At 39.0% G+C, this 119,659-nt stretch overlaps 2 protein-coding genes across 2 annotated transcripts; one reads left to right on the forward strand and one right to left on the reverse strand.

The window, feature by feature from the left end:
- The first annotated feature begins 49,782 nt into the window (after positions 1-49,782).
- On the forward strand, positions 49,783-90,551 carry VWDE (von Willebrand factor D and EGF domains). Its single transcript, XM_057397393.1, has 31 exons — positions 49,783-49,933; positions 54,880-55,064; positions 58,478-58,709; positions 60,757-60,822; positions 61,279-61,538; positions 62,536-62,625; positions 63,901-64,045; positions 64,719-64,933; positions 65,250-65,323; positions 67,316-67,589; positions 68,943-69,151; positions 69,574-70,559; positions 71,758-71,894; positions 74,763-74,918; positions 75,476-75,580; positions 75,905-76,019; positions 78,461-78,711; positions 78,830-79,049; positions 79,628-79,765; positions 80,374-80,427; positions 81,918-82,595; positions 82,901-82,996; positions 83,083-83,178; positions 83,681-83,776; positions 85,069-85,164; positions 85,454-85,549; positions 86,046-86,141; positions 86,241-86,336; positions 87,587-87,682; positions 88,239-88,342; positions 89,742-90,551. Exons 1-31 carry the CDS (start codon positions 49,846-49,848, stop codon positions 89,760-89,762), a joined length of 5,571 nt encoding a protein of 1,856 aa, XP_057253376.1. The 5' UTR covers positions 49,783-49,845; the 3' UTR covers positions 89,763-90,551.
- Positions 90,552-95,188: 4,637 nt separating this feature from the next.
- On the reverse strand, positions 95,189-102,755 carry LOC130593235 (wnt inhibitory factor 1-like). The gene is made up of 5 exons (XM_057398635.1): positions 102,409-102,755; positions 99,051-99,146; positions 97,788-97,892; positions 97,274-97,369; positions 95,189-95,616 (listed from the first exon to the last, which is right to left on the reverse strand). The coding sequence occupies exons 1-5, from the start codon at positions 102,653-102,655 to the stop codon at positions 95,507-95,509; spliced, it is 654 nt and encodes a 217-aa protein (XP_057254618.1). The 5' UTR covers positions 102,656-102,755; the 3' UTR covers positions 95,189-95,506.
- Positions 102,756-119,659: the final 16,904 nt, after the last annotated feature.

A 119,659-nucleotide genomic window follows, 5' to 3' on the forward strand; every position in this document is an offset into this window, starting at 1 on the left:
GGGCAATTCATTTACCTGCTCTGGGCCTCCTTTTTCCCGTCCGCAAAAAGACAAAGTCAGTGGCATTCCTTTGAAGGACTGCTGTGAGTGTCATATTATTATACTGTCACCCCTATTGCTATGTGTAGGCCTAGCTAAATTTTTATCATTATCCATGATAGCATAAAAACAATGCTATTATATTATGATCATGTCTACCAACAAGAGGTCCAGATCCTAATAACCTCTGAAATAGAATTTGTCCTTAATCTTTCATTTGCCATGCACAGAGAAAGCACCATTTGTTGGACTGGGTTTGCCTCATGTTCAGAAAATAGGGAATTTCCAGGCAGACCAGTGACTTTATTCTTTCCAAACCCATATCTGGGGAACCCCAAATTTCAACCAAGTGTCTGGAGATGTAATGCATTTGCTCCCTGCCCTGTAGGAAGCTCTCTTTAACAAAAAATATGCTCTTTTCTAGTATGAGCATCTTACACTTTTTGTCTTTTTCACTAAGTGTTGCATCTGGGAAATCCTGGAGAAACACCAAATTCTACAACAGTGCACACACAGCTTGAGATCATTGCTTAAGGGATTCTTCCTAGCATCCCAGGCTTTCCACAGTGATGTGTAGCTCATTGTCTTTTGGAAAGGGCAAAATAATCCAACATGCCATTTTCTCATGCTAAATCACTATCTGAAGTGCACTTTTTGTGTAGCATATTTACTGTTTAAATCTAGAGATTTGAGTCCAAGTCTAGCTCTGGATATGCCTCTAAAGCCCTCAGCAATACAGACTATGACTAAAAAGTGCTTCTCCCTGTTACACTCAACACCCCCCTACACTGATTATGATAGGAATTGAAACTATCTGACCATGTTGACATTTCAGCTGTCAATCCTTAGTAATTACAGTCAAGAGCAAAGCTGCTGTTCCTATGAAAAGAAGAAGTGTAGGAGGTTCATTTTGGCACTATCTGCTGATCACCAACACTTGGGTGGAAAGGACAGGGAGTTTTCAAAGTAAGCGCATGATGGCACTCAGCCTCTCTAGTTCTCAGGATTGTGATGGACTGTGCCATTTATTTTACCTCCAGATGCTTGAGGGACTAGTTAGAGAAAAGAATCAATGAATTAAGGAGTTAGTAAGTAATTTTTAGCAAAACAGAGAAATATATATATAGAGAGAAATTTATTAAGCAGGAAGAGATGGTAATACTGCCTTTCATGTTACATCAGAAATCAGAACCTGATAAGGGAAAGAGGTAAAATACTCACTAATAAACCAGACAAAGTGCATTTAGTGTGTTTCTGTTCCATGCTGGTGTTTACAGTAAACCCCAGATATTTTGTTAAAATATTTGAACATCATTGATAAAGGGGGCTCTCTGTGCCAGGTTTTGTACTCTTTGATCTAAGACTGCTTTGTTACAGTGGGCCAGGGCTCTCAGACACCTCATACCTGACCTCACAGGATATACAAAAGACACAACTCAGGACCACTAGTGTCTTCCATAGCATGTGAGATGAACATATTTCTTGGGACCAGAAGGTTGCTACATTAATGTGGATAATGGTGTATCACATTGCTTTCTTCTGAGCACCATTCTGTATAGGCTGAAGTTCCTGTGAAAGGAAAGACATTGACATTTAAATACAGCCATCACCCTGCAAGGTCATATCAAGCTAATGCCAAACATGATGGGAGAAAATGCAGGTTTACAGCAAACTGTAAAAATGAGATGAAGCAATGAAAATGTGTTGTTTGCAACACTGATCTTTGTGGAATAGCCTGTGCATCTTGGCAAATTGCACCTGTTTGAGCACGGTCAGAATCTGTATTTCTGCTTGTCATATCTCTTGAAAGAGATTACTTTTGAGGAGGAACCCTTACTCAAAGCAAGATCTTGGTGAGCAGTTTTCTAAGGCAGGTAGAAAGTCAGACAGCTTTTTAATGCGTTAGGAGACAAATTTTTAGCTGCCAGTATACCTGTCCTTCAACGTTCCTGGGTTAACACTTTACAGTGCCCTCCAACACAGTACCCCTGCCTGGCTGCCAGAGTCCTGGGCGGGAATCTTCCCATAGAATACATCATTTTTTTCCATCTTGTCTAGAACAAACTTCTCATGGGTGGAAATGCTGATCTTCTCATTGATGATCCAAAACACTCTGAAATCAATGTAATTCAGAAGTAATACTACTAGTAGTAATAAAACAATTAGAATAATAATTCTCAAAAGCTTTTGATGCAGAGAAAAACAGGAAGTTGTCTTTTAATCAACTAACTGTAAATGAAGCAGATTTAGGTGGCCCGGGATTCTTTGGCAGCATCAGCCATCTATCCCATTTGTTTTCACAAGGCTTGTATATAAGAAATCTCCAACCAGAGTTCTTTTGCTTTCCTTTCAGTGGTTCAAGTCCAGGATCTGAAAATAATAAGTAAACAGTATTTATAAGCTATATGACAAACTATCTGGGATTTGAAAAACAATGTTTATTGTCTACCAGGTAGGATTGCACAAAAAGAGAACCCAGATATACACAGTAAAGATTATAAGCAAAAAAAATACTCTGTCCATGGCCTTGCTGTGAATGCACAAAGAAAGAAATGGCTTATACAACATGATATGTATGTGTGTGTGTGCTTTGACTAATGTGTAGTTAATTATTTTCAAATAAGTTATCCTTAGAAGAGGTGAAGCTATAAAATCTACACTAAAGGGCAGACATCCCATTATGGACTATCCACCACAATAGGAATGCAGATATGGACTATTGTATCTACAATGAGGATAACAGACATTGGACTTGATTCAGTTGCCTGGGAGTAAACCACCATTATAAGGTTGAAATTGCAGTCTTATCAGCAAGTCTACATTGGGAAGCAGAGTTTTTGAGCTAATTATCCTGCTTGTATCAGGTATCATTAAAACTTAGTGTCTCTGCATGAGTGAACTAGTGTATTTTCTGTAATCCAAGCCTGGTATTTAGATTTAGAAAGCAGATTGTCTCTGATGTTGACACTTAGGAAAAATATTGCTCTTTGGTCTTCAAGCTTCATTTGAGGTCACTGTGAGTTAGAGGGGTTCTACACCCTTTACTCCTGCTCCCTACTGTTCACATACTGATCCCTAATTTCTTTAACACAGTGAATGTCAAGGACTCACCTATGTTTAAATTCTGTGATTTTAACTTCAGATTTAAAGGATCTCTGGAGTAACTTGTCACAAAAATTGGTAAATTAGCTTCATACTACACTTGAAAAGAAAAATACATTATAACACCAGATAAATTGTCATGCCTACAACCACAACATTAAAGTCAACGGTGGAGTAAACTTTATGTGTTGAACTTAGCTAAGGTAAAAAATATACCCATAACATTTCTGTTCAAAAAATTCAAGGCTTAAGAAATTCAATTAACTGTTAATTAACTTGTGAATAAGTTATGGTTTTTCATTACACTAAAATTCTTCACTTACACAACTCCTATAGTCCTGATCTCAAAAGAGTCCAGTGTCCTCCTATGACTATACAGATGAGGAATAACAATAGAAACAGAACACCCTTCTAGAGAAAGCAGCTGTGATACTAAAATCACAGGGGGCGCAATTTCTTGAAATAAATGTGTGGCATGCTTTAGAGTTATTTGCATTATTTTTCAAACCTTAACAGTGAATTTTATTAATCATTAGCAAACCCTCCAGTCATCTGTATTACAATGAGTTTATGAGCTTTCTGTTGCTGGGAGAACTCATGAGAGGGCTAAAAGGAACGCTGAAACAAGGTGGGGGTCATTGAACATCAATGGCACATCATTACTTAGGTATGTGTTCTCATTGCTTGGAAGCAAATGTGATTTTGCATTCAAAGTAGATAGGATTTTAAAATAACTGGTAATGCTTCCTGCCAGTTGCAAAAGGAAATTGTGAGTTTGGCTGCTGGTAGTGCTGCTTTTCACCAAAGCACATTTCGCAGAGTCATGTAAGTGCAGGAGAAGATATGCTACCGGCACACTGGTCTTAAAGTATTTCCAAGAAAAAGTATCTTAAAAGGGTGAGTTTGCTCCATCAGCCCATTCATGCAAAGCCATTTGTTGCCTCGTGCAGATCACTTATAGTAGACTACATTGCTAGGCACACGGTTTTGACTGATAGTTTTCCCTGATCTTCAAAGGTGGGAATGGATAATGTTATTTTTTGTGAGTTGCAACATAGAAAATCGATAACCATGATATTTAGGAAGTATCAGTATCATCTGCATGAATAGGAAGATATGTTTCTTTGATTAAGTGAACAGATAAAAGAGTGGGGTTAGGCAGCAGGATGGATATGTGAAGTCAGGGACGGAACATAAATGGTGTGCAACGTTACGTGTTGAAAACTTGGCGGTAGTGAATGTTTAACTGTGGATTGATGGGCGTGATACATATCAGAAGTATACAGGGGAGAATGCTGCAAGGAGAAAGAAACACTGTACACTATTAATTGTCCTAGTTTCAGCTGTAACAGTTAATTTTCTTTCTAGTAGCTGGTACAGGGCTGTGTTTTGGCTTCAGTCTACGAACAATCCTGATAACACACCAGTGTTTTAGTTGTTGCTCCATAGCTCTTACTCTGAGCAAGGACTTTTCAGTCTCTCATGTTCTGCCAGTGGGGAGGGGCACAGGAAGCCAGGAGGAAGCAGAGACAGGACACCTGACCCAAACTAGCCAGAGGGGTATTCCACACCACAGCACATCATGCCCAGTATATAAACTGGGGGGAATTACCTGGAAGGCCTAGATTGCTGCTGAGGTTGGGCTAGGTAGCAGTCAGCTGGTAGTGAGCAATTGTATTGTGCATCACTTGTGTTTTCTGAGCTTTTATTTCTTCTCTTGTTGTTTCTTCTTATTGTTATTATTGTTATTCTGTTACCATTCTATTTTACTTTATTTATTAAACTGTTCTTATCTCAACCCATAGGTTTACATTCTTTTGATTCTCTTCCTCATCCCACCCGGAGTGCAGGGAAGGAGGGGAGTGAGCAAACGGCTGCATGGTTCTGAGTCACTAGCTAGGTCTAAGCCACAACATTAATTTACATATCTTACTTGCTGCCTTTCTTTGGATACACCCTTTTTTCCTAGTATTTTCCTGTCTGAGTTCTGATTTCCATATAATCACAGTATCACAGTATGTTAGAGATTGGAAGGGACCTCGAAAGATCATCTAGTCCAATCCCCCTGCCGGAGCAGGAACACCTAATGTAGCATTTCCCATTGGCCTGAATGCTGAAAAAGAGACTCCTCATCTAAGTGAACACAGAAATTGCCTCTTTTTGTGTGTGTAATATTAAGGAATTTTGGACCAGTGCAGCTAGTCTTTGGGTACATTTCTTATTTAGAGATCTTACACTGAGATTGCTCACTACCTTTTAAACTCCGGACACTGTACCATTAAGGGTTGTCTCCAGGGGACATTTATTTTAGTGAAGAAAAGTAAAATTCCCTGTAGAGGCAAGTCCTTAGTTCTACTGAATTTCCACCACCTACAGTTTACAGACTGGTAGAACTAAATAGCCTGAAGTGTCAGTTGGGCAAGAAGGTAACGGTATGTCAAAGCAAAGAGTCAATATGCAGTGTTTTTTTCCAGATCTCAGTGTGGAGATGCCCTCTACCTGTGGATCAAGTCCTAAAAAGAGTCTGATAATGTGGTGTTGTTGCCAGGACCTTAATTTGGAATATTTCGTTGCAACTTTTTTTTTAGCTTTTTCTTTATTTTTGTTCAGACTTGCTAACTTAGAGTTATTTGTTTCATTCAGGTGGAATTTCACCAAAGGAAACCATTACACCTGACCGGTGACATTGAAATCCCCAAAGAAAGCACCTGATTCTCAACAAGGACCTGAAATTTGAGGTCATGCTCACAGCTAACTACCTTGGTCATGTACTTATCGTACTTTCTGGAATTAGATTTTGGAGCCAGTCAAATTATTAAAGCATTATTCTCCTGATATAGAATGGGGAAGGTTCTGAAACCCTGAGAACATTTCCTAAGATATGGATGCTATATATTGAGACAAGGAGGCACAAAAGTACAAAATGTAATCAGTTCTAAGTAATGTTAAGTTTGATGGCTTTGTAATGGAAAATAACTGCGGTGCTCGGAGGTAGTTGACATAGTTTCAGGCCCTCAGGGCCTCAATACAAAAGGTGTGAGAAAAGCAGAATAGAAGGACAGGACCTGGGGATGGGGAATATTCCGGACTAGCAGATGTCCAGGGTGGGCACAGATAAACTAACTGATAAGTAGAAGGCCAGGATGATTGCTATGTCTGTAATGTTAATTGAGCTTGTTGGGAAAAGTAAACGACCCTTAAAGACCACCACATTTTGTATGCATGCCGGAAACCTTTTGGAAAATGATGTAATATGCTCAGTGACCATGTAAGGATGACCTGTATAGCAATTCGGGGACACAAGTTAGGAGGAACTATCCCCCGTGTCACCCACCGCTGCAATAAAGAATACCTGCTTGTCAACTTGAAACTCTGTTGGCAAGTTTGTTCCTGGAGTTTTCTCCGAATCAATATTATCTTGCTATAGTCAGGCCCTTTGTAGTGGTGACTTTAGAAAGTACAACATTAGAGTTTTGCAAATTTCCATTACTGGTCATGACTTGAGGGAAAACTAAGGACACATTTACTTAAAAAGAAAGGTTTTGTTCAGGTTGTAAGAGAAATTAGCATTTAATTACTATTATGGAAACTTGATCATCTTGAAATAAAGCAAATTTTCCTTGAGACAATATTATTGGACAAATTTCTTTTGGCTGTAATAGCTAACTAGAAGTTCGCTTTTAATTGCTGTAGGTAAACTCAAAACTAGGGAAGCTAAATTCCTGCTATAGCAGCTTGGCAGATAAATAAAGACATGATTTATACTCTCATGAAGAAGGAAGGAGGAAAAAAGTATTGTTTTCCATTAAAATGTAACATTGGCTCTACGCCACTTATGAGGTTCTTCGATAAACTACATATCCAAGTATAAATGTTTGCTTTGGCGAACAGAAGGGGTTTTGTTTACTATCTCAATTTTGTTTCTTATCTTATAAATGGTGAGCTCTTTGGGTGAGATTCTTTGAAGGGCTCAGAGGAGAGGAGATAGGAACATCTGTAATTAAAAGTTATTTCAATATGGATAACAATGAATCTTAATAAAAGATTATTCTTCTCTCTGTTTTTATGGCATCTGATTTTAAAATATATATTTACACAAACTTTAAAAAATGAATCCTTGAAAAAAAAAAAGTAAAATCTGAACAAACCCCTTTAGATTTAAGATTTCTCTTTCTCAGCAGTTTTAATGTTAAATGCACTGGTCTAGGGGGAATGCACTGATTCAAGTCGTTTCTTGGATTTTCTAATTTGGCTTGCAATTTTCTTGCCATGTATTATGAGCAACAGCAAGCACAATGAGATGCTGGTGTCAGTTAGGGCTGGTGAAAAATTACCATAAAATACTTCCACCAGCATGTCAAGCTATTCAACTGCTAGCTATTAATATGGGGAAAGCATATTACAGGCAGCCATGTCACAGAAAGCAAGCTAAAGATGAACTGATTAGCCCTGATGTCCCTATTTTTGCTTGCTCTGCCAAGTGAAAACCACCTTGTCTGGTACAAAGCACATCATAACATAGAGCTCCAAACCTGTACTCATCAGCGTTGCCTGTAGACATCTTTTTTGTAAATAATTGGTGACTACGACAGTTCACGACCAAAGTTACACCCCAACTGCGGTAGAAACTGCTGGGTTTTATTTCTGGCGAGTGAGACTGACATCTAGTGGCTTCATTTACTGATCCCGAGGCATCCTCTCCCTTTCTGCATGTTTTCTTTATAAGTATGGGATTCAGATACTTTCCCTGCCTATAATCATGCAGTTTGGGGTCTTCATACATACTAATCTTATACTTGCCATTCTTCACAAACAGTATCTTGGCCTCATAAGAGCTGATCCATGGAGAGCGAGTGACAAAAGGAGGCAAGTCCCTTTTTTTTTCTGAGAGGAGACAACAGCCTGGACCTGGGCGTGGAAAGCTGTTGCATGACCATGGACTCAGAGGTCATTTTTGGCCTCAGTTCCCCTTTTCCCTTCCCTCATGACTTCTGAGAAGGGTTGGATGATCTATACAGCCTGTAGCTAAAATCAGCAGTCTGCTTTAGCTGTACATCTGTATTGGCTTTGGGTTGCTGCACTGCATTTTGTTGCTGGTAGAAAGGCCAATCAAACGCAGAAAATTTTGATTGACTTTCAAATAAAAATCGTCTCTTGTCTTGGTGAAGGGTGAACATGATAGCCCACTGATGGTTTTTTTTTTGGTTCTCAAATGCTTTAATACCTGGCAAAAAGAAAAAGTAAACAAAACAACACACACATGCATACACATATACAACAGAACTTTTGTTATTGACTGTTACTTGCACTCTAGCTATCCCTGTCTGTATAACCTAGTACATTCATTAAAGATAAATGTGTCCTTCTGATTTAATGTTATTTTGTACCTATGTTTAGATGAAGAACTACTGCTTTTTTATTCCATCTTTCAGTTCTGCAAACTAATCTGAAGAAGCAAACTCCCAACCCTAGTGAAAACCCATGTGAAGCCAAAAGCATGGGTATTCAGGACTCTACACATTCACACCAGCCTGTAGGAACTGAAGCTCTGATTTGTACTTTGCCTGAAATACCCATCACTAAGTAAGAACACAAATGCATCCTCCCATTCACATTTTTATTCTTGTCTCATTAAACAGTACATCCTTGAGGGAAGACTAAACTTGTGCAGGGATTTTGCACAGTGGGGATTTGCTGCTAGCTGGGCTGTGCTGGATGCACACTAGCCTCACTTAGCACAAGTAGTAGTCTCCATCCTTCCTGATGCATTTTCATGTCTTTCTGAAATCCTGGGCCACAACATTAATTAGAGTTGCCCCATTAGTACCCTAATATGTGCCCAGGTGCTATGTCTTCCTGTGGGCTGTCTCATCAGCCAATGCCACTCAAGCTTCACCTCTTTGTCCAGGGGGAGAGGGAGGCCCTTTCATATACCCAAGGATGCCTCTGGGCAGGGTAAAAGACTGCTGAAGCAGCATTAACGCCCTAATAGGCACGAAGTATTTAGCACAGTGGGCTAGCTAGATCTGTCCTGTCTCTCACTGGTCTTACTCCCAGCCTCTGTTACCTTACACTATATCTGTAGTAGCAGCTTTAAAGCTCCTTGTACACTCTGTAAAATCCACAAGACATAGGTCATTAGGGTATTGTAACAGGCCCCAACACAATACAAACTGTTTTTTCCTAGTTCCTTTAATATTCAATACTTAGGAAACCCAAAGGTAATCTATAGCCTTACAACTTTCTGTTCTTTGTGCTTATTCATTCTGAGGACAGAGTTGTTTTTTGTAAGAGAAGATGGTGGTTCATTGAAGGATAAGGGCAAATGGAAATCTGTCCTGACAAACAAAACTGATTCTGAGTAAGGATTTGGGTAGGCAGCTTATTGGAGATAAAGTTAGTTCCCACAAACTGTTTTTGGAAGGTCACATTTCTACCCTCTCTTTTTCAGTTGATTTTGGTTCTCAAGTCATGTTCCAATGCACTGTGCTGTCAATACAGGCTCCTTCAAGTCCCGGACTCCACTGCCTGGAGCACTCCCAGCTGTAGGAGGGCCCCACTTCAGGACGCCCTCCAAGTGTGGCCAAAGCTCACACTCCCAACTCCACGAATTGTTCTTAGGCTGCCTGAGTACTGAAGCACAGCCTGGCCCTGTTCCTGCCTGGGAGGAGGTAAGCAGGCTTGGGTGGGCACTCTGCTTTTGTTCTCCAAGGTGGCCCAGGCTTCCCATCAAGTGTGTGTATGAGGCGATCTACAGGCAAGCCAGCTGTCCTCCCATAATCAGCCGCTGTGTTTATCTGATCCTTTAATATGCTGGGGAGAAAAGTTAACAGCTGATAATTCACACATTTTCAGGAGCCTTTTCTTGTTTTACAACTAAATAGAGATACTGGCAGACTAACCAGACCAGAAGGAATAGCAAATGCACTTCTGCTTTTCTAGTCTATGACAAAACTAATGACCTAGACTTTACATTGCTGCTGCTGCCATCCTGAAAAGACTATGTATGCCTTTACCACTCCACAGGTGTTGGGAGCAGAAACGTTCAGCCCTGCAGAGTTGTGTCTCCTTCTCTGTCCCCTCTCTCGTCCTATAGAGCTACTCCCTTTCCATAGCGATGTCAGTCCCACAGCTGGGAGGCAGCAAAATTCAGACTTTCCCTATATTCCCCAAAAGTCTCAAAGCTCTGCAACCCTTTGAAGAGACTGTGTTGAAAGGGCAACTCCTCTCCATTTCATACACTGGGTAACACACCACTCATTTACTAGTCACATGAATACCCATTTCCTCCTTACCCCTCAATGCTCCACCTATTTTCTCCAGCCCAGTTTTTTTTCCTAAAGCCAAGGTTTTGTATCCAGAGGAGGTTTCTGAAGTGGTGCAATTCCATGATTCTCCATTAACTTCACGAAAGCATGAAGTCTGTGTATTTTCACACATCCCACCTCTACCATCTTTGTTACCACTGATTTTCCTTGCATATGTTTGTATCCTAGAAACTGAAACTCACTGATCCATGTGCACAGTGATGAATAAGGAACCCAGAGATGCAGTGAACAGAAAAGATAGAGATACCACTCACCACTCTGCAAAAACAGGGAGTTCTTGACAAACTTCATATGTATCGCAGAAGGCTTCTCTTTCCTCTCTTTTAGGGGAAGTTAAGCAAAGGGATGAACTTGCAGCACACCCTTATTCAGGGAATTGTTTATTCCTCCATTGTAAAACGGAGCTGGAATATACAGTCTGCCCATCTCTGTTGCTAAGAAACAGGGCGTTGTTGCCTTGGGGCTTGACTCAGAATTCAAAAACAAAAACAGTGTCTCAGTAGACTGCATAAATGCAGCTTGAAACCTAGCAACAAGGCCACAAGTTCAATGTGATTCCCTTGCATGTTAGAAAACAAGGGTATTAGAAGGAAAATATGACCGAGGAAAAGAAAACAGTAATTTGAAAACAAAACAGAGCTCTTGTATCACCAATTATCCTAAGGGAGGGAACTTTCTTTTACTAAACATACTTTTATGACCTGTAGTATCTGATACTTTGCTACCTTGTGCTTTGAGCAGGTTCATATTTACTACAACAAGCGAATACAAAGCAGCACCAGTATTTACACCAGTGTTTCCTGAATATTCAGCTTGTGCAGTGTAAGTGACAACACCAGAGTCAGGGAAGCAGAATTAATTTCCAGTTTGCGTTTCAGTTTTCAAGCACTCTGCCCACAGGATAATTTAATAGTTGCTACATGCGCCCTGAAGTGATCGCTCTTAAAATGGTATGGATTGTATAACTGGGAACAATTACTTAACCACATACACATAGACTGTTTTCTGTATTTGCTTATGTGCAAGTGAAGTATAAATAAGAACACAGCACATGCATAAAATTACAAATATGTCATCACACCCTTTCACCTTAACAAATAGTCATTATGTGCTGTTGGAAATGACATTTTTTCTATCAGCTGTTTCACTGTAAAATCTGTTCCCTCTGACTGTGGAACTTCATTACACAGCTGAAACTTTGGCCAGCACTCCAGCAGAGTAGGCCAAGTTCAAACTGAGTTATAGTTCTCAGCTGAGTAAACAGGGCTCAGTTGTTTGTTTTTTTTGATGTTTCATCATAAAATAATAAAGAGATGTTCTTCAGCTATGTCATATGACAGTGTATGTGGTGGATTTAGCTCGAGATGAAGGAGAAAACAGAATACCACAGTGACAAATCATCCAGAACCACCTGAACAGTTTTCACATTCATTTCTCCTTGTGTTTCTTCTTACAAATAAATTATTTCCAAAAGAAAGAAAACAAAAAAATCTTTCTTAAATGCTTCAAAGTTTGCAGCACTTCCATGTGGTGCCTTCAACAGCTAGATTGTTGCAATAGCTCAGACTCTGGGCTTAAAGAGAATTTGGGAAAATACGTTTGCTTTTAGTTTGGTTGCTTTTGAATGACCTTCAGAACTGTTTGGAAGGGTATGCTGACACAATACATTTTTTTCTGTGTTTTTAAGCAAATCAAATTCAGGGTCTCAGCTGAAAAGAAAGTTGGAGGTTGTAGCTGAGAATTGTGATAGGGCATTGTATTAGTTCAAATACAGGAAGATCTCACAGCAGTCCTAAAGTAACTAAGACGTTATTGGCTGATTCTTTGCAAGTCTATGCTGCTGAGATACCTACACTTTTACTGAAGAGAAAATACCATCAAACAAAATGCCTTAAAGAAAATAATTTCTTATTCCCAGTAGATGGCAGCCTGTTACTTATTTTACATGTAAAGGAGTTTTAAAACCCCGGAAAGCTAAGGATTAAATCTTTCTGCTCTACTGCAGCAAAAGGGCTTGACATTTCCCTACACAAACCCACTTCATGTTTTCAGCTAAATATAAGTCCTTTGTAGACTTAAATAAGATTAAGGAGACCTTAAGAGTACAAGCTGGAAAAAGCAGTAAAGCTAGTCAGGATCCTAGTCTGAGCTGCAGAATCTTCTTAGGTACAAGCAAGCACAGATGGAATATTATACCCAGATTTAACCTTGAAAACCATAGCCAATGGTGTCTATGCTTTCTACCTTGAAAGTATTTCAGAGAAAAAAAAAAGGAGAAAAAAAAGATAAAGAAAAGGAAAAAGAAAACCTCCCCATTCATTATTTATAAATGGTGAAAGAAAACGGGATGAAAAAAAAATCGTTCAATCACCATATCACAAAGAAGCATTATCAGTCAACATCCAGACCATAAGGAAAACACATAACTTGACAGGACCATTTGAGCATGTTGTGTTCTTTGTTATTTTTTAGTATTTTTTAAACTTGAGTTGTTCTATGCTGCATTGATTCCAAAGAGTCAATTAAAGAAAGAAAAAAGAAGAAAGAAAAAAGAAAAATGAGATCTACTTTTTATTTTGAGAGCGCACAGAAAAATCTTATCACCAGTTTCCAGCCTGTGTTAGAAATACAAACTTCCTTCTTCTTAGGCTCTCAGCTTTTTGGGATAGCAACCTACTTTTTGGTAATTAGGCCAAATAGGTTCAGGGCTCTTGTTTGGGCTATATCATAGCAAAGCTCCAGTGATAACTGCAGCAAATCAGAAAGATGTCACTAGGTGTCTGTAGTTCTGATTTAGTTCTTCAAACAGAATCCGAGTGTGTCCGCTGAAGCCAGTGTCAAAGCAGTGTGAATCAGAATTAACTATTTAAAACCACTGCTGGAGCAACAGAAAGAAAGATTAAATGACAGAAGTTTGCACACTGTGTAAAATGCTGATCAGGATGTGATAACAGGGTAAAATTTCATTTTTCCTCAATAAGGATGTAAAGTGGTGTTTGAGGGCAAATGGTGGTTTAGTGTCCCCTTGCTATAACTCATGTAAGTAAGGAACAAGCTTACAGATTTCATAAATCCACTTCTTACTTCTGAAATCTTATTAGAGACTGAGTAGAATAAATCCTGGTTTACTCTAAAATAAGTGTTCCATTTCCCCTATTTTAAGTATCTGCTCACTGAGCCAGGGAATTACAGGTATGTCTACCCCGTGAAGTGCAACTTTGAAATGTTCCAGCTAACTCCAGGATCAATGGCTACAGATCCAAGTCAGGTGACATATCCATCCCCACTACTTAGTCTTTGTATTCAGTGTCATGCAAACATTACTCTATTGTATTCATGATAGAGGTAAGAAATGCAAGCCAGCTCAGAGCTTTTTAGGCTTCTCTGCACTTCACAAAGAGCTGTGAGGATAATTCCTTATCATCATTCTCTCCTCAGGGATGAAGGCAAAAGAGAACAGTCTTAAAAGGCTAGGTAGGGGCAATCCTTATTTCTTAAAAATGCAATAGACAGGAAAAACAGCTGGGGCACCTAGAATAACCACATAGAACTGGAGAGAAGATAAACAGCAATAAAGAGTAGTCAGCAGTAGAAATGATAGCACTAAGTTCTCTTATGATTTGCAATGCCCTTCTAAAACAAAATTAATCCAGACAGCAATTTTCTTCCTCTCATCGTCTCCTTTTCAAGGACTTAAGTTATTACATTTGTTGCTGCTGAAGTAATGATGTTCCCTTTTCCAAGTTTGAGTCAAGTGGGATTGGATTCCCTGAATTTTGAATTAATCAAGATCTAGAAACTACAGCAGATAGTCACAGTGGCTTAACATGTATAGAATACATTTATTTGGTTAAATAATACAAAATTTTTCTTATGAGCTAGCTAACTTATCATCATGCATTTGGCTTTTGTTTGCCTGGTCTCACTTTTCAAGGTTTTTAGCTTTTGTCCTCCTTTTTCTGAAATCAGACAGTCTTTTTGAGACCTTCCTGTGATCTCTGTGAGGCTGGAAATTATCCACCTAAGAAGCTGGAAAACAACCACCAGAAAGAGGGTTGTGCTGGATTTGGAGGGGATAGAATTAATTTTCTTCACAATAGGTAGCATAAGGCCATGTTTGGATTTGCGCTGAAAATAGTGTTGATAATACAGGGATGTTATACATTATGTGTTATTTAGCTACTGTTGAGCACTTCTTATGCAGAGCCAAGGCCTCTTTTGCTTCTCACCCCACCTCACCAGCGAGGAGGCTGGAGGTGCAGGAGAAGCTGGGAGGGAACACAGCTAGGACAGCTGACCCCAGCTGGTCCAAGCGATATCCCATACCATATGGAGTCATTCTCAGTCAAGCTGAGGGAAGAAAAAGGAAGGGTTGGGGGTGGGATTTTTGGAGTGATGGCATTTGTCTTCCCAAGTCACCATTGCAAGTGACAGAGTCCTGCTTGGCTGTATACCTGCCTGCTGATGGGAAATGGTGAATGAATTCCTTGTTCTGCTTTGCTTGTACATATGGCTTTTACTTTACCTGTTAAACTGTCAATATCTGAACCCATGAGGTTTTCACTTTCACTCTGCTGATTCTCTCCCCAGTCCCACTGTGCGGGGACTTGAGTGAGCAGCTGTGTGGGGCTTAGTTGCTGGCTGGGGTTAAACCACAACAGGTCTTTACATCCATGTAGATGATATACGAGGAATAAAGTACCTGAGTTGAATGCACTGACACATCCAATGTCTGCTAGGGGAAAAAAGGGGGAACAACTTATTTTCTGCTTAACTTGTACAAGACTGTTTCTGTCATGAATGACAATTTTGAGTGGCTATAATTCATTTTATCACACAGATAATGTAGTTTGGGGTCAAAAAGTCATACAGTCAAAACCTAAAGAGAAACATTTACCATTAGCTGATTATTGCTACCTTGTTTAAAGTATTTCAGCCTTCCAGCTGGGGTGCATAAACCCCTTGTCAGGACTGCAGTTTGTATGCTCTCCTACATCGTGGGCACATTCCTACCTCACAGTAGCAGAGAAGTAGGAAACTGAAACATTTGAAGTTATGTATCTGAAGTTACCAAGTCAGATTATTCAATCAGTGGAAATCATCTGGAGAAAAGGTATGTTTCAAATTAAAGAAGTGCTGGAAGAGTTCGCTGAGGAAGAAGGTTTCACAGAGATATAGGAGTGAAAACCCTCGAAATGGTTTCCTTTGGGAAAAGAAGAGGACTAGAGGTAGAACGCTCCCATTCGCTCTTAATAGTGTGTCCTAGGGAAACCCGTATTGCTGTGTGTCACTTGTCTCCCCTCACTCCTTTGCCTGTCTGGCTTTTCTGCCCTTTCTTAAACACATTTTCCCAGCAGGGCCATCGTCTTTTCTGAGGGGCTCAGGACAGTCACTGCGGAACCGGCTGGAACTGGCCAGAACTAGCCATGTCCAGTACGGGGCAGCCCCAGCCTCCCCTCACAGAGGTGGCCCACTGCCATTGCTGCCAGTGCCTGGGCACTGACACACAGTACAGCTTCTCATATACAAACCCTATTCATCTCAGGTCTAACAGCATCATCCAGTACAATAAAACACACCAAAATAATTCCTTACAGCTTCATGCTAGAAAGCCACAAACAACTCAGGGAGGTAATTTTTTTTCATTAAGAGAGCCACATAAAGTGTGTGCTCTCTTTCAGTCTCTTTCATACACTGGAAAATACCTGCCATAAATTAACCAGTACCATAAATTTGGGGTCCTGCAGCTTCCACATTTCTCTTCACAAAAGACTGCTTGACAGATGTGAGATCAGGATTCAAGCTTCATCACAGCATTTGAACACAACAAATTTAACAAGTTCAAGCACAACATATGAACTGTGTATAAAAGATAATTAATGTTCTGAAAACCAATGAGATTTTGTATATTATATTCCTTTGTGTATTAATGAAAACTATAGTGTCATTCACCCCCCAAGTTAAGTAGGGAAGGGGTGAGAAATAATATCCTCAAGTACACAGGAATACAAGAGTCTAACTTCTCCTTATAGACCTTGGTTTCTTTAAACTTTACAGAAGCACGAATCTTTATCAGAGCTTTATGATTCAAGACAACTTCTACACATCAAAAGCAATGGAAAGAATAGTACTGCCTTTAAAAAGAAGAAAGAATGGTATTGCCTTTAAAAAGAAGAAACAACACAGAACAATAAATGGATAATCCTGTCTTTTGAATTAGGCATTCATACAACCCACTGGATTGATGCAAATTGAATCCTGGGTATCTAACTCTCCTCCTTCAATATGCTCTCTCTCAGTCTTGTGAACTACTTTTATAGCCAGGTACGTAACCTGGAGGCATTAGAGCAGTATGCAATAAAGTTCATAAAACATTATTTTGGATACATCCTACCTAATCTTCACTATTCTTAAAACATACATTACAGCATTTTCCTACATCCACAAAGGTATGTAGTTTTGATGGAACAGTGTCTGAATACCAATTCTTATGACAAGGACATAATATAGTGTCCTTACCAGTACCTTTAACAGGCTGTAAACTGAAAAGAGGAAAGCAATGAGTTGTAAAAGAAGGGAGGGGGAATGGACTAGTTCCAGAGGGCATCATAGGCATAGACATATGGTACGGAAGCAGGAATTGAGACCAGTGTTGATTAGCACTGCATTCAGACTTCTTGCAGATGGTGAACAAAAGAAAACCTACTGGTTCTGTCCACTGTGAATAAGTAGGGACCTAATACATGTTCTCTGCAAGATGTCTTTGAAAGACAGTTTCACATTATTACCTTGTCCTTATTTGCTAAATACAGATGAAAGTAATTTTCTGCAGGATGTTTTTCCTAATAGAAAACTCATTTCTTACACAGCAGACAAAATTCACTAGAATTCAGTAACCGCTTAATAAAGACAATTCTTTAATTATATAGTAAGTCCTTTCCTCTCTCAAATTAATTTTCCAGTAATCCCCATATGTCTCTAACAGATGAGAATAATTATATTGGCTCTGCTGAATAACCTTAAGCCATTACATTCCTTTAGCTAAGCATAGTTTTATGAAACGGCCAAATGAACATTGGTTTTGTAATGAAGATCTGCAATCCTGAATGCTTTATAGTCTAAATACAGAATTCTACCATTAGAGGCTGGATATTATTTCAATCAGCCAGGGCTCTTTCAGGTAAATTGACTAATCATTTTCTATCCCACTCAATTGTAAACTGTACAATAAAGAGTTAAAAGTTTTCAAGTCCCAGGATTCTTTGTTCAGTGTTTCAGAAGACAAAGCAAGTATAATTTGCATTACTACAATGGGGCTAATAAATATACGCTGCTTCCAAAGTCTAAATATCAACTCAAATAGATTGCGTATATGCACAGCTCTAAATCACTGATTAATACGTAAATTGAAATCATTAATTCAACTACTATATTACAGTAATGTGTCACATTGTAGGACTTACAATATATTCACATGAAGGTGGATGGAGTTTGCTTTCATTATTCAATATGCTTACCCCCCACAAAACTAAATGGAAAACAATAATGAGATTGATATAGGTAGATCAGTGCATGAATAAGCCTGGCTTTTATTTACTTAACAATAAAACAAATTTTAAAAGAAAATGCGTTATGTAACAACACTCAGATGTTCTTTTTGTTCTCTTAAATATCTCTCTGCCTTATATTCATAATCTTTTTTCTTGTGAAAAGAGTGTTTGGTGAAAGCACGCTCACACTTATAAACTAGATCTTTGTATTGTCTGAATAAAACATAGAATCATAGAATCATAGAATAGTTAGGGTTGGAAAGAACCTTAAGATCATCTAGTTCCATCCTCCCTGCCATGGGCAGGGACACCTCCCACTAAACCATGTCACCCAAGGCTCTGTCCAAACTGGCCTTGAGTTCAATTAATCAAATGAGTTCAATTACACAAGTTAGAGCCTTACTAAATTGAGATGCTTGCCATAAAACATGAACCTGCATGGCACATGATCAAAACCTAATAGTGCCCAGTATTTGGTGTGCCAAATTTGATAGCATTCAGTCCATGCTACCTGTGTACATTCTTTGGTTCAAAATGTAACTCTTATAATACAAGTGCAATGACATACATCAGAGCTTGACTCTTAGTTGTCCTGGAAAAAAAGCAGGGAAAAATTCAGAAGGAAGAGATATCCAGTGAGCATCTTTATTTCTACAATTTTATGAAAGCTATTTAAATAAAAAAAAAAACAGGATGTCATCTTTGGCGCTCACAGTAGTTCATATTCATTGTCCAAAAGGTAAAATCTTTCACGGCAAATTAACTTGGGATACATGCTCATTCTAAGAGAGATCTGGTAAAAGCCAGGGCAGTGCAGCAGAAGGGAAGAAGGGCAGAGCTGAAGCCACAGTTCCTAATTCTTAGACAAGTTTTCCCTGGGAAGACAGCAGGAGAGCTCTTTGTTACTTCTCCTAGTGAAGCTGGACCACTGAGAAGTCAGAAATGGATGAACCAGGAATTAGAGAATGAAAAAGCAGGCTGACTCCATCACTTGGGTCACTATGCTGGGAAATGGAGTTGTGGGTCTTCTTACAGAGACTGCTTCTCCGAATGAGTCATTGGAGCAATCTTTTTCTTATTCCTATAAAAGCCTCTCCAGAGGGCACAATTTTCCCTGTGCTCTTCCCTTTCTGTCTCTCCAAGCCAGGCATGCAAGCCAAGTGCAATAAAAAGAACATGGGACAGATAAGTGAAGCTCTTTACAGACTTGTGCTTAGGCAAAAACAATTTATCCCTGGTCCAAGGCTTAATACTTTGTGTTACATCTAAGTCATATGTGTTTCCCACATGATTACTCAGTGATAGACAGCAAAAGATAGTCTACCAGATCCTACAAACAGCTGTCTTGACACAACTGAATAGATGGGTACTTCTTAAGTCAACATGTCATGATGAAATTACTGTTTACCAAGCCAGGAACTAATAGGATTACTCTAAAAAAGAGCACAGCTTGTTTCACATCACACAGGTCTTGCAGCTTCCATTCTATTGAGTAGTAAATCCAGAATTTCATACAGTACAGTATTTCAGTTGAATACTCACATTAACAAGTTGCATGCGTACAGCTGGGTAGGACCGTGCTCTTTAGTTCTGTGGCAAAACCCAAGCCCTGAAAGATGTATTAATCAAGCTGGAAATCACAATACAACCTTTACATACCTTTTAAATTTACCACAGGCTTTACACTATGTGAATTTAACTGAAAACTTTGAAACAGATCAACTATCCATCCCCTTTTCAAAGTCAGAAAGTTCTCTAAGTGTATCATGATCACTAGAATAGTCAAAGATCTCCTATGTCAGAGACTACAAAATCAATTAATTTTGTTAACATATTTATGACAGATCACTGGTTCACCACTGACTTCGCAGCTGAATAGTTCCTGTTCTTGCATATCTGTGTGCATAGCTGAAATTACAAAACTAAGTCTTGTGAGCATCTGAAAGCCTTTTACAGCCCCACGGCAAAGGGCACTTCAAAAATTAGTTCCCACTAACTCACATTCCAGCCTGTTCTGACCTGCAACACCTGTGAAAAAGAACTTAGTTTATGACAATAATGACGTATCTGTGTTTTGTTTTTTCAACTTCCTGAAGCCACTTTTTGATTTGTTAATAAAGTTGCTGACAGATAGCATGCCAATAAAAATACAGCTTAAGATATAAAATCGTCATATTTAGTTTTGTATAAAAGAATTAGTAATTTACTGAAAAAATGCCTTTTATATTTCCCTAAATCTACCTGTCCTAATTATGTAGTGTAACAATATAATTTACTTTTTCTCACGGTTATTTTTCCAAAAATTTTTTTGTTTACAAAATTTATCCATGCATCTATTTTAAGGCAAGGAGAAGCCGCTCTGATTTGACCTGTTACAGAAATAGGTCTCAAGAGCTTCCTACTTTTCTTACCACCCATTAAAGCAAAAGTTTAATAAAATTATTTTTGTTGCTTGTAATTCTCTGTTACAAAATTCTGGTATTCGCTGGAAGGTGAGCTGCCTAAGAAAACCATGGTATCCTCCTTTATAAATGGTGTAAATAAAGTAAATAAAATACACATCAGACTAACACAAATTCATGTAGCAAGTCTGAGAAAGAACTGAGAACTTTAAATTTAATTTACACGATGAAAGCAGCTGTTTGCTTTAATGAGTAAATGGCACATTTTAGAAGGAGCACAGGTGCCTGACAAATAACTAGGTTGAGCAGAACATCGCACTGAGGCCACCGCAGGGTTTCCAGAACTAGGCTCACTCATTTTCAGTTTTTAATGTTTCAACATATGGACATTTCTAATGCCTCAGGAAGACATTTACTATCAAATGTCATAGAGATTAAAATCCTCACTTTCCCACCAAAGCTCATTTCAAGCAAAACCTGGATCCCTATTAGCATAAACCCACAACACCAGCCATATGGGTTGGCTCAGTCACTCTTTGGTGTTTTTGTCTGGAGTGTCTGACTGTCTTACACCTTACTGTCATAACTGCCTACATTTTACGTAACAGCATTTGATACACAGAATGTCTTGGTCAGATAATGTAATTAGAAGCACACATTTAAGTCTAAAGTAAGTTTTCAGCAAAATTAGGGATATATGCAGAAAAGTCTTGTTCATAGCAGGAATAATAAGTTATATTAAATAAAAAAAAAAGTGAAAGAATGGAATGAGTCTAAGCTAGCACCTTCTTTGGCATATTCTCCTAGTTTTGCAGCCTTAACACTGAGTGCTGCAGATGTCTTTCTTTGATGGTACTCAGATAGCTCCTTCTTTGATTAATTTCTAATCTCTTTTTTTCTTTTTGAACTATTTTAAACAGCTGGTATGCCAAGCATTCGTTTTAATTATGCAGTTTGAAAAAAGACTTTTTTTAAAACTGGAGATTTGATTATTTGACCAAATGCTCTCTAGTCCTTGTTTTATGTGAAGTATTTATTATTCCTATTTCTTTTCTTCATCCCACTCAAGTTTGATAAACATATATATGACAAACATATTTGATAAACATCATATTCCTCACCTGAGTCAGAAGGTGAGCTTCAGCTGAGTCAGAAGGTGAGTCCTCAGCTGAGTCAGAAGGTGACTCCAGCTTTTTGTGGGGAAGAAGCTGGAGTCCTCAGGCAAGTAGCTCGGGTACTCTCCCCTGACCTGGACGGCATGCCTTACCATGAGTGTCTTCGCCACCCTTCACTGTACATGAGGGCCCACAGACTATGAAATATGTGGGGGCCCCACAGACTTGTGCAGGCTAATTTTCTGTTCTTTTCCCCCAAAAGCAAACCATTCTGCTTGCTCTTTTGTGACTGCAGCTGAGCATTAAAAGGGTGTTTTCAGCAAACCATCTACAATAACATTTTCTTTTCTAAGTGGCAATAGCTAGTAAGAGCCTTTCATGTACAGTTATTACCTTGTTCCATGCTCATCATTTTCATTTTTCAAAGCAAATTTTCATCTGCCATTTACCAACCAGCCATTCCATGTACTTCTTCATGGTCCATTTCATTCTGACTACCCTAAATTATTTGAATCATCAGCAAATTGTCATCTCACTATTCACTTTTATTTCCAGCTCCTTTATGCCTATATAGAAATCTGTGCTACAGGTGCAGATTTCTGTGTTTCTTAATGATAACCTCTTTCTCTTATAATGACTACTAATTTCTGCCCAGTGTTTTTTCAGATATTTTAAATAGTTGTTATCCCATAAATGCTCCATTCCTGAAGGAGCAACTAGAGTTAAAACCAGAAGATCAGTCATAAGAAATCTGTGCTCTGCTTCACCTGCTGCATAATTCTAGGTGCCTGAGAAACCTCAAACAGCAATAAGCCTGCAAACTTATGTCAGCATTTTCTCAGTCCTTTTGGAAATGAACAGTTGGATATCCAAATCACATCATCAGAGTCCAAAACCACAGAACCATTACACTTAAGATACCAGAAGGCTTTATCTACTGGATTCTCTCATGTGTGCATAATAATCTTCCATGACAGGGTTCACTTTAAATTTCAGTAGCAGTTTCTACTGCCTTTTATTTTATGAAGATGTGGATTATATGCATGTCAATGGGCAAAAATTAGGGCAAGGTTCAGGGCAAAGACTAGGTGCTTTCAAGTAAGTAAACCCAGGCTTGTCCCTAATCCTTAAAATCATAAGGTTATCCCCAGACAAAGTCCTGCTTTCAGTGTTTCTCAGTATCTCTGATCTCTATGCATTTCCCCCATGCAGAAGAATCAATATGTCTTTTTTGCTTTTAGGCATTTCAGGCACAGCTCCACAGTCAGCACTGTAACACTATTCAGTGGCACTCCAGGGTTTCCTCTTTGTTACTCCACTGACTTCCATCAATTTAACCTATACTTTCTACCTGTATTCCATTAAGAGAAATGGGTTCCATGAAAGGAGAAATATTCCCAGCCAAAAGTTTGCTCTCCTGCTGGCATCACACTAAACGAAACATGAAACCAATACTGAAGTGATGAGGGACAGAGATTGTCAGAGTTCCAAGGGGCTGTTTCTCATTAAATGTTAAAAAAAAATGCAAAAAATTTGCATTTCCATTTCAAAAGTCTGTCTTGCATTGGATGAACCTGATTCAGTGGAACAAACACTGTCTAACAGGATGTAGACTCCTCTTGTAAAGTGTTCTGGTAAAACAGACACATTATCTGAGAACTATGGGGTAAATCTCCTTTGTTAATCCCTCATTTTTTTTGTCTTCAACCAAGGAGAATGATTTTGTGTTCCAGCAAATACTATTCATTCAATGAGCCTTTTCTTTGAGAGAGAGGTTATACAAAAGGAAAAAAACACTTTAATCCAAACCAACCATTCTTACTCTATCAAGTTTCTTCCTGACATCGGTGTCAATGGCTGTTTTCACTAAATAAAGATAATATTAGATATTACTTACACAGGGTAAACGCAGAATTGCATAAATGTTTTCAATAAAGCCAATGTATTTGACACCTCAGAAAAGGAACTTACTCTGCACCTTATTTCAGTGCAATTCTTCCAATTAAACTGTGGGAGCTGGGGAGCCATGCTGTGCTATATACCTGAGGCACTATCAAAACTCTTCAATTTGCAGATGATATATGCAATCTATAGATAAGCTTTCCTTAAATATGGGACTACTGACAAATATTGAATAAGTTTTACAGAATTTGCAGATCAGTGCCAAAACAACAAAGACTTAAACATTAGGTGCTGTGAGTCTAGGAGGAAACCAGTATTTATGTTCAACCTACCAAGATATTTAGTCCCAGTGAGAGAGAAAAGTGTGTATTTTCTTTCCTCAGTGGTAACAGAGTAGGTGCAGCAGCAAGTGCTGCTCCATTCTTGCTGACAAGTACACTTCAGAAGAGGCCAGTGGTGTAAATTACGTGTGAAGGGGGAAGGCTTCATACGTCTCTCATGACTTACTACTGCTTCTGAATGATTGTGATTCTCACCACTGCTACAAGCAGTGACACATCTTGCTCCATAATATAGCTCATTATTTGTAAAGATGGTGCATAAACAACATTACAGCTTTTCTGTAATGTAATTACAGCTTGTGATGTCATGTGATTATGTTTCATTTTAGAAACTGCATATTAACATGTAAGTAAATATATTGTACATTAATTAACTATAGGAAAATATTGGAAAAGAAAGCAGGACAATTAATGTAACAGAAATACAACCAGACAGGAAATTATTCTAGCTTAGATGTTCCTGATTCAGACAAGCAATTACTGAATAGCAGGTCCTAATAAGCTGCTACTCTGGAGCCAGAAAATTCCACAGATCAGCAGAGACCTGATGCAGTAATTTGGTGGGGTTTCTTTCCCATGTCTCTAGCCACCACTGTTACTGTAGTACTTGCTTGCCTCTTTGTCACCTTCCTTTCTTTTCAACAAAATACAACAGCCTCTACCTCCCTTTCCTGCAGCAGCAACCTGGTTTCATTTACAGAGGCCACCTAGCTGTGAAGTGTGCATGTCCTGCAGCATGCACAGACAGAGCTGTCCGTAATTCTCAACTGTTCTGCCATCAGCTGTGGCTGCCCAGTTGCAAGCTGCCTGGCTGAGCAGCAGGGCATTGCCTTACTGGACATTCCTGCCTATGTTACCTGCTTAGAGTTGTAAGAGAGGAAGAGCTCAGCAGGATGTATGAGGCCCATCTGCCATATACAGATATATTCTAAAGGAATGTGTAAAAAAACTATAAATTATGCATCCACACAAAAACACTTCCTCCTAGGCAGCCTTCCATAGTTCCACAATCTCTTCAATTTTGGGGTTTTTTTTCCGTCTCTTTGCAAGACAACATATTCTAAGAATATAAGGACTTCAGAAATAGACTAAAATGTCCAGACAACTTTGGAAGCAATTTCTCAGTGAGAACTGCAAAGCTGAAGAGACTTCTTTACAATATTTTGTGTTTATACTGTAAATAAAATATGGTACCTTTTGCTTTATTTTCCATATATGAGCAGATGTGTTATCACAGTTTAACATTACAATAGGTCATGTAGATGAATTAACATTTACTTGGAAAAACAGAAGGCCTATCATTCAGTTTCTGTTTATAAAAAGTGCCACTATAGTGTTAATCTGTATTTCTTTGTTTCCACATACCCCACTCCCATAACTGTTTTTAATCAACCTTATGATTATACTTTCAGTCCTTTGTAAGGATAAATAAATGATGCAAACCATCGCACATATCCAACAACACAGACAATGTTCCAACACTTCTACTTAGATATAGTTAGGTCTTATTTTAGAAGAATGTATATTAAAGAAAAGCAGAACTTGGTTCTCCATGATGGACTAATAACACACAAGCATCATATTCATTACAGTTACAAAGGAGTATGTGCAGAAGCATGAAATAAAATGGAAAATAAAGAAATACTTCTGGAAAAAAATCTAAATTAAGTCCCCAAGCATGTAAAAAAAAAACAAAACAAAAAAGGAACAATAACCAAAAAAAAAACCCAAAACAACAAAAAAATTTGCCCTATATGTATTTATCAAAAGATGACAACCTCAAGCCTCTCTTCCTACAACACAGAGCCACTCCTCCCAGCAGATCCATTCTTTGTTCCCAGCCCAAAAGACATCTCACTATTTTTCAGCCTTTCCTTTTCACACCGCAGTGTCTATCTCGCATAGTCCAGCATGTGCCACACATGTAGGATTGTGTCAATGCAACACCTACTATCATTCAGACCTTTTCTATGGTCTTTTACCTCTGAAACCTTTCCCTCAGCTGACTGCAGACTTCCTCTCTCTGTTAATAGGGATCTATTAGCAAAATCTTGAAGAAGGCATGAAAATTGGGATCTTTAAAAAGCACTCAGTCCTGGTACTCAGTCCTGTCCTTGCTGCAGTTTATGGTAAAACTTGCTTGGATTTTAATGCATAGAAATTTATTTTGCCACAGTTTGAGAGATGTGTAAGAAAATAACAGGAAGTTCTTATCAAGGATTTCAGAAAACTGAGAAGTCATGCAGAGTGGCAGAAATAAGCAGTACAGGAACTGATGTTGTCTCTAAATATAAGCCCATCACAGCTGTATGCAACTCTGAGTAACTACAACTAGCAACTTCTCCCATGAATTTTAGAAAAGCCTAGAACTGTTTTTACTGTTGCTGCAAGAAATTGCCTAGCCAACGAAAGAGATTGTGACAGAAATCTCATGCTTAAAGAGATTATAGATGAGGTATTTAACATGCATAGCACCTGGGATCCAGTTAAATGAGGAATGTAGGCTGCAATTGCTCGAGGGAATCTATTAGCAACAATGTCCTGCAGTGAGAGTACCCAGCAAGGTAACAAAATCATTTGTAATAAGGGTATTCCCTAGAAAAAATAAATCATTAATGTATTCTTGCTGTGCTAGGAGGATTCATGACTTATGAAGAGACAGCGGTGGTAACTGGGCTGGAGGAGGAAAACAAGGGGTTCCTTTTACAAGACTGATGATGTTATTTTATACCAACCAGGTATAGTGGGGGAGTAAAACCAATATGTCTAATGACAGCTCACTAGAGAGGTTATTTATGCTGTGCCAAAAGATTTCAGATGTTGAATTTAAACAGCCACCCACCAAGGAAGTGTGGAATAAGAACAATAAGTTATAAGACTTGAGACCTAGTTTAGTTTCCAGGCTAAAAAGGTGTTTACTGATTTTATATGAACAGTGAGATTTGATGGGTGCTTGAACTCTGAGTTTCTCTCTTAACCAGTATCTGATCATGGTGTAAAGACCAGAGTTCAGCAGAGGCTTGGCACATGACCCAGAGACCACAAACTTTTGAAAGGCTTCAACCTCACAGTAGCTACTCCACTATACATTACCACTGGTGACATTTCAGTTCTAGATTGAAAGAATGCCACCATTTCAAATGCTCTTATTGTAATTGTTGGACTCAATTTCAGAACTCTTTCTGAATGTGGCATTCAAGCCCCATGAAAATGAATGAGAGAATTCCCTATCAGCACCAACAAGCACTTAATCAGAACTTAAAAGGAAAGGAAACTAACTGCATACATCAGCTCTTTCTCAACTTATAATCTTCTGACAGTAAGAGTCTGTGTAATCTGTGACTGACTTTCTTCTAACATACTCTATTTTTCATTGGCTTACTCTGGGTTACCCTTTGATAACAGAGAGTTAATGGATTTCCTGGCACTTGCAGGCTTTTGAAAATTCTGACTATCTATCTGCTTCACAGAGAATTACTTATATTTGCTAATGTTTACTGAATGTTTTTGAATCCTCTGAAGGAAAGCTTTAGATAAGGCGATGGTATTGTTGTTTTTCATCTTTGATAGCTTAACTTGGGATTTGCCTTGATGCTGAACAGAACATTCAGCATATAGCTACGAAGCCTCCAGACTTGGGAAAGATTCAATCCTACTTCTTCAGCAACAGAAGGAAAAAAAAGTTGGCATTCATTATTTTTAACCCCCTGATGATATATGCAGTTATAGAGAGTTTCATTTTTAAATTCTGAGAAACCAAACATTCAAATTTAACAGCATCTCTCAATGGTATCCTTTGAAAATGGTCCGGGGGAGGGGGGGGGGGGGGGGGGGGAGGGGGGCACAAAATGTTAATGATTTATTCCAAAAGCTCAGCATTTACATGAACAGAAAATATACTCTACTATGGTCTCTTATAAGCCACTACCTAGAGCCAGGAAATTGAATGCATTACTTCATGCTTTTCAACATGGGCTTTAGGAATTTAGATAAAGAATGATTCTCTTTATGAAAGAACATGAAAATTTCTCATTTCCCATTCCTCTTGAGATTTTAGTTTCCTTTCCAGTGCACTAGTGGTGGTGTTTTTTCCTATTCATTCATTCTGTCATGTCAAAATACATTAGCATTCTTTTGAAAAATTATAAACAGCATGAAAAGACAGATGCTTTCAGCAAACTCATTAAGTAGTTCAATAACTCCATTTTGCTCCTCTCTCAGGTTTTGCTTACTGGAGTACAGTACATTAGCCATTGTCTTCTTCCCTGGAGCATCCTTGATACGAGAGGCGGCTGCGAGCTGGGACTGTTTAGGCTGGAAAAGGAGCTCAGGCAGATCTTATCAGTGTGTACGTGATAGGTTTGTTCACCATGCAGCTACAGTGTTCTTTGCATCAGGGATTCAGGGCTGCTTGTGGTCAAAAAGTAGATGTTTAGTGCAGCTCTGATGTTTCTAAAATAGCATCCCATCAGCACCTCTTGTTTTTTGACGGTCTGTGTTTAAGGCACTCTTCCACTCTGAAGAGTTCCAAGAGCCTATGTCAGAATAGTCATATTGAAAAAAATATAATTATTTAGCCACAAAAAAAGCAAACTCTGCCTCCATGAGACAATGTGTTAAGGAATGTCTGTAAGCTGTGCTTGTAAAGTAACATCAGGCAAATCCCACAATAAGGCAGAGTGGAGACATAGATAATTGAACCACATGGACTGGGGTGGAAAGGAAGGGAAGGAAGGGAAGGAGGGGAAAGAAGGGAAGGAAGGAAGGGAAGGAAGGAGGGAGGGAGGGAGGGGGGAGAGGGAGGGGGGGGGAGAGGGAGGAAGGAGGGAAGGAGGGAAGGAAGGAAGGGAAGGAAGGAGGGGAGAGGGAGGAAGGAAGGAAGGAAGGAAGGGAGGGAGGGAGGGAGGGAGGGGGAGGGAGGAAGGAAGGAAGGAAGGAAGGAAGGAAGGAAGGAAGGAAGGAAGGAAGGAAGGAAGGAAGGAAGGAAGGAAGGAAGGAAGGAAGGAAGGAAGGAAGGAAGGAAGGAAGGAAGGAAGGAAGGAAGGAAGGAAGGAAGGAAGGAAGGAAGGAAGGAAGGAAGGAACTGCTCAAGCTTACATTTTCTGTATTCCAACTTAATTTTATAGAAAACGTGTCTTCCAGACAGCTCTATCTTCCTTATTGTATTAAAGGAAATAAGTGGTCAGATGAAAACCTGTATGTTGTCTTCTTTTGTACGACATTTTAAATAGTCCACTTGCTGAGAGCTGTCTTTGAGTCCTCTATTTCTACAGATTTTTTTTCCCCTTTTGAAATCTGAATGCATATTCAGGGACTTTAATAGCAATTCTGTTCATAAGCAATTGCAAAATTAAGTCTCTGATGTAAAGCTGGAACACAGCTATCAAAAAAATTATAGTTCTAATACAGAGCTGAGACTGAATTCTGGGCTGCCTTGTACTGTCTAAGGCATAAAACAGACAGCAGAATAATGTATATTTCAGAACCTATCCAAGTTATCTGCTATTAGGTTTTCATCTGCTTTTGCTTTGATTTCTTAATTATTTGGAATATGTAATATGGTAATATGTCTAAGCAGCAGACATATTGGTAATATGTCTAAGAAGTAAGTAATGATCTATAGTGTAACAGTTATAAAACAAATTACAATTCTATTATGGAAGATTCTGCAAAGAACATTGCTTATTAAAGTTTCACAATTGCATCACAGGTACCACTGGAGAAACAAGGAAACTGCAAAACATTAGGGACAAGAAAAAAGGGCTTAAAACAGCTGTGGAAACAAAGACCACCTCTACAAATAATATTTTTAATGTCATCTTCCAATTCTCTTATGTCTAGCAATATCTGCTTGAGGCAGTGCAGAACGATGCAAATGAATATGCCCATAGCATGCCAGCTGTTGCTTTACAGTTAGATATGCTATTTTATGTCAGGCAATATTTAGGTTTATAAGAAACCTCCACACATTGTTTTGGAATAGGTGGCTCTATGGGATTTCATTGCCAGGAGCAGTAAGTTCAAATATACTATCTCAGATTACAATTACCAACTCATATTGCCAAGAACATCAGGATGCAGAGACAATAATTCCACCCTATGAAGCCACCCTGCTGATTCTTCTTAAGCAAAATTAAATGGGTAGATATTCATTAAACTGTTTGGAACACAGTAACCTGCCAGGTCCACTGAACACACTTGTTTTGAGTGGGTGGGCACCTCAGAGAGAAATCTGATTAGTAGCAGATAGCTCAAAAGCCTCAATGAAATGTTTTGGGAAAAGACACAGCCCTGCTGTGCAATATTGTTATATCTATCTCAGCCATGCCCTGCTGGGATAGCAGATAAAGCAGGAGTAGTTATAGCTATAAAAATTTACCATTATGACTACAATGCAGCAAAAGGATTAAACTTCTTTTAGTGACAGCGCTCAACTTTAATTGTACCAGCAGCACCAGAAAGGTGAAAGTGTGCTGAACAGCGAAAAAAGACATTGTTTTCACAGTTTTCAACATAGCTACCAAATATGTGGCCCCACCTGGCATAGCCAAGTTCTTGGCCGTTTTGAGATTTTATACCTGGGAAATTATTTGTTGCCTATCAAGATGGTTACCTGATTGGTATGAGTATGGCAGAATTCAGACTGTAAACGAATATGAACTTTTGAATACACACACTAGCATGCTGACGTAAAACTATGTCTTGCATATTTTTACCTGAAATGTGTTTTTTCTCCTAGAACAGTGTCAATTAGGGTGTATTCTTGTGTTGTCAAACCGTAGCACTTTTGACTCTCATTTCTGAAGAAAACAATACGAAAATACCTCTGTGAAAAGCTAGTTTAAAAGTGCCTTAGTGTCCCTCCTGCTACTGCTGACATGTCAGTAAGAAATAACCAAGAAAGAAGGTGCCTTAAGCTGCTGAGACAAATTTTACTTGTCGACATGCAGCTTCTGGCAATATCAGTAACTTGTGGGCCCTGTCCCGAGTTTCCTTCCTCCTTTAACTGACAATGTAGTCTGATATTTACTCTCAAATAAGATCCAGACTAGACAGGGCCAATTTTATATTAATTGCTTTGATAGGTTCACTTGAAAGTGAAAAATCACATCAGCAATTAAAGCTTGAGTGAACACTTTATTACTGAAATCCCAAACAGCTGCATAAAGGCAAAAACCGCAGCAACCAGAAAATGCTCTTAGATACGTTTGTACTTCACTATAGACAAAAGGGAATCTGTCATGCATTGAAGTATAGGACCTTTAATTGCCTCAGGTAGCACGAGCAAAGCTGCAGAGAAAAATCAGATTCTACAGAAGTACTGTTGGAATTTGGCCCCTCCAAAGGTCCCATTTCACAGATTTTCTACATAATTGTGAGATAGGGCTCTAAAGTTAGCTCCTGAAGGCTAACTTTTTTATCTCTAGTTTCCTCCTGCAGGAAATGAGAGTACAGACTTTTTTAGCAAGATACACAATATAATTGCAGGCCTAGGCACAGAGAAGAAATGTTAGAAATGTTGTCTTTAATAAAGATGTGGAAGGTGACCTTAATATCTGCGAATTCACTTTCCTCCTGAAGAGCTAGGATAAATCAGCAATGAAGAAAATGTCCAAAACTGTAATCCCTGGGGAGACTCCTGAGTTTCCTTTATCTCCAGTTTGGCAACCTAATGAAGTAGTCCTGCAAGGGAACTCGATTCTAAAGAGAGGAGCCCACTGTATTGTTTCTAAACACTACAAGCCAGTAAGTCATAACCAAAAGGACCTCAAATGTGTTTGTTTGAGGCACCAGGTGAAATAATGCCCTCATTTCATATTTGATGTCCATAAAAACTGTTTTCATATTTCTTCAAATGCCCAGAACTGTTAATGTCATAACTATTCTGTATGCAGTCAAAGAGAGGCTATAGAATGTTGCATTACAACCTACAGACATTCCCTTTTAGAACACGAAGATCAGTCTGTTAAGAACCTTGTCTGGGAGACTCCATTTCAGGACTGATTAACTCATATGTGGTTATTCCATTTACATGTAGGCATAATGTTACATTGGTAGAAGCCTTAGCCATATGTTAAAACCAGTCCCCCTTTCCTCCTAGCCACGCTGCAGAAGTCATACACAGTGCCATCTAGTTGTTCCCAAGAACCCTGTCTTCTTTGTGTTTTGTGATTTGGTAGCTTGCTTCTAAATGCAACCTCAGCTTTTCCACATAAATAAAATAAGATTGTGGTTTGCCACTGAGCTGGCACTCAGCAAAGTCAACAGGGAAACTACTGAATCTTTTATTCACCCCTTGTTCTGCTCAAATATATTGCTAGACAACTTGAGAGCTCTGAATATAACAACTGTAGACAGCAAATCATCACAGATTAAAGAGTTGTCCTCTCCATGCCAACACCTTCTTTGGACTCTGGAAATTCAAATATATGCAATATGAGTTTCAGTCGAAGATTTAGCTGTACACACAGCCAATTCCTTGTAAAAGTGAGACCCTAGTTTCTTCTTTCCCCCTTCTTTGATTCATATGAGAAGGTTAAACCCCAATGCACAGCACTTTCCACAGAAAATAGACATGATATTAAATGACACAGTAGTGAAGGAGGTGTTTCTGTGTGGCATGTTTCTTTCCTCAGCATTCAACAGCACAAACTGTATTGGCAACTCTGACTAGTACATTAGGAGGCTTAAAATATTCTTATAAAACTTGAGGTAGACAGTTATGTTTCCACTTATGAGAATCAAGAAGTAATTTTCTCTTCCTTGAGGAGAATAACTCTGATAATGTCTGTAGTGATAGAATAGCTATTCTGTTCATCCAGTCTGGGATCTGAAGGATCATCATAAATGTCATTCTATGTATTGTATTACCTCACTTTTGTGATAGTACTTCTTTAAGTCTACTCCTCATGCTGCATTTTTTCTGTCAAGGTTAGCTCACGTGCTACTAATTATACTTTTTAATTAAGTTAAATTTTTAACAGTGTCATCAATCAATTCTAAGAAATTAAATTTTCTGTAACAATGGCTTTAGGAAACTGGTACCATCTACAGACAGAGTATCCATTAGCATATGTAAATGGAAAAACATGGAAAAGAAGATGAGACCTGTCTGCGGGCTCTGAAATTATCAATCTCCAAGACAAGATAAAAGAACAGCTTCCCTGTGGGAGACAATGACTTACTTCTTCATGATAGTTATTTAATGTCAGTGTACTTTATTGAGATAATAAATAAGAGGAGTTCCCCTGAGCCTGATTGCTTGTATAATGTGTTCTCATATATAATTTTAGAGAATTAAAAGCCAAGCTGGTGTGTGAGGAAGCAAACTAACTTCACCACCCACCGGTTCTTCCCATGTTGTTGGCTGCTCACTTGGGCAATTGGCAATGTGTCTGTAGCTAACACAGAGTTTTTCACCTGCAGACCGTATTCGTGACAGATTTATGAATTTCACGTATATAACAAAACTAAAAGAACCTTTAAGGACTGACCCTACGGGAAAATTAACTACATGGTAGATAACCACCACTGCCTTCAGCAGATTTCAAGTGGGATTGATTTTTCTTTAAGAATACAATAATCTTAACATGCCAATTTTGAAAGCCACATAAAGCAGATGCTTAAGACTTATAAAAAATAAATAAAATGCTGGCATCCCCAAAAGCTGCTTAACTTCCAGTGTGCAGCTAGGTATTTATATTTAGGTAGAGATTTAAAATTTCAAGAGTCTGTCCCACAGCCCACACTGTGTGAAAGTCAGTACAAAGCTGACTTTAAGTCATTTAAGTCCCGTTAAACCATCCATCTGTAACAAGCTTCACGGTGACTTCTCCTGAAGGAATGACTTTCATACTGCATTCTAGCCCTTTCTACACTGTTACCTGACTGGGTTTAAACCACGACACCATCCATCTGTAACAAGCTTCACGGTGACTTCTCCTGAAGGAATGACTTTCATACTGCATTCTAGCCCTTTCTACACTACCAAGTTATGCAGGTACACATCAAATATGAAAAAAAGGGTTTTGGAAACTCAGGCAGGGGAAAAATAACAAATAGCTTACAACACCTAAATCTAAAAGCTGTAAATATAGGATCCTTTTCCTAACTTCTCACGTCTTTGGGAGACATGCATGAGAAAGAGAAGTTATGACTGGCAAAACAAGTTACTTGCAAATACAAAGCCTTTACTGTTTGCAAGCAGTCACCACTTCCTAGTGAAAACTGGGCAAATTGTTTTGATGTACTATCCCACTATTTTCCTAGGGAATTAGGATGTTAGTATAGGGCAAAAGTACTCTGTCTCCCCTAGAAAACAGTTACAACTGACATTTTTTTTTTTTTTTGTGGTATGCAGGGGCCAGTACTTATTTAAAAGCTTACTGTACAGGGCCTTGTTTGGATAGAGTTAATTTTGTTCACAGCAGGCCATACGGTCCTGTGGTTTATACCTGTGACCAAAACAGTGGTGTTAGCACATCTGTGTTTTGGCTGTGGTGGAATAGTGCTTGCATAGCGTCAAGGGTTTTTCTCCAGCTACCCCGCCAAAGGCTGGGGGTGGGCAAGAGGCTGGGAGGGTACACAGCTGGGACAGCTGACCCCAACTGGTCAGAGGGGCCATAGATGTCATGTTCAGCAATACAACTTGCAGGGAGTTTTTCCAAAGCAGCCTTTGCTCAGGGACTGTGTGTGCACCAGTCAGCTGGTGGGGAGTGATTTCTTTTGCAACACTTGCTTTATTTTCCTCTTTTTCTGTTTCACTTACTAAACTGACTTTATCTAGACCCACGAGTTTTCTTGCTTTCCCCTCTTCCACTGTGGGAGGACTGAGTGGGGTGGGGGCTTAGCTGCCAGCTGCGGCTGCTACACTTATTAGCTAATACACTTAGCTAAAAGTCCTCTGTATGCTAGCTTCCTGCTTTTATAGTTCATGATTCCCAGCCTCAGAAGAAGTCATGATGAAGCTGTCAGGGAACAAAGACTTTGAAACCTGCTCTTCTAAGCAGCCTGCCAGGCAAAGAACCAGATTCTTGCTTCACTGGAATTTCACAGGTATTTTTCATCAGGACAAACTGGTTTTTGGAAGTTTTGCCAACCTGCTCTAATTTGGACTACATTTTTCTTGTGCCATGCATTCACAGACCTCCTGGTAGGAAAAGGAAGGAGCAGAAAATAGGCACAGTTGGGAACCTAATTACAGAATAATTGCAGACCTCTCTGTGTTGACATTTCTAGGAGCCATAGAACGAATACAGCATAGTTATCTATACTTCACTGGAATTTTACATCATTCCCTCAGAATACTTCATCTGGCTCTTTGGCTAATAAAATTCTGAGCCCACTGCCATCCTGCCCACACTAGCTATGAAGGAGCACACAGTGATGTCCTGAGGCCTGATTTTTCCCCTACTATACATTTCTGGATATGAAAGGCAGTAACAATTCTAACAAAGGAGTCACCACATATTATGCATCTTCCCATGAATCACACAGAGCAACAATTAATGAAGTTCCTTTTCAAAAAGAAATGAACATGAGAATATGCATTCATTAGTAATGAACATGTCAACAGATGCACATTTATGATGATTGAGTGGAATTAAAATACCTATACCCAAAGTTGAAATCAGGGATATAACAAAAGATTTCATAGACAGCAAAACATATAGCTATCTACAAACAAAGGTAGAAATCAGCTTTCAATAAAGGTATTTTATTTACCACACAACTCAAAATCAGGAAGTTTTGACAGAGTAGAGACAAGAGGAAACTTGACAGTTGCTTCTAGCTCCAAAGCACAATGAGTAATGCTCATTGGAAGAGTTGAGCTTTGTTCTTGGATCTGCTAGATGTGCAATTCCACAGGTACGATACTTAGAGACAATAACCTGGGAACTATGACTTTAGGGTTTTCTGGGGAGATAAATGCTTGTAATAACGTTTGTGAAAACTCATAACAGTGTGGTTTAGTACTAATACTTTCCAAAAAGCAAAAAATCCAACTTCTCTCATCAAAGGTAATAGCAAAATTGCCATTAATTTTAGCATAGAAAGAAGTGTGCATCAAGTAATGGAGAAGTCAGTATGGCTCAACCAAGACACTAAAAGAATAATAAATTACAAAAAGAAGTAGTAGTTTACAAAATCCTCTTAAACCTTTGCTGTTCAATTTAAAATAATTCCTTCATAAATAAGAATATGTCAAACTAGGCACAAAAGTATATAAGCCTGTAAGTTAGGATATACTTTTCTTCACCTAAAAGGGCCCTTTGAAATATTTTTTTCAGTCTTTCATCCAAGAACTGGCAAATTGCAAATATTTTCTATAACATCTAACTTAAATGCAACCCAAAACTTCAATAATAAAACTGTTCAGTGTAGCATATTAACAAGTCAAAGATTACATATCGGGTCAATCCTTCCTGAAAGATATCTATGTTAATTAGCTCTGCATTTTATCCCAAGGGTACAGCAAGCCCTTCAGCTATTTCCAGTTTCACTACAGAGCCTTTTTTTTCATATATAAGAAATGTGAAGATGTATTTTATACAACTTTGCCACTTCTTACATATATTTGTTTGTGCCCTTGTGCCTCTTCTCATATAACTAGAGAGAGATAAAAAATATTCTTAGACTCATACAGCAGATGGACTTAACTTGCCCATTGATATTTCTAAGGTTATATTTGTTACAATATTCAAATTAAATCTACCATGACTGTAAATGACACACCAGGAAAACAGTTTTCTTTTATAAGGGACTTCAAAAGGGTAGAGGCAAAGATCACTATAGTATATAAAATCCTTTTACAGGGATACCAGAAGCTGAACAAGTTCTGTCCCCAGTAAATTCAGTTGCTGCTAGTGTTGTCATAAAGCCAAGTGGTGACTAGGAGATGCACTTCCTTTTGACTAGGAAGAGCTGAATTGCAAGATAAGCTCTGAAGTATCACATTGCTTCATTCAGTAAACAGGTTTGCCCATTTGCTGAGCTCTGTGTTAGAATCCTTCATCAACACACTGTTTTTCAACAGTGGTGAAAGCACTCAGTCTGTTTGTGCTCTGTCATGGTGGAAAGAAAAGATGATCAGGAAAACACCCTGGAGCAACATTCTGCATTTGACTTGGTTAAGAAAACAAGCCAGTTTCAAAGCCTTCATTATTGTCTAAAGATCATCATTAAAGCTGTTTTTAAGATTGCATCCTTCACAAGCAGCTACTTGTGTTCCAAATGCTTACAGCATTCTTCATGCTTTCTGCATATCTACCTAGTCCTATTTAGAAAGAGTTTTTGACAGATGTGAAAAGTTGTCATAGAATTTTGATGTTTTATAAGGTCATCAACTGTTTAAATACCAACATCTAAGCAAAACAATGTTATCATATGTAAGGAATATTTTTCACCTCTATTAAGTATTTAGGCTTTTATTAAAGTCAATTCCAGTTATAGCAATTCAGCATATGACATTTTTGCATTCTAGGAAAATGAAATCACTACATGGGGTGACCTCCATGACCAGTCATTGCTTTCATCCAGATCTAGTTTAGAAAGTCACACAAAATTAAGAGTTATTCTTTTACATATAGTAAAAGAGGTCTCGTCTGGGTGACATTAAATAACCTGTCCCTAAACTGAGTCACAAAGTTAAGAAAAATAATGTGTTGTGTCATATCTCATATTTCATGTGGGATTCTTATTGAATGGGATTTGTAATCTTCATGATTCTTTCAAGTATTCCATTCTCTAAATGATGGTAATACTTTATAATTGCTTATTGTGAAATAATCTAAATACCAAGGTGTGTGGGGAAACATGTTGATACTGCTCCAGATTTGTGGCAGCTCTATAAAGAGCCTGAGGATCCTCCAGGAGATGGTGGTAAGAAGGGAGGAAGAATTATTTCATGGCAGGATCCTGCTGCAGCTCTGTATATGAATACTGTGAATTGGAAAGTTTGTAATCAAAATGCTTGTTCTTACATTTTTGCAGAATTTGGGCCTAAAGCTTTCTGTCTACTTGAGAAAACATGACAGAATTTGTCTTTGAGATATTTTGTTTGCAACCACCTCTAGAGACAACTAACCTTTCTGTCCAAAAGGTTCTCTTCTACATTTTTACAGAGGAGTATACACAAGAGATAAACATTTTAGCAGGAGAAAAACCCTATCCGACCAATCACAAAAAGGTAGCTTTCATTTTATTATCATACTGCTATGAGCAGTTTGATATTTGGGTTTATGGAGTGTATGTTTGAAAAACGCATGGTAGCAGAGCTTTTAAAAAAAATAAAAGGGTTGTTTCTATTTTCTAGTGCAAATCTGGCTAACAGGTATCTCATCCAGGGTTTCTTCAATGGCTTTAATGTTTATTCAATAAGCTTTTATGGAACTCTTTTTACTGAAAACTACCTCTAGAACTACCACTGAAATAACCACAAACCTGCATGCACACATGCATCCCTCTGTTATATAGGGTGGGACATCTTCAATCATGTCCACAGCCTTAAATGATCATGCTACAGCTTGTAAGGTTAATGCAGGGACAAGGTAAGAGACGCTGAGAGAGCTGGGTCAGTGCAGTCTGGAGAACAGAAAGACAGGATGGATTTCCATCTGTAGAGATACCTGATTGAGAGGGATTAAAGAAGACAGAACCCTGTTCTTTTCAATGGTGCTTATTTAAAGGAGCGAAAACAATACAATGTAACATTACTGAAGGACCTATTTCTCTCCTTTGCTCAGTGTGACCACTTCAGGAGTCTTTCAGTCTTCGATTTCTGCAAACTGAGCGTTATCCCCTCCAAACCCAAGGATCTGGGAATCTTTCCAGAGCAGGCAACCTGCAGTACTACAGGTAACAAGGAGAGAAAGCTTGAACTGGTTCCACAGTGCTACCTCTGCTCTGTGATAAGGGTGAGAACTGAAATGCTGGACAATATTTCCAGAGCTATCACCGTAAACTTTTTGTGATTCACAAAGGCTACACAAAGGAAAAACTACAACTTTCTTATGGAGGGCTTAGAAGATCTTTCCACTGAATTAGTAGTATTGGGTAATATAAGTCATAAACACAAAAAAGCCCCTATATATTGAAATGTGTTGTCTGTAATATGACTTACACTGAACACAAAATTGCAAGGCATCATGCAGTGAAAATTGTGCATAGATGCTTTAGGCAGTTTTACAGTTTAAATCATAGGACAAAATAATAAAACTTTTCTATCCACCAATATCATTATGTATCCTTTATATGTGTATATATTTACACACACACATGTATATTCTTCATATGTATCTATAAGCATATATATACATAAAAATATGTATATATGTATACATAAAAATGTGTTGTATAGAGACACACAGAGATATAAGTTATGATGAACTGCTTCAGATCAGCATCAGAAGGAGGCCATAAAAAGTACAGATGAAATTTAATATGAGAAGAAAAAAAAAGAAAAAAAAACATTTGGTGGGTTTAACTGTTTTCTAGTTTATACACTAAATGCTAGTCAATGGTCTGGAATATTGAAAATTGCCCTGAACTTCGCTAGGCAGACAGAATACAGGGAAGCAGTGGATAATTTACACAGCTTGCCAGAAACAAAAATGTTTTCAAACTTCCATAAAATGGGGGTTAATGTTTTAAGGAATATTTGGCAATTCCTTTCCCTGTTTGCTTTTCTACTCCCAGCAAGCTTGTTCTGGTCATTACCATGTCTACATATTTAAGTGCATGAGTACACACATACACAGTAAGGAGATTAGATCACTCAAACAAGATGATAAATCCCAGATGCAAGCCATGGATGTTCTCCATTTATACATAAAAGACAACCCCTTGGGGCAACTAACCACTCTTCAATTGCAAAACATTTAATGGTGCAGAGAAGATGTGGATCTTGATCCTGCAAACATTTAAATATGTGCTGCAGTGTAAGCTGTTAAACAGTCCAAAGAAGTCAAGTGTGTAAAGCTAAGTACATAATTTAGTTGCAAATTGAAGGTCTTAAAACACTGCAGAATGTATTGCTTTTAAAACTTCTACTTGTCTTTTTTTTTTTCCCCTTAGCAATACCATACAAAGCAGGAAGACATAATCGCAGCTTGAAAATGTTTCAGCAGAATTCTTGTAAAACCAAAGATTACACTCAGAACAGGCAACTGTCATAACCTTTATGTTCACAGATGCCGAAAAGATGCTGGTGGTCTAGGGATTATCTTCAAATACACAGTGCTAAGGCTCCAGTCGAACAGCAGGACATCTGTTCTTAGCATAGCAGCAAGTCTGGAAACAGAGGTAAGAGCACCACTGAGAGTCACAGATCTATAGAAGAGGAATTCCTAGTTTTTACAAATCAGCAAGTTCAGTATCGCTAGCTTAAATCTATATCATCACAGAGGAAAGACGTGAAATAAGGTCTGACTGATTATATTGCCTTTGCAGAGGGCTTAGAGACTGAATGCTTTGACTCCAGTAAACCTGCTGATAATAGTTTGTGGTGTTTAAAAATGACCCTTCATCCTCAAAATACAGATGAGCTGGCTTCTACATATGCAGGTGGACTCTGAAAAGAGAAGCCAAGGAGGTTATCAAAGACTGGGTGGGAAAGAAATGCTAGAGAGGACATCTCCTGCTTAAAAATGTATTTTTAGTTCTAAGACTGTCATTATACACAAGGCAGATAATAATCTTTTTGCCTCCCCTACATTATCTTTCTACTTGGCTGACAGTCTTTTCCTATGAAAGAGTCTATACATTCTGCAAATAAAAATTAATGGATTTTAAACAGCCTCTTCCCTTGTAATATATGTAAGATCGGACTAGTCTAAATTCAGCACAATGAAATAAAGAAAATGTTTCATTGTATTGATTGCTTTTAATTCTAAACATCTTCACTTCTGAGCAATAATCACTGTAAGTTAGTAACTAAACATATTACGTTTACTTTCTGACAGTTAAAGAACAGCATTGACCAGGATAATCGTTATTTTCATCTGAATGCAGAGGGCATCAGCTTGGAATAGTCCTGGTGGGACACAGTAGATGTGTTTGAGATACATGTTATCTGTCAATCTGTACGTGAAGCTTAAATTGTGATATCTTATATTTTCACAAGGGACTCATAAGCATTAGCCTCCATCAATTTCAGGGCAGGTTACAAAACAATTTTTTAACAGGTGTTTGAGTTTTGTTGACAACGTGAAAACTTTTGTATCCAGTGTTTTTCATTAGCTCGTTTGGGTTTTATATTTGTGGACTGTATTTTGAATTCATGATAGTCGACCCTGAAAAAGTGCTATACACAATGGAAAACTAAGACCACACAGACAGGAGTGGAAGAAAACACACTGAAATGCAAAGCCTTCTCTCCCTAATTATTGGAACTGTACTGAAACAACATAAATTCTATGACCAACCTTTACTAGCACAAAGTCCTTTATTTCAGTGGGGCCCCACTTGAACTATTACAACATCCAACATTTCCCCTTCATTTCAACCTTTCTCCCCCAACTTGCATTCAGACATTGCTGTAGTATAATGGTCTAAGTTGGCTCTGCTTTTTACAGGTATTTTTCTGGTATCTTTTATGTTGATTTCATTTGACAGTTTCAGCAATGACCTGCTGAAAGCATTCTCCAAACCCATGGGTGGTCTCTGAACCATACAGCAAAGGAGCTGAAAACTGAGCAGTATTACAGACCAATAGGCCTAACAGGAGATTATTAATAAGGCACATTTATTTAATTTTCTATTTTCATACCTCAGGCTCATAAAGAAGGACACTTAGAATGCCAATAATAATAGGGTGCTTTGCTACTGACAGTAACACAGTATTTCTGTAGCTCCTAAAAGCACAGCAGCTCAAAGCTCTTCCAGCTGACGAATTTCACTTAATTGCAAATTGAGATACAGCAGGAAATAGAACTGTGTTTTACCAGCATTAGCCTTTCTGCTGCTGACAGAAAAGACACAGAGGTTCATGGCTTTGTTCTGTTCACCTATCAAAACCTTTAGGTATTTGTCAAAACCACATTTTTCATCAGAAAGAGGATGAGCTGCTGACATGTCCTCTGAATATTTCCAAGTTTGAAGGAGTGATGTATGATACTAAGTAGATGAGGACTTGATGTTAGCAATTATGTCAAGGACATCCATACTGTAAAATAAAGTATTACAATTCTAGCAGTGGCACTCAATATCTTTCTCTTTATCAGTTATATATTCATACACGTACATTGTTTAATACACCCATTTATTTAGAATTTAGTTTTATTTAAGTAATACTTCACTATTTCTAGATAGAAATCAGAGGTTTGTATATCCTTATAAAATATTTGGTATACTATAAAAGTAACACCTACGAAGTCATATTAATGTCTTCTTTACTGAAAAGGGGGTAAGTTGCCCCAACAATTTGGAACAATGAGCCTTTGCTTAAGGAATGCAAAGAAGAAGTTCACTATTAACTCACCCACTTACATGTTTTCTCAAACAGAAACAATATTCTACCAAATGTAACAAGTTAATCATTATTTCATTTTGTCAGGACCAAGGATATAAACACAGCAACTCTGAAGCCAGACAGCTATGACACACAAGAGGTGCACTTTTAAGTAGAAAAATTAAGAAATTATGTTATAATAATGGGGTTTGGGGAAGGATTAAGGCAGAGAAACAAATGTATACAGATAGTCTGTGTAGGACAGGCAACATGGAAATAGCCAATACACTACAGCCTTGTGTAAGCTGGAGAAATGAAATTGTTGTTGGGTGTTTTAAGTAGTACTATCATCCCTGCCTTAATTTTACTGCTGAAGTTATCATTTCATTCATACTTGACCTACATAGTCATTGAAACAAAGCTTCTATCATAAAGAAAGATGCCACAAGGATTTATTTTTTCCCCACTGAGTATCTGGCTTTTATTCTCAGATCTAGTGATGACAAAAGATGACAAAACAGATGATTAACACTATTAAACATCAGAATACACAATTTGCATTCTCTTTATCCTTACTCCATAAGCCAACTCATTATCTCATACAATTCATATAATTTTGCACTTCTGTGCTAAAGATTAAGAACATAAGAAAAGTCAAACTGTACAGCTCAGTACCAGTGCCTGAGAGTGACTAATACGATATTGCTTAGAGAAATCAGAACACAAATAATTCCTTGTCCTGTTCTCAATTTCTCCAGTCTGATGCTTAGGCCTTCCTGAGCCAGACATTGTGGCTGCATCATGTTTAATATTCCTCAAAATTAGTAGCCCTAGAATGGTTCAGAGTAATTAACTGGGAATCAGGCTTTTAAATCTGGTGTACCACTGAAATAATATCGCAGTGGATTTTCACATTTGATTTTTTAGAAATCAAACTAGCAACAGGTGTCTTTGTTCTGCTTAGTAGGCATTTACAACAGACAATACTTTCATTTAAGCAAGCGAATTCCTCTAACCCCCTTGTACAACCCCCCTGTACAACCCCCCTGTACCACCCCCCTGTACATTGGTCAACCCTCTGCATCACTACCTTGTAGTTTCTGACCATTTCATTTATTAGCACTTTAAAATGAGGTCTGTGCTTTTTTCCTGTGTCGATTTCTGTCAGGTCAAGTTATTCTCCTTTTAAGCATTTCAAAAACCTATACTGGTACATGGGGTTGTTCTTCCCCAGATGTAAGACTCTACACTTGCCCTTGTTGAATTTCATCAAGTTTCTCCCCGCCCAACTCTCCAGCCTGTCCAGGTCTCTCTGAATGGCAACACAGCCTTCTTGTCCTTCCAGTTTTTCAAACTACAGATGATAAAAAAACATTTTCACAATTTGCTGTGCCAAGAAAGTGCTATCTGCGGTGAGATATGCTACTCCTGTCCAAGAAAAATACATAATTTTATCTGGGGAACAGACAGGAAGCATATTTTCCATTAGTGCGAGGCAGGGAGAATCTAATTCCTCTAAATACTTGTTTAAAGCCTCAACAAAACCCCGTGTAAAATTGGTAAGGGGGAAAAATAATCTCATACGCTTCTCTCTGTGAGCAAAACTCTCAGTTTCTTCTTACTGTACAAAGATACACATGAAAACAGGAATTCTGTGTGAAACCCTCAGCAAAAATCAGTGCAACTCCACCCCACTAAAGCTAACCGATGCTCTGTGCTTCTGCTTCTTTAGAGTGCATCTGTTCTTACCATCCCACCCTCTGTTAAATAAATAAATGTTGCCTTTCCTTACAATGCAGAAAGCTAAAGGAAAGACACAGAATAACTGAGCACAGTTTACTACTAAGGGGATTCTACTCATGTGCTTCCTTCCTTTTATGATCCTCAGCTGTCAACTCTCTCCTTGAGTCAGAGACCAGAACTTTCCATAAAACAAAGCCAAAAAATGTGCTTTTTCTGCTTTGCTGAATTCATCTTCTCCTTGCAGAGCTAGCCACAGTTTATTTGTTGTATATTCAGTGTTACCAGCCAGCCACTGAATGTGGATAGGATGTTCTCTTCTCAGGGGTGCCATGTCTATATTGGGATGCAGACAGAACCAGCTGCTCAGTGGTCTTACTGACTCACAATCTGGTAAAGGGGTCCCACATTTAAGGCAAAAGCTAGGAGGAGAAACAACAGGCCTGGAAAGAAAGAACATAGCTTTTAGCACTAGGATGTGGGAGGATTTTAAAACCCCCTTCTTCTTGAAGGATTTCGCTAAACCATGTTTTAGTCTTTACACGACCAAAGCCTTTGATACTAATAAAGGTAATCCAAGAATCTGAGAAAAATATTTCGTCATTTGTTCATCAACTGAATATGTTATATGCTTTAAGAGTATTTTTTTTTTCATCTGCATTTTAGAAAATAACATAATTTAGTCAAGACTTTTAGCCAGTAATATTAAATTTTATTTCACAAATATCAGAAATAGTAGTGCAAATACAAATAGGCTAAAGTCAGTAAGACTAAGAGTATGAAGTACATAGTTAAATGTTTTGGACCTTACCAAGTAGCATTTATTCTATATAGGCTAAGGACTTAATTCTGGTTTCCCACTTTTTTCATATTGCAACTAAGTAAGACAACCAGCACAGGAGACAGAAAGTGAAGAAGTAACAGCTGAGTGTTGTATCACACGCAACTGATCTGTGTAATTACAGGTCAGTGCCACAGTTCAGCATGGGTGAAACAAAGATTATTCCATTAATATTCCCATAGGCAAGGGACTTCCAAGACTTGAAAATATTCTGGCACATTCTGCAAAAATACAGCTAAAAGACCTTTGAGTTTCAAGCCATTATGTAATAAAGAGTATAAAAATACTTGAGAACCATAAAAGAGTAAGGGGCTAATCCAAAGACAACTGAAGTTAATGGAAAGCCTAGGACTGATTTTATTTGGCTCTTAATAACCCCTAGAGATAGATTTCCTACAATTTATATTAAACCTCCTACTGCTTTTCCAAGCCAAATTACATTAGATTTTTATACTGAAGTCCTTTACTACATAAGTCAAATATAGTATATACAAGAGGTCAAATATGAAAGAGAATTAGGAGCTAAAACATACTAAAGATGTCATTACTTCTGAAAGCTAAACAGACTGTCAATGCTGAGTACATTTACATGGCAGCTTAAAAAATACCCTCTACAAATTTTAAAAGCATTTTGGAAAACAAATGTCACTCAAAAGCCATGCAGTTTTCAGAAAAGCCGCAATCAGAATAAACATGAGCAAACTTCACCTCTTGTAATGCTATAATGTTAGCCACAGAGTGACCAAAATAAACAAATGCATATGACCATTACTGATTCTCTGTTTCTACTGATATGGTGTCAAAGTTAGGGATAGTGGATAGAATCAAATATCTCATTCTGAACTGGAATTGGCAATGTGTCTTAGTGATGTTTTGGGATATTAGTTTCAGAGCTGTTAAACCATGTTTTTAAATCAAATGAACCTTAGCTAAGTTAAAACTCACAGGACCTGCAATTTAAGGGAAGATTGGAATTTTACTTTAAGGACAGAATTGATTAGATTAGACAAAGAATGTTAATGATTTATTGTTTCAGAGTTCACTTGCCATTCACAGACACCAATCGGCACAATTGAAAATAAATTATTTCTACAAACAGAAAGAACTGAAAACATTAAAGGACAAGTGCAAGACAACTCATCCCTCTCTGATGTTTTTGGATCTGCCCAGAGCTGTGGGTTATCTCTCAACCATCTGATCCTTACAGGAGGGGTGTTATCTGCTGAGGGCAACTCTTTCCAAACATTCAGCACTTGGCATTACTACAATAATCCTTCGAAGCTTTGCAGGGAAATTTCTCCCAGCTTCCAAGTTCTGCTTACAGCTTTATTTGGAGTTATCATCCATATTCTATCTTTGCACAGATAACAAATACAGCAATATAGGTTTAAAGAGCTTATTCAGATAGCCTATAATACAGACAGGCTTAATGATACAGCACAGGATTCCTTTAATAAAGACTTCCATTTGTACTCAGCTACACAGTTTGAAAGAAAATGCTTACAAATAAATCAGAGTGGGCAATTTTAGCTTAAACTTAATCGGATTCTTCTCAAATTGTTTGCCTTAGTTTACAAAATATTGCTAAGAACCTCTATGTGTCAGAGCTGGGGATTCATTCTTCAGGACAGCATCCACCCAGCTGCTGCCCTCAGCTCTCAACCTCTGCTTCCCCCTTCCTCTGCACCAGCATTCACACCAATTACTTGTTATTCTAAGCAGCCTCCCACAAGCACTGCCTTTGTTCTAGGTGATCCCCTTATTTACCTTTGAGTTTAAGGCTTGGATACAACTACAAAAAAAGCATGTGAGGCTTTGTCTGTAGCCAAACACTTTTAAAAGTCACAGGTGATTTCTCATTCCCAGTTCACACCTGAGCAGCTATGCATACTTATTTGGAGTGCACATATTTTGGCAAACTGCTGGTTGCTGTTCCTGACTTAACTACCAAAAATACTTCAGGCTATTTGTCCTTTATCTGTAAAGAGCCTTCTATCCACTTGCCTACTGCCCACTCTGGACTGTTCCCCCAAATGCAATTTGAGATAACACCACCTTGTTAAATATTGTATAAGTCAAGTATTTCATATATATTAAGTTCATTACATATGGTGCACTGTTACAGAGATCACACTAGCATGCTGGCGATAGAAGTAAGAGATGAAGCAAGAAGTTGCTATGTTGGCTGCGTTTATGAGAAGATTCCCTTTTTCTCTGTCACATTTTTTCTAGGATTCCTGTTACGCATGCACACACGCCTGAGCTCCACAGTCATGAACTTATGTAGATAACCATTAAACCACAACAATCTAGCTGTAGCACCTAGCAAGGACTTAGCATCAGCACAGCCACCTTCTTTTTTTATCTGAATTGTTAAACTTCTGCTGTATTTTCAGCATTGCCCAAGTCCCTGCTTCTTGTCATCCAACACATCTGTTTTCTCCAATTTATCACTATGCTCTTCCCTCCCTAATAAGTCAGTCCTGAGTCAGCAAAAGCACTTCAACTCCGCACTTCAGTTCATTTAAAAAATAATTTAGTTCATTCATAGACAAAACTTAAGAGTGCATCTTAAATTGAATATGTATGTGAAAGCTTTACTGAACAGACTGAGATTACTAAACGAGAAATTAGCCTCGGAAAAAAATTTAAAACCAACCTTAGAGCTGTCTTCATTCACCATTATTCATAAAATCCGCTCTGGGAAATCCTGCACTGTGCTTCAATGTCTAAATGCTCCCTAGCATTGATACCATTGCTTCCTATGTCGTGTTTTTAGTCAAACTTTAAACTGTTCACAACAGTAATGACTTGGAATACAGAATCATGTATCGAATCTTAAATTCTTCCTTCATGGGTTTTCCTCCCAAATATCCTGCTACTTAATAACATGCACATACACAATTGTAGTTTGACTTCATATTCCACTGTGAAGGAGTTGTTTTCAGTAGTGAAAACCAATTATACATAACCTACGATTTACTTAAAACTATTCTGATTTTAAAGGTCTTCTCCAACCTAGTTGATTCTATGATTCTAGGTAAAACTGTCTAAAACTTTCTGAAATCACAACCTTCTGGATTGGCCTATACTCCTATTATAAGCATGAGGCTGCCCTAGAATTACTTTCATTTTTCACAAATTCACTGACACTGACACAACTCTCTGGCTGTGAGCACCGAGTACTGCTTTTGGCAAGCTGTCAGCTCTTTTAACCACAATATGTTCCTGCTCGGCTGTTGCTGTAAGAGGCTACAAGGCTGACAGTAGCAGAGGGAGCTGGCAGGGCAAAACCAGTGCAGAAAAGATGAAAGGTATCTTTGCTCCAGCAGCCGTTATTGCCACCTCTTTGGGGCTCCTGCATGATCCATGACGAAAGGTGTTAATTCTCCTGTAAATACCACTCCATCATGACTAGCAGGGGTCAAAGAAGTAGCTCAGTGTTTAAATTTTGTCACAGCTTCTCACCTCTCTTCCTCTCTAGGTCCTTATCTTGTAATTAATTTTTTTTTTTTGTAACATGCCTCTTTCTGTCCTTCTGTCCTCTTTATAAACATGCAGTTTGGGAAAAAATAAAACAAACTCTAAATTAATTTCAGATGCATTGCATCTTTTCAGGATAAAAATTGGTCATATCTGGTAACAAATAATCCTGATAGTTGAATAAACAATTAAGAAAACTCATCCTTAAAATTTCCCAGAATTCTTAGGAGAAAAGTACCTGCCTTGTGGAACTAGCAGAAATTCAAGACTCTGAATTCAACTCTCAGGCTGTGCCAATGACTCCTTTCAGAGACTCACTGCCATCACGGCGCTGAGCTGCTTCTTGCCATGTAGAGGCTCAGGGGATGTGAGCAAAAGAGGACACAGGTTGCTCACATGACACTGCTGTGCCTCTGCCTCCACTCCATGTCCTGGTACCTCCTTCTGCAGGCAAAGCTGCTCTGCAAAGAGCCACGCAGAGCAGTACTTCCTGGAAGCAGTCCTCACTGAATGTTTTACCCTTGCAGGTGTTCAGTGGATGGCAGTAAGCTGTGCTTTAGTGTCATCATTTGTTTGCTTGATTTAGGTCCACATACCCTACGGAGACTCCGAAACATTTCTGTGGACTGCTGTTCACCTTGGTGTGTGCAAAGTAGGTCAGTGCCTGCACAATCTCAGGCCCACAAAGAAAAATGCTAGCATTAACAGATCTTAAATGCTGAGATTTGTCCTCTTTGTCCTCTCCTAGACATTTCAAAAGAGGAGCATCTCCCAGCAAGCCTTGAAACTTGTGTGCTTGAAACTGCTCAATGTTTGCTAAATTCATTCTGCATTAACGGTGTCAAACACAGCAAACTGTGATTGTTACGAAAGCAAAAGTATGAAACACTCTTGGAGATCTATGTAAATGACCAAAAGTGTATAGAATCATCAGTTTGGGTGGGAAGGGGCCTTAAAGCTCATCCGGTACCAACACCCTGCCGTGGGCAAAGACACCTTCCGCTAGACCAGGTGGCTCCAAACCCCATCCAACCTGGCCTTGAACACTGCCAGGGATGGGGCATCAACAGCTTCTCTGGGCAACCTGTGCCTGACCAAAAATTTTAAACAGGCTCCCTTCCAGCATTTTACTGCACATTAGAAAATAAACACAGCTAGGGGTCGGAGTACAGAAAGAGATTGCTGCTTCATGACGCCGACCAGCTCTGGGTCTCTCAGGAATATAGGAAAGCACCTTTATAACCCTCCCGACAAGAACCACCGAGTGTTTTGTCTCTTTTCTGGCTGAAAACCTTCACCAGGGTGCACCCGGACAGAGGCCGCCCCGGCGCACACGGGCCCAGGCTCTCCACGCTGTGCGCGCCCGCAGACACCCCACCACGACCCTCGGCGGGGCCGGGCCGGGGAGGCGGGCGTAGGGCCGGGCCCGCCGCGACCCCCGCGGGAGGGGCTGCACTGAGGAGCGGAGTGGGCGCACGGAACCTACACAGGAGCGCGGAGTCGCCGCGGGACAGGCAGCGGAGCGTCCGTCGGTCCGCCCGGCGCGGCGGGGCCATGCCGGGGGTGTCCGCCGCAGCCCGCCGCCTGTGGCTGTGCGCGACCGTGCTGGGGTGCCTGGCGGCGGCGCGGCCCCGCCGCAGAGGTAAGCGGCACCAGGCATCGAGCGGGGCAGCGGCGGCAGCGGGCGCGGGAGGGCCCGGGAGGGATGGGCGGCGGGCTCGGGAAGGACAGCGCGTGCCCGCAGCCCCGCCGGTCCTGAGGCAGCCCCGGGCAGCGGCCGGGTCAGACCCTACCCGGTGACCGTGTCCCGGGCCCGTAGTAACGCGTAACGAGTTTCACTGGAGGAGGCTTGCTTAACTTTATGAACGGACAGAGTAGGAATTGTCATTGTCACAGTGCACCTGCAGGGAAACCTATCAGAGAAAAAAGAGCCAGGACTGTGAATGCTCCCACTCTGTCGTGCTTGCTGTCCGTTCCCCCTGTGCTGGAGCACACACAGCCGTACCTGGGACCTCAGCGAAGTGCTGTGCAAAATCCGTGTCTGTGTTTCAGGTTTCTGAGGGAAAACCCTCATAAAGGGTAGATACTGTAGTGTATTACATTGACAGCTGCGGGCATAGATTTTACTTTTTTTCAAAAGCTGCACAACTGTTTACTACCTTTACACCCCTTAGGCTGTGGACGTGGGTGGTTCAAAAGTGTTTTAACACCCGTTCAAATAAGGTTATTTTGATTCTATTTGATTCGTTGTTCTGTGTGCAGGAGTATTCCTATACCTGTTTCATTGCATTGCAGTGCTGTCATTGCTACATTAGTGATCGTGCTTTTGTGTAAGACTTGTCCAAGCAAATGTTGTCTTTTCGGCAACTAGTTACAGTCATTTTTACTTTTTGCTTTTAAAGTGTTACCCGAAGTAATTATTGCAGGATAACTTCTTCCAAAAAGTGAACTCTCTATTCTAGTATTTTGGAAGCATTTAAATCCACAAATACATCTAAACCCTTTTGTTAAATGCAATCCTTGTTACGATTTCTGTCTTGGGATACTGATACAATGCATCCTTTGCAATCAATAGATGCAAGAAAAACCATGTTCAAGGTCTAAGTGGGCACTTACTAATGGCATTATTTGTTTGTCTATAGCCATTTGCCAGACCCTTACCTTTGGGCAGCAGTAGATAGAAACCAATAAGGTATTTGTGCCTGAGGAACTGAGTCGCCAGACCTGCCACTCTGCCTGTGCCATGTCTGCACTCCGTGAGTGGCTCCTTTTCCTGTCTCTGCTCTGGTTGGCACTCAGCAGTCCTTAGTCCCTGACTACTCCATAATGCTGGAAACATGGACAGGTGGAAAATCATCAGCCCCTCTCTACATACGGATTGGAATAGGCATGTGAACAGGGAATTGAAAAGTCTTTCCTTTGCGGAACTCATTTTCCACCCGAGTGCCTCAGAGGCAAACATCAGGAGCCACTTAATTATCTCTTTGTGGAAAGTGAGCTCCTGTGTTGATTTCAAGAACCTCTTTTGGTTAATGTGTGATGTTCAGGGTACCTATTACCTGACTCAGCTTGTGGCAGTAATGGTACAAACCCCAATGTGTTGGCAGAGTTTTCAGCATATCTCTCCCAAAAGGCTCATCCACCAGCACAATGCTATCCTTGTATTTAAGATGTTGCAAAAGTTGAATTCTTTTCCAGCTTAGGGTCACATTTCTCAGTATCTGGCAGGACCAAGTAGGTCTGGGATGGATCCAGGCAAAGCACACTGTATTAATCCTGAAGACAGTCAGGAAAAAGCAAACATGGAATGAAATTCTTCTTGGCATGCAGAGACCTCAGTTAAAGAACAGTAGAGAGCCATATGCAGTACACAGGGTGTTTGTGGAAAGCACAGAATGTGATAAGTAAACTCAAATTCTAGGGAAACAGCTGCGATTTTCCCAAGACAGATTGCTTGTTCAGCAGACAGTATGCAGCATCTGGACCTCCAAATAAAATGGGAGAGTTTGACTTTCTAGAAATAAGTCTCCTCAGACCCTATTGCACGTGTTGTCTCTAGGATAAGTTAAACCAATGGTGCACAATCTGCAATGGAGGCTGAATGTCATGGCTTTAATTCTTAAGTACTCATTTGTATATTTTATAATTAGAACTCAATTATTCTAAAGGAAATATTTAAAATTAAAGCTATTAAATCACTAATATATTTAAAGGTCTGAAAAGAAATAATTAAAAAGAATATTCCCATATATATGGAAAGATTTCCTTCAAGAATAATCATGCTTAAATGATAAATCCAGTTACAACTAACATGACTTTTCCATTTTGTGTCAGAAAATGTTAGAACATTTTGTGATTGTGAATGAAGTCGAGTCAACAGTAGCACATACATCTTGCTATACTTTAATGTTCCTTCCACGCTATGCAGACCTGGCCAGGTCAGCTTGCCCTGTGGGTAAGCTTCCTTAGTGATTTCAAGTCATCAAACTGTGTTTTCAGTTCCTTATTATTTTGTCAGCCTTGACTCATTGGACTGAACATTGCTGGCTGTTAGACACAGGTGAAGCTTTGCTGGAGCACTGCAGCAAAATCAGTATTTGTAATTCTGAGAATGAAGTTTGAAAGAGTGCTTATGTCAAAAATAATTTTTTTATACATCCTGAATAAGGAAATCATGATGTCAGTGGAAAATTTAGCCAACATTCCTCTTAAATGCCTTTGATTTGAGTAGGAATCTGCAGGGGCAACTTTTTCCACACAGAGCACAGCACTGATTTCTTGTCTATATGTCCTTAATGATGCTTATGATAGTTTTACTTGTTTCTGCTGTTGCTAGACAGCCCATCAGTCACACTCAGATGTGTAATAAAATAATTTAATTTTTATTATTGATGATGACAGTTGTTTTGCAGAATGGGAAAGAAAAGGAAAGAAAGAAAAAAATCAACCAGTGTTAAGCAACATGAGATTTCCAAGTATTAACTATGGAAATATTAGCATACAGCTAAAAAGGAGGAAAGAATACACAAAGAGCTGGGTGACATTTTAAAGTGATGTGCATAATAATAAGAAACATATAATTTGATCTTTAGTAGGATTTATGACCCTATTACAAGTGAGTACAGTCAGCTGTTTTAAAGATCTATCAAACAATGATCTAATTAAACTGTGGAGGAAAAGAAAATAAAGACTTGTCTCATGTTTAGCTTGATTTATTAATGGAAAAGCTAATGGATATTAATTGTATCAGGAGTGATTCAGTTACAGGAAAGAAAACTAATGAGAGTGCTGTATGAAATGGAGAATTCCAGTAAAACACAGAAGACAGGAAGAAACTTTTCACCATGGTTCGTAAACTGCTTGTGCTGTAGCTTGCTTGGAAAACATTACAATAACACACATGACTGACCTGTGATTCTTCAAGGGATTTTCTTCAAATTCCGATGAAGGATAAACTCTTGATAAGGTCAAATTGTGTGGACACAAATAGCTTACAGGCTACTGCCAGCATCTTAGAAGCACAGTGGTAGCACAGTCAATCACATTGACTTCCCTGGGCCCTTAGAGGATAGAAGATAGAGCTATTGTTACCTGCCTGGGTAGCCTAAAGCTATATCAGATTAACTCTTCAGTTTTTGAAAGACTATAGGATTCTCACACTGTGCTTGAAAGAGATTAAGTTCATTCTTTCACTGGAGCATCTTCTACGTTTAAAGGAAGGGAATTACCTGATTTTGAAACTGTTGTATAATTGTGGTTATAATGTGATATAGTCATGGACAATGACATGAAAAATGAAATGTGTAAGACAGTGCATTATTGCATGATTAGAACCAAAATATGTTTGTAATCAGTGACACAATTACACCATGCAAAATATGGGACAAATACAGAAAAACCCCAAAAACTTGGGAGTGAAAATTGAAGATCTGAGTGTTAATATTAAAAATGTAAAATTATATAGCTTTTCTTATAGCTGTATTTTTTAAAAATTCATGAATAGCACAGTAGAGGCAAGAATTAAGATTAACTGTGTCATTCAGCATAACCTGAAATTCCTCTCACAGTCAGCATCAGTTGGTATCCATTTTTAAAACCAAGGTTAACAGATAGGTGTATTTTTCAACAGCATTGATTTATAAACATTCTCTTACTTTATTTTCCCCTACCTTAATTTTCCAAACACATTCCTCAGCAAGAATGGCTATTCAGTACGTTGCATGCAAATATGCCATTAGCCAGAACCTTTATTGTCGCTGGGTTTGACAGGAATCAACTCAGCTGCCAGATCAGACTCAGAAATTCTAGCATTCTGCTTTATTTTTGAATGAGTTTGCATTTAAAACAAACTGTTATAAAGAGCTGTTCAGATTCTCATCCTTCATTGTATCTATCAGTAACTTTTAAGATTTTTTTTGAGCCCATAAGGTCTCTTAGATGTCCAAAGATATGTTTGTCAATTGTATTTGCATCATTAAAATTTAGCATGCCAGTTATGCAAATTGGTTTAAAATGTGTACCTAAGTATCTCCCCATTTCAGTATACTCTTCTGCTGTGATGCACATGTATACATGCAAACTGTATGAACTACCTCTCATCCATCTGATGGAATTCTTCATTTCATGCATAGAAACCCTGTGAAAAATAGCCTATTTCCAAAAGACCTTTTGATAATCCTTACTCCTCTTGAGGTAAGATTCTGATTCTCTCATATATCTGACACCACATTTTTATTCAGGTTGTTAGATTTCATAAACATCAGTGGAACTAGAAAGTCAAAATCCAGGGAGAAAGTGTAAACATATTCCCTTCCACTGTTTTTACATCTAGTGTAAATGGCTAATGTGATTATTAGTTTGCATTTATTGTCAAGTTAAAGAAGGGAAAGTTATCATGAATTCTGTTAAATTTTTAAAGTGCCAACATACCTATTTGTTGTTGTTACTATGGCTTCAATGTGTTTTTCAGTAAAAGTAGCTTCACATCATATTGCAATATATCCTTGTTTTCCCATTACAAATATTTATCTTTTCTAACACACTTGTTAGGCATTCCGCCTTGATACTCCAATTACTCTTGCTCCACAGTTCTTGAATGCTCTCCTGGTGGGCATCAGATTCTGCAGAGCCCTTACCGAAGCATTGATTTTGATTCATCCCACCTCCAGCAATCAGCTATTCAGGATTTAATATGTGACCATTCTCTAACACCAGGATGGTACCGCTTTATGATATTTGATAAGCCTGCTGAGATGCCAACCAAGTGCGTGGAGGTATTGTTACAACTCATTTGATTATGAAAATATATATTTGTAAGAATTTTCCAGTAAGATACATACAAAAAAAGAAGATGGTTGTGGAGACTTACGTAGGGGAATACAGAGTACCTGTTATCTCTAAATACTTGCGTATAATAAAGTGTATTAACCGGACAATTAAGTCTTAGCACTGAAAATTTCATATTGAAAGGGCAACAGCAGAGGATGATAAATTACATCCCTTTTAGACACTCAAAACCTGTCATTTGTAGTCCTTGCTAAAGATGTTCTCAGTGGTAGCATAGCAGGGATATCACGTTCTAAAGCTGCAACTGTGTGATGGTCAGTCTGTTAGGAAGGCCATGCAAAAGCTGTGTAAACACCTGCAGCCGCATGAATCCAGTAACTGTGGAGCTTTTAAAGCGATCATATTAGAAGAGATTATTTCTAAAATGACTTGGACTAACAGAGCTAACTGAAGATTAGTTGTCTTGTCTTCTGCAAGTCCCCTAAGATTCAAAAATTACTTGGAATATTTAGTATTTTAGACTTGTAGTCTTGTAGTGCTTCATTTTGGAGCATACCAACATCTCTGTATGGTTATATTATAAGAAGATACATCTTTGTAGTTTCTTATTTTAAAACATTTCCTTCTTCAAAAAAAAAAAAAAAGTCATTAGAGTATTTTACCCATGATTTTTCTCATTAATTGAAATTGCCTGGTCACAGTTTCTTTAAAAAACAAAAAGAACAGAAAAGCTCAACAATAAAAGGCTTTAAAAGGAATACTAACCTGTTAAAACATATTAATAAAATTAAATTGAGTTTATAGCAGCCCCTCTTTTTTTAAATTATGTATTTTATTAAATCTTTACATTAGTATAAAGCCATGAAGTACCTTTAATGTGCAGTTGACCAAAGGACTCAGAGGGACGGGTTACAGAGGTTACTGTTATCCAGGCTTTTATACTGCAAAAACCTAGCAAAAAGTATGATTCCTGAAAGAATTTCTTTCACTTAGATTTAATACAAACAGATCAATTAAATGTCGTGGTTTAAACCCAATCAGCCACACAGTTTCTACTCCCCCTGCCCCTTTCTCTCCTTCCCCCTCCTCCCCCCACCATCCCCGCTTCCAGAGGGATGGGGAGGAGAATTGAAAGAACGTAACTCCCATGGATTGAGACAAGAACAGTCCAGGAGCTAAGGTATAACACAAACCACTAGTGCTGCCACCAATGATAATAATGATAAGAGAAATAACAAGGGAAGAGAATACGATACCATCTGCTGAAATGAGCCCTACTGAGAAGAGAGTGCCCTTCCGGGTAGCTCTCAGTTACCTCCTGGGCATGACGTGCTGTGGTATGGAATACCTCTTTGGCTAGTTTGGGTCAGGTGTCCTGTCTCTGCTTCCTCCCAGCTCCCCCTCCTCCCTGGCAGAGCATGAAACTCACAAAGTCCTATGGCCAGTCTAAACATTTGAGCAGTAACTAAAAACATCAGTGTTATCAGCTCTGTTTGCAGGCCAAAAGTCAAAAACACACCACTGCACCAGCTACTAAGAAGGAGAAAAAAAATGACTGCTACTGCTAAACCCAGGGCATTAAATCATTGTATTTTCTCAAAAAGGATCCTTTTATGCAAAGAATGAGCGTGATAAATGGGGAAGAACCAGTGTGTTTTGCAGAACAGAGGTTAGACTAGCAAAATACCTGCTCAGATCATCCAGGAAAGTTATAGAAATCTGATTAAAGTTCTCAGTCAGTCCGTAGTAAATATTTGTTAAAAATAGGCTACCATGCTAACATAGAGGTGCCCATATAATTACAGTTGGAAAGAGATTAATTCAAAATTTACTTAGCAAATGAAATTTATGCATTGGCATCTGCTTCTTTGCATCTGTTGACAGAAATAGGACATCTATTTTGAAATCTCAGAGTCAAAATATTAAAACCAAACTAAAATGGTTGTCTTGTTTTGGAAGTTTCCTTCTTTCTTTCCCTTTAGGAGAACTTTTATTGTAGCTATATTTAATCCTTGTCAGAGATTAAGACTCTGTAAAACAATCCATCCTATTTCTGTCTATTTCTCATTAATTCTATCTGCTGGATTGATGGTGGGCTCAGATATTCTAGGATTAAGAAAGAAAATTATTCTTTTGAGATGAGTAATTGCTTAATGAGTCTGCAGTTACTCTTTAGACCATGAGATCTAAACACAAGAGGATCCAAGACTTTTTTTTACTATCAGGTTAAAGAAAGGAATACTTGAGGCAATGTATGAAGGTTCTCCAAATCTCACAATTTCAGGTTTAGTTTTCATGTAAATATTTGCCAGATGCTGGCTTTAACACACTGTGTCCTTCTAGATGTTTCTCTTCAGTTTGGTTTCTGCAGCACATGAAAGACAGGAGGTGGTCTTTAACTCATTCTGATAACCCATGAACCAGATTCCTCCTTTGTCTCCTTTTCTCGGGATTCATTTTCCTCTATTTCGCTGGTGAACTCTTGTATCTGCTAAATCAGATTTACACTACAGTTACCCCAAGTGGTACTACTGTTAAGTTGTGACCAGCATGGCAGTTTACTTGACCTGAAGACCTCACATAGCCACCTGCAGTGGTGAGGGATGAAGGAGACTAAAACAGCACACTTCTCATTCAATGAGGAAAAACATTGAACAAGGCTTTTGTTCTCAAGAGGGGAGACAGCAGCCGTCTTAAATCACCTGTTCAATCAGCATCTGAACCACAGACCTTGTGGAGCCTATTGCTTTGTAAACACCAAAGGATTTAGAGTTGCTACAAAGCCACTGTGGTTGTGTTACAGGGGGGTGCTACAAGCATATCTGTTTCTAAAAGTGGGGAATTGAAAGACAGACAGGGCTTATCAGGTGTGTGCATTTTTGGTGAGGGCTGAAAGTCAGTAACCTTGCATCAGCTGGCCACATCTCTTAGAAGAAATTCAGCAGGTTACTTGAGCCTTCAGTTTGTGGCAAAGGGGAATGAAATATGTCAGCTTTAGCACCTTTAGTTGATTTACCCCATATTTGCTGTGCTCTGGTAGCATTCACACAGTTTCTGTAGGTTAATGGTTGTGGAGTAACTCACTGAGCCATAACACAACTGTTAGGTTTTCGGGGCAAGATACTCACATGTGGTCCTGGTTAAGTTCTTCAGATAGTGAATTACAGCCTGTCTTCAAAAACACAAATTCATTGAAGTCAGAGATGGGCTTCAGTTTCTTTTGTGTGTTTTTGTGTTTAACCTTGAGAAAGAAAGTAATCAAGCCCTCAGTTATACTGTCTAAACTTTGCTAAAAGCTTATGCAGGAAATTAAATGGATATATATGCACCTCTCATTAAAGCACAGCTACAGTTTGATAAAGCATTAACCATTTTCTGATGTTTTTCTCTGGTGCTGAAGATGAATCACTGCGGTACTCAAGCTCCTGTCTGGTTGTCTCTGAGGGAGTCAGAATCCATGCCTCGACCTGGTGAGATCAAACACTTAACAGCTTGTGCTACATGGCAGTTTTTCTTCAGCACTTCAAAAGACTGCTGTCTTTTCCGAATCCCTGTCAGTGTGAGGAACTGTGGAGGTTTCTTTGTTTACTTACTGCAGCCCACCCAAGGATGCATGGGGTATTGTGCAGAAGGTGAGAAAATGCGTGCTCTCACTCAGCAAAGTGTGTGTATTTATGTGTAGGTGTGTTTCTCTGGTATTTGGCTGAACAAAACATCTGTAAATACTTAGATATGTTAAAATTTCTTGCATTCCTTATTTTTAATACTGATACAAAAGAAAAAATATTCAGTATGGTTAGGTGGGTTTACACCACCCCTTTCTAACTTACATTTAGTATTCTGGTATTGTTCAAAGCCCACAGACTTAACCGTTGAAATTTTCCATATGAGGTGGGGATATAGGATGCATCTAGAAGTTGAAATTCAGTGTACCTACAATGGCACTCATACTTTGCAAATGCCCGTTACTGAATATGTGTACAATCGCGTGTCAGAGTAAATTTTGTTTAGTAACTTGACCAAACTCTATTTATATCAATTATTGTTTAGCACCATTAGAAGTATTTTTGTCTTTCTGGAGAGCATATAGATTGTTGCTAGAAGAAGACTCAACACAGAAATGCTCTACTGGGACACACCTTATTAGTATTATGAGAAAGAACTTGTGTCCTTTTGCAATTTCTTGCTTTGTCTTGGACCCTTGTGCTGCAAAAGTGTGTTGGTGTTCACAGCTCAAAACTTCCATATTTCATTATCCATGCCGCATGTTTTAGATAAATAAAGGATGGCATGGTTAAATCCTCACAGTTATAAATACTGCGAAGCAGTGACAAATAAGTGGATTAGGAAATTCTTATCAGCTTGTATAACATACCCTTATGAAAATACTAACAATATTTCTATGCATCATATACTGTATTGCTCTAAGTCATATTCTGTATTACCAACTGCTTTCAAAAGCTTAATAACAAAATTCTCAGAGGGTTTTCTGGTGCTTTATCAGTCCATCAGTATACCTTTAGATCCTGTTGCTAAGGCATTCTGCAAGGTTTTATTGACAGTAAAAAAAAAAAAGCCAGAAATGGGACATTTCAGCATGCAAGTGACTGAGGCAGTGAAGAAACTCTGTGCTGTAGGACTCTGCATTTACTTTGGGTGATAGCTCATGAAGAGAAAGAGGATACAAAAAACATAAGCAGTGAGCTAACAAGTTTTTACTGCCTCAAAACAAAGGAGGTAAGAAACATAACTGGTTTGGCTCTGCTGAATACCGTAAATCTGAAATGCATTTTGAGTTTAAAAGCCCTCTTTTAGAATGATCTTTTCATAAGAAGTGCTCTGTACTGTTTTTTACATATAGTACATTTTTACATGTACTGTTCTGCTTTTTACATATAGGTTACCATGTGTACTGTGTTTTCTCTTTAACACTTGGTAGCTGTAAACACCTGATGCAAATTTTCAATCTCTATACACTAAGGAATTCAAGCATTGTAACACTTCAGCGGAACATCAAAAATCTGCTCTTTGTTCTTTCTGGTAAATGGGCTTTTCAGTGTTGCTGATGCCCTTTGGACTTAATTTGAGTGGAGTGGCTAACCTCTTTCTACTCCTGGTACAAATGCATTGGTATTTTAATGTTTAATAAAAGTTCCACTTCTTTTTTGTTTGTTTTATAACATTAAAAGTACCAAACAATAGCAATGCGCAAGCACTTTTTTTTTAGACCCATGTGAGAAAGGTGATTTTTTTCAAGGAAGGTTTATGCTGTATTTGGCTGTCAAGCGCTACAGTTAATGAATTAGCATTCAGATTGTGGATTTGGGGAGACAAAATATATATTCAACAGAATAATTTAATTCCTTTTTATTCACTAACAACATCTATAAATATTGGCTGGGTACATCTGCAGTAAAAGTTGTGGAGGTGGTGGAGTATTCTGTACCCTTCCTCCCAGGTGTAGCTAATCTACTTGTGGTTACTAGCACAAGGCTTTGTACTGACTGCTGTGATAATTGTGTATGGATCTGATTACAAGATTGCTTCTGTTCTGCTAGTTTAAACTTCAGTTAGTGCCTTGTGGTACTTGGTGTATTTTTAACACAGGGCAGTAATTTAAGAGGATTGGTGTACATACTCTGTATGCATGTGAATATACAATTTAAGAGCAATTTACAGTTGTTTCAGATGCAAAGCCACAGACCTGTGATCCTGAGGGAAGGAAAATTCAAGGTGCCTGTAGCAGTGAGTATTTTGTTTTGATTTTTCTTTGTAAGTAGAGAAGATATTCTTCTTTCAGACAAATTCCTTTGCAGGCTACTATCTCCTGTTAGGTAAAATAATGAATTGAATTGTATTTTATTCTCTTGGCGGGACTTTTTATTTGCGTGGTTGTTCTTGGTTGGTTTGTTTTTTTTTTTTTATCCCTGCTCTTCAGCACCTCCCTGTTGGCTAGAATGTAATCAAAGACTGATAAAGAGTTTTTTCTGCTTTTAATAATTAATACAAGGAATATACCCATTTTCTGATTCTCTAAGAAACTATGTAATATTTCCCCATATGAAAAAAGGTAAATATTATTTGGCAAATAAATATTTAAATATTATTTGGTAAATATGGCAAAATATATGTCAGTGTCATTTCATCCAATACTGGTTTTGCAAAGAATAAAAAGCACAAACCACACTTCTGTTTGACTAGGTAACATGGCTCCTTCATTATCTCCAGCTGTGTCACCACCACTACCAGCCATTCCTGAAGTTACAGCAGAGCTGATCAAAGGCAGCATTTATCTAAGGTGTACCTTTGGCATTCCTTCTGCAAACAGCTCAGTTGGATTCACTATAACTTGGTCAAGACTTTCTCCTGAAGGTATCAAAGAAGAACTGAAACATGAAACAGCATTTCATGGCTTCTCACTTCTAGAGCTAGATGGGATAAGCGTCAGACTGGGAGACAGAGTATGTTAAAATGAAATTATTATCTCTTTGTATGTTTGTGAATATGTCTCAGTAGACGCTAACAGTTGCTACAGACAGAGTTCCAGCACCTTGCTGGATAATTTTTCTTGACAGGCGCACACTGCCTCTAGTTGTTGCTTATACCAGCAGTGCCCATATGAATGTGGAAATACCATGGAATATATCAGTAATTATTACTGCTATTAATGTTTTGAGACTGACTGTCTCAGGACAGTATAGTGTGCATCTAGGGGATAAATATTTATTCAAGTTGCATCTCCTTCATTCTGTACTGTGATTTTCTTTGATACTATAAAGAGGATCTTTGCATGCAACTGCATCTTAAGTGAGAGGCTGTAAGAGCCAGAGGTTGTGAGAAGCTGTGTTGTTGATTCATTAGATAGATTTCTTTACTCTGACTCAATAATGCACTGCTGCTTGATGGTTTTGTCTTTAGGATTGGATTTAAATGGTTTTATCTCTGCCACCAAAAGCCATGGGAGTACCTGCATTACCTTGTGTGATAGCAGAATCAAGACCTGGGCTTGAGAAGCTTAAGCACTGGAAAATCTATAAGCTCTCTACCTGTATATACCAAAATACAGGTTAATTTTTCTTGGCCAGATAGAAACACAGAAAAGCACATGGTGGCGTGAATGTATGTTCAAGCCAAAGCCAGATTGCTTGTGTGGCCTATGGACAACAATAGCAATTGCTAATCGTCAAAAATCATTTGGAGAGTACTTGAATAGCTGCCTGACAGTGTTAGTTCAGTGACATTCAAAAGTAAAGGCACAGTCATAAGCATGCGAGGAAAAGGTCTTGATTTGTTTCTGTGTTTTCCTTAAGCTACACTGTTGGCAATTGGTAACTTTTGGTAGAAACAGATGACTGGGCCTCATGAATCTATTAACCTGACCCATGATGGCTGGGTTTTGTCTTCACATGACCACTTCATACCAAAAATGTATTCCGTTATGTTGGTTTCGCCCTACAGGTGTACTGTAGCAGTTCTGCTTTTTTCGTGGAGAAGCCAGATATTCAAAGTTCTTCTGTTGAGAGCAAGGAATTTTTTGCTGGCATTAAGGTAATTTTGAAAGAAAATGTTTTACTTAGTGGGAATCTGAGTACTGCTACAGCACTCAGTCCTCTGAGTAGAAGGCACTCAGTATGTATTAATTGTAAATTAATAGCATATGTTGTTGGTTATAGTGAACCTAAATCTGTCAAAAAGCAGAAGAGTCAGAGTTGTCTCTGTGCTCATCAAGGTGCAGGAAAGCTGAATTGACAGCTCACACACATAGTGAAAGACTTGATTTCCAGCAGAAATCAGATCTGAGCCCTGGTACACTGTTATCCATTATGTTTAACTGCTCCTGCTTTTTCTGGCATGATTTTGGATTATGCCAGCAGGCTCTCCCAGCACGTGGTTCACAAGATAGCCCAGGCCAGGGCCCCTTCCAGCTGGCCATAGGAGTAAGGGAAGGATGAGGCTGACCTGGTCTGGGCTTGGAGACGGAAACTGGGACATGAGCTGTGCCATGCCACTTAGTCAGAGGCCAAGCTCCAAACTCATTTTAATTCCTGCTGTGGATATAGCTATAGGGACCCATTTGCTGGCTAGGAATGGGACCCAAATCCCAGAAAGATATACTGTATGTCATTACATATTTGGAATAAACCTGTTGACTTAAGGATTTGCCCTTCATAAAATTAAGCCTGAGCTTCTGTTTCTGCAGGATCATGGCCCAGATTTATCTCATGTAAGTGTGAATATGTAGTGTACAGTGCAACGTGTGAATGCATTACTTTTGTTTTCCTGTAAAGCTGTGTTCAGGATTTCACCCATTGTACAACACTCAGTTGTAGGCCTCTGTTACTGATTTCTAGTTGCATTTTGATTATACATCTATAGTGAACTGTGTTGTAAGTTTACAGAAAGGAACACCAAGAGAAATATGGTACTTCCAAATTCTTTTGGGGCATTGCTGCCTGGAGGTAGCTTCCGCTTCCCTTCCTCCCAGACAATACAACTTATTGTATTGTATTTTAGCTTTCAGAAGTTACACAGAGAATACATTTCTGTGGTGCTCCTTACCTTCCTAGCTAGCCTTTACTCTTGCCTTTTCCTTGTCCATGTCCCTTATTCCCACCTCTTCAGTATTCTAGTATTTTGTATAACGTGTCCTCATCTTTTCCCCAGTATGCCGCTGTGCTTCAGACCATCTAAATAAGCCTGATGAAATGGAGCAGGCGATGCACCATGCCATTCCATCTCTTTAGGTTTTATACTGTATTCCTGCTGTAGTGCTGTAGTTTACTATCAAAGCTTGCATTTTAAGTACAGTTTCTTCTGTGCTAGATACATCCAGAAACATATGATATATCAGAAAATGGGAAGGAATACAGACTGGCAATAGAAAGTAGCATTCCTATTCCTTGTCCTGAGTTTAGCCTGCTTGAAGGTGACTGCAAAATCTCTTTAGCATTACATACTGTTGATGAAGGTAAGTATTATCCTGATTTTTCTTGCATTTTGTATATTTAATGTATTTTTCTGAATATTCCCGCCGGTTTTGTTCTTTGGAGAAGCTGTTACATTGTAAATACTTCCAAAAATGTTAAAACAAAATATTCACAGGCTATATGTACTGCTACTGCAAGTATTTAAGAATATGTCCATAATCCACTACTTGTGAGCAAGTGGTTTTTGGCAGCTATGAATATTGGACCTATACTCTTTAACTTGAGTAGACAGAATGCCCAAATGCTTGTAAAGTTTATAATTTGGTTCATTTTGTTAACCTGTTGTGTTGCAAATGTTGTATATGCTTCAGTCATTAAGTCCTCATTTTTTACTATTACTACTATTTTCTGTTGTACTTTCTCAAGCTCAAGTCCTGAGAACCCCAGGAGGAGCCTTGCCTATGCAGACAACCATTTTTATGTCACATTAGCAAGCCTATCATGGTTTCCAATTGTCTAGCAAAATGTAAAATTTCTTGGGTGTGTGTATGAAGATGTAGAGAGGGGGGTTTGCATGGCCACACACAAGAAAAATGCATAATTATTTTAATTTATTAAAATATTTGTAAATAAGTTAATAACTATATTAACTAGTATACAAAATGTGACTTACTTAGCAGAAAACTCACTAATGATGTGTTTTTATTAAAACAGGTAAAGAGCAGTTAGGTTTAAACTTGGCTCTCTCTTCCTGTCATGTGGATCTTCTCCAGAAGCCCTGCAATAACGGAATTTGTAGTCAAGCTGTAATTTATTTCACTGCTGTGACAGACTTCATGCAGGATGGAGACAGAATTACCAGAATTGCAGTTGAACCTATATCCAGTGAGAATTTCCTGTGGAATGGCTATGTTCCAGACGGCACACAGGTTGAAAATCTTCATGCTAAGCTCTGTAAACTGCCCAGACACGTGGCTGATGTTAATGAAGCTTCTATTCCAGTTACAACTTGCTGACTCGCATCAAGATTTCTAAGTGGTCTATTTTCCATTGTTTTGTTTTCATTGAATTGCTGCATTTTCATTTGAATTATTATTAACATTTTAATGTTGATGCAACAGCTCAGATTGCTTAAAAGTATTATATAATATTTATTAGAGTGTAAACTAGTATCATAAGATAAATGCCTGAGTCTGTCTAGTTCCTAATCTAACATTGCTTACTATGTGCTTCTTTGTTTTGAAGATTAGAGTAAAGGACCTACCCACTGCCTACTGCTACTCATTTACTGACCCTCATATAATTACATTTGATGGAAGGTAATCAGTAATCACTAGATTGCTGCTGTTAATTTTAAGTGTGTTGGCATTTTTTATAGGTGTTCGGGGGGGGGGGGGGGGTTGACGTATTATCTATCTGCTTATTTATTTATTTACAGTCTGTATTGGTAATTCAAGTTAATTGCACTCTGTATTTTACATTCTTTCTTGGACAGTAAGAATAGTTATGCCAGTTATGATGATGTTTTAAATGTTTGTATTTATAAATGCAAGTTTTGGGTTTGTGACAACAGGATGAAGCAAGTGGATTATTTAGAGGGGTATGCTAAGAGAGGAGTGGTTGCTGTACAGTCTGTTGACTATGAAAGAAATGTTCTTAAATATGAACAATGATAAGATGATTGATTAGGCAAAACTGTTTTAGTGCAAAAATGCTTCCAATCTACAGCATAGTTTCCCTATTTCTGGGCGTCAGTATCTGAATACTTGCAAGGATCAGGTTGCTAGAAGTTACCTGTTGTCTGTGTAACATTGTGCTGAGTTCATTAATGGCACTGAAAGCGACCTGTTCACTGCTGTTACTTGCACATCACTGACATTCACAAAGTGAAGACAGCTTCCTTGGCCAAAGCTGGCATGGTTTTGGTATGCTTCTCTCTTTCGGAGTGTTTCTAATTCATGGAAGGTGTCAAAACAAACACACACACTTGGGACTTAGGTACTTCTGCTGAGCAGAGAATGTAATTCTTCAAGTGGCAGGGTGAAGAGGAGGATATGTGGCCTCAAAATAAGAATGTTCAGCCCACAACTCCATTCTTCTGTGAAATTCATAACAGAAGGGAAAAAACAAGTTGTAATTGCTTCTCTGATAGTGCTGTGACTAGTAATAACCCCAGTAACTTTGTTATTACTAGCGTGATATTGTGGTTCCTCCTTCAGTGGAAATTCTAGGGATGGCCTGACTGAGCATTTTAACCATCAGTGCGTTATGATCAAGCTTTCTTATGAAGAAATGATCTACTGTGATGTGATCCAGCTGGAAGCATAATGCTGAGGGGAAAGAACTTTCTTTTAAAGGATGAAGTCTGTTGCTACTTAATTTTACAAATTGAGGAAACGTATATTAAAGGAACTGTCCTTGTTGAGTCAGGAGTAATCCTATGCAGTCTCCATAGGGTAGTCATCTGCAGCTTTTCTGCTGGCCCATTATACACAAAAGCAAACCGCCATTCTGCAATTAACTGTCAAATGCCGTTTATAGCTAAGAGGCTGTTAACTTGTAGCAAAAGCTGGGATTCTTTTCTTTATTTCCTCCCCCTCCTTCTCACCACTGAATCGTTAAATTGGCTATTTTAACCTTGCTTCAGGGAACAGGTGCCTAACCCTAAGGAAAAAAAAAATTAAGTAAGTCCTTATTTATGGGTTTCTATCTATGGTTTTCATCTTAAATAATTTTCAAATCTTTGTGAAGAAACGCTCCCCATCTCTGTCTTATTAAAACAGCCCTTTTTAAAAGTATATGACTTTCTAAATCATTTTGCAAAGGGTATTTATATGGTTTTCAGCAGTTGCCTCTACCCCTCCCCCAAGACACAGCTATGTGTCTTGCTGCTCTTGCTGCCTAGGTGTACAGCTGTAGAAACACAAAGGTTGAGAAGTACCCTCCAGTTCCCTTTCATAAGGACTGTTAAAAAAACCCTAAACAGAATGGCAGTGGCTTCATGGTTGTGTTTCCATTCACAACCATTGTCTACATATACTCATTATCATTCTTTTATTCCTTATTTTTCTGCTGTAAACGGGTTTAATTTTTTTGATTTAGAGCTGCACAGAGGAAGTCATGATGGTGTTTGTTTGGAACAAAGTAATGTGTTTGTTGGCTGAATTGTTTGGGTTTTCTGATGCAGCAAAATAAGTTGCGCTATCAAGGTTCACCAAATATTAGAAGTCTGTTATAAGATGAAGTTGCTGACATGTTATACCACTATTTTATAACCAAACTGATACCACATGCTATTCTTTTGGTTCCAGGCCCTATGACAATTTTAAAAAGGGAACATTTGTTCTCTACAAGAGTACGTCTCGAGATTTTGAAGTTCATGTTCGCCAGTGGGACTGCGGAATTCTTCACTACCCAGCATCCTGCAACTGTGGCTTTGTTGCCAAAGAAGGAAGTGATATAATTGCATTTGACATGTGCAGTGGTCAGCTACACGAGACGCAGCCGCACTTATCTGTAATAACTAGAGACGCAACAGGAAGCAATGTTAGAATCACTGAATCCTACCTAGGAAGAAAAGTAACAGTAAGTAGTAAATAATTGCTTGTGGATGTAGTGATTATCTCTACAGTTATTTTTACCAATTCACACCAACTTCAGAACTAAAACATTTTTCATTTTCTGCAACTAAACAATAGCATAATGTTTATCTTACAATCATAGTCCTTTGGCTAGTGTTTTTTGCTTGTAAGTGAAAGATGATGTCCTCAAAAGCTAGGATGTGTTGACATGCATACCTTTCAGGAACCATGCTGTCAACCACAGAGTACAACCCTTGTGATGAAGGTGGAGTTTTCAAATGCAATATGCGCTTATTTAGAAACCCTGATGTTCCAAAATGGTATCTGTTTGCTCTGTTTCACTCGTGCCAGTGTCACCTAGGAAGGCTGTGCATGCAGATAATGAATTATGCCAAATGACATCCACGCAATTAGAAGTGTAAATGGTCTTTCTAGATAATGCGATCCTCAGTTAAAATGTTTACATTTACTTTTATAATTTCCCGTAGCTTTTCTTTTGTAGATAGAATTGCTGTATGACTCCACTGAACTTCAAATGAAGCCCTCAGCTGCTCTTTAGTCACTGTTGGTCTGGAAGGCAAGCCATAAAAACGGATATACTTTACAACTTGGGTTTGGCTATTGCTATAAAACTATTTTAAATATTTAACTTTTATCTGAAGCATTTAATCTGAAGACTTCAGATATGAAATATTAAGATGACATTAAGTAATTGAGAAATTAAAAGGATATTAGGAACAAGAAAAATTAAATTACTTACTTTGATTTCTCCAGCAAATTAATACTATAAACAGTATTTAAGCTTGCAGTGGATTTTGTCATTGAGGCTTCTAGTATTTCTTTCAAGATATTGTAAAGTTGCCTGATATTAAATAGTAAATATTTGAGACTGTTCTGAGCTTTGTCAAACATTTAGAATCAGCTTTGCAGGTAGAAAGTAATTCTGTATTAAGCTACTAACACAGGGAACCATGTAGCTGAAAAGAAAGTTGAGAAAGATGTTGAAAAAGTCTATCCATACTATTAGAATCATCCTTTTCCATATGTTAACATGTGAAGTGTGGTTTTGCAGTCACTGGCCTTTCACAGTATACCTGCTAATGGTGGAAGAAGTTTATGGACCTATAATGCACCACCTAGCTGCCTGCTAAGGTTGAGAGGTATAGGGTTTTTATTTCCAGGGCTTCATGAGGAGAAATAATGACATTTGTGAGATCCAGAATAGCTAGATCAAGAATTTGATGGGATGTCTTCGTATGCCTGTTGTTTTCCAATTGCTTATTGCCAGCAAACATACCTGGTTCTGTTAGGTAAAATAAAAATGTTTCTCGTGATGATATCATCAATCTCATTTTAGGTTTTGTTTTCTTCCGGAGCTTTTGTTCGTGCTGATGTGAGTGAATGGGGAATGAGCATAACACTGAGGGCACCCAGTTTGGATTACAGACATACAGTGGGACTCTGTGGCACCTTTGATGGAAGTGCAGAGAATGACTATCACACCGCAAGTGGGGTGGAAATCCCAAACCGTGCTGATGTTCCTTCCTCTTTTATTAAGGAATGGAGGTAACAAAATACTTCTATTTCAGTCGTCATCATTTTTTGATTCAACCTTTCCTTCATGTTCTTAAGAACCTAAAAAAAAAATAAAAAAATCTAAGTTTTTAAGTTAATGCTAGAATGCTGTCATTATATTCCATAATGAATTGAAAATTGAAACTGAAGTGCCAAAATGGTATTTAAAGAGTAGAGGTAAGATTAGTTTGAGTAGGTTTTGAACAAAATATCAAAGTATAAAGAAAATATCCATTCTTAGTTCTTCAGTTATAAGTTACTGTCATAGTTTTTTGATTTAACTGGTCTTTAAGTATAGCTGTATGCTGCAGATTCTGTGATCTATGAAATAACAAAAAGCAAAACAAATCACTGTTTTACTAAAACAGTGAAAATAGTTCAGATACAGTTTCATCTTTTTCTTTCTTCTCTAGAATTTCACCAGGAGACAGCTTGTTTGACAAGACACCTGCTTCTTTAACATCTTCTAGAAAAATGGTCTTTTGTGACTGTGCACTTGAAGATGCTGGACTATATAGATCAGTGAATAAACTAGAGACAGTTTCACAGTCAGAACTTTCTCTGTCTTGTAAAGAAAGTGAAAATGGTAGATTTCTTTCTTTGATACCAGGACTGGATGTCACTGCTGAGTATCTTGGGCCTGTCAGTCTTGTCAGAGGCTTAAAGAAACGTTCGTCTGCACATGAAATGGATTCATCTACACTTCTGCAGAGGGAGGATAATCAAACCAATCTTCATAAAACATCACTAGTAAACACACGTGTCTCTGCAACCTCAGTGGGAAATACTGGTGTAGAAAGAGAAGGAACTTCAAGCTCAGGCATTAGAAGAAATTCTCACCGTTACAGTAGTCATCTTGACAAAAGTCAACCTGTTACAAGTAGGGGGAAGCGCCAAAACTATTATGAATACCATCCAGTATTTCTATTTCAAAGTCTTAGCCAAACAGACTTAGAGGGCTATAGTTATTTTTTTCCAGAGGACTATGCCACTGACACAGACCAGAAGTTTCTCCCTTCTTGGCCCACACCCTCTGGCCTCACAGAGCCTAGCGCTTTACTACTATGCCAGCAGGCAATAGCTAATTCCAGTATAGGAAGATCTTGCGGTGGCCTTCTTGGCCGGCGAATAGAAGATGCAATCAATATGTGTGTTAAAGATCTGCTGCTGAAAGATGACCTCACTTGGGCAGAAGCTTCCTTAGCTCTTCTAGAGAATGAATGTGAGAAAAGAGTTTTGGAAGAAATAAATTACAACGAGCAGGAACTTGAAGGGTCAGTTGAAAGCCTACTTACAGCATTAAAATGTCCCAATCTCTGCAGTGGTAATGGGGAATGTACAGAATGGGGCTGTGCATGTTTTCAAGGCTACAGCTCATATGACTGCAGCATACTGTCTGGTAAGTGGGGTAGAAAAATGAGATTTACTTAATAATGCTCTCAGTGTTTCTGCAACATGCATTTATTTTACTGCCTTTCTCTCCTGCTTTTGTATGCCAACAGGGGTTCCCTACAGTGGCCCTGTTCATTATCCAGCAAGTTCCATTGTAATACAGCCATAATTGTTTTCTATTCAGCGTTCTTGTTTCCGAAGGGCAAAACATGGGCTTAGTTTCTAGTATGTCAGATTTTAAAGATTTACCGCTCAGTGGGTTTGCAATCCAGAGTATTGCCCCAAGAAATTAGCAATGTTTCCACATGCTGTCTTCTTCAGGGAAGATCTGCCATGTCCAACCATTCCCTAATTTTTTATAGTGTTACATGATTATTTACTGTAAGTGGGATGTTTTTCTCTCTGGTGATGTTACATCTCTGTAAGCTAACTGCTAGATATGGTGGGAGCACAATTGATGGTGAAGAAAAAAGTATAACAAAGAGAGCTGGGCAGGTTGGTTTGGGTTTGGGTTTGGGTTTGGTTTTTTTTCCACTAAATAAGACAGTAAAAATTCAGTAAGCGGGTATCCTGGAAAAAGTGGAAAAGTACCACAAAAGTCAAAACTTTTGAAACAAAATCTGTTAATATTTTGTTTCACAATGATGTTTTTCTTTTAGTGACCTATTTAAAAGCAAATAGTGAAAGATATAAGAGAATGATGAAATATTTTGTTCCTTTTGAAGTCAAATAAACTGGCTTTGCTCATAAAAACTATTTTTGAGTGTTCTAATCTTAGCCAGTTTATTTGCTGAAATAATGTCCACCTGAGATTTTTTTTTTGTTGTTAAACAAAAAATTCCCATTACAAATTACTGCATAACTGTAGCCTCTCCAGTATCTATTACTAGGGCCTGAGTTTCATTGAGATTTTATTATGCAAGATGACCAAGCAAAACACATACTCAAAAGTGTTTGTTATTATATGAAGTTTTTCCTCTTCTTCATAATACTCAAGTTCCAAGAGAGACAGAAGCTTAGCTTTAAAATTAAGATTCATTTTAACAATTAAAAATGTTTCTCTTTATGACTTTCTTCAGATAAGTCCAGATTTCACTGTTTATAGTTTTCTTAGCTGGATAGAGAAACACACATATTGCTTAATGTAAATGCATAAGAATGAGTGACTATACTGACATTCATTATCTAATCTCTTCTCTTTGAAGCCCAGGCTCCAGAAATTACAGCTCTGGAGAATGCTGGGCTGTGTGATATTCGACAGTATGACTGCACATCAGTGAGAGCTTTTGGACATGGCTTCAGGGAGTCACTGAGTCTGAAATGTGAAATTGTCAAACTACAGGTAGGTCTCCCTGAATAGTAACAATCACATTTTAAACTTCTTGGAGAACGAGGGAAAAAAGTCTAACATATTATTCGTTGTTGTGGGTACAACCCAATGCTTTAGTATAAGGTAAAAGCAAAGGCAGTCAGCACTTTGCAGCAAACACTCAAGTCTTTGCAAGATTGCCATTTCCTCCATGATGAGAGAAATACAAAACCACAGGAATGTTTAGCAGCTGAGAGCGAGATAACTGCATACAGCAGCTATCCATCAGAAAAGGGCAAGGGCAGCCCTATTAGTAACAGCCAGTACATAGTTGTTCAGGTTTTTAAGTGCTTATGGAGAGGAAGTGAAGTACCACTTCTTTGAAAAAGGATGGCAAGGTTAAAGACATTATTAGATTTCTGTCTCAAATCTAATGCTTGAAATAGCCCTTTTATAAACATAATCAATCTGTTATGAAAAGAGAAAGGCATTTTTGATGCATTGTCCATTTCCCTGGGGTAGAAGCCACAGCTATTTAATGATATGTGTCAGCTCTATACCCCAGGTTTGAACAGATTAAAAATGTCGCACTGCACAGAGAGACTCTTGTTATGCACATCTAGAATTTGCTCAAGGCAAATTTACAAGCAGTTTACAAGTGTTAGCCTGGAATAAGCAGTTGACAATTACAAGGTTTTATGTCACGTTAGATGTGAGAATAAAAAAAAACTTCACAGTAAAACTGGGCTGGGGGGAGTTGGTGAAAGAGGAACCATTCAATGAGAAAATTCTGTTCTTGAGACAAAAGTTTTCCTCAGCTAATTCCAGCAGATGCTGAAATGATTTTGACAGATAAAGCAATGCTGGCTATAGATTTGTCTTAAACACAACATGTATCCACTCATCTGCAAGTTGGCTTGAAATGATAAAATCAAAAGTTTACACTCCATTAGGTTAAAAGACTGTTAGACCAGTCTCACAGTGAAACAATTATTTGGAGTTCACTTATCACAGTTTGAAATGTCTCAGTTTTGACTCATAGCAAGCTATTCTGATGTAACAGTGTTTGTGGTGATATTTGGTTCCCAGCTACAAATACTTCCTATTTTATTGATGGTCTTCTCTCTGACAAGAGCCAGGTTAGAAAATGAACGCTACTGTTATTATCTGCAGTTGAAGAGGAAGCTGGGAATTTTTTCCTTAAAAATACCAAAGAAGGACATTTGCGGCTTTTTGTTTTGTTTTATTTAGCTTTGTTTGTTTAATTTTCAGGCTGGAGTAATAGTGACTTTATGCAAATGTCAACGGACTTGCAACAGTAGAGAACTCCACATTTTAAGATTAAACCTAAATGATCAAAATTTCATAGAAGAGGCATTTTGGCAGAATTTAGAACTAATACACACTGAATTTCTTATTTTTTTATATTTTAATTTCTGAAAGGTTAAATCCATTGTCCATGGGCTGTCCCACCATGTTAAGGAGGATGTAGGTCTCATACTTGATTCTAGAAGATATGTTTTAGAAAATTCTATATTGAAGTACCTCACAGATGGATGGTTACTGCACAGCACTTGATAGAGGTTTGTGTAGGATGTCATCAAGGAAGCTATAATTAGACAGACCCAGAATTTACCAAGATTTTTTGTGAAGGATGAGAGTGTGTTTTAACCTCCCAAAAGCAAAACCACAGTTTTAGTTCCTTTCTTAAGTTGAATTGCAGAAATAAGTTTTTTGATGAACCTAAGGAGCTAGAAAATAGTAGTTCTGAAAGTTTTTTAATTGTGTTTTGAAAGGTTAATCTGTTTCTGAAAAAATTATCTGAACTTGCCTCCAGCTCCTAACAAAAGGTTTCTGGAGAAACAGACTGCATCACATTTCAAAGGTTATAGTACTAAATGCACTCAAAATTACGTATTTGGAAGTATTTAGCTGTTACACTTTTACTCGCCATTGCTGTGAATTCCTTAACTGCGTATAGGATGAAAGAAAACCAAAATGGTTGGTTGGAACAAACGTAGGTCATATGTTTCCAGAAAAAGCTTTTGTTTTCCTTCTATTTTCCTGTTTGTAAAAAGCAAAACAAAACAAAAATAAAATACAAAGCCTTATCAGCAGATGACTCCCCTTGTCAGGATTGGGATTGCATAAATATCATGACTGCCTCCAGTAACTGAAAAAATACACCAGCTCAGTAAAACCTATTCAAGCTTAAAATTATTTTGATCTTGATGTTCTCTTGATTCTTTGTCTGGATTCTTACTTCCATCTAACTTTATTTTCAGTATCCTTACCCTGGCTTCCACATCAATACTTCAGTCAAGTAGTATTCTCATACCTATTCTGTTACCTTGAACTCTCAGGATAGATCCTTGGATGACTTGTACTCACTGCAGTTTAGAAGAAACATCTTCAGGGTTAATGGTATAATCTGTTGGTTTGTGCAACGGCTTAATGGCTAGCTGCCAGTATTCCCCCAGCACTCGGAGTGATACCTGAACCCTGCCAAAAACATCATCTGTTCCTTCAACTAAAGCTTGTCCTCTCATGGGAGCAGAGATGGAGAGGGATAGAGGCACTTATACATCGGATCAGTGCTGTTAGAGGATCACCCACTGCTTAACCCTCCCATTACTCTCCAGCTGCAAGAATTGCTTGTCCTTGGCAATGCAGTGCCAAAGAGCCATGTGGCAGGAAAGACTTCTCTGCTTTTTCTTTCACGGGAGCAGGCTTATGCAGAAATGTATGTGTGCAAATAATGGCATTTAATATTGCCTACTGTATTATAATCCAGAGACATTAGATTTGTCCAAACTATGCAATACATGTTTTTTTTACTCTGATAAAAATATTTTCTTACTGTATTTCACTGAAAAACAGATTTTCTGTCTTAACATTTAGTATAGTGATGGACAATGGATTCCTGGAGAGCCTCTGTCTGTGCCAGCTGCCTTCCAAAATTCCAGGACTGTCGACTGTCAGTTACCAAGTGATGGTCAGCAGTCTGATGTCATGGATGTGGTTGATGATAAACCCATTGCCAGGTGGCAAATAAAGGTACTTGCAGAAATTTCAAGTATTCACTTACAGATGTTCCTATTGAAATGAAAATATACTGCATAGATATTACCCTTTTTAAAATGGTACTAAAGGCTAGCTTGGCTCAGTTTCATCACCCAGGCTTATGAGTTGAGTGCCATTTGAGAGTGTTCTTCTCCAAGGGGGGCCCAAGATTTCCCTTAGGACCTAAAAAGGCACATATTCTTCAAGGATAGAAGTTAAAGGCCACATAGGTACCCTAGGGCATTTCAAATTGCATTAGACATATTTATGAGAAAATTGAGTTGAACCCAGTCTACTTGTATGAATCCTTGTGTGAGGTCAGTAGAGCCTGCATGCTATTCAATGTACTCTAAAGTAGACACCTACATGTGGTCGGTCAAATATCTGTTTAGGCTTATTGGTAGTATTGATTAGATTTCTGATGACTGTTAGAGTTTAAACAGCAAAATGTAGGTATCTATCAATGAGTTGAAGCTCATGTTAGCACTCCATGCTGGTGATACGCTGATACCTATATGGGTTAATCCATTTTTTTACTGTACATCTTGCAGATTTCTAATGATGGATTCATTTATAGCAACTCTAAAACAATGATACTGTATGATGGAGCCTGTCAGACATGTGAACCACAAGAACCTGGGTTATGTACATTAAAGGTATGTATTTCATTATTCTCTCTGTTTATTATGAAAGTAGGCATCATTTCAGTCAGAAAAAAAACCTTGAAAAATGAGCAGATGTATGCTGTTATGGTTTCCAACAGGGAGTTTCCATGCACAGAAAGAGAAGCTGTGATGAAGTAAAGTACTTCATATAATTACCAAATAAAACCAAACATGCTGTCAGTTGTTTAGATTTAAAACTGACTTATTTAGTGGAAGTGCAGATAGATTAGATTTTATTTGACACTTTACAAATGTATCCAGTTTTACTGTTTAATAACCAAAAATTAATGAATCACATTGTCATTTCTCTAACAGGAGAAAACATGCAAGATAGATGGACTCTGTTATGGTGAAGGTGACACAAATCCAACCAGCCCTTGTTTACTCTGCAGACCTCACATATCAAAGTTAACTTGGTCAGTTGTTGAAAGTAAGTTCTAAATAGTTTTGTGGATTTGTTTTTGTTTTGTTGTTGGCTTTTTTTAATAGCAAGAAGTTGTAAATATACTAAGATTTTATATATGTGGAAATAGTGAAGTTTTAACTAGTTAAGTTCTTCATTTAAAATTTAGTACCTGCAACTTTAGCTTGTAATTTGATCTTGGTTTTTCATCTGATGTTTCTCCTAATTTCTGATAATGATATTTTGTTTTCCAGACCATACATGTAGAAATTGGCGTCCTCTCCCCCCCCCCCCCAGTAGCCTTTACAAATAACTAATGAAAATTTACTGCTCTCAGCCTAATTATAGAATCATAGAATAGTTAGGGTTGGAAAGAACCTTAAGATCATCTAGTTCCAACCCCCCTGACATGGGCAGGGACACCTCACACTAAACCATATTACCCAAGGCCTCGTCCAGCCTGGTCTTGAACACTGCCAGGGATGGAGCATTCACAACCTCCCTGGGCAACCTATTCCAGTGCCTCACCACCCTAACAGGAAAGAATTTCTTCCTTGTATCGAATCTAAACTTCCCCTGTTTAAGTTTGAACCCATTACCCCTTGTCCTATCACTACAGTCCCTAATGAAGAGTCCCTCCCCAGCATCCCTATAGGCCCCCTTCAGATACTGGAAGGCTGCTATGAGGTCTCCACGCAGCCTTCTCTTCTCCAGGCTGAACAGCCCCAACTTTCTCAGCCTATCTTCACACAGGAGGTGCTCCAGTCCCCTGAGCATCCTCGTGGCCCTCCTCTGGACTTGTTCCAACAGTCCCATGTCCTTTTTATGTTGAGGACATCAGAACTGCACACAATACTCCAGGCGAGGTCTCACAAGAGCAGAGGGGCAGGATCACCTCCTTCGACCTGCTGGTCACACTCCTTTTGATGCAGCCCAGGATACGGTTGGCTTTCTGGGCTGTGAGTGCACACTGCCGGCTCATGTTCATTTTCTCATCGACCAACACCCCCAAGTCCTTCTCCGCAGGGCTGCTCTGAATCTCTTCTTTGCCCCTCTGTTCACCACGCTCCTGGTCGCTCACGCTCCCTGGGGCAGGTTTTTAACCACTCAGGGGTGGTTGACTGATGTGGTTTGATATTTGGCACAGCTACATCCACAAATGTTTGTCCTCAACATTTAGGAATAAAAGCTATTTTCCAACAAATTATTCTGGTACCAAACAAGAGGAGAACACAAACTGAATTAAATGGTGTGTCATTATTTATTAGTCACTTAATATTTGGACATAATCCATATCGATTCTGTGATTCTAAATACAAGAGTTTCATCAGTGTTTTCATGGGTAATGTGCTGGCAAGACTCTGCCTGAATTGGAAAGGGTCCTGTGTGAGTAGAACTTCTTGTCAGCAAGACAGGTGCCTGTCTTGCTGAATCTTTTCCTAGTCCAAACTTGTCCTAAAAGCCTAGGTAGCTATAACGATTCCAGAATAATGAAACCTGAATTAAATGAATGAAATTAAACTCATCCAACAGTCAGGGAGTCAAGGGATTTCTATCTTACAGCCATGGACTGGAATTCAATATTGCCAAAGTCAGAAATGGAAGAGGCAATTCCGTAAGCCAAGTAGCACAGCCTTTTCTCCAGAGTGGTTGGCGTTCAGAACAGGGTGTCAGAATCAAACTGCTGAGACACAGATTACAGCTTCTTCTCCCTTCATGGTTTCTGCCACAGTGGGTGGGTTCCTGCATGGAGCAGTCATTTCACTGTAACCCAAAATTTAGCAATCTTAATCACCTTCCTATGTTCCAGCTTCAAAACTTAAACCCTCCCTAGGGCATCTGCTTCTCTCTTTCACAGATCTTGTCCTGGTCTTGGGGTTTTATTTACTTGTTTTCACCTGGTGTTTCTAGGAATCTGGTTATTCCTGCCAAATAGGTTAGAGCTCAACAGTGGAGGCATCTTAAATAGACTAAGTTTACCAGTAATTTGTTGAATGGTTCGAATCATTCCTAGGAACAATGGGTGAATTACCTATTCCATCACCTCATCTCAGTTTTGCCAAGGTAGTCACTGCAGCCCATTCCCAAGTATTGCTTAACAATGTCTGTTCATTTGTTAATGGAAACAGTAATCACCTTTTTTTTTTTTTATGGCTTCCTGTACTTCCATCTGCAAACTGTCTCTTCATAGTTAAAATACAGCATTAAATTCTATGAATTCTGAATTCTTCTTATGCCTAGATGCACTGCATCTTTACAAGCTCTTGTATTGAATAAGTAATTTCTTGGTTATGTTGTTACAGTTTTAATGAAAATACCTAGTATTTTCCCTGTGCTATTCAAATTACATTAGAATGTAAGAGAAATAATTACATGTGACTTCTATAATAGAAGGATGTGCTCCTTTTAATTTTTGTAAGTATATTGCCACTTTTGCTTAAAACAGGGACATATCTTCTTTGTTACAGACAACCAGCCTCCAGTGCTTGAAAATTTTCGGGGTATGCTACAGACTTTTTATGGAGAAGATTTTGTGTATCAGTTTTTGGCTTCAGATCCAGAGGGCTCTGCTGTTCATTTCACATTGGATTCTGGTCCAGAAGGTGCCAGTCTTTCCCCATCAGGTCTCCTTTTGTGGAAAGCTGTGTCAATGAATCTCCATAAATTAACATTTTCTTTGACAGATGACTGCAATGCAAAGACTAAGGTAGAAATAGAGGTAATGCTTATTACAGTAAAGTGACACCCACCAGTAAGATGTTTAAGATATCTAATTACAAAACTCATTGCTAGTTTATTTAAAAAAAAAAAATTGTCTTATTGGGCATGTCTTGTAGGTCAGTGTAAAATCATGTGATTGCCTAAATAATGGCTCATGTGTGACAAACATTAATTTCCCACCTGGAAGTGGAAGATATCTTTGTGTGTGTGTGGCTGGATTTGAAGGTGATCTCTGTCAAGTGAATACTGATGACTGTAAACTTAACCCGTGTGGTATTGGCAGATGTGTGGATGGAATAAACAGCTATTACTGTGAATGTCCACCTGAACTTCAAGGTAAATTGATACTTTACTATCACATTTAGTGATAAATAGGAGTTTCAAATTTTACGTCTATGTTGCTTGGTGTTTTGTTGGTTTCATTTTGTTTTGGTTTTTTAAAATTTTTTACTGTAAAAAGGTTACTGATAGAGTATGAAGAAATTTTATGGTCTTGTGATAAAGTTATAGGACCTACTTCAAGATTTTTCTTGCATGAATATAGTGGTTGTTTATTTTGTGAGAACAAATTTCCATTTTTCTCCTCCACACAGGTGAACTCAGCAACATGGTGAAATGTAGGAGTGATGAGTTTTGTTACAGTGTGATTCCTCCTATGCCCACAGACAAACATGTAGCCCCACAGCCCATCTTCTCCATATTCCGTAATAAGCAAGATACTGATATAAGATGAAAAAATGTGAATAGCAAACCTAGTCAGCTGTACTTATTACACTGAAGTACTGTGTTGCAACTGATAGATCCCCTTTTTATATTTCAGCACCTGCATGTATTAGAATCATATTCTACTTTTATAAACATGCTGTCAAAGCCTAGTGACACAATATTATAAAAAATTCTGTATTTCAATGCAGGTAAAAATTGTCAAGATGATGTAGACGAATGTCTATCCAGTCCTTGCTTCCCTGGAGTGTTTTGCTTCAATACTTTTGGTTCTTACTATTGTGGTCCATGCCCAGATAATCTGCAAGGAAATGGGAAGTCATGTTATGGTAAAAGAAGAATGCTGTTATCTTTTTGTCCTTCAGATAAAATACCTTTTGGTTGTGCTTCATGTTTCTAACAGAAATTTGGAACTCTTTTCAATAGTGAGCAAAAGAGGACTGTGTCTCTGACTGTTGGTGGCTGGGACAAAATCTCAGCTGATGACAACATCAGACTGCACTCAGTCACTTAGTCACTTAGTTCTAAAGCACTTTTCCAGGTGACTAGAAAAAATAGATACAAAATATCCTGTTTTTTTACATCAAATTAGGATACAATGAAATGTATTTTTTTTCCTGCATTATTTTCATAATGTAAGCAATTACTGCTAAAATATTTTTCTATTTGATTGCTTTAACATAGCTTAACATTGTGTAACTATTTATCCAGATCAAGGCACTTGCCAAACACAGTGCCCAAACATTTATTTAGAATGCAATTACTGAATAACTTGTGTTTTTAAAATACTCTAAAGAAAACTTTTAAGAAACAATTTTTACTCTCACAGCTTTCTGAATTTTGAGCAATTTTTAGGTACTAAAACTTTAACTCTGTAATTTATTTGCAGCTGAAGCAAAAGTAAGAACTAATGTTCCTTCACATCTTTTCTTTTTAGAAACCACTAATGTTGAAAGAAAGGATTCCACAGGAGAAATTGGAGGGAATAAAGGTGATGTTTTTCATGAAGAAAATGGAGTTTCTGATTCACATACTGATAAGCATATAGCTGGCAAATAAAGGTTCTAGTCAGTTTTATGTTACTTTAATTTTTCAGTTTGATTCAATTTAATTCATTATTGGTAGTGTATTCTAGTCTGAAAAATTAGTCTGAAATGTCAATATCAACAAATCCCTTAGGTCAGTCAAGTAATTTTATTGACAGTGTGATGTATGACACTCTTACAGTTGCCTTTTGTTTTTGTGACTAACCACTGACATAAAATAGGCAACATGGGGATAAGGACATCTGGTATATGAGATAAGCAAAAGTTTGTAGCATTATGTTGAATGGCATTTTCCTACTTTAATTCAAAGGAAAGGTGAAGGATATAGCAAGCAAATGTCTTAATTTCAGAACTCAGTAAATGCTGTTGCTGGCATTTCCAGTTCTGTGCCTGCTGAGGCTTTCTTTGCAGGAAATTCTCATGTGTCTTTTGCCTTTATCTCTCTGAGTTGCTAGTGGGGGAGGAGGAAGACTCTTTTACTCTGCTGCCAGTGCTGGATCATTCTTCAGCAGCTGTAAAATAGTTTGCTTTTTCCACAGTGGGACACAGCACACGGTGATACAATTTAGTAAAGTTTAACCTTTCGTAGACCATTCTCTGTTACTGTAGTAAATGGGATCAGGGACTGAACTTAGGTTGGATAATCTTCTCCAGTTTCATTCATTTCTCTGTCCCATAATGCTAAAAGCCCCCTATATAGCATTCTGCCATGCCAGGATTACAGTGCCACAACACACCCGGCCACCCGCTTTTCCTGGGCAGAATAGGGAGAATATTTCCTTCATTTGGCATCCTTTTCCAAAAGGAGGCTGAGTCAGTCTGTGTTACTTATAAAACATCCCACTGATAAAACCCATATAGAAACTTCAAGGAAGTTGAGAAAAATGTGGAGAGCAAAATATGACAATTCTTTTGCTACAAGGTGGTGGGTTATTCACCTAAAATACTGTCCGTCAATATGTATAAGCAGGTACATGATTGAATATCTGCTTCCAGATTCCGGGCTTATTATTAGTGCTCAGACACACTGGTGAACCATAAGCATTATCTTTTCTTTAAACTTTTTTTCAGTTATCTACTTGCAAGGAATAGATGGAGCTGATAATTTGCTCTGACAGTAAAGCTGGTTATTGACCCAGTATGGAAAAATCTCTGCTGCCTGCCTCATATATATGGTTCACTCTCCTTATCTTCCAGCCAAGAAAAGACATTTTGAGAGTGGGAAAGAACGTAGCCAGAATACCTTGATCTTCTCCAGTTCTGCCAGTTAGTTCTACTGCATACATGCTTTCTAATGTAGCACTTGGAGAGACTGTGAAGCAAACTGAATGGGCTGTATGTTTTTCTGTTCAAAAGACATTCCCCATTCTCAGAAGGGAAAAAAAGTCTCATAATATTGCTGTACTTCCCCCCCCTTCTTTCCAACATGCTGTAGGTTTTCAGCAATCATCGTTTGAAAAGGATTTAAGCACCTTGAGCTATATTTCAAGTACTACAGATGTCCCCGAGAGATTTATTTCTACAGAAGTAGTCAGTAGCAGTATTCCACCATCTTCCACAGTAAAAGTCATCACTGCTTGGAAGTCACTTCATCCTCAGAGAAGTGCTTCTGTACAACCTGCTGTTAGTGGAAACATTGCTCATGCTCTCAGTACCATCAGTGATCACCTTGCTAACATGGAAGAGAGTTCTTCAGTATATGCTGTGATGCCTGCGTCTTCACAGAGCCATGTTGCATCACCTGAGGAGAAAATAAGGGCACAAGTTGAGGCCTACAGCTATTTTGAGACCAGCAGGAAGAATTCTAGCAGCACAAAAAATATAAGCAAAGGGCTGTCTTTGCAAAGCAAAGTTCTCAAAGGTGGAAATGCTTACAGAGTTCAACAACTATTAGTCAAGCATAAGGCGAGTCCTTTACCTTTTGGCCTTGTTGAAGTCACTGCCCCTCCAAAAATGCTTCCTGAAGAACTGAGTGAAATAGTGATTCCTAAAGCAGTAACCTGTACTGATTTACCCTGTTTTCCTGGCGTACCTTGTGAGCCACATCAGGATGGAGGTGTCAAGTGTGGTCGTTGTCCTTATGGTTATTATGGAGATGGCTTCATTTGCAGAGGTATTACAGATAACTGTACTAAATGCTTTGCAGAAAAGAATCTTTTGACATCTTTATAACTTTGTGATCAGTGAAATGCATAAAGTATTGAATTTTCTCATTCTTAATATTGGCATAGCCTACAGGTTTTTAGTTGTATGTATGCACTTAAAAATACTTTTCTGATGTGTCTCGGGCTCCCCCCTTGTGGGAAGGGACCTGATGGATCTTATGTGATCTGTTCATTATGTTAGAAAAGACAGTTGTGCTGAAATGCTACTTTCATTTTCCTTATTCCTTTCGTTGTTTTCTTCATTGCCTTTCAGCCAGATGCAGACAAACATGTGGCAAAAACATGGATTGTGTGGCACCTAATATTTGCAGGTGCAAGCCTGGTTATACTGGTTATAACTGTCAGGCTGGTGAGTATGGCATTTTGATTTGGCCTGTGGTAACTTATATCTACAAATTAATGATTTGAATATTCACAGTTGATTTTTTTGCACAGCTGTTTGCAGACCCGATTGCAAAAACCATGGGAAGTGCATTAAGCCCAATGTCTGTGAATGTCGTCCAGGGTATAGTGGCTCTGCTTGTGAGGAAGGTAAATGGAATATTTTTCATTTTTGAATCCATAAATGCCTAAAGAATGCTGTAGATAACTTCCATGACAGCAAAAATACGTGTTAATTTTACTCTAATAGAATTCTTTGAGTAACTCTGTGAGTATAGCTATGTACTATACTTCTTTTATATCCACTGTAAGTATTGCATGTGATTGAACAGTCCTAAATTTAGTTTTCCCAGTAAGTAGAGGAGTTAACCAGTGAATGTAGATGCCTCTGATATAAACACTCTCAAAAAGTGGGAAGTCCTGTCTGGAAGTTGTCTCAGATTTCTTCAGGGTGTCCACCATTGTTGGGACTCTGTACTCTGTTGGCATGAAATAGTTCTTGTTACATTTTCCTGTCACAAGACGTTGTATATGTCTTCTTATTTTATTGCCAGTTCTTTGCTCACAGTCAGTTATTAACATTTCCATTTTTTTAAAGCATAACCAGTCCATGCATCTTTTTAGATTGAACAACATAATTCTCTATTTACAGCACATTGTAAACCACCCTGTCAAAATGGAGGCACGTGCTTGGCCAGAAATCTCTGCACCTGTCCATATGGTTTTGTGGGACCAAGATGTGATACGAGTAAGAAAAAAAGCATAAGGGAAGAACAAGGAACATTTCTTATGTTCTTCAGGAGGAAAAAACAAATTATGGTTTAAATTTTTTATGCACTCTGTCTAATGCTGGCAATTGACATAATGACCCAATGCACTTGGAAGGCTCCCATGCTTGGGCCTTTCCAGCATTAGTTAGATAGTATTTGCCCATAACTTTGAAAACATTAGGTTCAGTGAAAATTGCAAATAGTTCATTATTTATGATTTATGAATGTGGAACCATTGAATATTGTGCATTATGATATTATCTTCAGAACAAACATAGATGTGTTTAATATGTCCTTAAAGCTTTTTAACTTCTACCATCTTAAATTGGTTAGATGCTCGTGTACATTCAGGGAATGGCAGTTCAAAAAAGTTGGGATGCATTAAAACTGAATTCAGAATGACATTATAGAGTGGTGGTTTTTTTTGGTTTTTTTACCTGTCAAGAAGACTGGAAAATTTGCTGAAAAATTGTAGTTAGTCTCACATAAGTTGTCTTTTGCACATTGAATTCTACATGCTGCAATTTGGCAGCTCCAGATTTTGGATAGATTTTGTACTGGTAGTTTTTATTATTCAGAGTCCAAATTTAGACATGCTGTTTATCATTCCCCTGAATGTGCCACTGCATTTTTGACCCCAAATTGAGAAAGTCCTTTGTTCAGCTACTTCTCAAATCCCAGGATTCTTTATTCTCAGTTTTTCAGTTTTTCTTTTTCTAGTTTCAATTGTGACAAAACAAAAAAAAAAGCTTCTCTTTGCTAAGCTGTACTACAGAAAATGAGATAAATGAAATGTTGTCCTGACGAAGTGATTCATGGTTTTCCACAGCCATGATATTTTAATGTCTTTGGTTGTCAGTGTCATGTCACTCTAAGCATGCAGCTGTACTTGCTGAAATGATGGAGGACATGTGTGAATTTTCTTGGAGTCCATCAAATCCATCATGTCTCTTAGTATTGAATTTCTTTTTTTTTTTTTTGGCAATTTATTTCAGATCTTCTAGATTTTTGACACTGTATTTAACCAGACCATGGATAATTGCATGGAAAGACATTTATTTATCTTTATATTCTGGTGCTACCTTTTTGTGGCTTTGAGACTGGATTCATCTATTCAGGATTCCATCTTCAATTAGTGGAATTGTATGCTATTTCCAGTGTTAATGTCTGGGAAAGAGCTAAAAAATTAAGTGTCGTTTGTAACATATCTCTTTCTTTCTTTTCCCCACCTGCTGCCTTCTTTGTTCTTGCCTAACTTCTTGGATGGAAGTGGTTTGCAACAGGCACTGTGAAAATGGTGGTAAATGTCTTACTCCAGACATCTGCCAGTGTAAACATGGGTGGCACGGACCTACATGCAGTACAGGTAACACTCCTACAGCTTTTGTATTCCTCAGAGAGCACCTCTAGGACCTCCCATAGTTTGGAACCGCATGTCTCAGACAGCAGCGATATCTCTGTGTGTTAGTTTTCTGCCAGCAGCACCTCTAGAATGTCTAATACTGATTCTAAAATTCTGGGTAAAGTTTTTATCTGAATGGTGTTACTTGCACTTATCTTAAGTGTTTAATTCCTGTCATTGCAACAGAAGCATATATGTTATAGACTTTAGTAGGATATCATGCTTCCCACTGTTCCTGACCCTGTTTCTGCAGCAATGTGTGACCCCGTGTGTCTTAATGGTGGTTCCTGTACTAAGCCAGATGTTTGCCTCTGTCCACATGGATTCTTTGGTGCCCAGTGTCAGAATGGTAATTTTTTTTTCTTCCCCCTCCCCTCTTAGCTGCCATTATGAGGAAGTCTGTGAGAAAACATAGTTGTCTTAACACAGAATTCACAATCAAGTCATGTACCTGAGAAGTGGCTCAAAGCAGAGATTAGATTATTCTTTTAGATTTTCTGGCTGAGTCAGTGAATGTCCAAAGAGAACGGAGGCTCAAAATTTGCCTTGTCTTCTACTCACCTTTTGAGCAATGTTCAACCAGTTCCATTGCATATTAAGTACTCTGGTTACTCATGTACATACGTACAGTTACCAAACTTGACCCATTATTATCTGATTTTGTGTTTACTGTTGACATAGGAACCAATTCATATTAATATAATTTTTATGAGATGAGCCTGATAGTGCTGAATGTCTCTACAAGCAGTCAGAATTTTAGTGTTGCACTGTTATTTCCTAGAAGTGTATTGGTAAATCAAACAAAATGCAAACTCCAGCCTTTCCCTCCTGTTTGTATCTTTTAGCTGTCTGCAGCCCACCTTGTAAGAATGGTGGTCATTGCATGAGAAGTAACATCTGTACTTGTCCTGAGGGGTACACGGGCAGAAGATGTGAAAAAAGTAAGGCAGTGTTAAAATCCTTCCAGGATCCAAAAGTAACCAATGTATTATTCTGTAATCAGTTAAATGTATTAACCAGCAGATGGTTTTGATTTTAAGGTGTCTGTGAGCCAAGGTGCATGAATGGAGGAAGGTGTGTAGGACCAAATGTTTGCTCTTGTCCTTCAGGATGGAGAGGAAAAAGATGTAACACTCGTAAGTGTCTTGCAGTGAGGTATGGAGAACCATACCTTAGAAGTAATATATGACTAAAGAACAACTCTGTTCACACAGTTAATACAAAGTTAGCACCAAAGAACTCAAGAATGAAAGATTATAGTCTATAACTTGGCAGCAAAATTTAGGATGGAGCACTAATACCATGCAGTTCTTAGGCTGAATCATGAGACCAAAGTATCTTTTAAATTCTTGTGTATCAGATAATATTCACTTCTTTTTAACTCTTGTCCAAATAAGAAACATCTGCATTTCTGCGAAGAGCTGAGTCAATGAAGTGAAAGGATTTCAGTTTGTGCTGTAGGACATGAAAGCAGGTATAATAGAAAAAGAACTGCAGTGGAAGATTGGGAAACTGTGAAAACAGGGGGTGATGATTGGAATAGAAGATGCAATGAGCATCTTTAGACCCTCTTTAGAAATAGGACTATGATGGTAGCACAGCTGTGGGTCACATTGTATATTAATGAAGATACTGACAGTGCATAAATAAATTGTGGCAGCATGGATAAAAGCAGTCTTCCTGAAAGTCAGCACGAGGATGAGCAGTAAAAATCCAATAGCTAAAGTGTTAGTGTCTGTCACAGCATCCACTTGAGGCTCCAATACTGATATGGCCAATAAGCTCTAATGGCATGCAGGGAAAACAATTTTCGCCGTATTACTTTCTGTAATTAATGGAACGTTTTACCAAAAAAAAATGCTACCCATATTAACAGGGGTGAGATATTCTTGAGTGCTGTGTAAGAGAGATTTGATTATCAGATAGTTAACCAGTGAGAAATGATAGTGGTTTAGATTATAGCTTTATAAGCAGAGATGAACACGCAGAAAAATGAGTCTTAGAAAATAATTTTGGATCAAATGTTCATGAGTTGATGTGTTAAGCTGCATGACTGAGAAAAGATCTCTCACTAAGGTGTGGGGTTTAGATAAGGCAATTTGGAAAAAAATGAAGCTATTTAGTGGTGCTGACTTAAATCACTATTTCAGGCTTTTGTAGCAATCTGTGATTCATCAGAACATCTCAGTGCATGCTCTGGATGTAGGGCTTTTTGCTCGTAGTTGCTTCTCTTTAATATCCTCCTGAACTTGGATGGATTTTCAGTGAAGATGATGTGACTTTTGTATTGAAGGCACTTAACCTCTTGTGGGCATCCTGAAATGCAAATAATAAGTAAAATTAATCACTTGGGGTATAACCAAACTTTGTGATGATGTTTGTGCAGCGATCTGTCTTCAGGAATGTGAGAACGGTGGAGAGTGTATTGGGCCGAGTACGTGTCATTGTCCTCCGCAGTGGGAAGGAATCCACTGTCAAACACGTAAGACCGATGTGACCTGAAACCTTCTGTTTCAACACAGTTACAAATGCTTCAGCCATACATAGTAACTAGAAGTCCTATATCCTGGTTGTATTTTAACCCAAATCGGTGTCAAAGGCGGGATGAAAAGTAAGAGATTTCTCTACCAATTCTGAAGACTCCAGACTATGATGGTAATCTGGGACCATGGCAATATGTGGTGGCTTGCTCTAACAAAATATGCTGCTGCGACAGCCCTGAGAGGCCATTGCAATAGCTTGAAGATGCATTAAACCCCACCTTACTCGTCTCCCTTGCCCGGTCATGTGCATGCCCTCAGCAAGTTCCCATATTAAATCTTCATCAAAGCATAATGGGGATGAGGTAGGTATAAGAACATTGTTGGCTCCACATGACTCTGAAATCTTCTCACACTGAGGCATGTTTCCGGATGAAGATACCTACCACATTCTCAGCTCCTATAAGCAAGCCGAATAAGCATATAGAGATAGTAGCCACTTTTTTTCACCAAGTTGTTTTCAAGAATAAAGCCAAATATGTACCTCTCCTGTTTTAGCTGTGTGCAACCAGAAGTGTCTGTTTGGAGGCAAGTGTGTATTGCCCAATGTATGCTTGTGTCGTCCTGGTTATACTGGAGTCATCTGTGGCAAGAAGATTCAGGTACGTGTAAAGTCAAAACACAATCACAAATACAGCGATTTGTGAGTCATTATCTAGTCCACTCTTGCCCAGTGAAGCAGCACAAAATACACCAAATTTGCTTGTCCAATTTCATTTCGGTCTCCAGTGAGAGTAAATTCATAAAATTCCTAAGAGCTATTGCAGTAACTTATCGCCGGTAATACACAACTGTTCTCAACACTTAATGTAAATTCTCTTTGTTTCAAACGAAGCTAATTATCTATCTCTTGTCATTCCCTAAGTGGCTGCAGCACGAGTTGATAACTATCCTTGTACAGCCAATAATCTTTTTTAGCATCTGGCCCCATTTTAGGGAAGACTATCTCACCACTGATTGTCTTAGCTTGTGTTGAGTCAACCTCTGATCTTGACTACAGTGTCACTCAGTTCATCCCTGCTTTACACAGTGTAACCTTGAGAATAATGTTACTTTTTTGCATTAGAGTGAATGATGACCATTTCTGGGCTTTGTCATGTAATCTGGTGTATTTCTTTGCTTGAGTGCTGACAGCCACTCAGAAGTAATTTAATGAAACATTTCATTACAATTAAATCTTTTGGATGTCTGAAGTAGAAAGCATTCTGCTCTTCTTGAATCATCTGTAATGTTTCTGTTCTCTTAATTTCAACATATTTAGACACTTCTGGTGCCAGCAGGATTCATTTTGTGGAGCTGTCTGATACAAGCCCTGTATGCTGGCACTGTTCCTTTATATTCATCCTTAATTCTGTGCCACTACTCATACCTGTACTATGTTTCCTTTTAAAAACAATTCAGTTATTTGGTCTCCAGCATATTCTGTCCTTCCCATCTTTCCTTAAGTACTTTGCCACATTATGTCTTGTAATGTAAAACCTATACTGTGGCTGCTAAATGTGCAGGCATTTTTAGTGAGAAATGGGTAGAACAGGGAAGAGAGTAATGGCTTAACTTTCATCCAGCCTCAGCTCCTCCCAGTTAAGTCTACAGGGAGTTCAGATTGTTTTTCTACTTCAAGTCAAATATACGATGCCAGTACCACTTGTTCATACACGTCATGAAAACATAAAACCACACATCCTATAATGAGAAGACTATAACTTTTGCAATATTTGTTTACAAAATGTGACCTAAAAAAAGATAATTTTTATTATCATCCAAAGCACTAGTACATTTTTAATCTAGAAAATACATTGCTGATCAGACAACGCTATGTCATACACTGACCAAAATGGCACAATTTCTTAAAGGAATAAACAAGCTCTATGCACAAGTTTAACCTAATGTGGTATTTTTGCATATCAGGAAGCAGAAATTCATTGAAATAGTTTCTTAAACTTTATCATAAAACAGTGCTGTGTTCTTAAAGTTTCTTTTTATATTATTTTTCTCTCCAAGGTACAAAGACATCATGGTTGAAGAAAAAAAAGTGTATCATCAGTTGCAATGCTGCATGTATGAGACTTGAAAATAGCTAAAGGATTGAAGGCAATTACAGCATCTATTTAAATGAATATCCAGAAGCATTATTTTAAATGATCCGTATGGCAGTCTTGAATTTTGGTTAGCTTCAAAACAACAATGTTGCAGTCATTAAAACGTGTATTTCTACAATTTTTTGCTACCTCATGCAGAAACCCCAAAGCCTCTGATTATTCTCTGGGCTCGCAGATTTGATGAATGATGCAAACTCAAAATTCTGCAGTTTGTTGATGTAGTCAGTGGGACTGTGGGATTTTCCTTGTGGGAACAAGACTGTAACAGCTGCCAAATGTCTGTAGGAGGGGAGGCAGCACATCATCACTTGTGAATGGTACCTTCTGCTTTTAAGCAGTGGTTACATACGTATTATTTGGCTGTGTGCAGAAGAAAAAGCAGAACTATTTTTTTTTGTGTGTTATATTTGCATCAGTCTGCTGTAATGACTAGCAGCTAGTGAGGAAGAAAGGGGAACTAACAGGCTACTAATAACAGAGGCAAGGCCACGTGTCTTGTTAACCAGATGGAGAATAACTCTGATTTATTTTAGCAAGCCTTTGTAAACCATTTTGAGATGACTTCCAGTAATTTTGTCTCTGAATCTCTTAAAGAACTTGGGTCAACACTTTTGGCCATGCCAAATCTTAAAATCTGAACTAGGAGGAGGAATTTTCTGTACATCGTGCCATCCATATGCATCAAATCAGAAAGTATTTGCAAAAACATCATAGAAGAATGAACTGTTAGAACATACCAGCTGCAAGGTGGGTTTTGAAGAAACAAAACTCTGATTTTTCCAAAGTTTCCTACAGAGGACCACCATCATCTTCCCTTACAGCTGCATAAGACATTTTCAGTTCCTGCCACAACTAGCTCTTGCAATAGATGCAAATGTGCACTTAGCTAAGCCATTGAACTCTACTGTTTTACTTTGTTTTCTTTAAAACAGACATAAACATCACAACTTCCTGTTCTCCTGAGCAATATTCAATTTACATACACCAATTCTGAATGCAAAGAATACAGAGCTCATTTTGCCATTTACTGCCACTGTGGGATGCTGACTGCCAAATCATAGCTGTTACCAGCTCTCTGCCTATATTTCTCCTCACCTTTTGATAGTCCTCTTAAGTCAATTCTGCAAAGTAAGCTGGCATTTTGAGAGCTCAGCATTATTCCAGGATAGTACCTGATGGATTTCCAAGAGCCTGACTGGTGTACTTAAAAATGTTTTTTTTCATTTCCCACTTGCATTCTAAGTTTCAGTGTTTCCATAGTTTCTTTCAATCTAGCATCCGAGTGGCTGATAGCCTGATCTTCTGGGAACTGTTCTGTTATTTAAAACCTACTCACCCTGAACCATTCTCTTTCACACAACTCACAAAGATCTCTGAACAAAACCAGACTAGCTCTTGGAAATGATGCCTCAGGATGATGCTTTGAATACACAAGGTTCTGAAAATGTTTTTAAAATGCAAACACACCACTATGGCATAATCTCATACTGTAATAACCCCTGTTCCATGTGCCAGTTAGAGAGGTGTCATGCTAAAGAGAGGGATAACATCTGCCAGCAACACTGTTAATAGTACTTTGGTTAACGAGCTTGTGCAGCTCTCTAGTCACAAAGCTGAATCAATGTGTATGTGCCTTTCTAGGTTTTCAGGCTGAATAAAGGGGGGTGTTTAATCATAATTTTTAGTATTTCCCATTTATTTTGAATGGTTCTAAAGGGAGAAATTATTTCTTTTATATTTTTTTAAATGCAAGCTGTGTGAACAAAAGCACAGCCAGAGTTTTGCTGCAGTAGTTAAAAATTGTCAGTGCTAAGCTGTGCTATTTTCCAGCCAGCACATGATGCAGAAAAATTATGAGTACATGCCTGAAGACAAACAGCCACTTCAGAACTGGCCAGTAATTATGTGTTTAGTTGAAACTATTTTGTTACTAGATTGTCCATTGACACATGAAACTGAATTGATTGTAATTAGAAGACACGTTGCAACAATGCAACAGAATTGCTCGGTTTAAGAAGAGGCAGAAGCATATGGAGGGCTTGTGCCCACAGGCTAAGGAAGTTGTTCTAAAATTGCATAATGCAATCTGAAATGAGGCCTGAAAGAGTTGGAAAGAAGGGCTGCATACTGCAGGAGCTGCCACGGTTCCACTCTCATAGAATGAAGGGTAACTTGTGCCATTAAGATCTTACAGTGATTCTGTGCACCTTTTACAGGGTGCAGATATCCTCACTGAATTTTCTTGCATGACTTCTGCAAATCCTAAACAGTGCTGGAAGGTACATAGGTACATCATCCATTACCTGATTGTGCTGAAGTTGCTCTGCATGCCAGTAGAAATTCTTCAAAGTGCAAATTGACTTTTGCCCTTAAAAAGACCTTTAAGGTTTTAAAAAAGAGCGGTATAATCTATGTTTTCTGAAGGAAGGACTCGTAGCCACAGAAAATAGGTCTTAGACACAGAAGGTCTTAGCAAGGCCTCAGTTCCCTACACTTAATAAACTAGTGGGCCCCATGTGAAAGGCTCTTTTTTCTTTACACAATAACGCATTCTCAGAGCTGAGAATAGAAAGCTAGTTAACATTCCCATGTACCAAAAGCAAACCCATGAAGAATCTGCACAAACCCTAATGTAAATCAGTGTAACAGCTTAAATTACTTGAAAAGTTTTCTATGTCCACCTCATTACTTGACCAAATAGGACAATCTGAAGTTTAAATTTTCAGTAAAACATAACACCTGGGTACATACACAAAATCAAACATGGTGCCTAGAAAGTGTTACTAATGATGAAGATATTTATGCTGTTTCTCTTGTATAAAGGTCTCACATGGTAATGTCAGGTCATTTTACTCAACTACACAGCTCAGTTTAGACAATGAAGGATATTTTACAGATAAACCAAGTAACTCAATTCTCACAACAGCCACTTAGGGTAGAAGAGAAAATATAAATGGTAAAATGTGCATATAAATAACTTGAAGAAACTTCTCAGCTTTCCACGCACACTCTAAAAAGACAGGATATCAGCAATTCAGCCCATGCCCTACCCCTACAATTTTCCCAGTCGTTTTTAGTGAAAATCAGAGCATCTGAGGTGTTACGGTTAGCTCTAATAAATAAGTGAGGTAATCTGTTCTGTATTGTTTTTTTTGACCTTTGAGCTGCATGCATAACTAACTTCTCACAGCAAGACACGTCCAGCTCCAAAAATTACATGCTGTAACTATTATGTGAGTGGGAAACAAACAAAAGACAAGGAATAGCAACAGCTCTTATAGTAAATATTTGTAGAACTGTGTAAACAATAATTTGGGGACCTGAACTATCATTAATAATACATTCTGAGACTGTTCTACCTTAAAACTGCTATAAAATTCACCTTTAAACTCACTTAAAACATAATTCTATGAATCTATTATTGCAGAAATTTATATTACATTTCTTAAAAACAATACCAAAAAAAGCCAGCGAAACTCCCTGTAGCCAGTAGATGGTGCTACATTCAAGCAGTGTTTCTAAAATACTCCATCAAAATGCTGCTTATTTACCTCAGTCATTTCAGGGAACTATTTAAATCAGCGTTTGTACTGCCCTGCGCAGAAACACCAGTTACGGGCCTCTCTTACTGACGGCTTCTGGTTTCAGGCTCCTAATGATGCTGATGCCTCTTGGCTTCTAATCATCATTATCGTCACTTTTGGCTTTATTAGTAGAAGACAGTCTCTTCAGGAACAATGCGGAGATGATATGCCGCTTAGCATTTACATACTTCTGCTCATTTACTCTGAAATCTTGGGTCTGAGGCAATTAATCTTTTTCCAGTCACTTCCCTGAAACCAGTATATGTCATCTAAGGTATGCAGTTTAACTCCTGAATTTCTAAATTATGGCATTATTATTGTAGTGAACTGTGATTGATACAAAGGATTTCATCATCATAAAGCCTACTCCAGAAGCATTGATGAGATCTTCTTGTTCCATGAATGAAAACCATATTTTTCCACCAGCATGTCTGAAATATCCAGTCTATCACAACAGCAGCAGCACAAAAACCACAATCCCCTGCCCCTGGCCACAAAGCCTGCACAACACGTCTGTGGCAGGTTTCATCAAATGCAACAGCCTTCAAAGCAAGGGCAGATTAAGGCTTCTCAGCTACACCACACAGCAGTTTCTTGTAACAGAAAATGGTAGTATTAGGAACTATACCATTGTCCTTGATTTGCCCTCCATATGCTTGTGTTCTTGTAGCGAAGATTGGTAACTGAGAAGACCCCATTTCCTTTGCTTCTTGTCAATGCTGGATGGCTTGCAATCCCCTAGAGAAACATCTCCACATAAATCATTCTGCTTATGAAAGCTACACGTTCTGGTAACGGAGCTTGTACACTGATACAATGTTATTCCCTCAAATGAATTAAAATAATACATAGGCAAATGTAATGCATGGTTAAAATTCTCCCACCAAAAATTCCAGTTTCACCTAGAAGACAATCGATCCCTCAAAATTGAATTGGGCAGCATTCAGAAAGGCGGCTGATTTAACTTGCACATTCTGGCAAAACCTTCCTCAAGTGTAGCATCCAAGAAAGAGCACAAATGAGACGTGAAGCAATGAATGTAGGAGTCTCGCTCTGATCTGCTCTGATCTTGCTCTGATCTCACTCTGAACCTAAATGAGGACAAACTGGAACATGTCCAGAAAACAAGCCTCAGCATCCTCCATACAGGTGATCTGTGGCAGACATGGCTTTTCCTCAGGGCCAGTCTGTAGCCTCCCACTGTATTGCTCATGTAGCAACACAATCTTGAATAGGAATTAATCATCAATGTCTACATATCCGGAAGGGAGATTGGGAAGTGTGTTTATCTCACTGGGATGAGGAAAAGAAATAACTGGAAGTTGAGAGATGATCAGATAATATGATTGTAGAAGCAGTCAAGATAAAGACTTTCTTCATGTATCAAATTAAGCTTTTATAAAGTAACAGTAGAACTGTCTGCACAAGTACTGTGTTTTGTTTTTCTAATACTGCTTAACTGATCAAGATCCAAATCAGATTGAGGGGAGGGGCAGGAAGCATACATAAAGTGATAACCGGAGTTTTAATAAGATGCTTTGCACTTTGCTGATGTTCCAGAAAGATGCAAACTCTGCAACTTTCCTCTTGCAACTCTGTAATCTTATTGAAGGTAAATTATACTTGAACTAACATCCACTTCTGATAATCTGAATCAAGGCAGTTTTGTTTCATGGGCTTTTTAAAAACATATCACTAATGTAACGCAGTAATTCTGGTCAAAGGGGAAAAAAATAGGAAAGAACATAGATCTATTCTGAAGTACTTTATTTGAAGAGTAAATTTTATTTCAAGGTCAGTTTTATCAACCAAGACATAATACTTCTGCTTACGAAGGAAAATTGAGAACAGAAAGAAACATGTGCCATACACTGCACACACCTGGATACTTATAACAGCTTTGATACAATCAGCAGTACTTTTCTTTCATACAGAAAAGCATTTACTTAATATACTGAAGACAAAGAGCTATCTGAAATCAATTAATTACCATGTTTGTTCTAAGGTCTCCCACTGCATCAGACTTCATCTCTGTGTGAAGAGTTACGTGAAGAAAACACAGCTTATCTTTGCGGAAGTTGCTTCATTCCTTCCTTTTCTTTGTACATTGTAGACCAGAGTAGGGCAGTCGGCATCTGCACACGTTAGGAGCTATGCATTTTCCTCCATGTTGACAAGGTAGTTTACATACAGCTGCAATGAGACACCAGATACACAGTATGTCTCAGCACAACACAGGATCATTTTTCTTCTCTGTCTCACTGTGCTAGTAGAATTGTTCCCTAGTGACCGCACTGGGACAGTATAAATAAAAGCATAATGGAAGAACTGAAAAGCAATGCCTCTCAAGTTATGGCATCGTGGCCCTCACTGGAATACAGCCACAGTACGTCTAGCCTTATTCATGCTCCATTCCCCTTTTAAAATGCTATCATTTCTGTTGTTCTTTACAGCACAGGCTATTTTTGAGATGGATGCCTCCATGAAAGTGAGGCAACAGTAAAAATTCCTGCTGAAACTTACTCAAGCTGGTTCTTGGATCCACATCCATGAGGAAACAGTTGCCATATCCTAGCTTTTGCTCACACGCTACCCTTCTGTTCCCCCACAGGAAGGGCAGGGGAGGACTAAGGAGGCACAGCTTTAGTTGTCCCCAACTAGTTCAGTTAACAGTTATCCCCTAACACCAGTTAATAAGCCAGGGGCTGCAATTTGCTTATGAGCACCTGCACCAACAGAAGCCAAACTGGTTGCAGACCTACTTAGCTCAGGAACAGTGATAGTTTTGACATGAAGAATTTGAATACTTCTACCATTAGTGTTGGTGCGGGCAATAGAGTTTAGCATTTTGTAAAAATTCTTTGCATCATCTATAGTTACCTTTTAGTATCACTCTCTACCTCAATACGCTAATGAATATGAAGGATAGGCATTTTGCTGGTCAAATGGGAATCCTAAAATATTATTTGTTAATCCTTACTTGACTATATACATAAGATATATTGCAGAACAACTAAGCTGCTTTGGATTCCCACAGGCACACAAAAAACTGAAATGCAGAGGACTTCATCTAGAGACTCTGCACCCATGAAATCCAGTTTAAAAGAAGTGTTTCATTGAGCTTTCACTCAGTCTCACAGAGAGCAAACCAAAAACTTCCATTTTTACAGTCTCGGGATTAGTACCTTTAGCATCAGGGCAGTTCTGATATATGTACAGAAAGCTCTGCCCGGGAAAGGTAGATTAAAGTTTTTATAATCATCATCTGCTTTTGTGAAGCAGAATTTGGGAAAACGCAAGTGGTTTTTCAGCAAGAGTGTCAGCCAGTACTAATCCTGATTATAGCCAGCTTCCTCTTTTAAGAGCACCTGCAGTTGGTTCTGCCAACTAATCCTCAAAGTGAGAAACAAGTTTCAGTCTGCCATGTCCATAAAATTTAATGAAGCTTCTAACCTACATCAGTAGTGACAGTGTTTCTGCAATGACCATTTTCAGTTCTTTATACTGGGGTCTTGGCTTACAGAAAATATTTCAGAAATAATGACAAGACATACCAAGTAATGAATTTGTTCACACCTAAAATCTGAATCTGAATTCAAAGTGGTGAATTACTGTCTTTCTGTCCAAAACGCCTTCTTCTGCAAAAAGAAGGCTTTCAAAGATATCTTCTGGAAAGCCATCTACTCTTTATGGGTACTTGTAGGCTCCCTAGTGTGCAGAAGCAGCTCTCATTTACTATTCTGAAGATACTTTCCTAGCAGCTTTGTTAAGCACTGAAGATCTGAACCCTATACTGGTAAATCAAACAAGTACAGAAAAAGATAAATGAAAAATGGCAGAAGTCATTTACCTAAGTGACATGCTCCACCAACCCATCCAGCTGGACAGCTACAAATCCCAGGAGCCACACAAGCTCCATTATTCCGACAACCTTGAGGACAAATTGCTAGAAGAAAAGAATGGGCAAGTCAGCAGGATTTATAAAACTGGTATAAAAGAATCCTGACAGAATGAAAGATTCAGGATGATACAAATTAAAATAGCAAACACATTTTCTTCCAGGCCAGATACTCAACTGGTATAACTCTAAAGGCATTTTCAGGACCATAGAAGGAGAAAAAAAAACCACAAACTTATGTACTGTGTTAAAAATTTTGGTTTAAATATTAACAGATGTATGCTTTAATGTAAAATAATTTGATGTAATTTTACGTGAGTATGTACCAATAATGAATGTCCTTAATTTCTGTAATAATGCAGTGCCATTTCCATAGTTACAAGCCTCTTAATACTTATAAAATGTTTTTGTTACTGCAGTTATATTTTCAATCAATATAAATATTTCCATGAATGCAGATACCCACCTTCTTGGCATCTTGATCCTGTCCAACCAGAAGCACAAAGGCACTTCACAACTCCATTGGCAGAGATGCATTCCCCACCGTTCTGACAGCCTCCTTCACAGCTTACTGCAAAAGAACAGCATACATACACAGTGCATTTCAGAAGCAGCATAAGACTTCAAATAATTACCTTTAAACAGTTGGTCTGCCATCAACTACTTATTTTACTACATATGCAAAGACTAAACTTTCAACTATTATGAGCAAGGCACAGTTCTGTAAGGAGTGAGGATGACAGAGCCACATCTGCAAATGCCAATTCAAAATGCAGTTAAAATTAAGGATTCACTTAAAAGCTTGTTGAGCATTTAGCCTGAGAGTACCAACAAACAAACATACTTGTTGCTATGGCACACTTCTTCTCCTTCCCCAGCTGTGAACCAACTGTTCATCACCTACACCACAGTAGCTACTAGCATGCATGTTCTTATTAATCTTGCCAAATCACAGCTGGTAAGCCAGTAACATATGACCAAGGATTCACATATTTCCTTACCTGACAGGACCTATACATAACAAGAGGAAGAAAAGAAGGGGATATTACTTTGACAAATGAACCTATAAACATACTCAAGTTGACTGGTGCCTTCCCAAAGGTCAGCTAAGTCAGCCTCTTCATTCCAGATTTGTTCTACACATCAAAGCCCTGAAGACCTCATTAATGAAGTGTTATTTATGCCACACATATGATTGGTATCAACTGTGGTGTGCACCGTCTTTGAAATATGGCATAATTACTGTTCTGTACAAGCAAATGCATCTTTTCATAAGCTTGAATGTAAATGTATACACCACATTCACTGTATTGAAGAGAAACAAGTATCCTTCATTATAATGACAGACAGTTGGGATGTCTGCCTGATACTTGGCAGGAAAAAGTATCTTTCACAAGTTTTGAGCATGATTTCAGCTAAAGGATATTTGGCACAAATGCTGAACATACAAGGACACGCAAGTCAACTCCAGCACAGCTAGCAAAGCTCTTCAGAGCCTGTCTGCATATTTCTTTGTCATACATTGTAAGTTAATGTGTTTAATACTGACTGTATATGATTGATCATGGTGACTGGGAGAAGTGCCTGAAGACTAGAGGAAAGCAGGCATCAGTCCGATATTCAAGGACAAATTGGACCACAGAATCACAGGCTGAGTCGTCCCAAATTCGTGTTGTCTGATTTCAAACTCCTTGTCTTTCCAAGCTACCCCTTGTTGTCTCTTTCTCACCTTTATGACAGTATCTACCCCCGTAGCCAGGTGGACATCTGCATTTTCCAGGTCTGAGGCACTCCCCACCATTTTTACATTTTGGGTAACATGTTGCTGTAAGAGAGAGAAAAAAGCCAAACCTTAGGTAAATATTGATGAGGCTTACCAAAGTTACTGCTTCAGTACATAAGAAATTCACATTATTTTAGTCTCCAAGTACTCAGTTTGTCTTCACATTTCCTAAGATATATTTGCTCTGCATATTCTACATGAGTTGAAACAGTTTCTCTTACGGACAGCATTCCACCATTTTAAGCTTTTAAACACTCAAAACTAAGGAAGCTTTTGGATGACATAGAAGACGGGCAGAAGAAAAAGCCATATTAAGCAGGAACACAGCTGGACTACCAAAAAAGCTTTTCTCACCTGTCATTTCTTGAATTCAGTTATCAAAAGAGGTGATAAGAAGAAATTATTTAATTAAAAATGCTGCAACTTAAGGAGCATCTTCTGATTCTTATACTTCACTCTTTACTGGATTCCTGCAAGTGTCTCCAGAAAAAACTACATGCTCATTTCCTCATACCCCTTCTCTAAAATGTCTCTAGAAGCCAGCATTTCCTTCTACTCCACCCTCTTTTTTTTTGCCTCAGCTTCCCCTTTGGAGACATACAGTGTTTGTCTAGAAATCATCTGAGATAAATGTAAGCTTTATCATAAAACATCTATGATCATCACAGATTCTGTGATGATCATTGCTGACATCTTGGACAGGTTGAATAAGGCACAAATAAAAATCTTCATTTTGCTAAATTCTGGGTAAGTCCAGTCAGATTGCAAATAAATTACATATACTATAGATCTCCTTGCTATTCATAAATCATTTTTTGAATCAGCCCTGGTGTTTGAGAAATCATTTGTTTATTCACACACAACTTTTAGAAACCCATGTGTTTGAGAGTCTTATCTGGATTAACTGCAGGTGTGAGATGAGTTCTCTACACCGCATTGCTTTGTATTTTCTGGATGGGTGAGAATGCTGAAACAGAGGCAAGAAAACGGAAAAGACAAGCCATGAATAACCACACTGACTTTGCCCTCATACACTTTTAGCACTCTGAATCAACCCAATTGAAGAACAGAGGATTTTTCTCATTAGTATCTGCAGGAAGAGTATTTGCATGCAAATACATAGATATGTAAGAAAGAACCATTCAGCACTCAGCTCTTCATAACTGCTTTCAGTTCTTTGGAAATGCCATACCAGAGCTTGCAACTTAAATAAAACTCTGTTTCTGTGTTATTTCACATAGTTTTCAGTTCAGTTCTCTTGACAGAACAGGCTATGAAGCTTCATTTATCCAAATTTATTTCTACATTGACGACCTTATCAGAGCAAACATTCATTAGTTCCCTTAACAATTCCAGACAGTTCACCTCCCTAGCTCAAAATTAGATCTAAATCTCCAACAACCTTTCCCATCCCTCCTAAACCCAAAAATGTCTAGGATCCAACAGTTGTTTGGAACAGTGCATACAGCATAGCTATTCATCCCCACTATGCAGTGCATTAGCGACACGTCATTTGTCACCACCTGCTAGCCTTAGCTTCTAAATAAATCAATGATGTTCCATGAATGGTTACAGTGCTGAATGAAATTTTCAACATCCCATTTCAGAGTTATAAAACAAAACAAAACGCAAAAACTCAGCGAAGGACATTGAGAACTAGAACAGATATTGTACAAATTGTATTATCTCTTCACACGAGACATGTGAAGCAAAAGAACTCCTGATATTGAGTGACTCTTAGCAATTAATAGCCACAATGTTCTGCAGTTAAATTTCTGAAGAAAGGAATAAGAAATCCAGCACATTATATTAAACAGGCTATAAATAAAACCTCTTTCCCTAGTGTTTACTTTTGCATATTGCACTACTGAAAGAGGGAAGATTGAGATTAGATATAAGGAAGAAGCTCTTTGCTGTGAGGGTGGTGAGGCACTGAAACAGATTGCCCAGAGAAGCTGTGCCTGCCCCATTCCTGACAGTGTTGAAGGCCAGGTTGGATGGGACTTTGAGCAACTTGGTCTAGTGGAAGGTGTCCCCATCCATGGCAGAAGGATTGGAACTGGATGAGCTTTAAGGTTTTTCTAACCCAAACCATTCTGCGATTTTCAAAAATACTGTCTCCCATTGGAAGCCAACAGGAACAGACTTCAGTTCACCCTAGCTTTACATCTTCTACCATGGAAATGGGAGGTACAAATTGACTATGTGGGTCAGGTATTACATATGAAGTAAATTCCAGTATTTTTTACTATCACAACATATTCTAAATAAACAAGAGACCCAGAAAAGAACCTACCTCCTACACACATTTTTAATCTTTTAATTAGTCCCATGCTCACTAATCACACCCAGTTTACCACTTCAACATTGCTGAGGCTCAGAAAGCTGCCAGCCTCTAAAAGCACCATTCCTTTCTTGGGGAAGTGTTGAAGCATACACAGTAAAAGTAAGAAAAGGAAACCAATGCCAAAGCCTGTCCAGAAAGTGGATGTTTATCCAATGTTCATGTGGTAAAACACTACTTGCAGACAAAACAGCTATTTCTGATGGCTGGGTCTACTCACCTACATAGAATCATAGAACCATAGAATAGTTAGGGTTGGAAAGGACCTTAAGATCATCCAGTTCCAACCCCCCTGCCATGGGCAGGGACACCTCACACTAAACCATGTCACCCAAGGCTCTGTCCAACCTGGCCTTGAACACTGCCAGGGATGGAGCATTCACAACCTCCCTGAGCAACCCATTCCACTGCCTCACCACCCTCACAGGAAGGAATTTCCTCCTTATATCCAATCTAAACTTCCCGTTTAAGTTTTAACCTATTACCCCTTGCCCTATCACTACATGTGTGCCTTCATAAAGGACCTGGCTCCTGGCTGCACTCTACCAGCTCGCTGTCATTGCCTTGCCTCACCAGAAACTGAGAATCTTTACCCCTCTTCCTCCACCACTGCACCTCATTTACATCCTCCCCAGCATCCAGCCACCAGCCTCCCACACTCGATCCAAATCCGAGCTCCTGAGACCTTCCCTGAGAGACTACTTGTGGGAAGGCTCAGACACCTATTAGGTACCCGGTCAGATACCTGACACAGGTATTCGTGCCCAGCCCTGCTCAGGCCAAGACGCGTGCCCAGGGACCACCACCAAGGACCAAGTCACCACAGCAGCGGGCCCGCTCCCGGAGCGGCCTGGGGCGCTTCTCATCTCGCCCCCACAGCTCCTCTCCCACCATCGCCCGCGGCGGCCGCGGCCCAGTGACCCCATACAACCCGCCGTCGCCCGCCCCGCGGTGCGTTACCGTGCTGGCAGAGCTCGCCCTCGTAGCCCTTGGAGCAGAGGCAGGTACCGTTGCCGAGGCAGACCCCCCCGTGCTGGCAGCGCGGGCTGCAGGCCGCCGGCCGGCCCCCGCCGAAGGGCAGAGCCGCTTGGCGGGCGGGCAGGGAGCGGGTGCCGGCGTCGCCGCCGCGGCACAGCCCCCATAGCGCCAGCCACAGCAGCAGGCGGGGCAGCCCCGTCCCGCCGTAGCCGCCGTCCCGCCGCGCCATGGCCCGGCAGCCGCTGGCTCGGGCAGCTCGCTGCCACCCGCTCCGCTCCCCGCGCCCGCCGGCTCTGCGCTCGCTCCCCTTTCACCCCCGCTCCCTCACGCCCCCCTCGCTTTTCCCCTCACAGTCTTTCCCACTCCTCCGCCTCCTCACCCCCACTTCAGCGCCGGCCCCCTCTCGCCTCGCCGCCCCCCGCGGCGTGTCACGGAGGGTGGAAGCCCCTCCCGGACCCCGGCAGTCTGCAGGCCCCGAGCCTGCCGCGGGTAGGGGAGCAGCCCATGGGCAGCAGCCATGTACCAGGGGTGATATGTACGGAGGTCGAGGGGTCTGCCTTGGCACGGAGCCTCAAAGCAGGCCCCGCTGTCTGCCAGCCCTCCTGCCTGTTTATAGATGGCACAGCTCTTGCCACATAAGCAGCCGACCTCCCTCTTTGCACCTTACATGCTCTCTGATTTCTATTCACTTTAAATCTGAATATCGTGTTCGAAGGTTGATCTGAAAGATAGGACTGATGTACTGAACTCACTGCCACTTTGCAGGTGGGAAAACAGGAGGAATGTGGGTTTCCTGCTGCTGTGTCATCCAATGTGCCGTCTCCAGGAATGGCTTGAATACAGTTCTGTGACAAAATAGCAATACACTTCGGTTCAATTAATTGTAAAAATATCCTCAGTTGCAAGAATACAAGTGTAGATGGTCAGAAAACATTCCCCCCCCGTTTCCTACCTTTCAGAAACATTTCCTATCATCTTAAATGTTTCCCAAAGAAAGCACACACCGTCAATGGCAAGACTGACACCAAGAGAATCTTTTCAGATGAGTTTGATTGGCCAGTAGTGATTAGGGGATAGTGCAAGCACCTATAGAAAGCAACTACAAAAAAGTGGCATAAACCTCCTGCCTTCTGAAAAACTAAAGAAAAAACAAGTCCGTCTTCAACAGTAAGAGTTGACTTTGAATTAGTTTTGCAAGTGGCACAAAACTGCTTAATTTGTTGTCTAGTCGAAGCAGTAGTGTGATCTGGTAACTGCATTCACTTTGACTGGAAATTAAACTGTGTGTAACTGCCTGATAGAATAAATGGCTAAAGTACTTCTGTCAGAAAAAATTCTTTGATCCTTTTTCACACCTACAGTGTGGGACATACGGTTCCCAGAGGGAGCAGAACACAAGGCAAAGCTGTTACTGATAGCATTAAGCACTGTCTGGCTTCCGACAAAGGTTAGGGCACATGTAACATGCTTTGCAAGACTGTATTTAGCCTTTAAAGGAGCAAAATAACATGTTAAATGATTAAACAAGAGAACCCTAGAAGTTCTAAATACTACTAAATAGAACTAAATACTACTAAATAGAACACTAAATAATTGCCTGAAATGGGCACTGTTCCCCTCTTATGCCTAAGCAACCAAAGCAAGTTTTAGATGATACATACATGCAGTTAATTCACCCCGTGCAAACCGATGTTGCAAATATCCTTTCATGTAGTACTGATGCTGCAAAAAAACAGTGATCTAGTTACTCATGCATAAGTTGCCGTAGTGTAGTAATTTGCCATCTAGAAAAATCACATCCAAGTCCTGTTTGCATGGCAGTTCCAGTTGTGGGGGGGACAAAAGGGTCTTCTGCTTTTGGATACATTATTCTCTCTGGCAAGTAAAAGGGTAGTTGTGTTGTGCAGTGAGAATACTCATGGCAAAACTGCTTGCCAGAAATATATTGGGGAATAAATTTTTTCCCAGAAAGAACAGCTTGCTTTGCACCAACCTCACAAGAGCAGAGGGAGAGTAAAAAAATAGAACTGAGACTCTGACTCTGGGCTGTGCTGTTCTCTGGGTATCTCATAATGCTGCACTTCCTTGACTTCTGCCAGTAATTTTGACCATATTGAGTTCTTCACAGAATTATTTTTTCCATTTTTGTGTTTTCTCCACAAGACAGTTTAATGTACAAGTGTGCCTCTTGGATATCAATGCCGAGACAATTCAATCATACACAATTCTTTTCAGGCTTTAACAGCTATTCTTCATTATTCATGTAAAGAATCTGATTTTTAAAGTGCTGTTTATTGGCAATCCCATATCCTAGCTTTCCTATTCCAAAAAGATGACTTCTGGTGGCTCGGGTTAATTAAGAGCCCTTTTTTTCCTTATTTATTTCTTTCCAGGTTTCCTTTTAGGATCTTAAAATAATTAATACGAAAGAAAATAATCATATTTTGAAATATGGCAAGTGCCCCTTCAGTGGAGATAATTAAATGCAAAGATTATATTAAATAAGCTTGCCCAGGTGTTTCATTGAATGAAATAAATTTGTTTAAACATTATCCTCCATAGGAAGGATTAGTCTGCTTCGCCATCTTTGTGAATCTAAATTAATCTCATAGTTTATCAAATTTGCTGAGCGTGTGTCTGCATTTTTAAGGGAATTGTGTCATGTTAATGGAGGTTCTCACTGAAAACGGAAATGGTTCCAGCCACATGCTTTAGCCATAGAAGCACAATCTGATAAGGAATGCAGTTAATGGATATGCTAAGTACAGAGTTAGACAAAGAGAATTCACATTCATTCATGTCTTAAGGGTTGTATTTGGTACTTAGTTTCAACGTAAAATAAAGCAGTTTTAGGACTAGGACATTCACAGGCTTTTTTTTTTTTTTTTTTTTAATTTAAACAGTAAAGTGTGTCAGCATCCTTCTGTTGTACTGGCTAGCTGTGTCATAGACAGGAATATGTGACAGCCTCTTGAGGGGCACTGCTGTCCAGTCAGCAGAGGAAGACAGGGATGAAATGAAAGCTGCATTAGAATTGAAGCTAAGATAACCAGTGGCATACTGTAGGCAAAAAGATACTCACCTGGAGTTTGGGATGCTGCTCCATGTGAGGCATAGCAGGTACAAGGACTGGGCTCTCCCACAACCTTGTGGGAATACCCCGCTTCTGGCCATCCTGGAGTGTGCCTGTGTCTCCCGCCTACTTAAAATACTTTTATTCCATTACAGCCTGAACAAAAATATTCAAGCATAATAAGCTCTGATCTTCATATGTCATGGGATTTTACAAGTCAGCCAGGCATAACACAGCACAACCTGTTCTCAAAAAGTAGTGACTTGTAAGAAAACAATAACCAGAGAAATCGGGACACAGAATTTTAGAGGGTGCTTGTGCCGTGGTGATGCACATTAATCTAATAAAATGCTAGTACATCATTAATCAAGTAGATTTAGTGGGGTGGCATGTATTATACAGCTAACCTCTTGCCTAGCACTGTGCAGCCTGTGTGTTTCCGAGCCTTGAGTCACTCATAGCTGCGCTGTTAGAGTTGGACTCAGTGCTGTACATCTAATAATACAGCACCCAGAGTTGAGGCTTTGTTTCTCAATGTGGTGTCACAATCAGCACCCACATTTATAAGCACTTTTCACCATAATTTGATCTCCATTATACCACATGCAAATGAGCCATCAGGTAATGATGCAGTTAGGTAGCATTAATCAAAGCTGTATCCCAACTCAAGTCCACATCAAATCTTTCAGATAATGGGGATTTATGACCAACATCAGTCTTCTTTGTTGACAGTTTGAATACTGATCTGTCTTTCCAGTGCAATTGGGCTAACGTGGCATTTGAGAAATATGTATAGAAGTCACTATAATTCTGCTAAAAAGAGGAAAATGACATATGGGTTTGTTTCCAAATGCGTAAATTAAGCAAGCAGAAATATTAGATATATACAGACTGTGTACAAACAGTCATCCACAACTGCCATGCACATCTCTTGTTGGTATCCAAAATTAAGGGCCTCTATGGATTGCATGTAGATTGTCCCCATTAGCGCACCTAGCCCGGATTCCATAATATGAAATATTTATCTGAAACAAATATATCAATCTGAAAGATGCCAGCCAGTATGCAACTTTCAAACCCATTATTCTAATAAGTAATTTTCTTCACATGACAGCAAACTCTCAATATATGGTGTTTAGTCAACAAGACTGATGTGCACTGAAGTTCTTGTTCACAGATTCATCTTGCTTACTAGATAGTAACATGGAAAAGTATACATTGTATTTCAGACTTAATACTTTAATCATTGCAATTAGTTATAAATCTCTTACACTGTCACCTTCCCTAAGCATTTGCAATTAGTGTGCAGAATAAATCTGTGCCTGGGGACTCTGGGTATCCCAAAGCAATACAAGAATATTGTTGAAAGACCAGCCAGCCTCACTAGAAAGAGTTTAGCTCTGTTTGAAGCTCCGTTTTATGCAAGCCAAGGTCACCCAGTCACTACTCCCTCTTTTGAATCCCGGATGTAAATTAACTGACAGGAAAAGAAAGTATGTTTCTTTTCCCATTAAAAGATCACTGAGCAAAAAGATCACTGAGCAAAAAGATCAAGGCTTGTCTTACTCCCTGAGAAACAGCTCAGCCTTCAGCTGTAACCTCAATTACTTGTTGGATCCAGTTCTATCTTTTGGGAAAGTTTGGTGCTGTCTAACCTCAGAAACACTCCCAAAGTGGGCAGGCCAGTGACCCTTTATCTGATTTCACAGACATAAAGTGTTACTTCAAAGTTGCAATTTTATAAAACAAGGCGCTAATCAAACTGCAGATCACCTTGGTTACTCACTCCAACAAGGGGGTACACCAAGTGTTTACACAAACATCGCCCATCTTTATTTCAAAAGCTGAAGCCAGTCTCCTATACCTAAGGAATTTTCTGCTCATGCTGTAGGTCTTAGGATCGGCCCATGTCCTGGGTTCTATAGGTGCACCATTTGAAAGGTGCTGGGCAGATACTTACCAGCAGAAAACAAATCTGAGTCATATACAGAAACTACCGTTAAGGACTAAAGTCCTGATAAAGCAAAACCATGAGACGCTTAAGTATTACACCCAGCTTCCTTTACAGACATCTGGAAACTTCCGTATTTTCTTCATCTCTGTAGTATCATGACACATCCCAGCAAATAAAAGTCATAATACTGCAAGGCACCAGGTACCTTGAATTTTTGCTTGGCCTGGAGTTTAGAAGGCTGTTTCACAATGCCATCAAAGTCAAACTGGAATAGCTCTGCTCCCATCCCCTATTCTTTCTGCACTGTACTCTGCCGAGTTACTGAAGTGAGCTTGCAAGTAAATGAAAAGAATTTGATTTCCTCACTACTCATGGGCTCTAAACCATGTCCCTCATAAATAAATGATTTTTTTTTTTTGTCACTGGATGTTATGTTCTGCCCTTAAAGAAATCTGGCACAATATCCAATGAAAAGAATAACTGATTAGCACTTGGTGAAACTATTGGCTATAACTCAGATACCACGCCACTGCACACAGTATAAATACTGGTAGGCTAATGTTCTGTAAATTAGTTGAAGTGGAAAGTCCACATTCACAATTCATCCTGATGAACTGAAGAAAAAAACCCAAGAGAGTAAATCCTAACTCTACTATAGGGTTTTTTTTAGTAGTGAATTTTATATTATTCTAGTAATTAAATCTCTGGCTCACAAGATACAGCTTTATATCCATCAACAGTCCACAGCATCAAATATTATTAATCACTTCATATTTATAATTGTTACTGTATGTAATCCTCACACACACTTATCTGTAAGACAAAGCAACACTGCTCAAGCTGCTCCAGAGCAAAACCAGTGTCTGTGGAAGTATCCAGAGAATCATCCTTGAGACATAAAGATAGCACTTTGTCTGCCCCAAAATTGTTGCCAACTTAAGGGTGAATGTGGCTACTGTTCAGCAGGGCACAGCAACACAACCCAGCAATGTGGAACAGGAAATGAATAAAAAAAGACCATGTCTAATTGATATTTAGATATGGTAGGATGTAATTACTCATGCTGGAATTCAGTCAGAGCACCAGCACTCTGAATGCACCCTTATAACAGAAAAAAAAAAAAGGACAATCCGTTCTTTACTGTCCACCAACAGAGAAGACTTTCGTTCAGCAACTGATGGTTACAAAACAAAAAGAAATAATCAGTTTAATACCTATTTCTGTTTTTCATGTCATTGCTATGTTTGTTGAGTTATAGTACCTCAAACCTATCTCTGAACAAAGAAAGTGGTAGCTCAAGTACATAGTGCTTAGAAGTATAGCAGCACTGTACAAGTTTAAAGATCATTATAAATATTGCCTGCTTGCATTAATTTTCAAAGCATTCCTGAGGGAAATGGCAGAGCCACTCTACAAATTGTGAGGCAACAGAAAGTTGTTAGTCAACTCACATTTAGAGCTAATAACGAAGCTGGAGTGTGCATGGTATTATTTGCTTGGTCCACATTTCAAATCATGACAGCATGTCTAATGCAAATGTGTCTTCATGTGATCTGTGTAGTCTGCCTAGGAAATGAGGATGTGAAAAGAAGGAAGTCAGATAATAGCTTATTTCTAAAGATCTGTCATTCATCTGAAAATCACTGGTAGACACCATCTTTCCTGACTGCATAGGTATGATCATATTGAGCGATCACACCTCTAATTTGAACAGAGCTGGAGTCTGGGTCCAAGAAACTTAAAAAGTGAGAGTTGCTAATTTGAATGCTTAATAACAGAGCAAACAGGTCAACACTGAATTAAAATTCATGCTATCCAACTAACAATGTAGTGAAAATTCTTATTGGCATCAATGAAAATATCTCAAATCTACCTCTTACTTGTGTGTGTAGGTAACAGGTAGAGGAAATGAATATATCCAGGAACTTTTAACATTTCTAGAAAAAAAAAAAAAACAGGATCTTTGTCATTGTCATCTTTCATTAAACTTTTCCCATTAAACAGGTGCTCTCCAGTGGACCAGTTCAGCTCTCTCTGCCATTTATGCACTGTGCTGCCACTGAAAATGAGCCCCGTGATGGGCGCTAACTCTGATGGACACTTTTTCCTTGCCCTGACTGTGAAGACTTTTCATGTTGTATGTAGTGGTAACTCATGTTTGTGCATTGACAGTATTGCTGATTTTGAAGGGTTTTCACAGGATTGTGGTCTGGGGTTTGTTTTTTTCTTTGGAGGGGGGTTGTTTGGGGTGTTTTTTGGTTGTTGTTGGTTTTGGTTGGTTGGTTTGCTTTTTTGTCCTCCCTCAAATCTCGAGATTCTCGAATACTATGAGTAGTTTTGATACTTAATTTTAAAAGCTGTGAAAAAGAGCTAAGAATGTGATCCTAGAAAACTCAAGTTGTTGAATTTCTTATCTTCTGCCAACTTCTTAAAAACAACAGGTTTTTCTCTACTAAATTTTTTTTTTTTGTGCCTATCTTTTGAGCTCCTAGGATAGGCAGCGCTGTCCATAATTTCACTTTTCATAAATGCAAAATGGCAACTTTGTACATACATGCACACCAAAGAACACATTTGTGAGAGTAGAGCCTGAGGTTTCCTGACATTCTAACACAGTCCCAGTCCAAAAATCCTGAAAATCAGACTTCAAGACACAAGAATTTCCATTTGCCAGTACTGGCAAAGATGGCAGTTATCAAAGTCTGGTGTCCTGAGCCCCACAACTGGTAATTCAATGTAAACAAAAAGAGAGATCTTTCTGCACCTAATTGCCAGCCACTGGGAGACTTAAAACTTTAGAGGTCCTTGGGTGAAATGTGCCCCATAGGTACAAAATGATCACACCGCCTTGTGTATGTATATAATCTATATATTATATAGATAATATCCTATCTATAGCTGTATAATGGATGTTGTACTGCATATATAGGACTTAAATGCTGAACAGAGGAGCGCACACCTGCTGCAAGCACCACTCTGGGTTGAAATATGATAGAAAAAAGCCAAGCAAAAACGTTTCAAACAACTGGAAACAAAACATTAACTGTATAAATTTAACTGGGTATACTTGACAAAGATAAGCATAATAAAAGCCCAGCTGCTCATCACTTTAGACTTTCAGCTCACGCTGCTTGATGATTTTGCTTCCAAATTGAGTGCTGCTGGCTGGAGATTTGTAGGCAGACATGGACACATGCACTGTATCTTATTTTAGGAGAAAATAACAACAAAAGGTTAAAAAATGAAATAGGAAAACCAGCCTCAATAATGCAAACACATTATAAGACAGTCTCTTTCTTCCTGTGATGATTAATATTAATGTCGAAATCTTTACTTTTTACTGATTTTGGTGATGAAAAAGTCCAGTCCTGCACTACTTAGCCTCTCCTTTGCTTTAAACAAGACAACCAGACAATGCAAGAACAGACCTTCCTCTTCTTAGCATAAGGGTATTTTTCAAACTTTCATTAAGGGCCTTTGCAATTTATCTAAGGCAAAAGGGAATGCAAGATCATAAATATGACTTAATTAATACTGTCAGATTACAATATCTCCATTCCCTCTTTACAGTTATGCCCAGTGGCAGCAGTTTCCAGTTCTAAAAATGGTTTCTAATCCATAGTCACAGTGACAACTAGTAACATAACTGCCACCGATAATACCAGAAAAGTCTTTCAAAAGGTTCTTATCTGCATTTACATTGAATTACCAGTTGTGGGGTCAGGACATTGGACTTTGGTAACTGCCTCCTTTGTCAGTACTAGATTTAAACTAGCTTAAATTAGGTGATTAGGTGCTTGGTTTTGGAAACGTGGTTCTGTTTTAAGGCCCTATATTGGTTAACAATAGAGGTTGGCAAAAAATATTTCACTAGAGGATATTAAATGTTGCTCTGTAAAGTTATTATAAGTGCCTGTTAATGTGGATTGCAGAGTCAATGTAGATTGCAAGACCCTGGGTTTAGACAAATCATTGTTAGAAGGTGCTTGACAACTTAATTTTTCTGGGGCAGATATTTTCCTGCTTCATACTGTATTAGTTTATGGGCTAAAATAAACTGCATGGCTTATGAAGTAAAGGAGGAAACTTTTGTTTTCTGCTGTCTACTAGAATTTATAAAGTTGGTTGCTCCCTTTGATAAACTTGGTATCCTATTGCCCTGCCACCTTAAAATAAGCCTGCCCTCTAAGTCTAAATCAATGCATATTTGCAAGAAAGAAGGTGACAAAAGAGTCATGCTCATTTCTATAAATCATACATCCCCCATTTCACTTCCCTTTTAATGTCAGGCAGAGGAGCAGATGGGCTAGGGATCACAAATGCAGGGCCATTGCTTCCCTCCTCAGCCAGCTCAGGGGTGGCATTCAAGCATTCCAGGCATGATTCCTGCTAAACTTTACACTCAGTAATCAATATGAAACACCAATAATGTTTGACTCACCATTAAAAGTGTTATTTTTGTTACACTGCTGAAAGACAACGAGGCTGATGGGAATCTGCACCATGCCAATGGCTGTAAGGACACCTGGTCCTGACGGCCCTCCATAGTAGCCTGAGCCATCCAGCACCACCACCCTGCACAAACTAAAACTCCCAATGGGTAATATCAGCCTCCTAAGAAATGTGTGTTCTGGTGAAAGAAGGCAAGAGATAAAGACATTGCCAAAACTTTGCTTAAACCTAAATTTTCTGCACTGAATTTTCTTAGTGAAAGCTTAGATAAGCCAAATGACCCTAAGAAGAAAACATTTTTGATCATAAAATACCAAACCAGTGGTTTCCTGCCAGCTCAGTCTACAAAAAGAGGACACCAGCTCCCCTTGATCTGCACATTCAAAGCCAATCAAGTTTTGCCTACCCAAAAATTATCCCACTGGAGTCAACCCCATTCAAACTCAGTGTTCTTGCCTAGGTGCTGGCCAGTAACAGGCCCATGCTACTGCCCCTGGGTATACTTAGGGATATTATTTTTGTGAATTACTTACGCCACTGCAAGGGCAATGAGGCTAATCACAGAAGTAAAATACGTGGCATATAGTCAGAGCCAAGCAAGACTGATTTTAAAGTAGTATCAAACAAGGGAAATTGCAAAAAATACAATTGTAAAAGCTTGGGTTGTATTTCTGTTTCATAATAAGAACAAAAATAATCTAATAGTGGTCCAGGAAAATAAAGTTTTATTTCCTATTTTCAGTGCTAAGAACACCTAGGTGGAATAACACCATATTCATAGCAAATTTTCCTCTACTGCTGTTGTCTGTAAGCTAAAATGGAAATCAATACACAATACAGTCTAGTGTAGTGAATAGAGTTATTATGAGACTGTAAGAATTTGTGTCTCCTTTGCAATCCTCTCATTCAGTGTTGGCCATTATGGATTTGCAATAGAAGGAGATGACCCAGCAATCTGCACAGCCCATATAGTACATCACATTGTCTCACTGGGACTTGAGGCTTCACATCTAAGCCGTTCACAGTTAATGTATACAGAGCTAAAATGGAGTGTAACTACCTTAATGTCTTCCTTGTGTATGTCATTCCTGAGAATCAGCTGTCTAACTGTAGAATATTGTCCAAGCTGCTACAGTTACATCTATTCAAATCTGTCTCAATTTTTGTCTGACAGTGGCTTTTTGACATGTTCCATCAAATAGCCAATAATGATGTATTTTTTGGCATTCCTAAAACTGCTTCCTGTGTCTCTCAATTACTTGCCCCCAGCAGAATGGCTGCAGTTATTAGCTGTTGCTTCACTGTGCCATTTGTGTTATTCTAGCTCCATGTGAAGTATGACTTCCTGCATTTATTTGGTAATGGCGACTAGCTGCCTTTCCCTCCCCAGAGGTTTTTTAACTCTCCAAAATGTACTGGTCAGAAGCATAGTTATTCTTCATTGTCAGCATATTCATCCGTTTCTTTAGGTTCTGTGCACATCCAGCAATATAGGTACTAGAATTACTTAGTAACAACTAAACTTCTAAGGTATAATTAAGAGGTATTTTCAAAGTACCAAATCCAAACAGCATATAATATCACTATCTGACATGGACAAAAAGTACAACCTAGAAAAATGCCTTGGGATTATGACTTTTTTTTTTGGTGATCATCTTAGATTGTAGTCTTCAATTCCAAAATACAAATCCATATTAACATATGTACAGTAATGATGTAAACAGCCTTGGCAGAGGTTGGTTTTTGGTTTGTTTTTTAATTTGTTTTTCTGCAGAACACATTTAATTTAATCTGCTTGGACTCAGCCAAAAGTAAAGCCTGCTGAAATTCACTCCTGTGTTAGTTCCATTCGTCAGGAGATAATCACAATTATTTTGTATATCTCTTCATTCAACCTCCATTAAATACTGGTCATTGATAAACTGTTTTGTGCATTTCTGAGCATCACAGATTGCCAACCTGGATTTAGCTGATGAACTGCTGGTGGGGAATTGAAAACCCTAAAAGCCAAACAAACAGGAAAAACAAACAAAACAATTAAAAACCAAACACAAAACACCAACCCAAAAACAAACAAACAAACCAAACCAAAACACCCCACACCAAAACCCTGAAGTCAGTATAGAAGGCATAGGGGCAACAGAAGTGCATCTGTCCTACAGAATCCCATGTTCTGGCCTATTTCATTATTCCCTTTACTGTTTTGTGTATACTCTACTTCCAGACTGTGCAATTAGTGGATGTTCTGGCACTGCTTGCTCTCAGTAGGGCATGTGGACTTCAGTATCACAGGACGGTTTGGGCGGGAAGGGACCCTAAAGATCATCTACTTCCACCTCCCCTGCCACGGGCAGGGACACCTTCCACTAGACCAGGTTGTTCCAAGCCCCATCCAACCTGGCTTTCAACACTGACAGGACTGGGGCAGCCACAACTTCTTTGGGCAACCTGTGCCAGTGTCTCACCGCCTCATAGTGCAGAATTTCTTCCCAATATCTAATCGAAAACTACTCTCTTTCCGAGTGTTTCCTGGTCTGTAGAAACAACAAAATGTGCCCAGACCTCTTGGTGTTCAGTCTCAAATCCTCCTGACCATCCAGCCTTCCCCTCCATGCTCTGCTAGCGATGGTGGCATTTTTAATCATTCAAATCACAGATTTGTTAGACAAGATTAATTTTGGATGTGGTGAACTAAGTCTACAGCTAAACAGCAAGAACTGGTGTGAAACTAGCATGGAAATCACACTAAATATGCAGTTCTGCAGTGCCACGGGCTGTTACCAGGAAATTTGCAAATTCTTTGTTGGCAAAGTGTTCACATGATCTGCCCTGCTTTTGGTTGTACCAGCCAGCACTCTCCTGGGCCATCCCTAAGTATAGTTACAGAGTCTGAACTCCTCAAGGGCCATTCCCAGCAGGGGGTTTGCGCCCAGCCATGTTGTTTAGTAGGGTGAGACAGTCTACATGGACAGTTGACATAGGCCTTGAAACTGGTCCTAGGCAAAGCCGCTCCTTGGTTACGCAGGTGGTATACATGTAGCCTTTAAAGACAAGGTATGTGGCTGCAAGGATTGCTCCTGTTTCTGAAAGATACACTGCTAATTAAACAAAAGGTTCAGGGATGGGCATGAAGGAATGCAAGAATTAAAACTCGCTGGCACAGCTCTGTTGTAAACAACCTTCAACACAGTGAGGTTTTAGATAGGAAAATGTACCATTTTTGTGCATGGTACAGATGGTAACAGGGTATGCTAATAGGAAGGAGATTGAGAACTGCCCCTTATGAGTAGAACACTTCTCTGCCATCTAGTAGGCCAGCAGGAATTAAGATATATTAACCCTGAACATCGACAGTGTGTGCGAAATGGGTACAGCTCCTCGCCTGTGCAGGGGAGGGCTCGTGTATCCCAGTAAACAACAGGACTCAACCAGCAAGCCAGTGCAGACTGCAACACACCCCTTGTCCTTATTAATGCTCTTTGGTCATGATATAATGGAAGGGCCATGCAAACATGAAAGTGAGATTAGGAAATGAATTTCCCAGTGTTACTTGCAGAAGAACAGGATTTATGTTGCCTGCCACTATCATTTCAGTTTACTGCCCCTGTGGCTTTGATAAAGCTTTGACATGGTTACATGTGGTGATCTCACCAGGAGATGAGGGAAATGGACTGGGGGAGATGAAGCTGCTGCAGGGTAGGAGCAAAACTGGGGAGAAACACCCCAAGCCCTTTCCAATCGCTCTGTGGCAGAGTGGGAGGGTGCTCTGCAAAGGGTTCATCAATGTTATATAGCCCACAGGTCTGTACCTTAACCTAATCCCCATAAGCAGCTGTCTTAGCCTGAGAGAACTCAGCTATCTTAAAAGATATGCAAGAAAATGATACACATGTAAACTGGTGAAACGGGGATTTTGTATGTCTGGTTGAATTTAAAATAAATAGGTTAATAATCTTTTTGTTTGTGCTGTGTGGTTTGACTGTTTATGGCTACCAGCACATCCAGCAGCTCCTGACACCGCAGAAACAGTCTTTGTAAGCCAATAGCAGTGTCCAAGTGACAGTGGGTGACAGCAAGTAAGCATTTTAGAAGCCTGGTTATGCTTCCTTTGGGACTGCTTCAGCCCCTAGCACAGTACAGATTTGGAAAAGCACAGCTATGCCTTAAGGCCACCTTAGCCCACGTTTCCTTGAATCTCACCTCCATATTCCAAGGAATCTACTTAGTGCTTCCTTTTTAATATGAGACCTGATTAACCTGCTTCTGGTGGATATTCCCCCTCATTTCAATGATTCAAAACAGGTCCAGCAGCTGTGGCTTGCCCAGTGAGAAAGAAGCAGGCAACATCTTTCACGTTTAAGGGAAAATGTAGGTTTGTTCTGAAGAAGCTGGTATTTCTGAACTTAAAAATCAGACATGATGCCATGAAAAATGTGCTTGTCCCACATTACTTGATAGCTTCTCCATCACTCTATGAATACAGGGGACACTTTCAGCCCATTTACACCTTTGTGGCTCAGTAATGAAAGTATACGTGAATTAAAGAAAAAAACAACTGGAAGAGTTAAGCCTAGAAGCTAGTCATTACTCTTCTTGTCAGTGGCTGTATCTCAGTGAACTTTATAAGTAATTCATGATATTCCTTTTTTTTTCGTTAGTCCACAGCAGAGTGGGACTATCCATTGAGACTGTGATTCCTTGTTGGGCTTCACAAAGAGTCAGTGGTTGTCCAAGAAGTGACAAAGGAGGTTTGTGAATCTGCATTGAACTGAGGGGCTATTACATTTTTAGCTAAATTTGAGAGGAAGAAAACGTCATCTAGAAACAAAAGGAGCATACTCAATCCATATGTCAAAGCCTAATAAATCCTGTCTTTGATTTTGTGATTGTGAATACATCAGTTAAATGGATGCTACATTCCTGAATGAACCCTTGTAACTTTTATCTGTCTGTGGCACGAACACGCTTTCCTGAGTGGGAGCAAGGGGTTCAGGAGACAAAGGGCTCTTGAACCCACTTCCATTTCCTCTTCCCAAAAAGCCCAAGTCTGAAATGGTCTTCAGATGAAACCAGAAATTAGGACTCCTTGCTAAAGTGAAGTAATGAATGAAGCCTCTCCACAACAGTCGCACATCTGGCTAAATGATAAAAAATACAGACAAAAGCGTTTCATGAGAGAGCTTCTGAGAGGCAAGAGCACTTCAGAAGTTGAGGACCATTTGCATCCTCGCTCTCACAAGCTATAATTATCTTACAGAAAATGTATTAGTGGCCAGGTACATAATTTTCCTTCCCACCCTCAGGAAGGCCAGGAAGCCAGTTGAAGCCAAAAGCTGACAAAGTGCCTGCAGCTCCAATTCACCTATACAGAGCAACACCATAAACTGAGCAGTCACAAAGGCCGGGGGCGATGAGCACATTAGGACTCCACTTCACAGGATCAAGTTGGAAGTGGAGGCTACAAGCACTGCAGCACTGGCCTGCAGTGACATAAGTTTAAGGGCAACTGAGCTGGGAAAAAGAAAGGAAAAGCAGAGGACATCTCAGCATAGCTCTGCTGAGGTGCCCAGTGCCATGAGCCAACGAGCTGGGTCCTCTGCCCCGGCACCATCGCAGTTTCTATCTCCTCCCCATGACTGGTAACCTGCCTCAAAGGCAAAGTTTTCAGTTCCTGCCAGTTGTTGAACCTCTGCCTTCCACCTTCCTCTCCCAGACTGGCAAAACACCAGCCACCTCCTCCTCATCCAAGAGCTGAAATTGTTACAGCATGTGGATACTTGCACACTGCAGCGACAAACACAGATGCAGTTAACTTTAACTTTGCTCATGACTGCTCACTTACATGATGTCGTTAATGACACCTGGGCTCTGTAGCTCCAAAAAAGTCACCAAGAGAACAGAATTCAGCAGTTCCCATAAGAGGCAAGTTAATGAGGACATTGGAGAAGAAAGATTAGCCATACATTGCATTTATATAAGGCCCTTCCCAAGCGTCCCAGCACCAGAAAAGGGGAGTTCATCTTCATCCCTCTCTTTTTCAGGTGTGTGAGACTGGAATATAGAGAGAGCAAATGACTTTGCTGAGGTCAGTCTTGAGTTACCAGTGGAGCAGGACACAGATCCCTGGTGCTAGGCTTACTCATACCATCCCCTGCCACCAACACACAGTGTCGCAGCCGTAAAGCCAGTTTCAGAAACTAGATCCAAATCCAGTTCATTAAAGTTGCACAAGCTCTAATGAAAGTTGTCTACATATCTCATGAGTAAGTTTGTTCATTCATGCTCCCTTCCTCACTATGTCCTGGAGCTGCAGGGTGCAGTTCAGAGCGATTGTCAGGTTTCACACATTCAAGTGGGACTCATTTGACTCCTGCATCATGCAGAAGCTCATTTACAAAGGAGCTTTGCAAGGCTTCTCCAAATCAAAATCATGTTAATCACATCTGTGAGTGAAGCAGCTAATAACTGCAGTCTTAATGAAACAGGGACTATTGGCTTTTAGCTTGGTTCTACAGAAACAAAGTTTAAGAATACGCTCAGTCTATTTGTCTAACTTCAACCTGCCTAATGCCTTTGAATACATTAAACACCACCAACCAAACATATAAATTAAGTCAGTTGAGATATCAGGCCCTTGCAAGTGTTGCAAAAAAATATCCCCATTGTAGGAAGCATACCCCTTTTATGGGACACTGAGGAATCCATATAGATATGGTCCTACTGCTAAATATCTAACCAAAAGGATTTGGTGATTTATTGCTGATTTATCTGACAGAGTAATTACTGCTTAATAAAATAGCAACTAAGAGAAAGCTCCTGACAGTGCTATAAAAGTTTTAAGGAAAGGAAAATTATGGGTACCTAGATTTCCTAAACCAGCACCCTTCTAAGAAATAAGTCCCAAATTATTCAGTGCCATAAAGAATCCTGTAAGAGAATATGTTTCTGAAATTATGGGTTCAAACATTTCTGCTATGAGAGTTAGAAGAGATGAAGAGGATAGGGGCACAGAGTGCTGATTAAGGAAAAAGAAGAGTGGTTTGCTCAGCAGATGTCTTGTCAAAACCACATCCTTTAATCTGAAGAACAAACACTAAGACCAGCACTGCAATGATCTGTTTTAGCCATTAGAGTTTATAGTATTCTGGGCTACAGCAATGGCGAAGATGAAAGAAGTACAGTCATTAGGGTGCAGACTAACTGCAAGGTAAATGCCTTCCTGTGAAAGGATAAACACCGTTGTCTAGACCGTTTCCCGTCAGGAAGAGCTCGGGAGCTGGGCACAGCCCTCCCCAGTTGTTAACACTCCAGCGGGAAGCAAGGTCCCCTGGGGGGAGTCCAGGGATGGGCTGATCTCTCTGCTAGGCGTTTTGCAGAGAAAAGATGCTTCGTGCAGAGCCCCTCATCCAAGCGGCAGGCTGTGAGCAGGATCCACGGTGTGACTCCAACAGAAACCACTGCAGCCAGTGAAGCTGCAGACAGACTCTCTCCAGAGAGCGCTGACAAGTGTGGAGCATTAGCCTGTGTGTTGAACTCATGGCTGAGAGAGACTTTGGGGTTTGAAGATGTCTGTGGCCTGAGAGGCTGAAGATGAGGCTGAGAAAGAGGAAATCCTCAGTTCTGTCAAAGTTGTCACTCTCATGACATACAAACTTATTTACATGGGAAAATCCTCACCTTTGATTTCTGCCATTTGTCAACGGTACTAAAGTGCCTTAAAGTTCACAAAAACATTGTTGAAATGGGTGGATTTA

The sequence above is a fragment of the Pezoporus wallicus genome, unplaced genomic scaffold, assembly GCF_028554395.1.
Source record: "Pezoporus wallicus isolate ANWC-B61680 ecotype Strahan unplaced genomic scaffold, APGP_CSIRO_Pwel_v1 contig_7099, whole genome shotgun sequence".
NCBI lineage: Eukaryota > Metazoa > Chordata > Aves > Psittaciformes > Psittacidae > Pezoporus > Pezoporus wallicus.

What these genes read in the sequence shown, in the direction of transcription:
- LOC130593235 (XM_057398635.1), bottom strand. Translation starts at nt 102,655, where the DNA reads ATGGCGCGGCGGGACGGCGGCTACGGCGGGACGGGGCTGCCCCGCCTG. An exon ending in GGGCGAGCTCTGCCAGCACG is followed by an intron (nt 99,147 to 102,408) that starts GTAACGCACCGC and finishes TCTCTCTTACAG; the next exon opens with CAACATGTTACCCAAAATGT. An exon ending in GGGTAGATACTGTCATAAAG is followed by an intron (nt 97,893 to 99,050) that starts GTGAGAAAGAGA and finishes GTTCTTTTGCAG; the next exon opens with TAAGCTGTGAAGGAGGCTGT.
- VWDE (XM_057397393.1), top strand. Translation starts at nt 49,846, where the DNA reads ATGCCGGGGGTGTCCGCCGCAGCCCGCCGCCTGTGGCTGTGCGCGACC. An exon ending in AGAAATTGGAGGGAATAAAG is followed by an intron (nt 80,428 to 81,917) that starts GTGATGTTTTTC and finishes AACATGCTGTAG; the next exon opens with GTTTTCAGCAATCATCGTTT. An exon ending in AGATGGCTTCATTTGCAGAG is followed by an intron (nt 82,596 to 82,900) that starts GTATTACAGATA and finishes ATTGCCTTTCAG; the next exon opens with CCAGATGCAGACAAACATGT.